The sequence below is a fragment of the Haliaeetus leucocephalus genome, unplaced genomic scaffold (genome assembly GCF_000737465.1).
Source record: "Haliaeetus leucocephalus isolate CR32 unplaced genomic scaffold, Haliaeetus_leucocephalus-4.0 Scaffold2, whole genome shotgun sequence".
In the NCBI taxonomy this organism is placed as follows: Eukaryota; Metazoa; Chordata; class Aves; order Accipitriformes; family Accipitridae; genus Haliaeetus; species Haliaeetus leucocephalus.
The window spans coordinates 6005102-6132084 of NW_010972438.1; the positions used below are offsets into that span (position 1 = coordinate 6005102).

General features: G+C 42.9%; 2 protein-coding genes across 9 annotated transcripts; one reads left to right on the plus strand and one right to left on the minus strand.

Moving 5' to 3' along the window:
• The first annotated feature begins 1856 nt into the window (after nucleotides 1-1856).
• LOC104835331 (pentafunctional AROM polypeptide-like) lies at nucleotides 1857-8609 on the plus strand. The gene is made up of 5 exons (XM_010573274.1): nucleotides 1857-2026; nucleotides 4318-4951; nucleotides 6633-6866; nucleotides 7557-7809; nucleotides 8509-8609. Exons 1-5 carry the CDS (start codon nucleotides 1857-1859, stop codon nucleotides 8607-8609), a joined length of 1392 nt encoding a protein of 463 aa, XP_010571576.1.
• Nucleotides 8610-16531: 7922 nt separating this feature from the next.
• Nucleotides 16532-115593, minus strand: MITF (microphthalmia-associated transcription factor). Of its 8 annotated transcripts, none has more exons than XM_010570636.1 (11): nucleotides 73341-73482; nucleotides 72972-73219; nucleotides 66137-66383; nucleotides 36643-36870; nucleotides 35428-35511; nucleotides 33960-34055; nucleotides 27975-28092; nucleotides 24688-24762; nucleotides 23579-23654; nucleotides 21835-21982; nucleotides 16532-19139 (listed from the first exon to the last, which is right to left on the minus strand). In XM_010570636.1, exons 2-11 carry the CDS (start codon nucleotides 73025-73027, stop codon nucleotides 18738-18740), a joined length of 1530 nt encoding a protein of 509 aa, XP_010568938.1. In that variant the 5' UTR covers nucleotides 73028-73219; nucleotides 73341-73482; the 3' UTR covers nucleotides 16532-18737. The 8 variants fall into 8 exon arrangements, with proteins under 8 accessions (XP_010568938.1, XP_010568954.1, XP_010568946.1 ...); XM_010570652.1 differs by having other exon boundaries at nucleotides 24688-24744; nucleotides 73341-73477; XM_010570644.1 differs by lacking the exons at nucleotides 72972-73219; nucleotides 73341-73482 and adding an exon at nucleotides 115345-115593.
• Between the last annotated feature and the right edge of the window lie 11390 nt (nucleotides 115594-126983).

A 126983-nucleotide genomic window follows, 5' to 3' on the forward strand; every position in this document is an offset into this window, starting at 1 on the left:
CTGACTTCGGGAAGCTGCTGGCTCTCAAGGAGATAATTGGCAGTTTCGTAACGTTCTGGTTACATAGCACAGACGTGTCCCAGCTAATCGGTCAGGTATGAAGCCAAAAAAGGCCCAGGACTTTGAACCCCAGATTATCTGCAAGTGGTCCATAGCTTCAAGGTCACCTCTGCCTCGCACAGCCGAACATGGGAGCGTCCCCTGCTCTGGGCTCCAGGTCTCTGCGTGGGCTGGCGAATGTTGTGTCACACAGGTACCCGTTGACCTGCACCCCCAGAAAGGGTCCCAGGAGCCTTCAGGAGGAACTATTGGGAACATCCAAGGTATTCAAAAGCCTAAGCTGGCCTGCAGCAGAGCTGGAGCAGAAAAGGCTGGTGAGGAATTAAAGCAAAGTAATCAAAGAGCATGTGATGGAGCTGAGGTCGGCCAGCCGTCTTCTCTTCACACAGATGAAACACAAACTGAAGCTAATGAGGAAACAAGGACTACCCCATAACCAGAACAGCATCTTTCACCTCTGTGATGTATCACCTAGGCTTGTTCAGTCAAGGACCAACCCAATGTACCTGGCAAAGCGTGCCGAGAGAGCCGGGGCTGGGCAGAGGAGGTGAAGAGGCTGTGGGGAGCCCGTCTCCGCCGCAAGGTTCTTGGCAGCCCCTCTGCAGGATGGATGGTACAAGGGCATGGCAGTCATTGGCTATGGCAAGCAGATGGACTTTGGAAAGTCAATTTGTCAACTTCTAAAATGAAACAGAAGACATTTCAATAGAATAGAATATTCCCCAGAATAGAACAGGGAAGTATAAATGGAAAATAAGTAAATGCACAGGACAAAAGAGTAAAAGAAAAGCAAATAAAATAAGTCTCAATGCTCAGTGCATTGCTATTAATCAAAACAAATAAACAAGATGAAGAGGAGAGACCTCCTCGAATACCTAAGATTATTCCATCTTATGATTTAGTAAACAACAAACTGCATTAGACCTGCAGTCCCTGTGGAAAGCAATCCAAATTGTGTTTGGATTGGGAGTTAAAATTTCAGACGAGTATTTAGTAAACAGGCTAAGAGCTTTAGTATGCCATCTAATTCACCCTCCGCTAGCTTTGGAGGTGACTTTCGGCAAGTTGCTTCTCTTCTAGTGACTCTGTTTTCCTCCTCTATAAAATGGGGATAACAGTCTGTCCCCTTTGCAAAGTGCTTTGCCACCTGGAGATGAAGCCAGCAGTGAGAACTAGATGTTAGGAGTTATTACCCTTCCTGGAGCAGGGCTACGTGGCTTTAGAGTTTATTCTTGTAGCTTTTTCCCCAAAACTAATTTTGAGATAAGTGTAGGTTCCTAAGTGAGTTTGGCTGCAATTAAGCCTTCAATGCAAAGAAGTGGTCTTGTCCGATGGGCTCTTGAAGAACCATTTTTTCAGCCTCTGCTTTTATGCCTGTTTTTGATCTACGTCTCACCCCATAAGAGCGAGTTAGAGCCGCAGCCAGATCAGAGGCCCCGCACAACAAAGGAGGTTCCTGAATGTCGTGGAAGATCACACAAATTGCCTTTCATAACTTTAAATTTGCCGTAGGGCATCATGTTGGAAGTTGATGTATGCACTCCTATTGTATGTATGTACTTCTTAAGAATTATAAAACTAGCCGATTACACAAGGTACTTGCACATGTCTTCAAATGCTCCTACCGCCCCTAGCGTGCATCCCAGATTAGGTAATCTTAGTTTTGTAATTGGTCTTCCCTGTGGAGCCAAGACCTGCCCTTCCAACGCCTGGTCACCTTGGAGCCTTTAAAAAGCACCTCAAAGGCACCCAGTTACGGGAGATCTCTGAACAGGGAGATTTTACCTTCTGGAAGCATGCCAGTGTCAGAAGAGACCTTTGCGCCAGCGGCCCCGGCCACCGTGCCCCAGGAGCCCCGGCAGACGGACTTCCAGCTGGTGCGGGTCAAGAGCACATGGTGCCGGATCAAGAAAGGAGAAGCCCTTTCTGACTGCGAGGACAAGATAACTCTCTCCGAAGCAAAAATGTAAGTATAGGAGCCCACGTTGCTCGTTGGCGACTGCGCTGGATGGCTCTGGCTAGCCAAACTGCGTGGTCTGCCTGGCGGGATGCATCTTAGTTGGAAAAACCATCTCGTGTGCCGTTGTGGCTTAAACCCACCATTACGTGTACAGCCCTGCGAAAGCGGGCTTCAAATGTGTGCAGGATGGCAGCACGGGTATTTGCTGTTCTCCTTGGCGTGATTTGGCTAAGTTACAGAGGGAATTTTATCAACAGCCTCAATTTTTGTAGATGGGAAGTTTCTTTAAACTTCTGAAAAGCTTACTCAGGGACTTCCAAATGCTGCACTTGGGCTTTTTTTCCCCCTGTACGTACATGAAATCTTTGTGTGCAAAAGCTCATGCACAGGCATGGGAGAAGGATGCATTTATAGAGGTGGTTGCAGATAAATGAAATGCCTAGATGGAAAAAATAAACACAGTAGGTCACTGACAGGAGCAAAACCCATAACACATCTCCCAAACTGTAGAAGCCACCTGATGCTGCTTCAGAGAGAGGAGGGAGATAAATTTCCCCCAGGGATACATACAGCTCTTTGCTGATATTACATCTCTCCAGTTAATTATCCTTTAATTACAGGATACTCCTTTTCATCTGCACATGGAGCCCCATTTGCGATGCAGGTCTTCCTTAACACGGCTACGTTTTGCATGTCAGAAGTTTCCTAGTATTTGTCGTACTCAGGTTTTAACACCACAAGTCTAACCCTTGTCTCAGTCAGGTCAGAGGGATCTTCACCAGCGCCGGCAGCGGCTGCACGCAACCATTGCTCAGGCAGAGCTGCAGCAGGTAGAACAGGACTTTAGCAGATCCAAAGGCAGTCTGGTGGACCTCAGTCAATAGCAGGATGAACCCAGGGCCCAGAGCAGACCCAGAAAAATCCCCAGCTGACATATGCTTTAACAAGGGTGTGTTCAGCCTCAAATTCACTACTGGTTTTGTACAGCAGAGGGGCTGCTGTGGGTGCTAGCGGTGCCATCCAGCACTCAAAAGCTGATTCCGCCAACTAACATTCAAAACCATCCCGTCTCTTAAAAGGGTCACATGCCAGAGGTGGATGCACAAGCACATAAAGTAGAGCTAAAAGGTGTATACTTGATGCATTAAAATGTACATGGTGACTTTTCTGTAATACTGCATTTTAAAAGCACAGAAGAAATTTTCTGGAAGATATAAATCCTCACTTAATACTTAAAAATGTTAGGGGCAGGTTTAGAGGTAATTTGGTAAAGAAAGCAGAGAAGCATCTATTTAGACCAAAAAGAGAAAGCTCAGGCATGTGGAAAGAAATTGGGCAGGTATGGACATCTGATTATCTGATGAACTATCTGCTCATTCACAAACAAAACACAGGTTCGTGGAAACCTTCAATTTTTACCCAACTGCAGCTCAAGAACACGTCTTATATAAAAAACATTTTTTCAGTTTTGTTCTGTCTTTAAAAAAAACCAAACCCTTTCCTGATTCCCAACAAACTAAAAAAGCCACTTGTTTTTCACCTGGCTCCCCCTTCCCAACAGGAGAAGTAATAACTGGATTGCAGGGCTGCGTTCTTCACTGTTTTATATAAATACTACGTGCCAGTTTTGTAGGCTTCTATTTGTCCTTTCAAACTCCACTATAGAAACCTTTGCCAACTCTCAAATAATTACTTTTTCATTTTAATTACCTGAGAGCACTTCCTATTTCTATCATACCTGTTTTGAGGTAAAGGGATCCACACTATGATGAGATCCACTGTTCAAATGGAGAACCGTAGAGCCATTATTTTCTATGGAGGGATGTGTGTATGTGTGTGGCTGTGTGCAGATAGACAGGAATAAATCCAATCATATCACCCAGATGTACTAGGCAGAGGATGTTTCCTTCATAAATACTTCGGAAAATTTTGGTAATCTCTTCCCCACTCCCTTTTGGGAAGCTGGGATGATTTCTCTGGGTTTCTCTGCTGTTTTATTGACAACTGAATGAATTAGAAGGAAAATTATTTGCTTCCCCAGCCCTTCTTGCTCTCTGTTTTATCATTACCATGTAGAAGTTCAGCCACTTGACTGTTCTCTAAGATGTGGGAGGGTTTCTCTGGTGCCAAAGCAATTGAGCCCTGACACCTGGGAGATGCAGCCCCACGCTTTTGCACTGCACGGGCAGGAGACATCACGTTCCTACCCCCAAGCTACATCCTTAAACTAGTTCAGACATGCAAAGTACAAAAGAGGAATAAAATAATTTCAAACTGTGTTTTCTGATCCTTGCCAGAGGTGAATGCGTCTCCGAAGGCGGGATTTCCTGGACAATCGAAGCTCCCATCTATTTTTGCTACAAAGTGGTAGAAACGTACAATATTCTGGATCCTTCTAACACTACTCTGCTCTGGGGTCACGTTACTGACCCCCAGCAACTAGAGCTAGCCACTAGTGGCAAAAGGAAGCTAAGGCGCTTTATCGTCATAGATGAAGTTGTTGATGAACTTTATGGCTCCAAAGTCAGAGAATACTTTGAAGAGAATAACGTTCAGCACAAAATCCTCGCCCTGCCTACCACTGAAGAAACGAAATCCATGGACCTGGTCTTGAACATCTTGCAAGAAGTCCAGAACTTCAGCATCGACAGGCGAACGGAGCCCATCATCGCCATCGGAGGAGGCGTCTGCCTGGACATCGTAGGACTAGCCGCGTCGCTCTATAGAAGACGTACCCCTTACGTTCGGGTCCCAACAACCCTCCTCTCTTACGTTGATGCCAGTGTGGGGGCGAAGAATGGGGTAAATTTCCTGCAGTGTAAGAACAAGCTCGGGGGTTACACCCCCCCGGTAGCTAGTTTCCTGGATAGATCCTTCATTCAGAGCATTCCTCGGCGACACATCTCCAACGGCCTTGGTGAAATTTTAAAGGTATGAACTTTTGCACCTGCTGTTTTCATCACTGAAATTGTAGAATCATAGAATAGTTTGGGTTGGAAAGGACATTTAAAGGTCATCTAGTCCAACCCCATGCAACGAGCAGGGACATCTTCAACTCGATCAGGTTGCTCAGAGCCCCGTCCAACCTGACCTTGAATGTTTCCAGGGATGGGGCATCTACCACCTCTCTGAGCAACCTGGGCCAGGGTTTCACCACCCTCATCATAAAAAATTTCTTCCTTATATCTAGTCTGAATCTACCCTCTTTTAAAAGTTTAAACCATTACCCCTTGTCCTATCGCAACAGACCTTACTAAAAAGTCTGTCTCCATCTTTCTTATAAGTTTCCTTTAAGTATTGAAAGGCTGCAATGCTGGTAAGCTGTCCATCAGCATCCATGGCATTGTACAAACCGCCCTATACAAACAAGGGTGGGCCATCAAGGTTGCACGGGGACTTTCAACTCTCATTGACCCTATATATACTTTTACAGCTGCTAAACTTGTTAGAACATATCCCTTCAACGCAGTGCCTGGTGCTAACGCTGCGGACTAAACTCCAAAACTGAAGGCCAGACATAGACACAGCGCAACCAGGGAAGAAAGCATCTTCCCGTTGAGGCTGATCCATAGCAGTCTAAAATGAACTGCTGGCAGAGAATTTGAGGTTCATTATACTGGGCATTAATAATCTGCAAGATCATTTGCACTGACCTCGCGGGGTATGTTGAGTGTGGTCAATTAATCTCCTGCGAGACAAATTCTACTTCTAAAATTACCTGGGAAGTGCACAGTAAATGGTTTTATGCCTGAAGAGCTTTGAAAACTTTTGATAAAGCAGAGTTCAAGCTGTTAAAGTGTATTAGAGATGAGTTCATCAGTAGCATTTTTCAGTGCTTGCATAGTGGGAAATCCCCAGGATATCTGGAGGTTTCTGGCAGGCACCGGGAAATCTGCAGGTCACCATTCCCCACTGCAGGAGGGGTTAATGCCCGAGTCAGAGGGTGAAAAATTACATACTTCTAACAATGAAACCACTTCTGAACCTTCATATTGCCCATATTGCAGTGCTTTCCCACCTTTCCTTGCCCAAGGATTAGATAAGAGTTATCCCGGGGGTGTCCACCATCCAGTCCCTGTCATGGGATGGCCACCACTCAGCTGAGAGTCTCGAGTTTCCTGCCAGGCACACAAATAGCCAAAGCTCATTCCAAACCATCTGCTGGGCTACTGGAGCATGTAGCAAGCTCACAGCATGGGCAGGGCTCTCCAGTAGCAAGGGAAGTTGCCCACCAGTGCTCCCATCATCTCTGCCATTTTACCAGAGCCCCACTGGGCATTTCCACACTGCCTTTTTCTACGTCTTCACTTACCATAGCTGACAACACATGTAATGCCACCAGGCCACATTTCCTAAAGCCCTGAATATCCACCAGACTGGTGTACCCTTCCTACTCCTACAGTCCCATATACACTCTAAGCAAGAACTGTGTCTACAGAAATACTTTTGTATGTTGCAGAGGTAGAACTTGCCCGCGTACCAAGTGTGTAGGTATTTCTTTGCTAGCGTATAACGTGATATTATAGTCTAGTCTATTGAAACACTCAAGTTTTCAACAGCCCCTACAAGAATCACATAATTATCTTTAATCACCTCTTCTGTTCTACCCTAGATGGCACTCATGAAACACAAAGGGCTGTTTGACCTGCTCAAGAGCCATGGGAAATACCTGCTGGACACCAAGTTCCAGTCCTACAGTGGTTCTGCCAGCCATGGGGATGCTGCACTGCAGACTACCAGGATTGCGATTGAAACCATGTTGGAAGAGCTGGCTCCCAACCTCTGGGAGGATGACCTGGACAGACTGGTTGACTTTGGTCACCTTATAAGCCCAGAGCTGGAAATGGTAAGTGACAGACTTTATATTTCAACATCTGTTTAAAAAAAAAAAAAAAGTTTTCCATCAGCAGCATGAAAACTTTATGCAGAAGGAGCTGAGCTAAATTCCAGGTTTGCACATTATCTCAGATCACCCAACACACCCAGCCTGGTCCTGTTGGATAAAGAGACCCCTTTCCCTGCCCCCTTTCCCCCACACCTCCACCCGTGTTTCCTATTCAGACCACAGACCAGTTATTGCTTCTTATCGGGCATTTACCAAAGTACAAAGATAACCAGATTTCAGCAAAACCATTAGAAATCACCAACATGAGCTACAACAGCGCAGAGGCACAGAGACCATAGTCTGTATTACTGAGGAGAAATTGCCACTGAGGAATCAGGGAGGGGGACTAGACCTTATGCAAAATTCAGAGTTCTTCTCTCCATCCCATGGTGCTCTTCATCAGTGATTTGAATGGGAGAAGAATTAGATCCTGGATCCCTATGGGAGATTTTACATGCAATTAATCACCCGTAAAAGAGATCATCCTCTGCAACCCATAAATCACAAGAAGCTAATATCCAGCAAATCTGTACTTCCACTGCTTTGAGTCGAATGACAATTTTCACGAGTACTTTTCGAAAAAGCTATTTCCAATTATTTATTGCTTGTCACCCCAAACCTTTTCCCCCACCCACCTTTGCTCCGTTTCAGAGGGTTTTGCCGTCGCTGATGCACGGCGAAGCCGTGAACATCGACATGGCGTTCATGACGTACGTCGCCCACGCGCGGGGACTCATCACCGCCGAGGAGAAGGAGCAGATCATCCAGTGCATGAGGGGCCTGGAGCTGCCGGTCTGGCACGGCGGCTGCAGCTGGCCCCTCATCAAGAGAGCGCTGATGGAGCGTCTGAAACACAGCGGGGGACAGCCGCGGATGCCTCTCCCCACCGGCCTCGGTGTAGCAGGTACGGGGGCGGGGGAGGGCAGCGAGCCCCCAGGAGCCGGCGCTTGGGGGGCAGCGGGCATCATGTCCACTGACACGCTGGGAAACGCGCTCTGTGGTTCGGCGGTTGTACGTTTCTGGTTTTGCTTGGGGTTTTCTTAACGTCTCAATAAGCCCAGTCGAGAGTCTGCTTCCTGCTCTTGTGTGTAAACACCAGAACTCGGTTAAGGACTGAGGGCTAATTGCATTATGATTGACCGATTCACTTTGCAAATTGTGTTTGCAAACCAACCGTCTAAATGCAGTGCTCTGGCAGACAAAACAGAAATGTCGTAAGGGAAAAACAATGCCTTTGTTATATATTGAAAATATTTGTTAAATAATCCTTGGCAAAAGGAATTTCATGTATTACTGTGCCTAGAACTAATACCTGAAAGCTAAGTAGTATCTGTTCAAAATCTGGGGTGAAACACTCTTACTTACAAGATTTTTTTTAAAAAGCCCAACCCCTACCATAGAAGCAATGCATGGGACCAGGTTGTGATCTCTTGCATCAGTATCCATCCAGACTATTTCCATGAAGCTCAGTCTCTACGCACTCGCAAGAAAACAGACTCTCATAAACTGTTTGGAGGAGCTACTCTCCCCGCTAGTGAGTTAGTGTATGCAAGCAGGAGAAGCTTCTCTGGATGTCCAATTAACTACAAATCTTATTTTACAGAGATATTCAATGACACTAGCGAAGAAACCTTGGAAAGAGCGTACAAGCTGTGGGTCAGGGACTGCAAGACGGTGCTGGAAGAAGAGCCCGCTGCCCTCTGAGAGCTGCGAGCCCGGGCTGACGGTCCTGCCCCACGCGTAGAGTTGTTCAACATCGTAAGTTAGTAGGCAGGACTGAATTTTAAACAAGATACATACAGCAGCACCTGTGAAACGCCATACATGCCAGAGGTGCATGGAACAAGAAGAATATTGGCATCTGACCTGATTTACCTCTTTCAATTGCTCTATTTGAAAGGGAATTGATTAGACCTGTGTAGCGCTCAAGAATTGATCACTCAGAAGCGAAACCACCGAGTGCCCATAGTGTAGTTCATAACAAGCTGTCTCCTTTGGGGGGAGCGAGTGGCATTTATTCATTCTTTTGGTTAATCCAACCTGGGGGCTGCCATGGCCTTGCACAGTGCTGTCCCACCATTGCTTGTTGCTGGACCCCTCAAGTCAGTAGGTGTATCTGGCTCTTAGAGCATGTAAAAGAAGTGGGGCATCTTGACGGCACCACACAAAATCTCCGTGCTATATAAAATCTTTGAAGTGGGGTATCTCCTTCACTGGTTTTGGCATTCTGAGATCTTCTGGTTTTCTCAGCTCATTCAAACTAGCAAAAAAAGAAACTTAGCTGCCAGCCTTTGCTCCCAGTGTAAGGGAATGACACGCTTTGATTACAGGCACTGGCACGTAGCCGCGGATCAGCAGACATCGCTGCTGTGAAGCACAACAGGACCTGTATCTTGATAGCATGGGAATCCTATGTCTTGGGACTCTTAGATACCGAGGACATGCTGGGAGGCTCACCTTGCTGCCAAAACGTATAGCGGTGGTTTCACTGTGTAACCCCGGCAAGCCACCGGTGTGACAAATAGGGTACGATTTCAGTAAGTGTTGCCTGTGAACAAAGTTGAGCTCCAAGCTCTACCCCAGAACCCCCCCGGCATCCTCATGGAGTGTCTGCCACGGGTCTCCTCGTACCTGGCTGGCTGGGGCTCCTTCCCCATCGCAGTGCTTTCCGGGTAGATAAGGTCAGCTGGGGGAAAAACAAGAGCAATCGGGGGACACCAAGAGAGCTTATCATTTTCAAGCAGCCTCAGTGTCATGTCTCAGGATCCTCGCAGACTCAGACCAGATTACAGATCAGATGCTGACTGTGAAAAACGTAAAGGCAATGTCACCCTTCTACCTGGAGGTTGAATCAAAGGAATCACAATCAACAAACAGCCTTTGAATTATTTACGGCATTTTTTTTTTCTTATGTCATACCAGTTTGTGCTGATGTGCTGTCTTCTGTTTGCTGAAGTAATAAAAGCTATTAAAACCAGAAAACTTTTAAAATAACAATTCCATTGCTGCATGCAGTGCGTGCATGTGTACATTTGCACGCGCTCCATAGACAGGACACTGGAGGAGTGAGGAATAGACCTGATGTAATAAATTCCCTTTTCCTCTTGAGCCCAGAGAAGATGTGCCTAAAATTACACAAAAGGACTTCCTCGACATTTCCCCAGAGCCATGCGTTTCTCTAGCTTCAGGCCGGTGTTTCTCACAGACGGTACCACCTTACCAAGCAGAACTCTCGCAGCAAACAGCGTAAAAGCACATCCTCAGAGCCACGGTTTCCCATAGAGATAATCCCCTAACGCCCTGAGTTAAATAAGCCTGTGGCTGAGGATATCAATGAAATTTTGTCCTTTGTCCTATGTCAAACATCAGGTCATTCAGCTGGTTCCCGACAGCGGCCACCGAGCGGGGAAAGCATCGCTCCCGCTCGCAGGGAAGCTATCTGCGCTGTCAGCCTTTCGCTAGAACAGAAAAGGACGGTGCAACACGAGGCTAGACGAGGACCCGAGGTTTTTAGGAGCGTGAGGGAGCCCCAGGGACAGCGGTGCTGAGGGACAACGTGCTGAGAGCCTCCGGGAGGGAAGCTGTGGGTTGTCTCTGCCCCAACTGGTGCTGGCTACCTCTCGGAGATGATCTGGGACTGGAGCCCTGGAGCTCTGGTGCTCCTCTCCCAGAATTGACAGGGATCACCCGGATCCGCTCGCGAGTGGTTTACCTCCTCCCCGGGAGCTGGATGGGTCGTTGTTCACGTCAGATGATCTAGAACTGAATGGAGCGCAGGGTTATCGGCTGCCCAACAGTGTCCTTCAGTGCAGCAGTGCTGCTCCCATCTACCTACGCGGAGGAGGTACAAGACAAATGTCAGCTGGAGCTGCTTAATTTTAAATGTCCAGGGAGAGACTCTCAGGAGCCCAAAGGCATTTCGCACTCCAGCCCCATGGAAAGGCAAGCAGTGGCTTAGCAGGGTCCAGCCAAACTGAACCCAGAAAAGTCACAAACCTACACGTACACGTTAAAAAGCCCAGCATCTAGGACTGACGTGCTATCGGTGACAGTGATGTGGCTGCGGGTCACCTGCCAGACGTTCCCACACGTTGGCTTTGCCTCCATCTTCAGGAGCCGGCATGTGTGTGTAACAACATATCAAAGGAGCTGGAGCACAATTAAGACTGAAAAGTGAACACATGATTATTATTTTTTACCCTCCCTTCTGCTGTGGGTGACAGAATACAATCAACCCCTGACATGCTTGGTTGCTTAGTAGCAGACAGCCACATTTTTAATTATATACTAAAATATGCTAAAGAACATAAAACGGCTGTGTGACTAATACGTGTATATCAAGAAAGGCATATGACAGCAGCTAAATTGCTTCAGTGTCTGATAAAGAGTGCCTCTGCCTGGCTTGTCATCGAAAGATCAAGGAAAGGAGGTGGAAAGTATTATTAATAAAACAGCGACTTTTTAAAATACGCCTCATTGTTTGCAGTGCATTTTTTTTAGTGTCTAGCATGAATTTAATTCTTTTCCATTTATTCAGCTTTGATTTAATTCCCGCTTTTTCAAATGGAACTGTTATCATTAGACCTAAAATCTCTGCTTATTTTCTTATTACCTTCAATGACGTATTACTCCAAAGAGAAAAGTGGAAAGCCATACGGGACCCAGCTGGATTCTCCGCAGCACAAGTTCTTCATGGATTTGTTTGAACAAAATTACTTTAGTGGTCAGAGAACAAGAAATTATTTTACTCTTTACACGTTCTGAATTTTTTTTAAAAAATGAATTTCTGCAAAAAAGCAATTTCTTTTGCAACAACCTGCTCTAGAAACTCTTTTCAGCAGGGGAAAAAAAAAAGAAAAAAAAAGAGAAAGATTATGAGCTCTGATGTTTTTTAATAAAGGAGTATCTAAGCAGTTATTAATCATGTCCACTCAATAGTAGCATTCAATGTAGCCAATGCAAAATGAGAATCGGGCCAGGGATCTCGAAGGCACTAAAAGATTTTGACTAAATGTATTTAAAGCAGCTAAACAAACAGCGCTGAACATCGCAGCAACTGCCCGATTCCTCGTACAACGCAACACGTGCTCAACCGTTCCGCGCTTGTCTGCCCAGAGCCGTTACCGCTGGTACAAATTACACGCTGCGTTCAGAGAAAATGACTTGCAAATGACAGTATTAAATCATAGCTCGCCCTCGTTACAGCTTTGAAGCCGGCCTGGAAAGGACGCAGCCCCGCAAGAGTGTGCTGTTCCCCGCTTTTTTAATTAACGTCTAACTCTCGCTGCTATCAAAGGTGGAAAGGAGGAAAGGCGGTGGGAGCGGGGAGCTCTGGAGAGGCACTGCTGAACGGCGAAAAAGCAGACAAAGCATTTGAGCAAGACCAGAGCCCCCAGGGTTGCGTGTCCCATCTGCCAAATCCCGCTCGGAATGCAGGGCACGTCCCGCACCCCTGCCAGCGGCTGGCCCAGCCCCGCTCCCGTGGGACGAGCGCCGCGCTCCGACTCCAGGTTTCCCGCTAGAGCCAGGCGCCTGCTCTCCCTCCCAAATAATTGCAGCTGCCCTACCTACCGATGGCCATGGCGAGGCAACCGCTGACTCCCAAAGCCTCTGCCGGTGTCCCACCGCCGCCCCAGACACCCCGTTCAGCTCCCCTGCCCGCAGCAGACGCATCGGGCATTCGGGATTTCTCCCATAGCTCCTTTGAGACGGGATCCACAATATGCAACCGTGTACATCGACCCCATGGTGATTTTCATAAATACGTTAAAAGAGCAATCGATATTTAGATGCTTTGCATGCCCTGGCTCGTCCTACTGACCGTAGCAGCCTTCTCGTTGCCTCGCGCAGCTCTCGGACAGCGTTAACGTAGAGGTCTGTCACAGGAACCGTCGTTGCGTTCTGCGATCACAGAGCACGACGGTGCCTCAGCCCCAGTGACCCCAGCCCTGGGAAGCACAGGGATGGGGTAGAAGAGCAGCAGCACGAAGGGCTGGGAGCTGCCTTCTCTCCAGGGAATCGCGAACGAGAGCGTCTGTCCACGTTCAGCACTGCCGGAGTTCCACAGGTGGCTTCTCGCTCTTTTGCAATCCAGGTGAGAAAGTCATCAAAAGGAAGAAATTGCAGCTTCAGGCTGCGGTGGAGACACGAGCCTCAACACATGCCCATTAAGAGAGTCGCTCTCAAAAACTTGGTTAAAAATGGAGCAGTTTGAAGTAAGGATGCACTTCAGATCACAGGCAAAGGCAACAGCGATGGTCGGTGCACATGCGTTTAACCTGTGAGCAAGCATCCTATTAAGTCTTACTGATTTTAATAAGTCAGGGACGCTTTTTCAAGCCATGTCCCTGCAGTTTTAAGCAAGCGAATCTCAAAGGAGCTGCAGAAACACAGTATGACCACCATCCAGTGCCGGGACTACCCCCAGATGCGAGAGCAAAAGGAGCAGCAGCTGCCGAACCTGCAGAAGCGACGCAATCACCGTCTCCTTCCCCGCATCGAGAGCGGCTGAGCTCCCAGGTTGCATCTCCTCGGAAGGAAAGCACGATGCGGTGACACGGGGGCAGGATCCTGCCGTGCCGCTGCACCACGCAGCCGAGCCCCACAGCGTCCCACAGCCCGGCCACGGGGCTTCCCAGCAAACCAGACCCCACCTGGTGTCGGCGGCCTTAACATTCGCTTTCTTACCCCGCACAGAATTTTTCAGGCTTGTCCAAAGGAACTAAAAGGCTTCTAACCACATCTGCTGCCAGCTCTTTGCTGACACACACCGAGCAACTACTTACAGCCGTTATCCCCGTGACGGGTTTTCTTCCCGCTCCTCCTGCGTTCTGCAACCCAGCCAAAACCCAGAGCTGCTCCCACCGACAAGAAAGTCACTCCCAAAACAGCGCTGGCACAACTGACCACCAAAAGGAAAGCCAAAATACATCTAAAATCTCAAACTTAAATCGGAAACTATATCCTAGGTTGCTCATAAAAACATTTCCAATCGCAGTACTACAATGCCACATTCTAACACCGTGCTGCATTTTTGAAGAAATAGCATTACAAAGCCTGCTGGAAACACAAGCTTTAACTCAAGTATCTTCTACGAAGAGGGAGCAGGGCTTTTCTACCGTAGTCCTAGCTTTGCCCAGCATTTTTTGTTTGGTTGGTTTTTAAACTGAGCGATGCAGGACAGCTAGTCACTTTTAATTGCAACTGAATTAAGTATTTTCTACTCCTAATAGGTTTCAGATTTTCAAGACAGGCCAAATTCAAGACTTCTGTTGGTTGTATTCTGGGCTTAAAACCCATGAGAGGATAGGCATTAGCCACCACTGCTGCTGCAGCAACGTCCACAGAGACGGCGAGGACTCCACGCTGTGAGCACAGTAAGCGACAGCCTGTCGAAGAACAAGACCAGAAGGGATGAAAGCAACAGAGAGACAGGGAGAAACGACGAAGATGGGAAGACAAAACAAGACCTAACCAGCACTGGTTGCAGCTCCCAGCATGGTCCAGGAGCAGATGTCTGCACATGAGGTGAGCGGGGGGTTCAGAGGAGCGACCCAGCGGGTGAGCAGAGAGAGGACGGGGATCTCTCCGTGCTCGGGTCAGCCGGAGAAGGTGGTGAGATGCTTCTGCGTAGATCTGCTGGGGGTAGGTGACCTTGCAGGAGGGACAGCGTGGTGAAGAGGTGTAGGTACCCCAAGGGCTCACCGAGGCCATGCCTGACACAGGGCATCTGGTGGGAGGCGAAGGGCAACGCAGTCAGGGGTGGTTTTGGGAGACAACCCCTTTGAGAAAGGAGGGAGGCGAAAGGCAAGAGCCCACGGGAGGGGAGAGAGGCAATGACATTTTTCCACATCCACCTTTTTGTTTTGTTCCTTACGCTGGACCGTAAGTTTGGGGTCTATCCGCTTCGGTGTGTATTTGCAAAGCCCAAGAGGGGCCTGATCCGTAGCTCCGTCTCCCCCCGTGCTACCGCAATACAAACACAACCAGACAGCTGCGGTACCACCGGGGCTGCTGACCGGCACCAGGTCAGGAACACGGACACATCCACCGCCAAGTCACAAACACAGGAGCACTGCTGGGACTTCAATGCATGGAAAAACAAGATTCACTTACATGGAAAACGAGTGGCTTACACAGACGTATGTGAAAAACCAAATGCTTTAATCCATCTATCAAGAACAACAGTTCAAATTATTTCATTGGATACATTAATATTGATCCATAATTTACAGTGCTATGGACCATACACAAATTATTGCTGCAGTCAACAGCAGATGAATATCAACATTACAGTACCAAGCATCATAGCAAGAGGCAGTAATTAATGTCACTTTTTCAAGAAATATAGGTATTTATACTATTATCAACATCAGCTTCCCCCCCAGTGCATTTTATGTCAAACAACATAAATGTAAGTGCATTATTTTGTGCTTTGTGCTTTCCTTATGTACCTTCTTTTTGCTTTTACAGGTTGAAGAGTTAAATATTGCTTTAGAGGCCAAAAGCAGTAAGGAAGAACTTCATGGTACTCTGCACGTTCCTGCTTGTTGCATGGCTTTGGCAAAGTGAGAACTGGTAGGTACCCCATCCACCCGCTCAGGAAAGCCACCGCCGGCCCAGTGTCACACAAAACACCATCATCAGACTGGGCAACAGCTTCTGTCCACCTCGCTCCACCTAGTTCATGCCAAACCCTGCCTGTAATTGCTCTCTCTGTCCTCTGCCATCGTTCCCCTGTAAAATGTCACGGCCACACGTTCACAATGCTCAAACAGGCAAAGACATCTCCAGTTAGCACCCGCCTGGAGCTCCATGTCTCCTAGAGATGTCCCCACCGCAGTGTCAACGTGCTTCCATTCAAAGGGTGGGCAAACTCAGAGGAGGGCTGTAGCCTAAGGGAACACGGGGTGAAGAGCGAGCAGGGCACAGCCGAGTCGTACGTTACCCCAGAGCAACACAACGTACGGGGAACACGCAACGCAGCTGCTGGGGCCGCAGCGACTTTTATCAAGAAATCCAGCTCTTGATGTAACGGTTTTCCTTGAATCCTATAACTCGTCTCCACGCAGCATGTAGCCAAAAATCAAGTCATGGCTGTCAGTGAGTACCAGTGGTTTCATCTAAGCTTGAAAAATATTTATATACCACAGTCTAGACTTCAATTTCTGAATGCCCAGCATGGGCATCAACCCAAACCCTTATTTAATATATTCAGTGGTTTTCAGTTACTACACTCAAGCGAGCACGCCCTGATTTTGCACAATGCTGCAGAGCTGTCCCATTTTAACGGGGAAGGGTAACGCAACCCTGTGTTACAGCTACAAGCATTTTACAGCCCTGATTTTCTTTACCTGTTACCATTACCAAATAGCAGCACCAGAAGCCTGTACCCGCATACCCGACTCGGAGCTAACTACGGCACAGCTGCCTTGCAGAGAATTTCCCTGCCCGAGGGCCGCGACGGCCGCAGCGCATCCTGCAGGCTCCCGGGTCCTGCCCTGGGCCAGAGCTTCACTACCCTAGGAAAGACACATTCCCAAAAGCTGTCCGGGGTGGGGGGGGGAGAGGCATCATTATAATCTAACTCCAGCTCCTCCTTCAAAAAATAATTAAAAAAAAAAAAAAAAAAAAAAAAAAAAAGCCACAACCCGGTGGTTGCATCAATGCTAACACACAGCTCGCTGCTCAAGCAGAAACAGAGACAGCCGGACGCAGCCAGCGACAGCCACGGAAAAGAGCGACACGAAGGCAGACCCCCGAGTACCGTAACAGCAAGTCGCGTCCCCGCCGAGCCCCGCGCCCCTCGCCATCAGCGCCGGGAGGAGCGGGGCCGGGCAGGGGACGCTTCAAGAACCCTTCCACGGGGAAACGTTTGGGTGAAAGCTCAGCGAGCCACGCCACGGGCTACGGGAACTCCTGACGTTGTCCCCAGCTGCCCCATCGCTACCCAATTCACATTTGATTTCTGAACACTAACTGCTGCGACCAAGGTTTCCTTATGAAGCCTGCCAAACTGGCACTCAAGTCACTAACCGTTTCACTTATCCTATGTAATTTCCAGTGTAGCACAAAGGAGAACGGGAAGCTCTTGTTTTCTATACGTAGGCACCATGCTACACTTCAGCATCCTATGAAACACCACCCTAAAGCTCTCTCCTATGCCACACTTCAGTCAGTGCTAGTCGAGGAAGACTACAACTAGAGTTTAAGGCACTTCATTCTGAACGAGATACGCTTGCCTGCCGCTTGCGAGTCAGCTGTAGGCTGCTATTGAGAAATCCATTCAATCCGTCTAGCTCGTAACACCACATGTCACCTCTGTAAAACACCTAGGCTTGATATAATACAAGTATAACTACCGTTATTGCATAGGACTACACTTGAGTAGATAATGCACCGAACTACTTTTACAACATTGTTGCATGTTAAAAAATAATAACATTGTTATCAAGTAACAGTTATTTGCAGATACAGTAATTTACTCTTTTTTTGTTTGTTTGTTTGTTTTTTTCTTATGTCAGCCCCAGTGCTGAAATAAAACACAAAATTACTATAACGGGTATATTAACTACATAGTTATGTTTCCAAGCATATTACTACTTTTTTCTGTATCACTAAAAATAAATATGTAAGTTCAGTTTCTCTACAGAGTTGTTTTATTACCTAATCTAAATTTGTACTCTACCTTAAATGTGTTTAAAAACATTTTCAAAGTGAGACTGTAATATACAAAATATTCTCAAAATCTCTCTTAAAACACAGAACCCTGCATAAAAGCTTCCTTTCAAGTGTGTACAAAGAACGCAGAAAACTTCCAATGAGTTTTAAAAATGTCAAAAAATTGTTGCAATATTAAGAGGCAAAAATCTTACAAATGAAATACAAATATATTTAAAACAAAAAGTTGAGGATAACTAAGGAATCCATGCAAATCAAAATAAACTGTACAAAGCAATTTAAAAAAAATAAAGCCAATTAGATATGTACAACATAATGTGCCCAGCTGATGTATCAATTTTTTTTTTGTCCAAAGAGCGTATACCAACTTACAGTGCTCCTGCTTGGTTTACTGTTGGTAAGCCATCAATGCGTGTTTCAAAACAAAATAAAAATCTAAGAGAAAAACTCGAACCATGATCAAAAGGAAAACCCAAATCAGCTCAGAGTAAAATTAAACAGCACTCTGAGAAAAAGAGACTTGCATCTCCCTGCAATTTTCAGCAACAGCATTTTATATCACAATCAACACAATCAGGATGTCTTAACACTTTTTTTTGTTTGTTTGTTTGTATTCTGAGTGGAGTAGGGTGGGTATTTTTCCCTAAACACTTGTCATGTAAAGACCAACGTTTGAGGGACACTGTATCTTTAAGGCAGCACTAGTCAATTAATACAATTACAAATTGGACTTTTTTTTTTTTTTGGTTTCTTTACATTCTTGAACTTTACATTTTGTTTCCAAGTAAATAGGTTGCATTTACAATTCTACGATTCCCCCCTCCCCCCCAGTAGAAACAGACTCTTCATTTGTAATTCTATTGCTTTGAGTAGATTTGACCAGTTCAAAGTTCTTGGTGAATCCAGTTCACAGATACTGTACATATGCTGTACAATATTTTGGAGGCATTGGTAGTTTTAAAATAGAATATACAAGTTTCTTCACAAAAATTCTAAAAAAAATCCTATATATATAATATATACACACACGCACACACACTGGGCTACTGATGAAGCACAAGGAAAAAAAATCAAAAAATTCTACAAAAGGTAAATTATTTAATCTACTGATCAAGAAACAAAGCAGTTTATGAAAGGTGTGCCAAGTATATGCTAACAAGCATGATCGGTGTCCTCCATGCTCACGCTGCTCCGCCTGCTACTTGTCTTCGATGCTCCAGGGGACACAGAGGAAAGTAGCGGGTCAGTTACTCCGACAGGGGAGAGGGTATCGTCCATCAAGATATCTTCCAGTTTGGATCCCATTTTTGCAGGAACGCTGTAAGTGCCAGTCGGTTCAGTCACATTTCCAAGGTTGTCACTGAAGGTGATGGTACCGTCAGTGAGATCGAGGGTGGTAGTGCAAGACAGGTCTGTGTGGTGCGGCATGATGTCTTGGTTGCAGTTGTCCAGCACAGGTTCTTGTTTGATGACCCTGTTGACCATATCAGGGGAGCAAAGGCCTGTAGATGGAACAAGGGACAGTCCGTGTGCCCGAGCTTGCATCTCAAGTTCCTGTGAAGGAGGATAAGGGACAAATTAAGAAAAAAATCTGAAAGCAAAATCTGTCATCTTACGCTCTTGTGTACCGCGACTTAGTTTCCTTCTGTTGTACACAAACCGTTCCCTCCCTTTCCAGTAGCAACAAGTGCTTGCACCTTGTACAGTCCTGCCCGCAGTTTTTCACCTGAACATCAGTCTCTTGTGGAGGTGGGTGAACACCACCCCACACAGGTCCTCCACACTTCTCAGGACCTACACCAGAGCCAAAACCCAGTGCCCTGTAGAACAGACACATTTCCCCTTGGGCCTCTTCCCAAACCAGTGCCACAGTAGGCAAGTTTGGCATCAGGTCAGGTGAGGAAAGCATTTAAAAGTTGGGGGGGAAAAAAAAGTGATATAGCAGAAGCGTAGGCTTAGTACTTTTTAAAAAGTCGTATGTGAAGGCATAGCATGTCTATATGATGCTTGTCATTTCCTGCCGAGACATTGCAAGGGACATTTCTCATTCTACAAGTCCAGTAGAGCTGGCAGTAAAGAGGTCAGCCGAACCTGAGCAACACTATTCCTGCACTGAAATATTATAGGCAAAGTCAGAGCCAGGATTCTTCGAATCTTCATGAAAAGTCTAAGTCCCACCTTCACATTTAATCATATAGATGCACTTGACTGAAAACAGATAATAGAAGAATTCACTTAAATGCCCTTTCTCAAATGCAGCAGTAAGAGAGATGTTTTGCTTCTACTTATGCATTATGTTAGGCAATCACAATCACTGTTGTGATTGTACTGTTTCTGGATATTCCTGTCACTGAGGTTGATTAACAGGCCTTTTTCCATTTTCAAGCTAAGACAACAAGCTTGTAATGGCACACTGCAAGATCAATGGAGAAGGTGGAACAAAGAAGCACTTATTCCATCAGCTAATGTGCCAAAATCAGGAGTTTCTTACTCTGTGCTTAATCAGAATCAACGCAAAAAGGGGAAAAAAAAGACTTTAGGTTATTTGCTGCCAGTTGTATTGCCCATTATTCAAGGGTCTGTTTTTTATGTTTTTTTTGATTGAAGAAGGAGCCAGAGCAGATGGATAATGCAAAGGAAGATGAAAGATGCTTAAAAAGTGATCTGACTTAACATCTGCTTGATGTTGCTCCGCAGAAGGGCTGCACATCTTTATCATCTCACTCGAGCAAACAGATTGCCCAACAAAGCACAAAAACTGCGCTGAAGCTCAACCCAGCCTGTTCTATTTTAAAGCTGTTTACTGCCACACTTGACTCTCAGGTATTTCTAGCTTCATTATCTACTTTGTGGATTAGCCGTGCTGTGGTTCAGGGGTCTCCTGACACAGCAGCAAGCCTGGCACACTGCAGCCTGCATGCAGAGTTCAGCTGTTCACACTGCAGGTGAGTAGCAACACGAGAGTATCTGGGACATCGCTGTCTCTGTGTTAGGTGTTCTTACACCCAATTCTAGATACACTTCTTTAATTACCCTTTTATGAAGGGGGGCGGATAGCCAGCTATCTTCGCCCACCTGGAGAACAGGGTTGACAACAAAAGGTGTATAGGGTGCAAGGCTAAGGTTTCCTATCCAGCTTGAGGTGAAAGCAAAGGAATTAATTAGAGAAACACAGTTCTCGCCCCAAATCTCTGTGTAATATAGGCTATTGGGAACCTGGGTGAATCTAACAAGGCAACAACCCACAGAGAAAGCATATTCATGCCACCTACTGCTTTTCAGTGTTGAACAGAACTGTTTTACAGCCCTACAGACTCCAAGGAACAAGGAAGACAACAAACCATAGCTCCTTGGACAAAAAAAAAGCAGCTCAACATCCCTAGCTCTTGGCTGTCTTGCTGCAAAAACTCTTGGAGCCCTCACGTTAGGTGTGCTTCTCTGCAACTGCTCTCAGACAAGCCAGGCAGCTTCAACATTAAATACAGCTGCCAGACCCCAAGATACCTATGGGGAACTCAAGATACAGTGCTGCAGCATCTGTCACCAATACTGCCCTCCGTGCCCATTTTGTCCTGCAAGCAGTATTTACCCTCCACCAGAAAGCAGATAACAAATTCCTGCAGAAGATCAGGGACAGGCTGATGAAGAGAAGAAATAAGAGATCAGATGTAAAAGACCGCAATCTGCAGAGCTTTTCTGACAGATAGGGCCTAGATTGGTCCCCAAATAGTTTAGAAAATCCACAAGCAAAACAAAAAGATGTCATTTATTGCCATTTGTCCGAAACAGCTTCAGAAGAAAAAAAGCACTAAAGCTATAGGTCAAAAAACCTCCACAAACAAGACAACTGAAGTGAACATACTCCCAAACAGCTGAACTGAATTTCATCACTATCAACAAATAGATGATAAATGAAGTCCCGATTTCTTAGGTCTGGCACCCAGAAAAAAATATTACCATACAAACCTTTTTTATAGGATGGTTTGCAACTTATGTTGGCCACGATAGACCAAAAATAGACCAGCCCTAATTGCTTTGCTAGAGTGTTGGGACTTTTACTTTTTTTTTTAAACTAGTGTATCTTGGGTTTTTTTCTGGAAACATCTCTGCAGACATCTCAGCGTTGGTCACCATTAATTAAAATGATGGTTCCTTCCAACTCATATTTCTACAAACCAGCTTCAGTTACCATTATTTGCAGCCACACACTGCAACAGCAAGGGCACTTGCAGCTTATTTATCAGCAAACCTGTATTCTGAGCAGCAGGTGCCTGTTGGCATGCTCCAACTTCTTCTGTCTGTTCTCAAGCTCCTTCGTGCGCTGCTGTTCTCTTTGCAGCTTACGGATGTAGTCCACCGAGGCTTTTAGAATCGTTCCCTTATTCCAGCGCATATCCCTTTGAAATCAATAAAAAAAGGAAGAGTTAAGGCTCTCAGGGAGGCTTTATTTTATAGTCATTACCTTCACATCAGTAGCTATGATTACACCTCACATATACATTAACACCTGGCTAATATTTATTCCAAGTTCATGCATACAGAAGGCATTCGAAATGCACTAGAGGGGGCCAGAGCACAGCTATTGCCAAGCAGGCTGCCCCAGCCCCGGCCCAGCCGAAGGCACAGAGCCCAGGCGCTGCCTTGCAGCCCCCCCAGGCTCCCCAAAGCCCCCCCGGGGCCAAGCCCCTGCCTTCTGCCCAGTTTGGGACCAGTTCTGCGCAAGAGCCACTGAAGACCTGGGGGCTCCTTTCGTTGCCTTATGGCAAGGCTGCAAGACAACGACAACGAAACCCCGCAAGACTCTTTCTCAAAACGTGGCATGGTTTGCTAGCTGGGTGATGCCCGATTTCGGCTGGGGAATTAAAAGGATCATATATGACCTGGTGCTTCTGTGGGAGAAAGACCTGAGGCTCTCTCTTTAGCTCCCAAGAAGCAGCAAGCAATAGCCCTCCTGGTGGCACTGTATGGCAGCTGTGTTACGGTAGGAAGAGAAGAGCCCAATACAGCAGCATATTCAAGTACTTTAAACCCTGGATAAAACACAAATGCCGCGTTGCAGCCTAGAGGTGACGGTTCTTCAGTCAGGCAGTTACATGGCTCCCATACTGCTTCTCCCACACTATTCCTCCCACACCCGCTTTAGAGAGAGAGGCTGCCTGCATCATCTTCTCCCCCACATCATCTTACTTTGTTTAAATTTTTTAAAAAAAGTTTACTGCAGACCATCAGACCAAAGTTCCACCTGTCCCGTAGGTTGATACTGCGCAATATTGTCTTGCTTGCCTTAGAGGAAGCTGAAGAGCCTCTCTGAAGAGTAGCTATAAGTTGCTCCATAAGCATCTGCCTTAAAATAATGGAAACTCTCCCCAACAGTGTCATGGGGCATTGATTCAGATTTAAGTGACGCTTTCAAGCTCCAGAGCAAGGGGGGGTCCTTGCTACTGAATCAGCATTAGGAAAGTGTTAAGACAAGTTAGTAGCAATAAAGTTACCTAAAAGAACTACTGGGAAATTACCAGAAACACTGGCGAATTATCAGTGAACAGTCACACAGCTATGTTCTTTATTTTGCTGCTTTTTTCTTGGTGGGAAGGGGAATATGATGGCTTCCCTGATGAACTGCCCTCCATTTTCACAGAAAGAGGGATTGGTTCTGTCTTGCCAGGCTATGACATCTAATAAATTAAAAGAATCATTTAGCAAGACAAGCAGCCAGGCAGCCAGCTAAGCAGCGAGACTAGACAAAGGTTTCACATCCTGACAACTCGACCTCTGGTAAGGCAGTCATTCCTAGCATCAACCCCAGCCCTGCCTGGTGCTGAGCTGCTGCACAATGGTACAGTAACTGTTTTGTGACAAAAATCAACAAATTAATGTAACTTCAGCAAGTTCCAAAAGGGAAAAAAATAACTCCCCTAAGCTTTTCTCCCCTAAGTTTTGTGGTTTTTTTTAAACACATCCCCCCCCAGTCTCCTTGGGCACATTATACTTACGGGTCATTTGACTTGGGTATCAAAGTGCCTAGTTCTTTTATACGGTCATTAATATTAAATCTTCTTCTTCGTTCAACTTCAGGAAAAACAACACAAATGTTACAAGTAATATTCACACTTAAATACAACATACAAAGTGTTTCACCAAAGATTTCTTTAAGCACCTTTAAAATGTTCATCTGAAGCTTAAAATCCAGTAACAGAGTAATTCATTTTGCTCTCCTACATATGGACACACTAAGACAGAAGTTCTGTCTATACTGTAAAAATGTGGCACTGTTGAAGTGGCAGAGTTAAACTGAGACACTAAAAACCAGGATGGCTGCATTAGCATAGGACTCAGCTGAGAAGCAAATGTTTTCCTAGGGAAAAGCATCACAGACAAATTCAGAGACAAAAACTTACATGCTCAAGGAAATCCCAAAGCAGGAAAAGGGACAAAATGTATAGGCTCTTTTTCAAAAATACTCTTCCAAATGCAACATTTTGAGGATGCAAAAGTTAAATACCAATTTTCCTGCATTAGCTTTTCATGCTATGAAAAAGGCTTCTGAATAGCTCAAGGCATGAAACAGTTCCTTTCTTCTAGTAATAAAAAGTATAGAAGGACAACTTAAGGATCCTTTAAGTCACAAGATGCTCATTATTTTAAAATGTTTTTTTCCCCCAACTTGGAAATAAGTGTTCCCTTCAAAACGAGGATTTTTAAAATTGCCACACTGAGCGGTGCACACTGATGTTTAAAGTCACAAATTGACCACATATCTAAGATTTTAGGTTAGGTTAACAAAGGGAAAAGAAAAAAAAAGGCAAAATTGTGCAAGGTGGATTTGTTAAAAGCAGCTGTATCAAATGTTGTTCCCAGTAATTCCACTGATAACAACCACCTGTTCACTTGGTTTATTAAAAAAAGCATTTAAAATTCAATAGTAGATTTAAGCATACATTTCACAAGAATTCAAGATATTTCATCTATGGGCATAACATAATGAACTGGTACTATATACTACATGCAGTGTCTTGTTCAGATTTAAAACAGCAGCATTCAAATGTTTAATGTGTAAAATCATTACTAGAATTGGTGCAAAATGCGAAGAACCAAAACTTACTCAAGTTGTGATTGTCTTTCTTTTGCCTCTCCTTAGCCAATGCTCTTGCTTCTGACTCTGTAGGAAAAATACATGCTGTGCATGTGAATGAAGTAATTAGAATTCAAGCAATTCAAACACAACATTTCAGTCTGTGAAACATTTGCGCAGGAAGTCTGATTGATATTTGTCAAAGCAATTATTACACTCCTTCCAAGGGGTGAGAAGGGCCTGTACAGTAAGCTGTGATTGCCAAAACACAACGCTGGTGTTGAACTTCACTCCTGCACCTGCAGAGCACTTCTACCCACACTTCCCATACTGACTTCCATGACGAGAACGTTTCCCACAGAGGCCCTGACTCAGCAAGGTATTTGAGGACAACAAACTGCTGAAATCCAACATACCTTCTCCTACGTTTACGTACAGCCGGCACGCTTACGTACCACACAGAAGCTGAACCAGAGGAGCAGCATGCTTATTGCATTGCTACCTGCACAGGATGTGAAGCAGCCAGGAGTCAGAGGCTCTGCTCACTGGAATTAAGGCTACATCCTTCTGTGGCACGTGCATGCACATCACCACAAGACACAAGACGTAACTTAAGCGACCTATTAAAAATACTGTATTTTCCAGTTACACTAACTGTTCTTATTCTATGAAAAAAAGATGAAAAATTCAACACCTTTATTAGCAATAATGTTAGAAAACAATGGTCCTTGCTTCAGGAAAAGCAAAAAGAAAAGTAATGATAACCATGCTGCACACTAATTGTCTCCCCAATTCAGAAGTGCTCTTAACCTTGCTCCACATGTTTATTATCAGACTTCAGCACACAATAGTACAGGCAAAAGCATAATTAAATTTGTTATTTTCAGTTCTCATTTGATCTTACATTTCTCAAGCAATTCTAAGTATTTTCATCTTTGCTCTATGTGTTTTAATTTTTTAAAAAGGTGAGGTCATTAATCCTTGCCCTGTTGCATTTAAATCTCAAAACCACCAAGCATTTAGTTTCACAGTTAAGTCAGTGAGGAGGAATGAGTGTATGATCTATTATCACACATTCCATTACAGAAACAAAACCCCTCACTGACTCCAACAAGTTTCTTTCCTGTATTATTTTATTGTTAAAGAACATGGATTATGTCCCACACAATTCAAAATAACAGCTGATAAGGGTTTCCCTTGGAGTACTGGAAGCTTACTGCTTCATTGCTTAGAATACAGAGCTATCCAAACATTATACGCAGTATAACAAGACATATCCTTTTCTGTGCTAGGCTCCCAAAGGATCCCCCCAAAAGTGCGAAAGATCGTTGCATGTCTTAATGAAATTTGGGCTTACTCTGACATTGCCTTATGAAGCAGATATGAGGTTTGAAAGGCCAAAACTGATAGAAACTGCACTCCTGGGTGAGCAGGATTCCCATTAAATGCTTCAGTAACTACAGCTGAGAACTCACAACCATCATCAAGATCAGACACTGGGGATAACAGATTTGATTGGGGGGGGCAGTGTTCTTCATCATTTTGATATTTATACAGCAAGATGAAGAAAAGTTTCTGACAGATGCTAGCTTTAAATATCGCAAGCTCTCTCCAGCCTAGCTCGAACAGCAAAATCAGGAAGTGGAGAACCAAAAGACTCCTACCTGCAATAACACGCCAATTTTAAAATCACTGGCTGTCGGAAAGCACCATCAATAGCGCTTTCTGCACAAAGGCTTGGCCAAATCAGTGTCTAAGTGACACTGTTAAATTTGAGTTTAATTTCTAAACATCTCCTAAATAAAATATAATCTGCTAGCATATATTTTGAACAGAAAAAGCACTCACCTGATTTTTTTTCTCTGTACAGGTGAATATAACATATAGACATTTAACTTAGTTCAGGTCTACTCTGATGTACTGAGGACTTCCATAAGACCACTTCACTCACTTATTTCCCCTGTCTTTCTGCCTTCTTTGCCTGAAGTCTTACACAACCATCTGCAGTGAATCCACCAGCCTGGGCATGGTCGGGCATCTGACAAGTTGGATGTTTAGTTTGCAGTCTACAGCCAGCTTTACCTATCTATAACTGGGGCACTGAAACTGTCTGTAACGCAGGACTTTGAGTAGTTCTCATCCCCTCCCACCCTCCTCTTAACATAGTTCCATCACTGTACAAGCTTTTCTTTTTCTAGCAGCCACAATTCATTGTGCAGTTTCTGTGTCTTCATTTGGTGCTGAACTCAAATTTTGTGCAGTCATCTAAATGCAAATATCCACCAGCTCAGAGATGTGGCATTTCCTCCTGAGAAGCTGACTCCTGGGCTATTAAAACTGCTCTACTTAAACTAATTCTTGCCCAGAACCTGCTTTGCAACTGAGTCAGCCTGGGAGTTTTCACAACATAAACCCAGAAAGACGACAGACAAGAAACTATGCCTCTACCATACTGCATACAGTATGACTCCCTGTTGGGCTTAAGAACAGCCATTTCTGGGTATTAAGATGATTTTGTCATCGGTTCTAGAATGGATCTCCATTTGTTCATCCTGCGGACAAGCTTGCCTTGTTTACCGTAACCTACCTGTGGTTATATCCTTTCAAGTGAAGCGAAACAGCAAAAATAAAACATGCTTGAGAATACAAAACTTACTTCTTCCTTGAAACTATTTAGCTTCTGTACACATGTGCTTGAGAAAAAGAGGCTTTTAATGTCCCCCTTCCCTCCCCCTGCCTCTGATGGCTTATTCAGAGCACTGCTGGAGGACCTGACAGGACAAGAAATATACAGGACGCTTCATTTTCATCTTAATTAAAGACATCCATATTCTCTGAGTGCCTAATTTTACATTTTATAGGATCTAGGTGTCCAGATTTCATATTACAACAGGCTATTTGTTCATTACTGCCCTCCCCTAGTAGAGTAAAGCCTCAACATGTAGCATTCCTCGACATGAATCCCACAGAGACTCCAGATCTGAAGTTTGGTATTGATAGAGCAAACAAGAAGCCCAAACTAGAAAACAGCTCTGCAAGAGACGCGTGGAAGTTTCCTGTGACACAATGCTTTCAATGTGCAGATTTGACTATAACAACTAGGGACTTTACCGTAACTTGTCACAGTGAACACACATACCCACACAACTGCATTACAGGCTAATACATCTGCTAAAAAATGGTCCGCAAAGCAAAAAGTAACTATTCATCCATACATTCTTTCTCGTAACAGAAATTATACCCGGTATCACCTATTCAGGTGAAACAAATTATAAAATTGTATTATTGCTCCAAGGTGGTATTTTAGACATATTTACCTGTGAGCTCCCTTTTTATATTAGGAAGATTAGCTGGACATGAGTTGCTGATGTTTAGTCCTGGAGGAGGCATGCTTTGGTTGCCATAAAGGTCAATCAAATTGCCAGACACAGGCAACTGGAAAAGATAAACAAGGAAAAGGATCATTTGGTTTGTCCTTATGAAAGGCTTTGTGCAGAAGAACAGAGTTAGGATCTGCTAAGAAATCTGTGCTCTTTTCCATGTGCAAACAGAGCATGCAAGAAGGTCAGCAAAAGTCACAGATATGCACAGGCCTGAGGAATAAAACACCTACATTGGGAAAATTCTGTTTTCTCTCCTCAAGAATACGCAGGCAGAGAATATGCAGAAGAGGTAACATGCTGACAATATTGCAGTATTGTTGCTCCTTGGTTTTCAGTGAAACTATTACATCTGTACCCCCATCGCTTCTCTTACTCAAAACATCTGAAAGAGCCTACTGAACTCTCATGGAGGAAGCCCCTCTTTTTTCAGGAATACGTGAGTGAAAGTACTTCGCAAGTTGTCACATGGCTGAGGAAGAACACTGTATTAATCAATTGCATTTTTCATGTGATTTGAAAGCTACCTACACAGAAAACATTTAAGTTTCCTTTAACTTGGTTTTCGCCTTATGTAACAAGAACACGCATCAGTAGGAGGAAGATTATTTTTACATTAAGTTTCCTCAATTACTTGTTCATTCTGCTATTCTTATTTAGGTATGTTTAAGAAAGGAGATCTATAGAGAAATAGGATAGTATTCCAACAAGACTTATCAAAGATACCCCTTTAAATTGAAACATATTTAAAGAAGTCTACATTTACCCCGAGTGGATTATTTTACCCATCTCTTTTTTGTTTTCAAACTAGGTTTTGAAAAAGACAGGTACAAACCACTTTGATATCTTATCTGACTGGCAATACTTCTTATCATTGCTGCAAAGAAAACCAATCCCCCCAAGACACTGATCCTGCAGTGATTAGAGTAAGTATTAACTTTACACCCATGTAATTAATGCTGCTGAAAACAATGGAGTGAGTCACAGCCTGGACTACTGAACTCCTACTGATGGTCCTTGCCGGACTGAGACCTAAGAAAATTTCTCCGTCTGGAGCTACCATAAGAAGCCAAGTTGATACGCATCCATTAAAGTACCACCAGCTAGAAGCCGTGCTGATACTTGTCTTGAACAGACAGTGGCCAACAACAAAAACAAAGTCGCCTGACTCAATCTTCAAGTGACAGAGGAAAAATATAACTGAATTCTCACCAAGATTCAGTCTTACAATTCCTCACCCTCCCCTTAGCTCCTGACTGCGATATAAAAATGAAAAAAAAAAGAAGAAAAAAAAAAAGGAACGTCTATAATAAAGCTAAGGTCACAGCTGTCCATCACAGACTATGGTCCCAGTTGTGACCTACCCGCATTAATGTCGGGGTGACCACTCGCTCTCACTGCTCTACAAGGCTGACCCTTGTATCTTTTGGCCCCTCAAATGTATCCATGACATAGGCACAGCAATAGCGTCATACGCCCTTCTGACTTGGATGTGCTTTTTCTATTCATGCTCCTATGCACAGGGAGAGCACAAAGACCTTGTTTGTAGCCCAGGGACTTGAAGTTCAAAACCAGACATGTGAAATCTAATTAGGAATTTTGGGGCAGGAGGAGGGAAATACATTTTTTTCAGAAATCTAGAAACTAGCATCTCAAAGCCTGCGTACAGCAGCTAGGTTATAATGAAACATGGGAGAACAGTTAAAGTCACCAAGCTGCTTGCCTTACTGCAAGATGGACCTGGCTTGTTCAATAAGTTTGTGATATTTTTTTTACCCCCCCCCCCCCCCAGGTGTAAAGACGTGTCAGATTTTCTGTGTAAATAAACAGGACCTGTGTAAGCAATCACCACAAAAGGGGACAGTAACACAGGCAGCGGCTGCTGAACATGCACACTGAAGTCCTGCAGAACTTGCAAGCACCAGAGGAACCCAACTAAGAGCTGTGCAACATCCAAAGCACAAGCACTGCTGATGCAGCATTAGCTAAACAAAGGAAGATGAAGGGAGAAATCTGCACAGCTGCTAAACTTTGCAGGTTTGCATGTGCACATGAATGCTTATCAAGGAAATTTGTATTAAAGGTCGATGCCAACAGCCTCAGTTTAAATCAGTGATCCATAAGCAAAGAGACTGATTGGCTTCTTTCTTTGACTACTTTTCCCAGCAAGCTGAACTCCACAGGTCAAACCTTCAGTTTTAACTTTTTACTATGAGTGTGACTACATGTATGGTCCACACTCACACTCAGTATGAGCCTCTGAGAAGCCTCTTCTCCAGAATGGCTGCAAGTCACATCTTTGGGACTAACTTTATACGATTCACTTCAAATGAAAAATATGAAGTGCATACAACACTTCAGCTCATCTCACATGGCTAAAATACCTGCAGTTAAAGATAAGTTAAAATTGAGGCACATCCTCTGTTCACAATTATATTCCAGGTCCCAGAGGGATAAAATAGTTGACTTGTAAGGTAAGACCAATAATCATTAGTGCAGAGTTTAGGGAACTGCAAAGGGGAGGAGACCCCTATATGCTGAGGGCATTGGTTTGAGATGGACAAGTCAGCAGTGCTGTGAGCACACAAAAGCAGCCACTAGGCTGAAAAGGGTCAAAAAAACCCCAAACCAAAACCAGAAGGGGCTTATGATGGACACAATGCAGCAACACCTAGGCATCTAATTCAAATGCTTCCTGTTGGAAGAAACTAGGAAGAATTAAACATCGTTTGCAAACATTTCAGCTCTAATCTACTAAGATAGTCAAGCCTTTCATGCCTTTCCCCAAGTACAAAGAGATGGGAAAACGTTCAAAACTCCCACAGCCATTTCATTGGGAAGATGGAGTCTCAAAACTTTGAGAAAGACATGGAATTTTCTGGCGCTGAGGCTCCTTCCCTGTCTTCTTCAAAGTCTAGCATGTTTCCAGCCTAAACATGTTTTCCTTAAGGCTTTCTTAGCTACTTCTGGCTAAGAAGAAATTTAAACACAGCGTCAGTCAGATCATCCACCTTTACTCTCCTAAAAAGTAAATGCAGGAAGAGTGGCTTATGGCAGGCTTAGCTTGTTATCTCGATTGAAATAGCATGGTCTAAAATGCCTTCATTTGTAAGATTTCATATTTCTAGGCCTTGGCTTCACAAGGTGCACAAATTTCAGCCTTCCTATCACTTTGCATCCACTTTTTTTTTCCTTTTTTTTTTTTTAAATAACTGCTTTTATAGAACAGAAATATCAAATATGGTTATTATTTCTGCAGATTCATCATAGTGTACATTCAGGGGAGTCTGAAGCTTTCCTTTCTCCTCCACTACTCCAACAAAACAAGCACCCACATTCAGGTCATTGAGGCTCTGTATAAAATCACTGAGACATCAGCTGGGTGATCAACAATGCTGCTTCTAAGGTATCAGTACGCACTGGAATGGATTCTGCTCCCCAGCTCATGCAGCCTGCAATGTATTATTGTGTTGTTCCCTCACCTACAAGCACACACTCAGCAACAGTCCCTGAAATAAGACTCCTCTCTACTTCTGGAGTTTAACTTCCACAGGAAAGTCACATTTAGAAGTGGAGCTGCACGTACTCACATGGCTTTCCATGTCAGCCTCTTGCTAGAATTGATTACTTGGATGAATTAGCTGACATCTCAACTTAGCATACAAGAGTCTTTACACAGTACCTAGCAATTCAATTACTAGGTCATATCTATGGAGAAAACCCTCTTGGCAAACTAGTGACCATTTTGTGATACTTTTCACCACAGAAGCAAAGCCAGTTAACTTGTGACCCAATACCAAAGTTTACAAACACTTCCAGGAGCAGTTGATTGCAATGAGCCCTTTTCAATTAAGAGGTACTTGGAAACTTCCCTTAGCTCCCTCTACACAGAAATCTCTGCTTTTGCTTATCAATTAAGTACTGTTACCAAATGTAACAAACTGGTCCTTTTGTTCTTTGTTGGTTATGGAACAATAGCAGCCTTTGTCATAGTCTCAGCACAGCTATTTATAGGTTGCGTCTCTTTAGAGACCATTTCCTCTCTTGATTTCTTCCACCCCTACTTAGCTCAGTCTACAGACATTAATTCCTTATTAGTAAAATGTTGTGTGTTTTAAGAGCTAAATTGTGTTCCAAAAGAAACCTGTTTGTTACACCAAGTTAATGTTTTCCCCTAAACCAACTGTTGGGAAACATGGTTCAATTTCCATCTCTTCAGGACTGGTACGAGGTTAATTCAGAGACTGAAACATGCTTTTTGTCTCCAGCAATTTAAATGTATTAGTAACGAAGTCTTTATTTCTTTATGTTACAGACTTCATCACATACAGTGGGCAATTTTTGAAATTTCATGGCAAATGTGGATCAGGCAGTCTTTACAAGGCTTAGTGTCACGCAGAAAGCAGGAGGGATACAGACTACCCTAAATATTGACCATATGGACTCCTTGCACCAGAAGAGTGCAGAGTACCATTATGTCCTTGCCTGGAAACAAAGAGCCACTGCTGGGGTACCTGTGAAATAAGAGAGGAAGAAAAGTACAAAGAAATCCAAGTCCTCTCTAATTTAATGGGTCCCAATCCAATGGAACTTCAGAGAAAGGACTCCAGAAGAACCAGATGCCTCAACTGAAGGGAAAAAAAAAAAAAAAAAGAGAGAGTAACTATCTTGAAAACTATCTTTTTCACAGGTTTTTAAGTTCTCCTCTCTAATCTCTCCAATTCCAGGGCAGATGCACTTTTGAAGTCATCTTACATTAAAGGAAAATTTATTTTTTCTGGTAGGACTCTGCAGTTATTTCTCAGTCTACTCAAAGGGCACTATTTAGCAAGGGATGCTGGTGGGCCGTTTCCTGCGGCATGCACCACGTCTCCAAGAGGGCTGTGGGAATCTGTGGGAGCGTCGGACTAGGTTAACACGACATCAGACGAGTACTGTCAGCAAATGTAAACCTATGCTACAAAATTGATGCTATGTGGTAAGCTGTAAATTTTGGCACTAGATAAAAAAAGAAACAGACGCCAGCCCTGGCAGACATCTACTCAGCCAGATCTAACAGCACTTAAGCCTAAGGCAAAAAATTCACTGGAGCTACCCTCCACAAAAGATCAAAATAAGATTATGCCAGAAGTACGATTATATTAATGCTCGCAGCAATGCGAACCAGCAACCAGAAACAGCAACTCGGAGGTAACCTGCTCCTTCCCTCACTCACTGACTTTCGCACCTCTGTGTTTTTGTCTTTTGTCACAGGCTTCCTATGTCCCCTTCTCCCGTTCAGTTTTTAAGCTTCTTTATTCCTTCCCCTTTTGTTTGTTTTGAAGGTTGTTTTTTTAATTATTTTTTTTCTCCCCCTAAATTTTGTAACATCTTTGCTGTCATCTAGCCAGGGCCTTCTCTCCATTTGAAATCAGGTTAAGCTAAAGCTATGATGTTAGAGCTAACAGATAAACTAGAGTGTCTCTGGATAGGGATGCTAACATGTGCTTAAGCATGGCGTACAATTTCTTACTTGAACGTGGTAAGATACAGGAACCTGGGGTGCCGAGGTTTCTTCTAGGCTTTCCACAGCCAAGTATAATGACAATGGCGATTTTAAATATGAAGGGGTATGAGCTCACTCTGGTTAGCCTAGTTCACTCCTCTGTTACAATCCTCTCACAGACTAACCTGACTTTGAAATAAGAAAAGCAAAATTGTCCCTTGTACTGCCTCGACCTGATTCCAGCTTGTGTTTTTAAACTCACATTTTTCATTGCAACTGTCTACCTTCAGCTCTTCAAAGAAAAACTAATTACACTTTATGGGACAATACAGTAACTACTGAATTGTTTGGAAAAAAACGCATGCTACAGTTTTGCATTCTCTCAAGGAAAGAGAATTAGACTTAACAGGGAAACCAGAAGGAAAGGACCATTGTACCGTATTTGCCATTTGCAGGGCTGGGTCCATCAAGCCAAGGATTTCTTCATTGTAACTTGACTCCAGACTAATTATGTCATCGATCACATCATCCATCTGCAGCAGAAAAGGTAGACAAAGAAAAACGAAGCAGTTACCAAAACCACTAGGATACAGAGGCCTGGCAAAGCACTCCAGCCACACGCTGGCTCTCTGCAGCGTGGGCCCAAGCAGAGGTGCCTTTGAGTTTTGCCACGCACCAAATCCAATCCCTCAGCCGTGACTCCCGCTATTCAGCCAGGACATTCAGGCCATGAGAAAGATGAGGCTTTGTGGTCTAACCCACTCCTCCCACCAGCAGTTACCCTGCCCATGGACACACTGTTCCTCCCAGGTACGGTGCAGGAGATAGCTCCCCATAAAATAAGCCACACTAACGATGTGAAACCCTCTCCCCCGTGCAGCACTGCCTGCCTACCCTCCACCTCCTTCCTCTAGTTGTGGGGTCAAAACCTGCGTACAGACAGTAATGCCCAAGCCCCTGTCACCCGCAGGGGAAGGAGAGGGAACAAAGGCTTGCTGCTGGGTGACAGGCTGCCCACCACGGACAACAAAATCTGTTGGATTCATGTCCCTCATACCCAAGGAAGCACCACCCAAGAGCAGCTGGGAGATGATTTTAGTCAGATGCAAGCAATCTTCTTTCTGGGGCTGGGCTGGAAAGTGCCTTTGTAAGCTCCTGCACAGGCAGGAGAAACCCGTGCAGGTGCTCCAAACTGCCCTGCAGGATTGACTGTTTCCTTTTTGCTCACTATAAAAAAGGAGCTTAAATGACAGTCATCTACAGAATCAATGCATAACGCTGATGGTAGAAATAGTACTATATGGGATTTTTATATCAGCTCCAGAAAGTGTGATCAGAACCAATTACACTGACTGCAAGTGAGGGCAAGAAAGGAACTAAGAGTTACAGCCCATATCCAAAGTCTCGTTACTAGAAGTAAAAAACCCTTAGCTGAAAAAACAAAACAAAACAAAACAAAACCCAAACCAAATCAAAATAAAATAAAATAAAATAGGATGACTACTGAGGACAAATTACCATGGATGGATTAAAACCTTCTCTCATTTTTTTAAACACAACTGTGATCTGCATAGAAATGTGGTCTTAGAATCTATCAGGACAAGAACACATACATGCAGTCTTGAGAAGACTGCATTAGAAAAGATTTCCTGAAGTGAGACTTTAAAGCATGGTTGATACGTTCTTCTGCTATAGCATTACAGTGCTAGAAAAGCACTAGCCTTCTTCAGGTGTCTTAATGCACTTTTGACATCAATGCTACTGAACATTGTTTTGTTCCTTAAATACATCTTATATTCAGCTTCTTAAAGACACTATGGGGCAAGTTTATTCTTCAACATAACTTCAAAGAAACATGCTCATTTGAAAGGGGACCTGTGCTCCAACTCCTGTGTCATCCAGTACCTGCATGCATGATGCTCGTGAGTGTGTATTCAGAGCCGGGCACTCACTCTCAACCCTGCTTTGCTCTTCAAATTTATAAAATCCCTGCAGAAATAAAAAGGAAAAAAAGAAGGGGGGGAAAAAAAAAAAAAGAAAAAGCAAAGCATGGATCTGAGTTCATGGCACAGTCTCCGTCCCCAAAAGAGCACGATTGAAACAGTGTCATGCACACATGTGCCTGATGACACAGCAAAGTGAAGCTATAAATATCTTGAGGAAAAAAAAGATTTGGGTACAACTGGGATGATAGGGTGGAACTATTTGACTTTCTTTTCTTTTGAAGCTATGGAGCACAAGTAATTTCTCTTGCATCTGCAAAACATGTTCTGTAATAACTGTTTCTCAAAGTTGCATAACGTTTTCCTCACAGAGTGCATCTGTATTAAAAATCTGGCACAAAGGCTTGAAGGGGGAGGATGAGAGGACACGAGGAGCTCTACAATTGTCTTCTATTTGTCAAGTTACAAAATTATTGACGTGATTCTTACACTTGTTAATAACTTTCAATCGTCTTCCTTCAGCACGTGAGCACACGTGTCACATCCAACTAAGTTTTTGCCAGCAAAGATTAAGACAAGGTTGCAAAGGACTTCTAGGCATAGGCTAGTGAAGTCTTTTATTTGCAGCACTGAGCTCATCATGAAACAGCAAACAGTAACATTTTAGGGTATATTAGCTGGGATAATCTGGCCTTCCAGCTAACCAAGAGACTTGCTCAAATTTTACTGTAAAAATATCTAAAATAGCTCAAAAAGCTTTGTGTTTTTCAGTTATTTTTGCTATGCTCTTGGCTCTTTCTACACTGAATGAGCCATAAATAACATTATTGCAGAAAGCTACAGCTTACAAAACTGCTTTGTATTCTCCAAAGGTCAATTATTCACTGTGTGCATCAAGCAAGGGGGAGGGAAAAAAAAAAGTAAGTAGTTTTAATAACTAGCTAAAATAGTTCAAAAAAGAGGAAGTTAGACGGACACAGGTTTTTTTGCCAAAATGTTCTATGCAAATACATATTCATCAGGCAGACACAGAGACAGTGGTCGCATTTTCAAAGTGAACAGTTCAGAAAAGAAGATAAACATAACATCTTAACATGATCAAATACAGTTTAAAACAGAAAGCAAGCAGACTGCAATTCCATTTTACTGAAAAATATGCAGGGTGAGAGTGTATTACCTCTTTTTCACAGTTGGAGTTAAGGGTAAGCATAGCCATTGGACTGTTGGGCGCGCTGCTTCCAGTTCCAGGCGGCATGACATGATCACCGGGCTGGTTTGGACATGGCAAGCTCAGGGCTTGGTTGGCATGTTTATTTGCTAGAGTGGTAGAGAGGTACTGCTTTACCTGCTGCCGCTGGGCTTGCTGAATATGGTACTTGGTTGGATTCTCAAGGTGAGTCTGCACCTGTATGACACAATTTTAAAAGTACTTTATTGTTTTACAACATCATTATACGTGCTATTGATTTGAGCTATACATTTGTGACATATATACCAGCTAAGCATTTCACTTAAAAGTACAAACCTGTACGTCCCCAAGGAAGTCAGCAGCGCTTCACTAATTCACATTTGGTGGCAATATATCAGTTTATGAGCTAGCGTTTCAATAACTGACTTATAAATGGTAAACCAAGAAGTTCCACTTATTTTTCTACGATGTGAGATTTTCCCTTAAAGCCAACACTCAGGTTTTCCAGTTTATACAGATACTCCAGAACAGACGGTTCTCCGTTCAGACCTTCAGCTACGCAACATTTAGTTTTCACTAAAATATGGAGAAACAAGTTGCACTGCAGGACTCATTTTACTTGTTTGTAGCTACCAATTAAAACCAAATAGTATGGATTGCTATCCTTTATCAGATGTCAAGTAACAGAGAGATCAAAAGGTTTGTTGGTTTTTGTTTTGTTTTTTTTTGAAAGTAACACACTGGTTAAAAAAAGGGAATACACCATTTTTTTTTCCTACAAATTATTTATCTCTCAGATACATGGCCTAAATCATATACAAATAAGACAGCCTGTTTATAAACACATTATGCAAATAAGATGCAAGAAAAGAAGTGTTTCAGTTCAGATCAATCACTGTCCTCAGCAACAGCTATTTTTGTATTTAAGATAAGCTTTTCAGTACTTACAATTTTTTTTAATATAAAATACGAAAAACCTCATACTGAACTATTCTCGCACACCCTAAATAAGCAAGAGAAGAAAGGCAATTTTTTTCCATGCAAAATTTTCACCATATCCTGGAAACTATTTGTCACCTTTCTTTGACCATTAATGTTTTTATCAGAAGGTAGAAAACAAGCAAAAATATAGTAAAACTCTGAGAAGTTTTTTTGGTTTAGAACAGTTCCATTAAAGTGACTTTTGCTGTTACAAGTGACCACGTATGTTCCCCACTTATCTTTGTGGAAGAAATTTAAAAAAGCATACTAGATACCAGAGGAAAAGGATGGCCTGTATACTGTAAGCCTTCTTAGCAACAGGTTTTAAAGTAAGTCTGCAATAACAACTCACCTGATAATGATTATACTCAAGCATTTCCAGCATACTACTTAGAGGTTGCGAGAGAAGCGACTGCAATATCCTTTGCTCTACGCTGCTCCAGTTTGAGGGATTCACATATGGAAGCACCATAAACAAGCTACCCCAAAACAGCAGAAGAAACCTGAATGCCACTGCCCAGACTTATAGTATCCTACGCTAATTAGCCATGCATGTAGAGAAACAAACAGTTCACACAGGGGCTTTTCTTGGAAACTATGCAAGTTTAGCCCTAAGTATTGGTATTTTTTTTTCCCTGGCTTTGACATCATGCTTTTTCATAAACATAAAAGGACCTTTTAAGTGATGGGCTATCAAAGTCAGATTGACAGTTCGCTCAAGGCTAATTCACTATTCATCTTTCATTCCAGTCGTACTAATAGACAATGGTATTTTTCTTTAGCAGTAAGGTTAAAAGTTTTTAAGCACGAAGTAAGAAATAACTGAACAAATGTCCTGCAAGCCTAATGCATATCCCCTGGCAGTGGGGCGTGCTGGATAAACCCATGGGGCTACGCAGTCCCATCTTCAGCTTCTAGGTGCAGCAGTCCATCGCCCTGCCCCGCACGGCCACCGGTCCACCCAGGACCTGCCGCTGAACGCAAAGGATTTGAAAAAGCTCTACCACATCCTCAGCCTCCCTGGTGCTTGAGAGCCCATTAATTCTGTCTCAGTCTACAGCTGGAAAAAGTTTTCCACTTCAGCAATGGTTGACAATGGGCTAAAACATGTCCCAGATGCACTTACCTGCACTGGTACAAGAGTCACAGTACTGTGCACAGTCCCTACACCTTCCAGAACTTACTTTTTCTTTCTGTCCAACCCCTTGACCAAAGCTTGTACTCAAGCACGGGCATCAAAAGCTGCTCAACTTGCATTATTTTCCAAAGTCTCTGCTGCGCAGGGAAGCACACTTAAGATAGCATTTCTAGAGAGTTTAATCTGATTTGTTGCACTAAATTGCAAGACAACACAATACAGAAGTCTGCTGTGATAAGCACAACACTTGCTTTGTCAGTCCCAAACTGTGTTATCAATTTTCCTGTCACCAGTGGTAAGAGTTACGCTACCCAGATAAGTCTATTTTTCACTTAAATTTTCATCTTGTGAGTAAAGTTATCAGTAAATGAGTTATTTTCATAACACTTATCTTTGAATCTGTTATTTTAAAAACAAGCCCTACTTGTCTGACACAATTTGCACATTCCTTTTCCTGTGGCAAAGGGATGAAGCAAAGCCTCTCCTCTCCGCACCCATCTCCTACCCACTCCCCACGCTCCCAGGAGAGAGACCTGCAAAATTCCAAGGTCCATATCTCAACTGTGCATCATCAAATATTATATTATTTATAATATATACTAATAGACTGAACTGACTCCACTACAAGTCAAGTTTTGAAACACACAATGACATAGGATTTTTGTTGGCAAAACACATACTTATTCCACAAGAACATACTTTCCCCAAGACTTTGTTGTATTATACTACATCAGAATAGTTAGCATTATTCTGCTACTCCCTTTTTTTTTTTTTTTTTTTTTTTTAATGGGCTGTGCTGCCTTCAGTATGCCAGGGGAGGCAAGAGAAAAAAAGTTGTGAACCTTAAACAAAGGAGCTGGGTTCTTTTTCAAACTTTTAAGTTGCAGATTTCTACTTAATACAGAAGTGTAACTGTTCTCTGAGAATTTTAATCTTTCTGAGAAGTGCATCCTCTCTGGTACAGGGCAACAGGTTTCAGCTGCAGTTCAGAAGCTACTGTCTGTGTTTTTCTTTTTTTCCTTTTTTTTGGGGGGGGGGGGGGAAGGGGGGACAGGGAATCTTTCTTGCTCTGCCCACCCTTACAGTAAATTTAACAGCTAGATAAACACTACTGCATATTTGTGTGCAGCATAACTGCAAAGGCAAATTATAATCTAGCCAATTTAATTCCTGACACACCACACAGTCACTTCGGCTCACAGAAAAAGGTATATCCTTCTGGAAGTATTCTGAATAGTTATCCAGTGGACCACGTTTTCATGTAGAGTCAACGCTTGCTACACATGGGCAACAAGTGACTCTGAGGAAATTCATTTACTGTCAGGTGTCTGGGCTTCAAATCAGCGGCAGCAGACAAGATGCTCTATTGCCTTTACAGACAAAACCTACCAGAAGAACCGTAGTCATTATACACTAGATAGGCACAGTTCTCCAATGACACATCACCTTCACACACAAGTCCCGTAGTGAACCAAAGAACACAGAGAATTGCCTTTTCTGGCACTAAATTGCACCAAAATGATGCAAAGGAGAGATTCAGGGACTGAACATTTCCTTTTAATCAATCCACAGCTGGTCAAACCCACTTTCACATTTGAATACAAGAACGTACAATTATTCTCTGAATGGAGAAGAATGCGACATGACTATTCCCACCCTGCACGTCAGCGCAACAAGGACAGGAGCTCCCACAAGATGGAAACAGCTTCACGCACGTTCCTTCTTGGACAGTTTCAGCTACCCTTGCTCTTGCCAAATGTGAGGCTCAACAGGCTACACGTAAGACATCTGAGAAAATTCAGTTTGATCCTTCGTTGTGTCACTTACTGCCCTCTCAAGCTGCCTTAAGAGCTCCATCATTGAAATCTGGTGGGGACTATCTTTATGAACTCAGTGCTTTTTATTGAGACTATCTCTGTCTTTAGCCTAGAGCATCCTTTTCTGCAGTCTATACATCAAAGAGAGCCCAAATGTGCCTACTTGGGCAAATGTCCCAAGATGTACCAGTCATGGTCAGCCTGCAGAGAAGCCATAAAGCAGTCTCACTTTTTGACAAACTATCTCACAAGCAAAGAGCTGCAAAACAAACCCGAAACCAAAATTCCACTACCCAAATTTTGAAACCATGAATAAAAGCTTTAACTTAATTAAGATCTAATTCTGGTCCTCAGCCCCTTCTTGCCTTTGGGGTTCTTGTTGTTCTCCCAAATTCATGAGATACAAAGTGTAAGAGGACAACCATTTATTGGTTTGGATACACTCCCAAAGAAATGCATCTGAATGGGGACAAGCAATAAAAATGGAACAACTTGAAACTGAATCGTCTGGATCTCCAACCATCTCCAGGAATCTCAACCCAAGCTTTGCTTAACATTACTAAACTGAGTAGAACACTGGTTTTTGGACATTTTGGTATTGGCAAGCAAGAAGTAATGGAAAGAAGTAAAGGAAGTATCACCTGCAGAACTCTGGAAATTATTTAAGACAAGGTGACAAACCCAGTTAAGTTTATCACACCATAGTAACAGAAGAATTCGGCTACGAGGAACTACAGATCCGAGGATGACCAAGAGGCAGCCTACAGCCTGGATTCAGCCCAGAAACACCTGGAAGAAGGCTGTACTGTCAATTTGTATTCAGGTGCATTTTCAATTCGCATGGCTATCAAGGTACTGCTGACATGGGTAGCAGAATAACCCTGCCTTAGAAATAGAGGCCCAGAAATGGTTTCATGCCAGAGCAGCCTCCAATGCCAGCTCAGGAGCATCTCCACTAATCTCCATGGGCTGGCTCCATGCACTACCATTGCACCAGGTACTCCTGCACTACGAGTCTCACAGGTCAGCGATTCAAGCTCCATCCATTCTTGCCATGCTGACAGTGAGCTAGTATGTTTGTTCTTGAGCTGAAACACTGAGAAAAGCAGTATAAAGAAATCAGCTTGACTACACCCAGACGTAACCCAGCTTAGGCCCTACAAGGCTGAGCTGAGCTGGAAAAGTTCTGGATGGAGCCACGCTGATTACTTAGCACTTGTCCCTCGCTCTTTGGAGTGTCCTGGAGAACAATGTTATCTCAAGGAGGGGAAAGGCTTTCTCATACCTTCACTGATCTCAACATGCTTGTTAATTCCAGCACATAGATCCAGTTCAAGTATCTGAGTAGGGGAAAACCAGCTCCTGAGAAGCTGCCTATTTTCTTCCATATCACAGAAACAATGGTAATAACCCATATACATAGAGCAGGTGTTTCCCAGTCTTTGGGTCTAGTGTCAATTAAGCAAATATTTAATCAATGGCTTTCACTAGCTTTAAGCGTACACACCGTATCAGTGGGAATTTTAGGTGTACTTCAGGCTACGTTCTTCAAAATCCTTGTATTACATTATACATCAGTGACAGGACTCCTGAGCAGACCCACATGCTCCCTTCAATTTGAAAAACTACGAATGTTTCCCGTTAAGGTGATCGGGGGCTCAGGAATTTAAACACGAAGCATAGCTGCGTGCTTAAGCACAAAGCATACGGCTCACATAGTTCCTCTGTATGAAGCCACACAAGCAACTGAAACAATACTTCTGCTATTTGCTCCTCCTGTCAAGTCTTGCTGCGAAATCACTCAGACTTAATTTACTAATAACTTGCTAATGATGGCAAGAACTTGAAAGTGCTACATGGCAACAGAGCAGCGCATCCCCACTCACAGTGGGTATGCATGGACCAAATGCCTTTTGTAGAGGCATGCAGCAGAGTTCCCTCCTGGGCAGGCGCAAGGGCAGGGAAGCCTATTGGCGTTTTACACAGTGTAATCCAGATTAGTTGCTGCAGGATCAAGCTTTGACCCAACAGTACTTCTCAATGAAGGTAACTAGGCTAAGTTAGTTGGCCTGTGTTATTTACTTATGAATTTGTCCATGCACAGGTTTGATTTGTTTGAAACGGGTAACTGCAGGAAGCAAGCACAAACACAGCATATCTTGTGTTAGGAGTATTTCTTCAAGGTGGAACACTGCTTACTGGTTTTGCCATCTCCAAGTACCACTACTTTCAAACTTCTCTCACCATCAAGGGAGAAATATGAAAAAAAAATATCTATTTCAGCATGATCACAGAGCAGTTTTGTATGTACAGCCAAACCCAAAAAACAACCAAAAAAACCCCCAACAACAACCCCCCCCCCCAAATACCAAAGTTCTAAAACTCTGAAGTACTTCATAGCTGTTTTACTCACTTGTGGTCTTTCCTGTAACTACTGAATAATTTAACATGCGATTTCATCACCAAAACTTTTGCAGATACCCAGACTACTACTGGCTTACTCATGTTCCCACTGCGTTCTCATGAAGTGAAGAGAAGGCAACCAGGCCAAGCAGAAAAACCGTCAGGAAGAAAACACTTAACGAATGTGAGGAGAACAAAGCCTGTTCTGAACTAGCCACACTCGAAACCCCGATGCCAGGGCAGGACCCGTCCGCCCTGCGGACAGCCGCCCTGTCCCGCCTCAGGGAGCCCGGCCTGCCCAGGTCCCCGGGTCCCAGGGCTTCCTTCCCCACTCTTCATCTCCCCCTTTTTTTCATGGCAGATATCACAGCCCCATCTCTCACCACACTCTGGGAAAGGCCACCACCACTCCAGAGACCCCGGCCATCCCCTCGCCATGGATCCTGCGCCCAGAGGCAGCACCGTGGTCAGCCTCTGCCACCCTCAGACCCAGCTTGGTCTGCTCGGACGGGAGCCATTTGTGCAGCCAAAACAGCTTCCCCTGCTCTCCTCCTCCCAGCTGAGCTTACAGGGCACCACTGTTTCCTAGAGAAAAGCAAGTTGCGTAGAACCGGGACATGGAGTTAAGCAGCGGAGACCTCACGCCTGCGCACGCAAAGCTGAAGGTGCCCGAAATCCTCCGTTGGTGCAACGCAAGTGACGGAAGGCCATCGTGATGCCAGCAGCTCTTGGGCTGCCCCGCTCCTCTGGGCCCCACGAACTAGGAAGGGGTGTATTCCTACTCCTCAAACCACACAGAAGGAGATTCTTCTCACCAAAAACATCACAGAACCTTCCTGTGAAAATAAAGCCAAACCACTTAATGCTTCATTTAAGCAGAGATAGGCTTGGGCACAGGGACATAACAGAGATTTACAGAGGACAGCTAACCAAGGGGGAAGAGACATTTTCCCCCCAACCCCGTTTTTATTTTTTTATTTTTTTAAATTAAAAAGACCATTTGTTTCAAGTAAACTGCCTTAGGACTTACAGTTTATAATTAAAAATAAAATACTTTTTGGTCAGTTTTCTCAGTTCAATAGAACTTGTTGTTGCTTAGACAGCTAAATGTCATGGGATTTTTAAGAAAGGTTAAAATTCTGTGTCATTTAACAATTAATGGTACCCAAAGAAAAACGATACAAAACCACATCCACTGAAGTGTTTTCCAAGGGCTACAGGCTTCAGCTGGGTCTACTGCAGCAGAAAGCCTGTTCAACACGCTAGTCCAGGGCTTCAAAGTTGCTTTTTAAAGCTGCTTCGACACATTACTTTCAAAGACAAAAAACCAATAGTAGCAGCAACAAATTGTTTTCTAGGACTCTGAATAAAAACAGAAAGCTGGATAAATAGGTGTCTGTCGTTTCAGGCTAAGAGGAAAAAAGAAAAAAAAATACATATGAGAAAGATAACCAATTAGTGCCTCTTGCATGGAGTGATTTATTCTCCTAAAGTTTTCTAATCCAGGTTCAAGATTCTGCAAGTCACATTCACCACAGCTTGATCCACTAAGTCTGAAAATCCTAAAGACCATAAAAAAACTTCCATTATTTCATTAAAATATTGATCATGGGTTTCACTGCAATGCCACGAAGAACGCTTCTACCACCCAACTAGGAGCAATCCAAACAACCAGCCAGACAATGGTTTAACTCATTCTCAAAGACATTTTCCCACATGCTGTATTCAAACATTAAGCAACAGCATCACATTTTTCCCCCTAAGGACGTCAGTTGCCTGAAGTAGCTTCGCATGAGAAGTTCAGTCCTCTTGTTTTCTGAAACCTCTCCAGTCCTCCAAGATGGAGCAGCTACCTCATTATTTGAAACGTAATCAAAATTAAGTTGATGTGGTTGTAATGTATCATTCCCCATAGGGTCACTGTGAATAAATCTATTCAGTAACTTCTCCAACTGCTGTTCTCCCCTTCCCTCCATCTTTTCTAGAGCATATTTGCTCCCCTTTTAGTCTATAACCCAGGAATAGTGGCCAGAACACTGACCAGAAAGCCCAAGAGCAAGAAAAAGGTGAAGAGTTACTTATATTGACTGGGGAATGACAGGCAGGATGAGCCGATTCCAGCGTTTTACCTTAGGACATCAGCACAATAAAACTCCCTCGTTACTTAATTCATCGAAAAAACCTTCTGAACTTGAAAACCAAGGCAGGTACAAGAAAGTTATTTAAGATCTTGCATCGTGATTGCAGTCTAAGTGGATGTCCTGGTTTTGGCTGGTAAAAGAGTTAATTTTCTTCCTAGTAGCTGGTACAGTGCTGTATTTTGGATTTAGTATAGAGTAACATTGATAACACACTGATGTTTTAGTTGTTTCCAAGTAGTGCTTATCCTAGGTCAAGGATTTTTCAGTTTCCCATGCTCTGCCAGCGTGGAGGTGTACAAGAAGCTGGGAGGGAGCATGGCCAGGACAGCTGACCCGAACTAGCCAAAGGGATATTCCATACCACAGAACATCATGCTCGGTATATAAACTGGGGGAGTTGTCCGGGAGGTGCCGATCGCTGCTCGGGGACTGGATGGGCATCGGTCAGCGAGTGGTGAGCAACTGCATTGTGCATCACTTGTTTTTCTTGGGTTTTATTGCTCTCCCCTTTTGTTACCTTCTTTTCCATTACTATTATTATTATAATAATATTTTATTTCAATTATTAAACTGTTCTTATCTCAACCCACGAATTTTACTTTTTTTTCCTGATTCTCCTCCCCATCCCACCGGGGAGGTGGGGGGAAGGAATGAGCGAGCGGCTGCGTGGTACTTAGTTGCCAGCTGGGGTTAAACCATGACAGCGGATCCAATAGTCATCTTCAGGCACAAATAACTATGAAAAAGAAAAGGCACATTGTACAGAAGGAACATCATTTATACAACTAGGGGTTGTTTTGCCCATCACCAAAAATTCCTCTGCGTAACATGACTTTTTATCCAAGGGAAAGACATGAAGCAGACAAAAAGAACAAAGTTTTTGTGGATTAGTATTTAAAATCTGTGCTTTAGCTATAGAAGCACATGACAACAGTATCTAAGGAAATTAAAGAGAGGTTAGCCAAATTTGCTTAAGGCAACAGGAATTGATGTAATTTACAGGTTAGGGGCATGCTAGCTGCCATTCCATAAGTGTGGCTTTCAGACAGGATTCAGTCCTTCAAAGTCCTGCATTTTTTTGTTAGGAAACCAGTATTTCGGCTGTTTACTTCCCAACACACAAGCCATAAATTTTTATTTTATACAGTTACTGAGAGGATACCAAAAAGCATTGCAACCTTTTAGGACAGACAAGTAATTGACTCCATAAAATGTCAGACACAAATCTTGTGCTCTGATTTCACCTACCCCAGGTGCTTCAGAGTGTAAATATTTTATGACTAACAGGCAACAATATCAGCCACACAACTGCATCTGACAGTCAAGTCTGAATTATGGCACTGCCACAGTAAAAAGCTTAATTCAAGCACCTCATATTTACATCCACTTCTGCCATCCTCCTCTCTCATAAGGAAGCTGGGCAGCACTTTCATCAGCACTAGAGGGTTTAAGATTGCTCACAGCAGGACATGAATGACTCCTCCTTACAGGAACTGTCAAAGGTAGACATAAAGTTGCTTCTAAAAAGCTCTCTTGCAAGACCTGACGTAGAGATGTGAACTCAAGAGCGAGCAGAATCATAGGACTACAGATATTTCAGCTGCCCAAGAGCCCAAAGCTGGTACAGACGGTCTGAAGCCATCTCTGCTCTCAGCTTTCCCTTGCAAAGCCCTTCACAGCCCAGGCACAATCATCTGCCCTTCCTACAGCCCAAACAACACCAACACAAGATTTACCAGACCACTCTAGCACAGCTCACTATCGACTTGAAAGAGTCACATTAGAGAGGTAAAAGTATTTGTCCAACCTTATCTTTCTCCTAAGGTTGCCAAGCACGGTGTTAGCAAGTGCCAGCTTCAACTTGCAGTCACATATTTAGAGCCTGAGCAAGACTATCAGTTACATTTCACAGGCGTTACTAATCCAGCCACCGTTCCAGCCCTCAGTAACCCCTGCTAGACCTGCACAACAGAGTATTTCACTTCCAGGTCTCTGGTTCACTACAAGCCTTCTGGAAAGACTGGTGTCTTCAATTATTTCACTCTACTGCATTTCCCATGGCAGGGAAGAGGTGCAGAATACAGATCCCTCTCCTCAGCAGGGCCTTGACAGGTCATACCACTACTGAAATCACATCAACCTTCACATGTGCAAAGGATTTTGAGATTCTGGGTATACTTCTAGAGCCGACACCCGAGACAGCATGCACTTTGCTATACAAAAGGATGAACATGAGTTTTTCCTCAAGTCCTGCAATGCCCTAAGGAGGCTTCCCCAGGTGAGAAGAGGCATCCTTCTCCACGCCTCGTTTTGCTCAGGTTGCTCATTTGTCAAACGCGCAGAACACAAGCGGGACTGGGTAAAAAATAATGTCATCCTTGTAGAAAATGAACACAGAAGAAAACAGAAAACGGTTTTATACAAGGTATTGAGTAAAAAGTAAGCAGAACTAAGCTTAAAACAGAAGGAGAGGCAGCACATGCTGACTTTAAAATAAAAGTCCTTATTACCACCTTCCTAGAGACATGGAGTTACGCACACACAGTATGGGGCAGGTTGTTTGCTTGTCCAGACTTTAATAAATAAAATACAAGAAGCTTCAAGTCTCCAGGCCAAAAGTAGATTTTAATGCAGTACATCCTACTTTCCCCCTTCATAGACTTGTCTTCATGTATGTCATGCAACACTGACTTTTCACAGGTGAAATTTAAGCAAAAATAGGCTATTTTGCCCAACCTGTAAATAAACAGTATAAGAGAGGGGAAATAACCCAATCTGTTACTTTCATAAATTTTAAAAACCCATACCCTCAACACTGGTCTCATTTGTCACTATGGTTTGTGAAAGGTTGCTCAATTTTATAGCATATGAGACACAGTTTTGAGCCAAGATAATTTCAAACATTAAGGAGGGTAATCTTTGGCAGTTTGGAGCTAAGCAAGAAGTGAGTTTGATTTAAAAGTCTTTCAAACTCACAATGCTAGCTTGTGAGAAAGAACTGGTGTTCGGAATATTGCCTGTAGGCTACTGAAGTATTTATTTACAAAATTTCAACATTCAGCACTGAAACACAAGATAGGGAGAGACGTAAAGACAGCACTAGATCAAAATATATCAAAGACCCAAAAGCCACAAACAGAAAACAGTTGCATCCTTCTCTTTTTCAAATAAAAGCGATTTGTAAACTCAAATGCAACTCCTGGATTATTATATTCAATGGAAAAAACCTCCCCACTTTAGAGGCACACTGCACATCAGAAGGACATCATAGAATCATAGAATAGTTTGGGTTGGAAGGGGCCTTTAAAGGTCATCCCGTCCAACCTCTACATCTTGTTGCATACAAGAAATATACACTTGCTGCATACTTGTCTAAAAATGATCTAGGTGAAAGACTGCTACACTCACTGTTCACATAATTACATGGGGACTGTGAGACTGGCAGCATGCTCTCAAGGTCACTTACAAAGTACATATCAAGAACGTGCCACTAATCACGACCCAAAGATGAAAACATAAAACAAATACACCAAACCCAACCAGTGCCACGCAGCGCGTGCTGGAACAGCTTGGCCTGGGCATCTATTGAAAAGCCTTCCTACCAAAACTTTTAAAGAAGCGTCCAAAAACAGGAGTGAAAATAATTTCAAAAAGACCATTTATTTTAACAAACCACTTGGCAACACACCAGCTACAGCACAAAGGACACTTGTTCTGGAACACACCTGTTTTGAGGCTATCCGCTTTACAACAAATACACAGTGCCACAAAAAGAAGTTAGCAAAAGAATGAAGATTTTGTTAATTCAAAACAGTTTTACGCTGTTAACATGCCCTGGGCTTCTACATGTCACAGTTAATAATTAGAAAGACTTAGCTGGGCTCCGTACCACTTTGCCCACAGCCAATGTGGCATGATGTCTCATGTCAGCCCCAATATGGAAGGCTTGAATAAGCAGAAGAATAAAGCAGTCCAGATACATCCATTTTATTCACACTACTAATATGATCATTAGACACAGCCTAAAATAATAATAAATTGCTGACTTCATTTAAGTGAAGGAAATGCAAGCTGGCTTACCACCGAACTCCTTGATTTTTATCCTGCTGCTCAACGAGCTGTGATGTTATTTATGACTGTATTAAAACCTACTGAGTTATAATAAAACAGTTTCAGTACCTCAGAGTGCTTGATCATCATGTTCGCTAATGTAAGATAATCCAAGTCACCTTCATGCAAACTCAACGGGTTATGATCTGAAGCATTCTGCCAAATACCAGAATTGGGATTTTGGGGGGAACTTTGGCAAGACACAAAAGGTGGGTACACTCCTTGTACAGGGTGGCAAGCCAAGGGAATTAACCCAGGGGGACAAATTGATGCCATAGAGCATCAAAACTGGAAGCCAATGCTGTCAGGGTTACTTTTGAATAGTGGTGGCTCTTCCTAGGGAGTAGAGTGCTAATGTCCGACACTTCCATTAAGCAACATTACATCTTTTATTTCCTGACATCTCATTCACCAAGTAGGTGCTACAGCAGACATCACAGTAGCCACAAGAGACTAAAGGTAACAACAGTAAGAAATTAAGTATGTTTATTCCACTCTAATTTTAAACCCAGAAACCACAATGAAACTTAGTGTTTTAGTTATTTCTTAGCTAAAGGAATGTTGCCATAATGCTTCTGTAACACAAAGACATATTTAAGGCAAATAGCCATTATGTTGCATGACCTCACCTCTACACTCCATGATCTTATTCCCACAACAGTCAGACAGTAGCTATCGTCTGGCTCCCAGAAAAAACAAGACTAGCATCGGCTCATTTATTAAACAAGGATGCCAACATTTCAACCCTTTTAAGATCTCGGGTCTTACATACATGGAGACGTAGCATCATGATCTATTTTATACTTACAAAAACAACATCCAGCCACTCAGCCATTTTTGTAACCTTCCTCACACCTGCCCCTCCATGTCTTCCAGAGACGAGCTGTTGAAAACCCTTCTCCTCATGTTATTTCACATATGGTAGGCAAATAATTAGTTACATTGTGAAATAAGAAGCTCCTGTCCATACAAGTGACCCTTCATCAGGCCAGAGGATGGGGCGCTTGCAGGACCATCACCTGAACCAGTGAAATCTTTCGACAAAAATATGAGTTAGCTGTCAGTAGCCCTGTTTTTATCGCAGTTGTAACAAAAAACTGCAGTCAGGATCATTACCTCAACAGATATTACACAAGCATGTTCTTTATCATGGAAACGTAAAGACTCTGAAAAATAGGTTATATAAAAAGATAGTCTGAACTTTGGCTGCGATGCTCTTCTAGCACACACACACCCTGGCACAGCAGCATTTTCAGCATGTGAGCACATATAAGACCTCCAGCCTGCAAGGACTACAAGCTCTTTATTCTCTACTGCGTGGAATCCTACCAAGGTTGGGGTTAGGGCTCTTTCTGCAGGACTGGAATCACTTTTTATTACATGACACCAAATTCCACCTTCCCAAACAGCTTACAGAAAACTCTTTTCAATGGTTCCATCTGAACTTCAAAAAAGCACAAGCCAACAACTCACCAGGAGAGGCACACTCACAAAACACAAAGAGTGTGTGTTATCATTCCAGTTCTCCAAAAGTTAGTTGCAAATAAGAATCGCCAAGAAATTCAGAAGTAATCATTTTGTCAGAAGATCAAAACATCTTTTGAGAAAGAAATTCAGGGCCTCCAGGCTTGGTCTCAGAAGAATCCTATTTTAAACCGCGCTTGACCCACACTAATGTAACCCTTCAAATGCTATTACAAGAGCAGAACTACGTTCACAAGGGGAAACAGGCATAGTATCTTCCACTCCACTGAAGCCATATTTATGTAAAAAAATCGTGCATTTCCTTTTAACACTGAAAAAATACAAACAACATGACATGCATTTTAGAACATACCTCTCATCACTGATTGATAACATACACAAAGTTTTAGCTACCCAAGAAATACTATGGGAACATAACCCAATTCAAGGCAACCAGGTACTAGAGTTAGATAGATGCAATTAGAGATTGGATATGAATTAACTAGATCCTAACTCAATCTTCCCCATCTTCCTTACCCTTTTTAAACCTCAAGCATAAACCCATTTTAGCATATCACTACTTCACATGATGGAATAAATATTTTTAGAGATCTTAATGCTTCAGAAATGCAAATAAGCTCACACTGAATGTAGTTTATTTTAAATTAAATAAAGTTTAAACAGAGAAAAGTAAAAGTTCAGGGTTTTTTTAACATCTGCTACAAGCCAGAGGAGATGCCAGTACATCCATGATAGCAAACAGTTGGGTTTTGACAATGGGAGATAGAGCTGCAGCCAGTCCCGAGGACACCACAGGTAGCTGTGCACCCTCAAGCAGCACAGCGCAAGACGTGGGACCCCATAGGGGAACGGTTCAGAACACTGTATGCATTTCAAGCTGTTGATGTCAGACCAGCTCTAGTCTGCTCTCACAGACTGAACTCCCAGTAGTGGCTGCAGAACATGAGGTCTGCTCGTTTAATTTCCTCTGACAAGAATTTAATTAGTACTCATCAACAGCACTAGGCAAAAATAAGCTAACATGTAATAAGTGGGGACAACTGGGAATTCACTTCAAAAGCGCATTGCTGCTCTACACTAATGGCAGAGCTGGCCTGAGAGGTGTTGGTGCTGATGTCCGGCTGCTTGTTCTTGCCCTACCACATCAGCTCACTGCTCTCTCCAAAACCAGGCCTTTTTTAAAATCTCAAACTGCCTCAGCAGTCCCACATAATTTTTAGTGCGGCCCCACAAATGCATGTATTAGCGTAACCACGGGGGCAGCAACTACCAGGGCCGCGAGGGACATCATCAGCCACCTTTGCTGCCACAGTCAATGCATCATGGAAACGTAGCCAAAAAATAAAAATGGGCACAAATAAGGAATTGATTGAGTGACAGCCAAAGCTGCTTCTGCCTTACCCCATCTGGTGGCCTATTGCTTATATACAGCTGGTACTAATAGCTATTTAGGCATGTTATTTGGAATTGCAGCTACTAGAGAAGAAAATGCACAGCTGTATTAACTGTGTTCCTCTAATAGTTATCTGTCATTACTCCCTGGGTCCGGTAGCAGTCAGCACATTCCTCACTCCAGCATCTAGACACTGTGTGCTCAGATCATGCAGAGCCATCAAGAACTCAGTCCTCGCAGCCTACCGCCTTTAACCAAAGCAGATAAATGGAATTAAGAAATTTTCTTGGGGAAGGTGCAAGTTCAGAGAGAGAGGCTTCCTAAGGATAAGCCATGCAAACAGGCAGAAGCCCTGGCTGGAAGCTTTTTCCTCATTACTTACATTAACCACCGCAGGGAAAGGCAGAAGGCAATTCTGAACAGTGACCCACGGAGGAAGTGGCACTTCGCATAGAGCAGCCACTTATTGAATAAGCAGCACTCTAGAGCAGAAGGCACCACTTTTCTTCCCTCAAAAAAGCCAATGTACATTAGAAAAAGATAAACTCTTTTGAAAAGCCACAGTAGCATGATTAAATACTATTTTTCCTTTTACACATCAAACCATACAGGGCTGAACCCTTAAGGACTATATGAACTTTCATGTGAATGGAGCCCATTAACTGTCTCGCAATGAATGGTGCTTGTGGTCCAGAATTCATTTCCTTTTAGAAAGCAAAGAGGATAGAAAACTTACGATTGCTACACACAAGTGCTGACTCATTCAAGGTCATTCTACTCCTTCCCTGAACAAATTGCTTCTTTGAGACCCAGGCTAGCATGGTATTTCAGAAGAGTATAGTTTTGGTGGGAGTCAGGAAGCAGCATTGTAAAATAGTCAATTTAATACTGTAGTAAAATAGTATTAGACTGCTCAAAGGACAACTTCTCAATTAGTAAGTTATGGTAATATAGATGATTGCTGTATTTTTTTTAATCAGAAGTCTCACTTCTCAGAATTTTCTGTTTAACAAGGCAGGAATTAACTTTAAAGCAGTTCCTGAAATGCTAACATTGCTTCAACAGAACAGCCCTACTTCGCATGAGGCTGTAGCAGAACTAAAAGCAGCTCTGCCCCTCAGGAAAAACAAGCTGCTTTGCCAAAAGCAGGCTTATTGCTACAGCCGCTATGAGGACAGTGATGCTGGTTAAGGGCAGCAGCTCTCTGGATCACCGATATGGCTTAAAGCAGAGTCTTTCCTGAGAATATCACACCCTCTAGACAGGACTCCCAAAACCCAGAAGAAACGAAAACCCCACACACCTACAGAAAAAACACAAGCAGAGAGAAGTCACAGCCTTACGCAGCTAGTAGAAGTCTTCTTAAAGACAAGGTTTAGTGTGCTGCCTATAGGTCCTTCACAGGACCTTTATAAAGACCTGGGATAGGCAGACAGGCTGTTTTCTACACCTCAGTCTTGAAATGGGCTCCTTCCAGGGAAGGGAGTATTTTTTAAAACAGAGAATTTCCATTACTTGACTGTTTATATTTTCCTCTGAAAAGAACAGAAAGTTTTAATTCATAGCCAGCCACTGAGTCCATAAACTGGATTGTGATGGTTTCAACCAGGAATTTCCTGACTTTTAGGAAGCAAGCCTGAAATACAAGCTTTGATTCACCTCCCTTGACATACAAACTTCCTCTCAAATTCAGAAATTATTTTTTGATTCCAGGTCAAATACTGCCATGAGTGGTTCAATACCCTTACCAGCATATTTTAATATAACAGTTTACTGGCAAGGCCTTTCATTCTGAGTAGGAAAGAAAAAGAAATGTCAGTGTTAGATAGGGAAGGAAAAATACTCTGAAACTCACTCTTGGGATTTTCTGGAGCTTGCAGCGATGAACCCTTAGACCTTTTAAAGATGTGTATGTGCCCGACTACTGCTGAGACTCCAAGCTCATCTCTAGTAACGGCACCCAACACCACTGTGCATTCAGCATCTGTAGCACTCATGGCCTGTGATGCTTTCTGGCAAGCGGATCTGCCATTCTCCGTGTTCAAAAGGAGAGGATGGATGGATGGATACATAGACAGACAGATACAAGGAGTATCTTGCCCCAAGACAGAAAAACAGCTTGTTGTATCATTGGTTTCTTTGAACACACAAGACACGTTCCTGCTGATGTCAATGTGTTCACTTGGGGATAAGACGCAGATTCCAGCCAAGTCGGTAACAAAAATGTTGTTGTCAGAAGCCAAGGCTTCGAGTAGGTGGGTTGCCTGAAAACAGCTAATGGCTTCTGGGTTCCGTAAGCCACGTTAATTTAGAAATACAGTAATATTTACTACTTTTTTCCAAAAAGCCATCACATACTTCTTCAAAGTATTTTTTCTTTCACTAGCTCACATTGTCTACAAAAATCAGGATATGTAGCACAAAGCAGGAAGGGGGGTATATAATTTAGCACAATACAGTTGTGTCTTACATCGCTTTGAGGATTGGGAATGTTCAATGGAAAAAACACTCCAGTTTTATCGCCTAAGTTTTTTTTTTAGCGCTCTAGTCCTACCTGCTGAACAAGTTTATTACTTCTACTGGACGCCAGTAGCAGGTTTATTTAGAAGAGGCAGCCTGCCTTTCACAGAGTTTCTAGCAGCAACTGGGTTTTGCATGCAATAACTTACATACGGCATTTACTGGTTAATGGCTTAAAGGTACCTCGGGGACATTAGGTGGTGAAAATAAAATACAATAACACAAGCAAACAACACGATTAGAATAACTGTCAAAACAGTTTTTAACACCTGAGTATTAGCCTTCATCAGTGAAAGGAATAGTCTAGAAAGACGACTTCCCCAGCAGCTGAGAGCTTTCCCAAGAAATATACACACTCTTGGAAACCGTAATGCCATCTGCTGAGAGACTGTAAAAGTGCAACACAAGGAATGACATACCTGAGTATGTTCTCAGTGCTTCCAAGCATTTCGTGTACTAGTTTAATTACTGTGATATTGATGTTGAAATGCATGCTGCTCTTGACCAAGTTCAAAAGGAAAAAAAAATAATTCTACTTGAATTGCGTAAGTTACCCAAGAGTTTTCAAAGATCTATCTGGAACTTCAACTACTGATATTCAAAAAGCCGAAAACACTAAGTCAGAGGTCTGTAACAAAGTATTGTCCCAGTATGTTAAAAATATAAGACTATGATGTGGGAAACTCAAACTATTAATTTGGCATGGACATTCTAACTTTGCAAAAACACTGGTATTAAATAGAGTTGTGTTTGTTGTTGGGTGTTCTTTTCTTTTTTTTTTTTAAGATACTTGATTTTCTGCTCCACATTGTTACAAGCTGGAAAAAATATCTAGTCCTAAGTCAATTTAAACTATAGAAGTTTATTAAGAAATCTCAAAATGATAAACAAGTGGGTAACTGGCATCCAGTGGTGATGCTTCTAGTGACAACCTGCAGGGTTGAGCTGTTACCCCAATACCCCAGCACTCTCTCTGCAACTGTTTGGAGGCAGCAGGGTATTCTTGTAGTTCATAACAAAAGAATTGCTGAGAACCAAAGATTGGAAGAGTAATATTTCCACAGAGGCCATCACTTTTTTTTTTTTCCATTTACCAATCTGCCAAGCATAGAAAAGCAGACACGCAGTTTTGCTGGGTCACAGCGGCAAATGACAAACACAAGCTCCCCCAGAATAAGCACTATCCCAGGGGATGCATGGAAGACAAGCGAGGAGGATGGTTTTTTTTATTTGCGCTGAAACACTATATCCAGTTCTGCCCCCAATGATACTGATGAGTTAGAAGAGGTTCAGAAAAAGTCTTCTAAAGCATTCAAATCTGGCAAGCCTACCACAAGCAGAAGGCTAGCAGCACAGCCTGCTTTTCCTCTAGCCCACAACAGTTTGAGAAGTGTTGCAATCCATGTCTGACATTAATTATTAAAGGAAGATTTACAGTAATAGTAACTTAATTATTTAAGTCAGACAGACCGACCTAACCTGATCCGCTGGCCAACAACTGTTGATGTAACAAATTCAAACTGGATGCTGCCATACAGAGATACTCTCCCAGAAAAGTGCAAAAGGCAGCAGTGTACTGATCCAGTTCTAGCCTGATCCTCTCATTTAATTTCTGACTAACGCAATTCCTATCTATAAAGAAAAAGAAAGAATGCTGCATGAATATTTTCCTAAGCAAATACAAACCAGATGAGTTCTGTCGTCAATTCAGGGACAATTTCCACTACAAGCACTGAAGGGACACGTTACTAAAATGGATCATTTTGCTCAAAGAACAAGACATGAAGCTGGCACTTACTTCCCAGAGGTAAAGGGTTAAAGCAGTTACCCATTTCCTCAACTGGACGACTACTACTATTATAAAGTCTGTATTCAGCTGAATTCCATCAGGCCATGCTTTCTTAACACAATCTGACATGTACCTCTTCAAGATCTTGGATTTTTTTTCCTCCTCTCTGCCTCTCAGTAGTAGACACTAGAAATAAATACACCCAAAAAGCCAAATGGTAATCCAAACACAAAGTAATACTTAATTATCAAGTTGGGGAGACTGATGACAGGACTGAATCATTTCTTTTTTTAAGAAACAAAATAAAACACACTTGCCAGGTCCTTTACAGACAACACAATACTGGTTTTTGTTTCAAGTTCATAACTTGGCTCTTAAAGTAGTTGATAATGAACCAGCGGGCATTATTTTAAATCAACCAGTTTTATTAAATGAGACAGAAAGGAAAGAGGCAGGGCTAATTACCAACATTCCTTGATGAATTACCTAGCGGTGTGTGGTAAATCTTCGGGCGTCTTTGTCTTTATCCCCAAATTTATCCCTTACTTATTTCTCAAGAGGTTAAAGGACATGGGGCTAATTAAGGAACCAATCTAATGACAGACAGAATCATTCAAGGTAAGGCTGGTTTTTACTCTTTCAAGCTTTTGCATCTCTGCCTGGTACTTCATAATCTAATTTTAAAAAAAAAAAAAAATACTGCTGGGGAGGGGGAGGAAAAGTGCTAATCTTGTCACGGTCAGGCAGGTTGAAATTGCCATGCAGTGCTGGGCAAAATGCTACATATTTGTAATTTAGCCAATAAGAAATTCCTTAAGCCTCTCTTGAATGGCAGGAATGTCTCCAGCTTGTCACTTTGAATTCATTCACTACACAGGTTCAGTGTCTCGGAGAATAATGCTGCCAAACTAGCTGAAGAACTGAAATATTTGCGAGTATACATAATACCAAAAGATTACCTTAAGCAGATCTAAATTTTCACATTTAAAATTTAATGTCTATCAAAGGTGTCAGCAGAGGCCTCCCCAGACCTCCACCCAACATCCCCCGCTCTCCAGCGCCGCGTGTGGCTCTGGGCTCTATTTTCTGCCGAATTAAGCTGTGGAAGCAACAAGCACAACTGCAGTAATCAACACTGACTCTCTTCATATGTCCTTGGCTTAACCAGGAAAGTGTAATAAGTTGTTTTTCTAAAATTAACATTGACTGAAAGAGGACTTAATACAAGCTGTTAAAATTTGCTAGCTGGCGGGCTGCAGAGCCTTGCCAATGCTTTTAATACCCACAACTACGAGCACCTACAAATCTTTGGGAAGATTAACTCATCTTCTGCAGCTCTAAAACAGCCACTGAGACGTGGTGAACCACCATTTTCCCAAGGTCTGGTAGCTCAGCCATCAGATAGTATGGGTAGACCAAAAAAAAAAAAAAAAAAAAAAAAAAAGTGCTTTGAAGCTGTAACAGAACAAACTTAGCAAGCTCTCCTTAACTTTGTGGATGTTGTCATGCCAGCAGGAAGACAACAAAACCTGAAGACCACCAACTAGGGTATATACCACCAAGAACCTTCTAAAATGTGATCAGAGCTCAGACCTCCAGATTCCTGTATCATTTTGTGCAAATATATCCCTATTTGCTCCGTGTCAAAAATGTTACTTCAAACTACCAGGTAACTACTGTGAACTTGCAGGGCGACAGCCCTATGATAAGGAGCAGTTTCTCAGCTACCTTCCCGCTCTGCTCAGTTACCTGTGCACGCTACTCACAGTATCATTTGCCCAGGGAATACCCTGGCCCCCTCCAGCAGCATAATTCTGTAGCAGCACACTCTGTCCCTCCACTTTGGGAGCTGTATCTTACTTCACAGTGACCACAGCTGAAGAGACAAGATGCAAACATCAGACACCTTCATCATCAGCAGCATTTCTCTCAAGAGCTAGGCAACGCACATATTTGCATCCATAGGAAAAGGACGTTTGGGACGAAGGGTGAAAGCAGTGTTTTGCACTAGCAGTCAAGCAGTCAGACATTGGTACACCAAAGCATGCTGCCCCCTTGAATTCCATGCATTTTTAATGTCTAATAACCTAGGTGTTAAGCAAGAGTTTACATTTTACCTCTATTACTAACCACAGACATCTAGCACCAGTGCTTGTTTTGGAACAGCTTTCAACCCGCTAAGCAAGCAAAAGATTTAAGGCCTGAGAGATACTTTTACTTACGTGAAGCCTTAGGAGACAAGGCAGGGTTTAGCGGTTCTGTAGTTAAACGCAAGTTTTTCTTTATGAAGAATTTGCTGTAGGCTTAAGTTATGTATACCAGAGTCACTGCGCGCAAGTAACCTTAGTTTAAATGTTCTATCTGCAGTTCACCAAGACTCGGTCTGGCAAATCACTCATCTAGGTTCTCAATTGCAAATACACGCCATGCTTACATAACATACCAGCACACACTACTATCTACCATTGTCAGGTTAGATGATTAAATTAACTTTTAATCAGATAAGTGCGTCCACAAACACACATTTGCTGTAGCAGATGCTACCACACATTTATCTTGACATCCCATTGTTCCTGTTCTTTAGAACCCTGAGATAAGTCCCCTATACAATGAAGTTTTACGGTAATTGTTACACCAAAAACGCTACTGCTAACTGCCCAGCCTCCCCTGCCAGGCAGGACTGCATTACCACCACAGGTCACTCTCAGTAATAAGCACACTGGAAAAGGACTAGGAGGAGGTATTTTTCTGATATATGTCCATAGTCATTAACATCACTCAGAAGGCATGCTTGGCATTTCAAAAATGAAGAAATACAGGGTATCTGATGCAAAGAGCTTATCGTGGTGGCGCATTTAAAATCTGAATGAACAATGACACGAGGGTGAAGGCAAGAGGCCAGCCTGGTCGCCTGCACCCTTCCAAGCAGCGCGACTGCAGCCCTGCACTCCTGTCGACTTGGAAAAAGTTGCTGTAAAGGGAAAGATGAGCACAAACTACAGCAACAGGACAGCATTAAGAGACAAACGGACCTGCTCTGGTATCAGTAGTGATCAGCCCAAAATACTGCCATAAGATGGGCAAAAGCTCTTGGAATAATAAAGCAAGAGTGGAAATCCAGTGAACAGTATCTGGTTCTAGGCTTTGAAACAAAGAGGTTTCAGCTTGTTTAGGACCCCAGATGGAAGAAGAAAGGCCACAATGAGAAGACATAGCAGTAAGGAGCTGTATTTCTAGCACCAGAAGAGCAGTTAACATCTACCATGAAGATGCCAACCTAGGCAGTGCGGCAGGGGAAATCCTACGTGGGGTCCCTAGTGGCAGAGAAATTTTTAAATGTCCAGCATATTATAAACATTATTGTATGCAAATACACTATTAACAATCTGTTAATAACAAATATTAAAAATGTTTTTGTAGCCTATATTTCCATACATATGTTTTTATATACATGTCACATTTGGGGGTGAACTGCCCCGTTAGCAAGAGCGGGCGCTATGCGGGAGCACAGAGAGGAGAGATCTCAAGCTGCAGATGAACCAAGCAGGACCCACCTTGTCCGGATCCCCTGGAGCAAGGGAACTGCTTGCTCACTCTCCAGAAACAAGGATAAAAGGGACTTTAGCATCCTAAAAGGGACCTGCTATATCATCCGCTGGTCAGGAGACCTCTTTATATCTTGTTACTCACAAAGTGTTTGTGCAGTGTCCAAATGACATCTGCACCGCTGCAGGAACACGCCGGTCCGTGCAGCAGACACCCGCTGCGACTGCCACCCCAGCCCTTGAGGCTGTACTTCGCAGCGGCATCCGACGTGGCTCTCCCATCTCAGCTCCTGTGCCAAGCTACATTCTTAAATCCCCAATGGCAGGCAAAGAGGGAGGAAGAAAGACGTCAGAAGCCCAGCAGATTTCTTATTATGCTATTCATTTGGTGAGACAACACTCAGGAGGAAGGGGAGGTAAACCAACCGCATCCTTGGGAGCGTTAGCATGCAGCAGCCGGGACAGACTGGGACAGGGACCACGCCATTTCACAACAAATCCAGTTTAGGCTTCCATCATCAACCCTTGTGCCGTGGCCTGGTGCATCACATTAAAAACACGACAGCACAAGCGTCACATCCACGTGCCAACTGAGGATCGCAAACAAATAACATGGAGGGGCAGAGGGAAGAAGTGTTCACCCTCAGTTTTCCACCTTCTCTCTGCTTAGTGAGACATGCAAAGTGCTGGACGTCAGCTGCCCACCAGTAATGTTTTCAGTTCTGCAAGAAGTGGTAGTGTTTTCAAAGGAACTGATTTGCATTCTGTGGGCCGATGCTGGCCCTGAGCCTCCTGCCCTGGCTCCTGACAATGCTCCAGTGCATCTCCTCCCATGGAGGACATAAGCCTGCTCATGCCAGTTGCAGCTTCTGCAATGCCACATTGGCGTTTAGGGCAGGCAGGTCCAAAGTACTTAAGGGATTGTGTTATGCTTGTTCTGAACAGTAAACTTTATCCAGAAATCAGGCAGAACAATACAAACTGCACAGCATAGCTACAATTCAATTTTTGTAATGTCTCTCAGTGAGCAGACAGGCGAGACCCACTCCTCTGAATTTCTGCAATAAGTTTACTTTTGGACCAGTGCAAATTCTGTAACTAAAACTACTTTGAGACAAGTGCACTTAAAGAAAAAGAAAAAGGAAAAAAAGAAAAAGGAAAAAAAGAAAAAGGAAAAAAAGAAAAAGGAAAAAAAGAAAGAGGAAAAAAAGAAAGAGGAAAAAAAGAAAAAGGAAAAAAAGAAAAAGGAAAAAAAGAAAAAGAAAAAAAGAAAAAGAAAAAAAAGAAAAAGAAAAGAGCCATCTTCAAAGGCAAGCCTTAATCAAAATCTCAGGTCTGACTACTTCTATCAGCAGAACTTCTCAAAGACTAACCCAAAAAACAAGTAGAGGATCTTGCATGTCTTGCTTGGGAGAATAAGGCATGATGGCTGGTACTTTCAGCCTTTAGAATGATTCCTTGGTTTCTTCCTCTGGATCTTTTAGATGTTTTAGATGAAGGAAAATCCTTTTCCTTCTGTGTTTCTTAAAAGCTTGTAAAGGGTAGTAAACCTCAAACCCACACTGCTACAGTGCAGCTTTAGTGAAGATGCCAGAGGGACATTACGTAAAACTCTGGTCATGCAAGTCAGTGCTTCTGCCTGCTGAAAAAAAAAAAAAAAAAAAAAGCAAAATTAGCTGCCTGGACTGATGTAGAAGACAACTACCCTATGGATGAGGCTAGGGTATCACTGCCCGTCAGAAAGGCAGGCAGTTGCCCTGCTGCTGCCAGTAACTCAGGAGGCAGGAGATCACTCACTGATCACAAGAATCCTGCAAGTTGCTTGGTAGGAAAGAAGGCTGGGAGCGGGCGAGGGGGGCACAGAAGACACAAAAAGCAGAACCCAGCAACTCGATCACATCAACAGGAGATGTTCCCTGAATAACTGTCAACAGACAGCTGCTAAGACTACAGGACAAAAGCTAATTCCGCGATAGCAAGCAGGAAGATGGTAAAGATGAAGTCCAAGACAGCTATGGGGAAGCTGATTAACAGACCAGCTTCACCACAAACCAAGAGCCTATTCTCTCGATTAATAATAGTCAAGGATTTCACCACCTTTACCAAATTTAACTCCACAAGGTATGGGATTAATAGCAGTAATATTTTCCAAATGGATGGCTGAGGAGCAAAAGGACTAACCTATCATCAGGTCTCAGGGACCACAGGCAGGGACCTGATGCACGACCTCCTCAAGTCCTAGCTAACCCTTCTTACAGAAATGCAGCGACCAGTTCCCAGCGATCAGCTCTGGAATACTGAAGTTGAGATCTGCAGCGGTGCTTCTGCTCCAACAGATAAGGACTCTTACCAGATGAGAGAATAACTGCAATCGACGACAACAAAAAGAACAGCTTCTTAATACCAATTAAGTACCCAAAACTAAAATAGACCCATATGGAAGAAGCTACTCCATGAAACAACCCACCGAAGACATCTCGAGACAAACTCTTTGCGAAGTAGTGAGCTCTTTTAAATAAAAATATAAACTTACTTTGTATCTCAGGAACAGATCCTGATCCAACATTGATAGGGCTTCGAACTACCCCAACGATCAACATCTTAGGCTATATGCTCCTATTTCCAAAGCAGAGCAAGAAGCTGAATTGCAGCAGAAGCAGAGAAACTCTTGTGACATCTCTGTAGGTGATCGATGTTGATCATCGACTACCAACAGGAGATGGATGAAAAGGTGCTTAAAGATAAACCAGCCTGTACGTCTCTGAAGCTAACATCGGCTTTGCAGAGGATAACTGAAAGCTGCAACAAATCTTCCTTTTGCTATTAGATTCAAAGAGATACTGTTTCAAATGCGTTAGACCTGCTCCTAGTCCATCTCTTAATTAGGCTGCACAAAGCAACTCAGGTCATTTCCTACCTTGCCAAGCTACATTACTTGGCAGAGAAGTGATGCAATAAGAAGTCATTACTCAAGAAAATGAAATCCTATTTATTCATATGGCCTTGAGCATACCACATTATGTAATTTGGAGATTCCTATGCAGTGTGACATAGATTCGTATGTATTTCTCTTTCTTTCTGTATTGTTTCTAAATGAACATCTCAAAAACAAATATAAAATCAAGCTCATTAACCCCTTTGGCTCCTTTTAAAACTAGTCATTCCAAACTACCATCCTCAGACACAGAAATATTATCTTCCCTCTCATGCTGGGAGATATGGGAGAAAGGGCAACTCACACAATGTAATTAAAAACACAAAATGTTGACAAATGCAACAGGTTTGGAGTGGTGTTTTTTGATGCTGAGTTCCAAAACAAACAAACAAAACCAACAACAAAAACAACTACTACATCTGGTTTTATTTGTTTATGAAGTAATATTCAAAAAGATCTCTTTTAAAGAAAGTTGCCTTGCAGATTAACATTTCTGAAAACATAAAAATCCCCTTTTTGTCTACCTCATTCTTTAAGGTCACTAAATCCAGACCATCTGGATAATAAAGTTACCAACTTAGTTCCCTATTTATCTAATTAACACTTCTGTACAGCTCATATGGAAAATTTGTCTACAGCTAAAAAACAACTGAAGTGTAAAAAGCAGCTGCAGGGAAATGATGTCACCCGTACACTGTTACTTCAGGCAGAGCTGGCTGTCAGCAGATCGGCACCAGGAAGATCCTGATTTATTGTTAATCTCATCTTTTGAGCCAAATAACCTATTTAACAAGAAAAGAAAAACAACAACAACAACAACAAGAAAAAACCCCCAAAACCCCCCAAAAACCCCAACAACCACCAAAACAAAATTATATGGACCTTTCAGCCAAATCCTACTCTTCCTGAAGGATCAGTGGTAAATTTTCAGCAAGATCATGACTTCAAGTCTGGTATTTTATACTATTTTTTTTGTTACAGAACTGGCCCACTTTTATCAGTAAGGATAAAAGGATGAATCTTTAGCTGCTTTCGCCTACCAAAAACACAAGCAACAAAACGATGTAAAACAGTCACTCTTCTCTCATGGGCAGAGACCAAAAGGACTTGTTTTTTCTAATTTTGACTGTTACTTATGTAAATGCAGGTGATGAGAAGACAGGCATCATTTTGTTCCAGCAGGCAGCTCACATTTCCACAATCATCACCTTCAACGTGCAATTCTCTGTCACCAAAAAGGCAGTTCTTGCCAGTTACTACTTTTAATTTACAAGCCAGTTAAGGATATATTCTCTTAATTTTTTGCTCTACAGGGTCATGCTCACTGCCACTTGGGCCAAAGACGAGTGCAGGGGAGGTGTCCTCCTCCTTTCCAGGAGACTCTCCTCTATCAGGACAAAACAGGGGACAGGTATTTCTTTTGCAATCGTGAAGGATGAGGATTCAGGTTCAAGTCCTTCGCGTGAAGTTCCCTAGGAATGCTCTAACTCATTACAGATTTGCATACAAATCCTCTGACAAGCCAGTTCATAGTAACCCCATTGGTAATAACCAAGCATCACCTTTCGGCTGCAGCATCTTCTGTAGTTTGTCTCTCAGAAATAAAGGGCTGCCTCCTCTCCTCTCTCATAAAAAGAGGCAATTGTAAAACGAACAATATAGACAACTGCTAGTGCTTCTTCAAGACATGACACTTGTTCCTTAACACTAAAATATCATCAGAAAATAAACACTTCCCTACAAGATTTCAGAGAGGTTTAAAAAAACCCTAAAATTCACATGATAACATATTAGGTTGATAGGGTGAAAGGGTATAAAAATGTATATGCTTATTTAACTAAGTGCATTACAAACAAAAAACTATTTCATAGCACCTACACATCTGCTAGATCTGAATTATAACTACAGTGTCATAACCTGGAAACAAGTTTAACAAATTGTTATACACAAACATTGTGTGTAATGCAAAAATGTTAGACAAAATAGCTCTTCCCAGTCAATTTCGGACTCCTTACTATATGCACATGCACACACACTCAAAGTATATCATATTTATTTTTTGATGGAAGTGTGTGTGTGTGTATATAATTCAAAATTCAGCTGTCGCCTTTTTGCTCCTAGATCATAGACCATACTTAAGTAAGACTCTAGTGTCCCAATTAAATATTGGTTTTGGCACAGTCAACACACTACCGTAATGCAGATTCAATAAATAAAAGCACTCTACATTTTCTCCATAAACCCGTCACACAGACTGCCTCAAAGTCCTGAGCCTGCAAGTCTATTTTAAAACTAAATCTTTGAATACGTATTATTGATATATAACAGCGATGAGCAAACTACAAGCGGATTGTAACCAAGCTCAGTTAACTTATCTGGTAAGAGTATGCTTACCGACTGAAAGCGGTTACTAAACATCAGACTGTAATAAAAAGATTTAGCAATAATGCAGAGCAAATAGATAACTCTTCAGAACTAATGACAATTTTATTTTCATGAAATATGTCAGCAAATTTCTCCAAAGCATTTTACATTCTTTTACTCACACATTTCACATTGCTTTACTCTACTTGGACTTAACCAGTGCATGAAATTATCTCTTTTCTTATAACTGTTCACGTTTTTCTCCGAGTAATTAGCAAGCTACATCCCCTTTGACAGAGGGATACTAACAAGCTCCTACAGTTTCCAGTAGGACAAGGAATCCAAAGCTACTAATAGCAAACAAGTCATTTAAGCAAAAAAGGATTACAAAGGCTCATTGCAAGAGGCTGGAAACTCACCCTTATTTCAGATTAAGGCTTTCTGAGGAGCTCTTTTGTAATGAGTTTTGACTCCATTTTACAAAAATATTTCATGGTTTTCTTTTAAAAACCAAAATACTGATTTGAATATCTATTAATAATTTCTTCTTTTTGAAAATAATTAAGTACTAGAAAGATGGAGAAGTATTTTCCAAAGGGAAAATGATGGAAACATTATTTTGTAACATAACCTACCTCCCGAGATCTCAAAGTTTAACGAAAACAAAAGTCACACAAAATTTTCAAAAAAGTTTTTCCGTTTTTCATTACCAGGACGCCAAAACAAGCTGCAAATCAAGCCAGAGCGCAGCTCGTTTGCAAAATTTCATTGCCGAAAATCCCTATAGCCACATCCCTATTAAATACAGTACGCTTAGATGAGCAAGAGCTCCTAGACGGAAAGGCAGAGAGACCGGCGTACCTTGAGGACCTCCATGGGTACCTGGGTGGCGGGGGGCAGGCTGGTGGGGACGCTGACGTTGATGGCAGGTGTCTGGCTGACGGGTACGCGCTGCTGCATGAACTGGGCTGCTTGCTGCTTCTGCTGCTGCTCCCGACGCTCCTGCTCCTGCATCTGCTCACGCATGAGCTGCTGGCGTAGCAGGATTCGTGAGGTCATGCTGGAGGAGCTTAAGGGAGGCTTGGAAGCGCCAGGATGCTCGGAATTGCTGTGGGAAGACCAGAGAGAGACAGCTCAGCTTCCACAAGCGGGATCGCGGCTCCAGCAGCCGGAGCTTGCAGAATCACACCAGAACGTGGGGCGGGATGGGTGAGGATACGCTGCACCATGCGAGGGGGAATTCGGAGCCGACCTACTTCAGGTACTTAGTAGCCACATTAGGCTGCCTTAACTTGGCTGCAGCTAACCACTTCCAAGCGCCAATATCCAGCTGTAAAGTGCTATTTGCTGTTTCAATTTTTACAGCAACCATCCACGAGAAGAATAAATGCTTTAACGGATAGCAGCAGGCACTCATATGCCTTTCTTAAAAAGTAATAAAGGACTGTATCAAGTCCAATGATAGGTATAAGATAATGCTCCAGGTCTAACGATCTAGCTCAAAAATAAATAGATGAAATAAATCTACCTCTCCCAGGAAAGCAAAACGTAAAGTTCAGTTATTTTCTGCAAAATACTACCTCGGGGTTGGATTCGCTGGTGGCGACACTCTTCATAGCTAGAAACCAGACCCAAAAAAACCCAACCCAACTCCCACTTGAGGCCTACCAGGATCTTCCAAGCACAGTGACATACAAGAACAGGCAGAAAAAACAACAATAACGGCTTGTTTCAGTCACACTTTATAAAGCATATCACGCTGGCCCAAGCTAGCTCACTGCTTCACCACGTAAGAGCTATCTCCAAGCCACTGGCCAGCAGGGCTTCCTACCAGACAGCATGGGACAAACCATGGGACTTTGCCATGGCCTGCAGGGAAACCTTCTGAAGCAACCCATCATTTTATTAGCCCTCAGAACTAAAACCCGTTCATAAGATATTTCTGTAACATAAGGCGGAACAACGAGGGTATGTAAATACCAAGCTGCGCATCCTTTGAGGGAAGGATGTTGGAAGCGGGTAAGAATACATGACTCCATATAAGAAAGAGCTACGGTGCCTATAATTCAGGATATTTGGTTTCTGATTCTGACCTGATTGCTGTCAGCCCATGGAAGGAAAGGGCTCATTAGGCAAAAAGGATGCAGGGCCGTGCCTGGGGAAGCCAGCAGTAACCCTCCCGCTCTAGGAGGAGATTGCTCTTGAAAATCCCACCTCTGGCTCCGGTGTTTCGGTGCTACCTGTGGGATGCTGACCGGACAGCTTGCAAAGGAGTGCATAAGCAAGCATCCCTTCCAGGTCTCGCCTGGAGGCTGAGGCACCAAGAGCTACTTGCGCTTGGACAACCGGAGCCAGCAATGCTGGAAGTTTTCCAGCTTTGTTTAGGACTGATGTTGAAAACAGTTCAGAGTAGAAACGAAAAAGGAGAACCCACACTTAGTCCCCCAAGAGATCAAACTCCGCTTTTCCAGAGCACGCATTTTGGGGGCAGGGAGGCAGGGGACCATCTTGCTATTTAAGACCTGTCAGGTTGAAACATTCACAGAGACACTGATCCTTTTGATAAAACAAGAGAAAACCTTTGTGGTGAAACTAATGCAGCTGTGGAATAATCGTACTAATTAGCTGCTCAAGACAAGTCATTGACTGTGATACTTGTAAAAAACACCACCCTTTCAATTAAGGGTGAAGCATTCTCACATCTAAACCCAGCAGCATGTTTCCTGGCTGCACATCTGAACCACTTGCACATTTCTAAACTGAGGAGATGCTTTATTTCCATGACTAGGACAGTTGTAGGTCAGTGGTCTCCCATTTTTTTTGATCACGCGCTGCTACAAGGAAAAAATATTTGAGCATGCACCCCCAATATATGTATATTTATTTATTTATGAATTACAAACATGTATTACTGAAGTGCTAATATTTTCTTCCTGCCCACCAATAATATTACACACCCCACTTTGCAGACCACTGTAATTGATGAGCAAAAAAAGGCACTCAAATGCTGCTTTTAAGAGAGGATTCATTCTCCTCATGTTGAGGAAAAGCTTATTTTGTATCACACTAAGCAGGATTCTCATTTGTGTGTTACCAGCATTTTTTACAGATACCTAATTCTGCAAAATTCATAACCCAGCAGTTCCTCCCACCTTCTTTCATTTTGAACTGTTTCTCTGCCTACCAAAGCCAAGTGTGCTAAAAAACATCTCAGAAGAACCTTCCCATATACTAAAATTTTGGGGAATGCGAGAGAGAAGGAAGGGAGAAATTATTTCCATGGCATTTCAAACAGCCCCTGCTAGAAACCTCATATTGCTCACACGATTACTGTACCTGCTCACACCAACAACTCTCCTTACAGCTTCCTGCAGATGAGTCAGGGGTCTACTGTTGATTGAAAATTGTCAACAAAAGCTGCAAGTATTGCGTCTTTAAAAGAAACAATAGTCCCAGAAAATGCTGTTCTGCCAAATTCTTCCCCAAAGAGCAGAGACTCTTCCAAGTTTTATTTCTTTTGCAATTCTGCTCAGTATTTTAATTATTCACTGGGAAAAAAATGGCTTAGATGTAATTAGGTAGGTAGTGCAAGGTCGGGCAATGTACTTTTTAAACAAGTATCAAAAGAAGACACCAGCAAGGGGAAGAAGAGTCTGATCATATTCACATCCAGAACACCAGATTTTGGTGGCCAGATGAGAGGGAAGGAAAACCTTGAGAGGAGATTACTGAATGTCTTGCTCATCCTTATTTCAAAGAAGACAGAAACCAGCGTAGCTACAACAGAGCCACGAGCTCAGCGGACACATCGTTCTCATATTTATGCACGTTACAATTATAGGCGGAATAGAGGCGCACAAGCCCTTGAACGCAGGCAGCTCTGGCAGCAACTTACTGCCAGACCGCAGCTACTGCCATCAACATATTTGAGTTGAAATAATGCTTTTATCTGGCATAAAAGCTGCTGCGCAACACCTGCCTGCCTGACCAGATACTCCTGTCACAAGCACTGCAAAGGAGACTGGACAAACACAAGACAGCTCCTGCCACGCAGATTTCCCGTTATTCGTCCCCCGGGGGCTGTAAAGCTCCTCCCGCGGGCAGGGTGGTCTCACCGCACCAGCACTCCTTCCACTGATCAAACGTGGAAAACTGTTTGAAACTTCGGTATCTCCTCCTCTAAGCCTGTCCCATGCACAACACGGACCGTCCTCCTGCCCAGCTTCCCTTCCCCACCGCGTCTGCTCCTCTTCTCAACTGCAGGACGCTCCGCGCAAAGCTCTGAGGTGGAATGGAAGATGGTTTGGGTGTCATCACTGTGTACCCTCCGGAGAGCAAACAGGAGAAGGTTTGTCAGAAACTCAGTTTTCCAATCAAAAAAGCAATTAGAAACTTGTTATGTCAAAGGCTTCATCAAGAGAATTTTGAAAATTCATATTTTTAAAGCTTCTTGACCTTTATGTGCTGCTGCACAGGCAGATCTTCTCCTGTGATCAAGCATGGTGCCACGTACCACAGTACGGCCCAGAACCTCGACACGTGGATGCAAAACTCTCATACGTGAGCTGATTCACCCCCAGATTATGTAGAGTCGGTAACAGAGCCCACACACACAACTGATACACGATGTGATTTAGATACTTCCTGCAAACATGGTTTATAGATATCATTTAATTGCAATAAATGAAACCAACTCATCCCTTTAATTGACATATGATTAAACCAGTTATCCATTAGCAGTCTAATAAGCATAGTGTAATACAGACTGAGAGTTATTAGTTATGAGTGTCTTGTGCCAATCCAATTAATCATGAAGCGATAACGTTTTATTAAATAAGTTTAAATTACATATCCTTTGCTCAGATGCCTGGGAAATGTTAGTTACTGCATACATAAGTTATAATGCAGATGGCCATTGCATAACAAAAGGCAACTGATCAGACTACATTCAAGTTTGATTTTGTTGCCGTCAACTCAAGAGATTACAGAGACCATACCTTTTAAAGCCTTATCCACCTTCCCAGATGGGTACTGATTATTTTACCTCTGTCTCCTTGGGCAAAAAGACAAACTAGTCTTTTGTTGGTCAGTTTTGTTTTAAGATTCTTATAAATTGATCAAACAAGTTATCTAGTTCACATGCATTATTTACACGAGTTGTCGGGTTTACAAACATTATTTTGCATTAGCTATGTATTTGTTAAGAAACCTCCCTGGAGATTTTGAACTGGAAAAAAATATTTAACTCAGCTTTGCTTTTTAATTACTGTTTTAGAATTTTGTTGCTTTTTTTAAAGAAAAAAAGAAAAACCTCCAGTGTAAGGTTTCTTAGACAAATTACAATAATTAAAAACACAGACCAACTCCTCAGACCCAAAGCTTCCTCAAACACAGATGAACAAGAATCAAATAAAATGCATTAAAAAGAGCTTTCAAAACCACTTGCTCTGGCAGGATTGACTGCCCTGCTCTAAGCAGAGAAATGGCACACAAGAGGGAGGCTGTTGCTCTCCTCTCTTTGTGCCAACTGTTTGTTAATGGGTTAGTCCACAAAGAAAATCAGCCAAGAAAAGCAGATTTAGCACCACAAGAAATCCACTGAGCTGCACCAGATCTCGGAGGTCAGAGGTAAGAAACAACACGGGATTTAAATGCTTGTGTTTCATGTCTTACCCTTATCCCATTCATAATTATTTACAGAGAAAAGAAAGGCATCCGCATTTATGGATCTAACATTAGCATAAAACTATCGTGATCTCTAAAGCAAGCAGATGAGAGGTTGCCAACGTTACAACTCAAATATTTGGCTTGACCTCCAGAAGGTATTATCAGAAGAGACCACTGCACAGCTCCCCTTCCAACACCCCTCCTGTTCAATGACCACTAGAGTTTCCTCAAAACTAAAGTCTGTTTGTCCAGATTTTGTTTTCAGTCTCTCTACCAAGCAGTAAAGCCTCAAGAAACTTTTTGTTGCCAGTACTAAATATGTGGCTGAAGCAACAACACTTGTAGCAGCATTTAACCCGCCAGCCACCATTGCTGTTTGCCACAGAGGGGGGAGACGGAAAAATGGAAGGATACCAAAAGAAAAAAAATAAAAGCAAGAGGGAGCCAGATTGCCGTCCAAAAAACCCAACCCCCAAAACCAAAAACCCCACAAACAACAAAAATGACCCCTACTTAATCTCTTCTCCCCTATCTTCAGCTAAAGCAAGGGATTCTAAGTACAAGAAAACTACGAGGGCATTTTCCCTGGAGCACTTTGTACTTCATTCCTAAAATTTAATAACTGATTGTGGGTTACAGCGATGCTCTACTCACCACGCCAACTGGCTAGTGCTGCTTAAAGTATCAATGTTGAAAAAAAAAACCAACAAACCAACAGTTGGCACCCTGGTATGTCCTTTCTTGCCAAGGACACAGCAATAACATAAACGGTGTGGAGACCTTTATCAGCCTTTATAATAAAGCAAGGACTATGTTTCAGGCCTATATATGAAAGACGATTTCCATGTTTGAAGGTTACATGTTCGAAGAGACATGCTGCCTGGTGTTACATCTGCTCCATCATCAAGGTAAACGTTTTTCTGTCCCTCCAGTGTTTTTTTTTTATCCTGACCCACACCAGCTCACAGCTGCTCTCCTGCAGCAGCACTGCTTACCCTACACCACAGGCTGCACCCGTACAACAGCCCTCGACCCAACAGGCATCCATCCATCTTCCCGAATGCACTGCACGCACCTGGTCAGCAGGGGGAAGGAAGAAAAAACCCTCAACCATCCACCATGCAGAATTACTATCCAGGAGCTAAGGGTTGAATTACAAATCAAATTAATTCAGTGGATACACTTGCCTTTAAAAAAAAAAAAAAACAAAAAAAAAACCCCAAAAAACAAAACCAAACCCCCCAAAAAACAACTTCATTTAATCCTCAGCTAAGAATTTTTTTAAGTAGCTGTACACCATTTAGTAGTTTTCCATTTTTCTTCCTGTCTTTAAAACACACCTTCACAAGCTGCTGAACATAATGCTTTCTGAACTTAATGAAAACCTCTCTCATGACCCAGGAGCACTCAGTAAATAATTATTAAGCTCTGGAGGTGGCTTTTGCATGAGCATTGACTTAATAAAATTCCGTAAGTTGATCTGCTTGAATGCCCATTTACTTGGGGACACAGCTTGCAGCATAGCTTGGAAAGCTTGATCACCACCAGATTAAGGAACAAGGTAAAACTAGAGGTTCAACCTAGAAGCCGCAAAGGTCACATTTTAAAATCCTTTACTACTGTTCCTGTTAAAAGGGAGATGAATAATTGCAAACCGAGAGTACCCTCAAAGACTTCTATATAATAATCACTATAACGCACCAAGTCTTTTTATGCCTAAACCGAACCTCCATTAGCCCAAATGTGCATTTGACATGAAGTTTCAGAAGGGGGGGGGGGGGGGGGGGGGGGGGAGAGAGAGCGATGTATATATGTTAGTAATTTCTTTTTAAACGTGGAGTATTTTATAAGTCTTCCCCTTCTGAAAGTCATGATCTCCGCTGGTCAGCCACAGCTCCTGTGGCTCTGCAGAAGACAGTGGCCAGCTCCCAAGCACGGTACTTTTAACTCCCAGAACACAACCTCCATCACAACAAATCAATCACACAATCTGCTCACGGTGCCGTCGCTCCGGCAAAGCGCCACTTACAGACAAGAGCTGTCAAAGGAGCAGGGCATGAACATCTGAACTCTAACAGCTTCCATCTTTTCCCCCACCCCTCGTGTCCGAGGGCTTTCGCTGAGCACCCCGGGGTGAAAGTCAAGCGGCGTCCCGGCCAGCCGTGTCTCTAGGGGTGGCTCCAGATAAGGACCTGGCAACTCCAATCCCCACAGAGCAGCAACACGGGCAGCGATGCCCGGCGCCCGCCGGCACTGCAGACCTGTGCAATCCAGCACCTACCGAGGAGAAAAGAAGCTGGGGGTTGAGGCAGCCACGCACAAGGTCTTCAGGTATCACGAAAGGACTCCAGAGCAGCCCCGAAGTTCGGAGTCAGCATCTCGCTACGTCTTGCCTCACCTGCGAGAGAGTATTGCACAAACTCCCGACGGAGACGGCCCGGAGCAAGGCGCGTGTCTGCAGCAAGCACAGATAAATGCCAGGCACTACCAGGGAGCTGAGCGTGATCCTCAGACCCGTGCCCAGGCGGCTGTACCACCCTCGCTGTCCCGCGGACCGACAACCCGCTGCGGGCCTGGGAGAAACAGAAGACGCGGGTTGGCGTTGAAAGCACTTCTCCCCTTCGTTAATTAAAAGGGGTGTGATCGGGTCATTAGTGCCATCGGAGAAGTGGATAAGGGCTGTCCGTAATGGCACAGTTTTCTCACGATCTTTATCGCCAAAAAGAAGAAGGAAAAGCGTGAATGCAAGACAAATTTGTTTTCTGGGACATAACTCCTTCACGTTCAAGGTTCACCAGGTGGAACCTCCAGCCAGGAACCACTGGAGGTGCACCTCACAAGAGCTAGACGTGCATCTGTACCAGTACAGAGACTCAATGGGACTGTGTACACACCGTTTCCCTACTTTCACCTCTGCCCAAACAGGCTGAATCCCTCAGGCAGAAAAGGAGCAGGCAGGTGAACAACACCGACACACACAAATACCTCAAGCTCCCCAAAACGTTCCATGAGGGGTTAAAGGAATTTAAAACGTAGCTGACTGCATTACCCAATATTGGTTTGGTGCTCTTCCTCAAACTTTCAAAGCCATCACAAACTTAGAGAAGATATTACAAAAAAAAAAAAAAAATGGCATGAGGCAGGTTTGTCTTTCACTTGAAAGCCTGACCTTGTCAAAAGCTTTTTGAACCATTTTTCAGACATCGCATCTATGGGTACTACCCTCTCTAAAGAGCTCTACACACATTTGCAAATCAAAAAGCCAGATAGCTAAAACAACCAAGAGGTGATAAAAGAAAAAGCAAAGAGATAACGCTCCACTAACAACCTCTGTAGTTCTTGATTTTGTAATATTGAATTTACCTTCTTTTATCTGGGTAAATAGAGAAGATAACACCGTCGCCAAGAGGGAAGATGACATATAATCACTGCGCTTTTTGATACTTTGCAACTACATAGTGCCCAGTTCTCACTCCACATCACCTTTCTGTCATCGGATAGCAAGTTTATTCACAGAGGCAGCCCTGCAGAAACCAAGACTTGACCGTGTTGCGTTCACAGCTTGTACTCATCATCCGCATGCTCAGATTCCCTCCTAGCCAAAAAGCCACCACGCTCCTCGAGGCTTACGGTGACCCAGCAACTCCCAGCCTAAACCCTTCCACTCATCCGAGGTTTTCTGCTTACTGACTCCACTGTTACAGTGCTATTCAATGCTTTCCAAAGACGACGAGGCAGCTCGAAGCCTCATCTCGCACAGATGACATCCTCGCTCTGGTATGCTGAGCAAACAGGATCTTAAGAAACAAAAGGGAAAGCGTTTATGGAAGATTTGCTTTAAATGATTACGAATGCCAAACAGTCACAATGAAAACCACCAAGTGAATTCGGTGCTCGATACGTGATGGGTCTGTGTTATCAGCATGTAGGACTTGCTTGTTACAGTCAATACCATGTGCAAGGGGAAAAAACAACCCCTAACACATTACTGCAACAAGTCTAACATTAAAATAATCTTGGACAGATATTATGCAAACTCTGACTTCAATCTCTAGCCACAACACTAACTGTTCATTACAGGACCTGATCCGATCAGGGAGTGTCTTTAGCAACTTTTCTTTCTAACAAAGCAACCCTCCAGACTGCAGAAACCAATTCCTCAGCATCCACACATTTTAAACAAACTTCAGTTTGAGAGTCCTTAAGCATTGCTTATAGTCCTTCTACATTTTTGGCTATTTGTGGAGGAGTTACTGGGGCAAAGAGGGTTGTTTTACTGTGCAGGCTGAATGACTGGGGGAGGAAATAAGCCTTAAATAAGCAACAAGTTACTTTACCAGCCATGTGGATATTTACACTGCAATTGCGGGACAGATGTATCAGTCTTACTGTCTTGGGAACCCACAGCACAGACAGGAAGGTGGGATAAGCTCCAGCTGTCCATGTAAGAAAGCATTAATGATGTTTACAAACTTGCTAATTGAGGCTGAAAGTCAGTTGTTCACTGGAGGAATCACTCAACTACAAACAACTAGAGAAAAGATAGCCTTCAGATCCGTTACTTAGGCCATTTAATGCGACCTACAACATCCCTGACATGGGGTAATCCCAAACCAAGACTCCTGGAGAAAGCAAGCCCCAGCAGTCCATCAGGCAGCACTGCTATGCTACCACGGGATCCAGCAGCATCCTCAATTCAGCCACATCCAGCAATAAGGTCTCTCTCTCCCCAGGTACCTATCCCAAATCCCGACCACTCCCAGGGATTTCCCAAGACGGGTACGGTTTCTGTGTGCTTACAACCTCCGGGTTTATGCTGTGGGTCATGTCAGAACACCTCGGCATCTGCTCTGCAGCTGCACAGGATGGCTGGGGTAGGTCAGTGCAAGTGTTGATTAGAGGACCTCTTCGCCCACCATCCAACAGCTGTAAAATCTATTTTAAGTTCATGACATCTACATGAACTGCAGTCTTTCACAGAAATATTTAGTGTCGGTTTAACTGCTGGAGTACTGGGGAATTGGCATCTCCAGGGACTGTTCTGGCAATTCCCCCCTCGGCCCCCATAAAAAAATTCTGCACCTTGTTTCTAGCCAGAAACTGTTCATAAACACCAGAGAGAGGGAACGAGGAAAGTAATTACTTAAACTTGGGGTGGCATGTAAATAAAATATCAAACCAAAAACATAATACAGAATGAAGTCTCAATCAAAATAAAAACACACAAGCAACATTTATACTTTCTGATTTCACAAAGCATCAAAACATATACAAGAAGATCCTCCTTAATCTATCATAAGTCTTTTCTTAACACCTGAAATACAGCCCTGCTAATACACAGCCTTAATTTCATTTTGCAATCATCCTTTTGTTCTGCATCTTTCTTATGTTGCATCTAAAAAGCATGAGCTCTTCTGAAAGAGGAGACCTCAGGAAAAATCCTCAGAAACAACTTTATGCAACCAAATAAAATCGCAAAAATTAATACAGCTGCTGCAGTTCTAGAAAAAGGCTATTTTAAAGTAAAACTGTTCAGCATGGTCCATGTTTTTGCACAGTTTAATGACAACTAAGTGAGACATGCTGTCCATGTAACTTGCTGCAGGAATACCAGTCCTTAACTTTTCAAAATACATTACAGCTATTGGTTTATTTTTTTAAAAAAGCAGCCAACTCAAAACTATTTACAAGCCTTTTTGTTAGACCCTCTTAATCTCTTCTGCACTGCCAGAAGCATAGCACTTGAATGGCTATTTCTGTTCAAAGCTATATTTGTTGTGGAACTACTGCAAACTCCTGTATCATGTAAACAGTGGCAAGAGCCAAAAAATGTTTCACTGGACTTCAACTTCACATCTGCCTTAGTTACTAGGACAAAAAATAAAGGCAGGCGCTTAGTTTATAACCAATAAATCCTGCAAAGACTACAGTTAATCACGAATTCTTGCAACAGGGTTTTGTTTAATCTGGTTTATTTAGCATTTGTGACCTTGGCAAAGTACCTGCGGGAGCACCCACCATTACTGTGGAGCAGCAATTCACACCTTCTGTTATTTTAGGCTACAGCAGTCGACTATACAGCGCTACATTAGTCAACCAGGTTTATAAACTTGCAGCAAAGTCACCTGGAAATGATGTATAGTTCCAGACTTGCTGGAGCCCAGCAGCCAGCAGTATTGCTGCCCCTAAAAAGCCATATTATACCAGCTCTCAGTCTGGACTTGGTAGCAGCTGCATGTTTCTGCAAAACACATGTTTGGCAAACATGCTGCTGGGAGCAAAATGACTTTCCTATTTCTTTAGCTTCTTGGTTCAGAAAGGTTAGCACTACAAACCATCCCCTCACCTCAACCTACCACTTTGGATGCAAACTTCACCTTCCCTTCACTTACCTTCTTCTATTCCTCCTGGTCCTCCTCTAACAGGAAGAATCCCCAATATTCCCAACACGCTGGAAACTATAAAAAGCCTTAGAACAACAACAAAAACCCACGCAGGTGCTCGATCTCAACTTCCCACAGATTTCAAAGAGCTACTACTGCAGGCAGCGACAAATTCTGCCAAGTGGTCTTTGGCACTGAACCACAGGTATGAGGTGCTACAGGTACGAGGACAAGCAGCATATTTTTGGATAAGAATGGGACATCATTGGTGGATTAAGGAAAACCAAAAAATGTTTCCTTCATTATCCACAGAAAAAGTCTGGATTAAATCGTAGTAGCCTGTTTTTGCCATACAACCATTTGCTGAATTCAGAAATTTAGCAGCTGCCTGATACTGAGTTGCCAATATGTGCCTAATACAGTGAAAATATTTTTCCCACCCTCTTAGAAAGGCTGCTGCAAAGCCACATTCAGGAACTGCAATTGGTTTTCCAAGTACTCAGGGGAAAAAGAAAAGAATACAAAAAAATAAAACCTATTTTTAGCAACCTCCAGAACAAACAAGATGATTTGTTATTCTTCTTTTGTTTTTAAAAGCAGATAATAAAATGTCTTGTCCATTTATAACTGCATTAGCTAACACTTACTGTAGTTTAAGATTGTACAAATCCATCAGGAAAAGTCAAAAGATATTCTACTTTAAAAGTGTTAACCTTATACGTCGTTATACTTCTGTGTCTCTTCTCTTCACAGACCTATAACCTGGCTATAGAAATCCTAACCTTAATAGAAGGACATATATTTAATTCTGCCTAGAATTGACATTGTAGGCTACTTAAAACTGTATTAAAGCCAGTATTAACCTGTACACACTCCAGGGTACAGAAAATGAGCATCAACTGTCAGGATGCTGAAGCTATTCAATTAACACTTGCACAGTCAAAGTGTTTGCAATCCTATTCACAAGTTATCAAAAAAAAAACCAAACAAAAAAAACCAACAAAAAACACCCCCCACAAACCAAAAAAAAACCAAAACAAAACCAACATGCCTGGGCTAGGAAAAGCCATCTTCTGCAGAATTTCTTCTTGTTTCGCTAGCTCCCAGACATCTCCCTTTATACACTAGATGGAGCTTTGTCCCCTGCTTCCCCAGCCTGCTGGCCGGCACTGCACTGAGGTATGGATGAAAAGGGTAAAGAGGCAAAGGGTGAAACGCCAACCTCACCCCGAATAAACAGAGTGCACGCAACGGCTTCAGGAACGTTGTGATACCAAGCGAGTATCTGGGCTCTCACCGTGCCCTCCCTGGCCCTGGTCCTCTCCCACTCCCATTAATCTCTCGTTTGAGAACTATTTTGTCATTTTCAAAGAATCAAAGATTTCAACAACTCCAAATCCCAAACCACGCTGCAACTTCTACCAGCCTTTACTACGGTCATGAGGCACTGCACTGAGTTCACACCACATGAAAGTTACATCGCTTTTTCTCCCCTTCTAAAGGGACAGCATTTAGGCTTGTTACCAGATCACACTCCTGAACTGCTCACTGCCTTTCCTGGATCCCTCTTCATACTCCCACTTAGTTTCTTTCAAAGTAAGCTCTTCAGCCTCCTCTCTAGTAACCTGAAACATCAGTACCTCACGCCTCTGCTAAGGCTCCAGACTTGGAACCATTGACACTTTTGGGAAACAGCTCATTGATTCGAGTAAAATTCCCCTTGACTTGTATCTGCTGGATTTGGTCTGTATTGTTTCAGAACACAGTTCAGGAGAAACAGCTCATCCCTTCTGGTGAGCTGCCACAACTCCATTAGGATCTTTCAAAGCACAACAGGATATGGTCCATCATCAGTATTTCTATGATGAATTTAAACTCAATGGGACAGAGAAGAGCCCAGGGGAATGAGTCACTCCTAATGGCACAAGTGGCCAGCACTGCAACACAAGCGTAAAAATCAGTGGCCTCAGGCTGTATTTGACAAGGTAATACCAGAGAGGATGGAGAAGCACTAGTGTCCGTAGTACAAGATGTCTTGTGGGCAAGGGCTCCTGCGTGGGCACCTCTGCTCAGGAACAAGGAGCTGAAATTGAGGTGACGACAGAAACAAGAGCCCACTTTACAGTGGGAAGCTAAAGAAAAGTTTGGCATTTTAATCTCACAAAATGGAGGTTGATGGGGATGAGTGTTGCTGTCTATAAATACAGCAGAGAAACAAACACCCAGGAGAGAACAACCCTGGCATTTCACCAAGCGATATAAACCAGCTATGAACAAGATTAAATTGGTACCAACAGTCTCATTCTGAGAAGTCCAGTCCCAAAACCATTTCCAACTGGAGGACTGGCAAAGGAACAACTCGCTTCTTTCCAGATAAAGACTCATTGCCTAATCAAAGTAGGGCACTGTGGAACGAAGCAGCCAGTAACGAATTACAGGCCACAGAAGATGTCCTCTAGCCAAAGGCTCAAACAGGACAGATGCAGGACAACGCAAACTCTTTGGCAGAGCATACGGACCTGAAGTAGCACTGGAATATAGTATTGCACATAACAGGAGCTGTTGCCTTCACATGTATCAGCATGGCCAAACTCAATCCCTCTGGAAGGTGAGCACGCTAGCTTGAACGGGCCTTGCAGTGGGTCCCACCAAAACAAAGATGCTCTTCTAGAGCTACCAGCCCATTTGGACCCTAATGAAACACTCCTCGTATCATCTGGTGCACTGGGTCAGCTGGGAAGCAAGTGTCAGCAGTCATCATGCTGCAATTTCTTGGAAGTTCTCTCCTCCCCCTCGCCCCCACCTTCGGGGACACTGTTGCCCATATCCTCTCCCACATTAGCCCAGCTGAGTGAGCCAGAGTTCAGAAGTGTTGAACTGAAGCAGTAAATAATACCTCAAAAATGCAACCCCTCCTTTCTAACTAATTCAGAAATAACTTGAGTGCCTATGTCACCACTTCGCAAGTAGGGGGCTACAGTTTAGCTGACTCCACCTTTCGTGTCTGGCTGCTACACTATTCCCCAGATTTCTGCGCTGAACCATGCAGAAACCAGAGGGGTCCAGTGCTTCCTTAATGTGGGGCAGCCACAGGTTCAAATGGAGTAAATCAATGGATAAGACTAACTTCAAGTACTAAAATTAGGAAAAGGTCTGAAAATAGGCTCTGAATAAAGGTCATTTTTGTCATGCAAAAGTTCCTCCAAGTCAGTATTTTTTAAATAGGCAAAAACTCGCGTCAAGCTGTACAAATAACTGACATAATAGCACAGAAAGAAAGCTAGAGTTAGAAAACTGTGGGAGCAGGTGATGAAAAGGAAAAGCTGTTATTTGTTCACATCAGAACGATCAGCCTCGGTCCCTATTTTCCTTCTGTTGACCACACCACGTTATCCAGTTTAACTGGCCCGCACAGTCAGCGTCAAGACATTTTGCCTAAATCAAATGTTCAAGTAGGTCACCAGCTTTGAGCAAAAATATTTGCTTCTTTATTCAGTCGAGGAACAAAATAAAAATAGGAAAAGAAATAAAAGGCACACCTACTCATACTTTCTAGGCAATGGCTCCCTGACCAGCCCAGGGGTACCTCTAGCAGTCCAGACTGGACAGCCAAAACTGGCCGGTCAATTTAAGTATTTTTTCAGGTCAAGATGTTTATAACATGAGTATAACTTACAGCAGACTTTGACAGAGGAAGAAAACTCACATTCCCTTCCAGGAAGTTTGCTTTGCAAGGAGAACTAAGCCAATTTACCTTCCAGAGTCTTAACAGCACACCTTCATTTGCCCACCACTTTCTGCCATCCTGGAAAGCTGGAGTTCTCATGCTTTAAACTACCAGGCCATATGGGCTAATCTATAGAAGCCCACCTGCCCTTTCTCTCCCAATCCAAAACCATTAACCCAAAGAGTATGGGTCCTCCCCAACACAAACAAGGAATACCTGCTACAGAGACAACTTAAAGTAGACAGAAGGCATGCAGAGAAAGAGATTTAATCCAGAGCAGATGTAAGAGGGACACCTTTCAAAGACAAGAACAGCAGCTGAAGGGTTCAACAGCCATACGTCATCTGACAAAGATGCCATCACCCGTAATGATTTTCAACATAAGGATTTTGAGTGGAACCCCTTAGGGGACTTCCCTGGGGACACACAGCCGGAGCAGTAAAGACAGGATTTGAAACCACATCTCTAAATCCCAGTAACATCCACCCTCTGCAGCCAACAGTCATGCATCTTTCATTATCCTACCTGGCACCAACAAGCAACACAAGACGTAACTGAAGGTGAACCTGCCAGGCTCTTGCAACACCTACTCGCAAGTTTAGCAGAGAAGAACCCTTTCAGTCCGTTACATCAGCATAAAAACCCAAACCCTCAGCATCCCGCTGCTGTTCAACGTCCTGGACTTGCCATCCAAAATTTCCACTGAAGTTCAAAAGTGGAGCAAGATGAAAACACCTTCACTGGCCATGTTCTTTCCAGCCTGGGAACAAAGAACTTCAGCCTCCGGTGCTCTTTCAATACAGCCTAATTTATTCTGAAAAAAGTAATAATTAAGAAGTACACAAAACCAAAGCATGCAACGTGAAAAACACCCTCCTGTCTGGCAGAGCAAGTGCTTTCTAAAGATGCTTACATTAGCTCATGCTGCTAGAATTGTTTTTTTAAAAATAATTGGGGGAAAGCAGAGACGATCTACAAAATACTCAACAATGTTAAGCTGAAAATGTTACGCTGAAAAAAAATAAAGCAGGTCAAATGCATGAGGTAATATGTTCTAATGATTAAGTCCATATATAAAGTTGTTTGAAACTGAATTCTTTAGTATTTGAACACTTATGTGTGAGTTTTTAAAAATCAAACACGTGTTTAGTACTACTAAAAAGCTAGCACATTAAATCTTTCCAGACTGGTATTCAAAAATTCCCTGAAACAAGAGCAAAAAAGCCCTAGGGTGGGGAAAAAAAAAAAAAAAAAAAAAAAAAAAATCAAATTTCACTACCCATGCCACCACACGCCTCTGCAGAACCAGCACTAGGTAAATTGGGCATTGCAAAGTCAGCCTGAATAATGCCGTTCCCAGGCGAAAGGCTTTTGGTTTTCAAACAGGTCCAAGACCTTGGTACTGTAGTGGCCCTGAACAGCATTGCAGATGAAGCATTAGCAAGTGCCAGCAAGGGAGGCACTCAGGACTGTGATACCAGCAGTCTTACAAGCAATAAAACAACTTTACGGTTACGATTTCAGGTAAGTTGTATCCTCCCTTATTTAAGGAAAACCTCAATATACTACCATAAAAAAAGGCAATAAAAGGCTACTGCAATTCCATTGAATGCAGAAGATCATAGTTTGAGAGGGTGAAAAGCCTTCTTCATGCCCACATGCAAATAACAGACTGAAGTTGGTAGGAATCGTCTGATTCACCTCTAGGAGAAGACCATGGCACTTTCAACACAGCTTAAGGAAAATAAACTGAGAGTAGTGTCCTCAAAATGAAACCACGCCACAAAAATCCCCAAACCACTCACTGAACCGTGGCAACTCCCAATGTATTACTGTAAGGACATATTACTACCGGGATAACTCATGGATAAGACCCATGTTCCAACATCTTTCTCCTGTGCTGATACTCTCCCACCCTGAACAAAAAGGTGCACCCCCCCAATCTTGCTTCCTGGGGTAATAGGTATGCAGAGACCATGCTCCAGAAAACCTGAAGAAGTCAGTTTTGTTAGAAATTGGCCAGCATGTTCTAGATTTAGCTGCAGCAGCTTAAAAACCCAGTTTCTAACTGATGTATCGTTTTCTCACTGCATTATTCAACAGCGGCATCGTTTTATCAACTGCCCAAGTACTACCCTCCAAGAAGCAATATACAAGAGCTTTTCTGTAATAAAGTTTTCCATCATAACTAGACCAGCAAACCAAAAACTGATATTGGCAGAAAATTGCCAAGTTTTCTATAGCAAAGTCTATCTTTATAATTTTTAATTTGAGATTAAACGCAATAAAACTCTGTGGAACTAACAAACCAAATATACAAATACAAGGTGGGACCCACCCTGCATGCATTTTTGTGTTGGTTAACATGCATAAAAACTTAAATAGTGAACTTCAAGCCAGAATGGCCAAATCATATATTTTCCTGATTTCAATTAAAAACATGAATATAACTATTTCCAGTAGGGTTGGGAACCTATAGATGCATGGGAAGAAGACAAGGAAATGGAAAAAAAAAAACCCAAAGTACCTACAGAAAACAGATTTAAAACTGCATTTCTGCATAGCAATAAAACAACACACTGCTTGGAAACATCCTTCCATTCCTATTTAACATAATGGTGGTATGAATTACTGCCAAAGTAAACTTCAAAAATTTGTTTGCCATGGAGGAAAACCAAGCAAACTGAAGTTCTATGTGCAGAATCTCGTTTCAAGAGTGTGAAGGTTTCTTTGTTCCCTTTAGTGCCAGGTCATTTCAAACTTTTATGTCTACATATTTTATTGCGCTTGCAAAACCTGTATTAAAAAAAAAAAGAAAGAAAGAAAGAAAGAAAACTGGAAGATTCAAAATTTTAAAAAACCACTCCTAAAAATATCAAAAAAGCTCTGCTAGATGTCCCGTGTAAAAATAACATGAAGTGCAACATTTTTCCTATTCTATCAGTCTACTCCCAAGAGTTTGGCATCTGAAAGCAAAATATTCTTTCATGTAGCAAAAAGAGAAGGCCTGTTTTTTGAAAAAAATGTTTGCATAAAATCTAGGAAAAAAGATATATTTACAATTTTAATACAAATTACTCAATCTATCCTCTTAAATGACAGTTTCTGACCACTAACAACCATAAATACAGATAAGACCTTTTATTCAACTATCATGCTAAACTTCAAGTTTCTGTAAGCAGCCCGATAAAGCAGCTCAATTATTCCTCCCTTGCTTATCCGTTATCTAAAACCCACAGCCAATATCATTTCAGACACCAGAAAAATACTTGGAACTTTCTTTCTATGCTGTGGCTCAGCCGCCCCAACAGATCTCTACACACAAACAAGAGTTTTCCTTCTCCATCTCTGCTTTCTATTTAGGTCTTCCTCATTTCCATGGTTTTAAGTCCATATCTTCAGCACACAAACATCTAGGCAAACAGCAATTTCAGAAAGTTTGTGTTACCTATTCAAGGTATTTCTCGTGGTATTCGCCCTAGTAACCTTAGAATTTAAACTCAAATTGCGAGGTCAGACTCTTAACTGCTGCAGAATTGGGCAGAAAAAGAGGCAGATTTTGATGAGGTTATTAGACAGCAACTTTCACTGAGCGTTTAATTACAACCTCAAATTCAAGCATACATTCAGTGCATCATAACCAAATTTAGCTGGGACATGGTCCCAAACCCAAGGGAATCAATAGGAGTATTTCATTCTTACTTCCCATGGACTGATGCTCCTCTGGCAGACTATATTTGACTACAGCATTTTCAGCTGAAAACTCGCCTGCCCATACTGCATCTGAGGAAACCGCACCGAAAGGACAATCACAAGGCAGCGTCGACCCCACCACGTACAGCATCAGTTCTGCAGTCCACAGCATTTGCAACAGAGCAAACCGTGAACCAGCTGGCTGAACATTAAAGCACACACAAAGGTCTTGTGCATGCTTGTTAGGCTGTTTTGTAGAAGAAAAAGAAAGAAGCAGGGAAATACTACCCTGTGTGAGTTTGGTTTTTTTGTTGTTGTAAGTCAGATAATTTCTCAATTTTATTCCTACCTGGCCTAGGAGGGGAGGGGGAAAAATGAAACAAAATGGTCACACAACACTGCTTGTTCTCCCAACTTCTGCAAGCCAGCTGCAGGATTTGACGTGCAGACACAACCTCATGCTGGCACCAGAAGTGACAATTGCTCTGTACAGCTCTGCTGCAGCTTAGAGAAGAAAAAGGACCGAGAACTTACCCAGGGAATTCATTCTTTCACGTTTCGATCCAGCAAGGCAAGAGCTCACTGGGAACGGTGCTCCTGATGGCCACAAAACCAAGACTAGACAGAAAGGTCTTAGTAAGCATTGGCTTCCAGAAACTGCACTTCCACTCCTACCATCCACCTCCTAACCCCGCCGCTGCATTTGTGGCTGCCTTTGTTAGAATACTTCTGCAAATGAAAACAGATGAGTAACTATTGCTGCTTTAGCAAACTCCCAAGCCCATGGTCACTAATAATAGCTTTGTTCCTTTTATTACTAAACAAAACCAAAAAAAAAGTTTAAATGCTTGTATAAAATGCACATTGCTGAATGTTTTCTTTCATTGAGCCAGTGCTGTTTCCCATACGAGCTTAGGCCCAGGTCTCTCGAACAATTTATGTGGATCAACATGATGAGGAGCAATCTCAGGCTTTTTGAAGGGGCGTCCCTCACAAAAAAAAAACCAAAACAAAACAAAACAAAAAAACCCTGTAAGACCAGGTTTTGTGCTCCTTCACTTTAGACATTAAGAGTTCAATTTTAAAAACAAACAAAAAAAAAAAATCTGAACAGAGACATTCCCACTTTTTGCACAAACTTAAACCCAAATGCAGATCTGAGCTCTCTGGTATGTGACATCCCAGAGCTTATGAATTCCGAAAGGCAAAAGTGCTTTGGCAGGCTGAGCTCCCAGCTCCCCGCTGGCACACCGGCACGTTGCCGCCAGCTCCGACTCCGCTCCAGGGACAAACAGGTGGGACGGGAGGGAAAGGGCAGTGTGGAAGGAAGAGAATGTGGAGAAGGGCAACACGCGAGGAAGAAAATAGAGAGGGTATGAAGCCACTGCTGTGAAATGATGGTGGGAGAATGATGACAAGAAAGCCATCCCTTGCAGAAACCCTGACCTGGTTCGCCACTGGTAAGGAAAAGAAAAAAAAAAAAAGGAAAAAAAAATAAAAAGAGAAACTGCTACAAAAAAGTACTTTTGCTAAAAAATTCTGATTTTTCTACCCAGAATAAAATCAGTTACAGGAACTCCTAAAAGCAATAAAAGTAACTAGCTTGCAAATTGCCCCTTTTTCTCAGAAAGTCTGCCTGCCATGCTTCTACCTGAAGGACCCTCACACTACACACCTCCTTCGGCCCAGGATCTGCTACAGCCTCCTACTCCTCCCACCGCCCATGCTCCTGCCTCTGGCGGAGCAGAGGCTGTGCTCTCAGCTTCCCTGGCTGGGTGTGCAGGTTTTCACGCTGATCTTGGATAGAACCATAGCACCACCGAGCCCAGGGCTTCTGTTAGCCCACACGATGTTCCTGGCAAATGACTCCGAGCCACAGGGCTTTGGCCACCCATGCTGGAAGGCGAGTAGGTATCAAGAAAAAAAAAACCAAGACATTGAATGTTTAAGTCAGGCCACAATGTTTTCTTATTAACATCCTGAAGCTTCCAGAGGTTTTTAACTTATTAATTTCTATTATTGGATTGACTGTTCCTGTATAATCCCGAGCAACGCATTGCAAGTGGTTTTTTTTTTTTTTTTTACAGGAAGTAACCAAGCCAAAAGCAGCAAGAGCATCCTCTTGTTCTTGTGTGAGCCCCTTATTTCATTTTTTTTTTTTTCAGTTTATTTGAACAATGGCACCATGAAACAGCTTACAATAATGACTGTTACAAAATAGGAAGCTGAATTATTAGGCAAGCTTTGTCTGCGTAACTCAATCAGCCTAGGGAGGATATGACAGCCACGACTGAGACAAAGGACTGACTCGGTGACCCCAGGCATCTCTTTTAGGACTCGGTTTCTGCAACTGAGTTACTTAAGAGTTGAAGTTTCCTTTCGCTCCTTCATTAGATGCGCCATTCCCGTAACTGCAGCAGCAAAGCATGCACGCTTCCCAAGAAAGCCACCACCAAGTGTGCACGCAGAAAGTAAACACTTTGGGGAGGCTGTGATGAGAACTTTACCTGAAAATAAGTTTCAAAATGGAAAAGCAAAGTTTAGTATTTAATCTTTTTAGCGTACAAGAGGTACACAGAGCAGGACAGGTAAACTGTGAGTTAGTCTTTAAGCAAATAGCCAAGCATAAGTTTAGCACACCAATAAAAAAAAAAAAAAAAACTGTTAAAAGCAGTCTTCAAGTAGTTGCAAGGTTCAAAAGGCACAGAATTTCTACAAGCCTGCTGAGAGCATCACTGGGACCAGCTCTGGAGTGACATACTTTGAAGCAGATTATCAGTAACCAAAGGCAGACACCCACCATCCTGTCATTACAATAACCTTACTGAAACTACGAAAATCGGGTCTAAGTGCTCGTCTGAGCAATGCTTCTGCAGACAACAGCAACACAAGTGACTGAGCAACAGCAATCCAGGAACCTGTAAGTGAATCATTAACGAGCAATGATTTCTCCATTACTCACTGTGGATATAGAGTTACTGCGGGTAAGATTTGTTTCTATAAAAAGGGAACAGCCAACAACATGAGTACTAACACATTCATCAAAGCTGAACACAACGTCGAAAGGAAAGAGGAAGACACAGCTATCAGGCAGTCTTTGTCCAAAAGAGCGGTTCACCAAGGAAGACTCCATGGAGCAGAGCAGCAGCGCTGGGAACAGCATCGCACATCGTCTCCTTCCATGGGGATCGTGTTCAGGGGCTCAGGTCAACTGGCTGTTGATTTTGCATTACACCAAGAAATTATTAACTCATTCTACAAAAGCTATACATCTGTCAGACTAGAGATACATATCAATAGCCAACAACCTAAACGTCAACAGTTTGACCTCTAGGCAAGGGTTTCCATACCCCTTTATCCACATTCTACAGTAAATACTCCTAGTACATTTTCTCCAAGCATTTGCCGTCTATGCTACCGCAAATAAGCATCAGGAGAACCAAGCTGACATTCTCAGCCAATCTTTAGGCAAGATTAGCAAGCAATTAAAGCTGTTGTATGAGGAATTTTAAGTGCTCTGCAACTTCGTGCCAAACAAGAGCTAGGCAAGCACTGGAATTTTATTTTTTACAATTCTGTTCTATACAGAAACAGAAGACAAATTCAAAGAAAATATTTTTGAAGCACGGATTCAACCAATTACCAAAACATCTATTATAGTTTAAATACTAATATATGGTAAAATAAAGTCTGCATCAAAAAAGGACATGAAAAGCATTCTGATTGCTTCCTACCAAAAATGTCAGAGGTAAGGTACTCCAACAAAACACTTCAATTTCAACCAAACTGGGGGGGTTTAATCATTTTTTTATTGTTGTGTTGGCAAAACCTAATCAACAGTTATTTTAACTGCACCCGAGCCAGTCCAGGTGCAGCACAACCTGGGAACACTTTTAAAGCCCAGAACCAAATCTCACTCCCAAAAGCAAATGAGTGCCTTGCCACCCATTGCCTACAACCAGATCTACCAGGGCAGTAGCAGAGAATACGGCTTTTGTCCCAAGAATTGCTCATTTAGTCCGAGCTATACCTCTTCATTCAGTTGCCAGGATAACTAGACAGAATAACAGAGAAAGCTATGCATTTCATGAGGGTAAGAGTTGCAAGATGTTCAAGAGGAAAAGCCTGTTTTTAAGTATAACAGAAAATAAAGCAGATTTTGTGAACTGTCACCCAGAGCAACAATTGCACAGCTTGCATGGGTTTGATAATATGGGTTGAAAATAATTATTTTCATAAACACACCAACTGGAGCAGAAAAAAAACGTTACAATGAACAAAACAAGTAAACGAAATTAAATAAGGCAAATGAAGCCTGAGCTACGGTTTCAGACTGATCTGCTGTTCGTATAAAGAACGCTCTAGTTGGAGATTAGGGGTGAGAAATAAGACTCATTAGCTCTTCTTCAGGGTTCATGATTCAAATCTGACAAAACACACACTTCAGTGTTTCCAAGCTTAAAGAAAATTCCAGCAGGGTCACGGAAGATGCTATTTATAGCTGGCTTAATCTCTGTGCACTCAAACACAGCTTTTGTACATAGACATATTTTGTTAGCACTTCAAGAAAAAAAAAATCTGTCACTGAAAACTTAATCATCCACAAGTTCTGAAAACGCATATGAGTTTTTCCTCTTAATGTTATCTGCTCCTGACCGAACCGCACTGAAAACTGGCCTATAGTTTTTCCAGTCAAAACTGTTACCGGAAAAAAGCAGGTCCTGGAAAATATTCAGTGACAAAACTGAGGAAGAAGAATGTGGAAAGTTACCAGCAATTAATTTCTTCAATAGGAAACAAACTCTTCCCACCCTGAATGTACACATCAGTATAGCTGAGACTGTTCTGAAACCTGGAACACCCAAGCAGTGAAACACATTGGGAAGTGCCGGGCACTGGCAGCTGGAAGGAAAGCCAGCAGCCCTGGTCTTTAAGGTCATTCTGCAAACATAAGCATTGCTAAGCCCTCTGACAAAAAGAAAATACATTAGAGAACAATGGTCCTCCGCTCTGCCCTGGTTCCTGACTGGCTGCTCACTGCAAAGATTGTTTAGGTCTGGGGCTATTAGTAAGAGGGCAAGGCAAATGGGTCAGACACCTGTGTAATCTACACCAGGATCAGGGAAAGGCCACGGGATGGCTCCCATGCTGGGCAAACGGTACCTCACCAAGCTGACTGCCTTCTACGGCGAGATGGCTGGCTCAGCGGACAAAACCAGAAAACAGCGATCGCTGTTTACATGACTACAAGACACGAGGAAATCTGGACAGACTGCCCAGCTCTACATGCAGTGGTCAGGCAGGTCAGCCCACACTGGATGGGCTGGTTAATAGTAGCTGTCCTTGCCGGGGGTCACCACTGCAATCAACACTGTTTGACATTTTCATTAGTGATCCTCAGGAGATAAGCAAAGCTGGACTAGACATGGCTGCTCAGAGCCTTGCCCAACTTCGAACTTGGACATTGAGCCAAGGGGCTGGACCAAATGACCTTCAGGGGTCCCCTCCAACCCAAATTATTTTTGGTCCAGAAACACTGAAGTTTAGTCTTTGTCTCTTAAGTTACTTATCATATACTTAAAAATATTTTATTCATCCAAGTTGGAAAGGTTTCAGCCACCGCAGATGGGATCAAGAATGATGTGGCCCAGGCTCCACACCACCCCTTGGAAAGATACAGAAGAACATTTATAGTTGCAACAAGACTCTTGCCACTCTCCAACAACTGCTCCGTGCACGTACTGCTACACAGTCTCTACATTAGTCACTTACACACAGGGCCCTTGCTGTTATATTCTTTATTAATCCTTATAAGTTTGTCTGTTGACCTACTGTACTTTTAAGAGATTCAGAGGTTGAATGTTCCTACCAGCCAAACTCTTTTAATAGAATTAAATAGAGATATCATGTAAGCTTTTAATAATGTTGACAACTACTAAAATTCAGTTAGCTGAGCCAACAAGAAACCACTGAACCCTTACATACATTCTCTTCTCCCCACCGAGCGTGCCCAGCACAGAATGCCATGCAGAGATGGCAAATTTCCCTAGCTGCCTTCTTAAAATACTAACGGATCAAATCTGACTGTAAGGGAATGGTGAGCAGCTGAACCCCTCTCCTTCTCCCCGAAACAACATTCTAGTGAGTCAGCCCTCAGCATTTTTCCTGCTCAAATCCAACACATGCACACACACACAGGTTTTTTAGCGTACTGCTATTCTGCAACAGTACCAGCGCCCAAGATCACTTTTTATTACCCTTAAGCAAGTTTAGGAAAAGATTATAGCTTAGAGGAGCACGGCAGAGCATCTTCTTTACCAAACACTACTGTCAGTGACAACTCCACATAACTGACACGCTGCATTTAAGGCTTTGAATTAATAGCTACTCAGCACTGAAAAACTGAAGTACTTTACCAATGTACACGCATTGGAAAAAATTAAGCAGAATCAGTCAGAATCTCTCCTCCTCAGTTTTCTGTGAGTGATAGAAATCTTCTAGCAGTCATAATTCATAACCAGCCGTCATTTCTCTTAAGGTACGCCTCAAGGAAACTTGATGTACATCCAAACTTCTGCAAGCTCGCTGCTTTCTGTTGGATGCATATTTCATTTTCCCTAAGAGTGCAAATCATGTTCTGGAAAGGCGACAGCATGCCAGGGATTCTTAAAATAGAAAGGCCTGTCGCTGGTGATACTGCAAATATAAATACAGCTATTGGTATAGTGGTGGGAGTAATAGCAGTGACATGGACCCAGAGCAGCCCAGTGGTCAAGTTCTGCTGGCAAGCTGCTGACGGCTCCCTAAAACACAAGCAGAAGAAAGGGAACTGCCGTTTAACAGTTTGAACGGACATAATGCAAACGAGATGAGTTATGGCAAATTCACAGCACAATTCTAACCCTCAGGCTTCAGTGTTACTAAATTTAGGAGTTTCAGTGCAGGAAGGGAGGTAAGAGAGCTACAGAAGTGCTTTAGTAAGGTAACGGTTAGACAGCGAACTGATTGCAAATCTGTGTAATTTTGACCTTGCTGTACACAAAAAAAAAAAAGCATTTACAATTGGCAGCTGGGGCATCGTGTCTAACTGCCACTTTTGTATGACCAGGGAAAAGCACAACCATGGCTTTCCGTAACAGCAGACTTTAGAGAAGGATACAAACACCAAACCAGGAACCTCAGAGAAAAAAGCTGCACTGGGAAAGGCTTAGCCACCAGACTAGCAAACCCTACGAACCTTAAAGTCTGCTTAAAAATATTAGATGTCAAAGTTATCAAAGCACACCACCACTTAGAACTGCGTCCAAGTCTAATATAATAATGTCATGTTTATTTTTGTCCTTGAGTCCAGACTAGATGCTCCAGCTATATCTGTGCTTCTTGTAGCATTTTACAGGAAACACACACGCACTGACTGAGTAGAGTAGAGGGCATATTAGATTATCTATGTCAGACAGCAGCCTTAGTGCATCATCAAGTTAATAAGCAATTTCAGGTCAACAGAAAGACCAAAGCATATATTGAGAAATACTTTCCCAAACATTTTTAAATAACTGTTTCTATTGGACTAAGAACAAACAATATTCCATAGATTTTAGAATACTTCAGTGAGCCTGGTTTGGTAAACTAAAAGAAAAAGTTATTTAAAAAACTTAAGTCTAAAAGGTGACTAAGCATTTAGACATGCGATGACCCAGGCAGCGGTCAGAGCCACTTGAGCGTACAGTCCATCTGGCAGTGTCATTCAAGCTACCGGGTGCTGCAGCACACACATCTTGACAGCAAGTCTTCCCAAAACTTCTGAAGAAAACATTCATGATCTCTCTGGTTATTGCTGAGCACACTGCACAGAGCACCAGGGGGGAGAGGGGAAACAGCGCTGTCCCAGCACTTGCTTCTGGTTTCAGTTGCATTGCTGTTGACTAGAATGCAAGTATTAATCACTATATAAAAAACAGAGACAAGACAGAAAGGCTTAGGACAGAGATAATAAATAGTGCCTAAATGTTGGAAAATAACATTTTCCAACATTCATTCCAAAACAACATTCATGACTTCAGTTTAGCTGCTTGATCTCTACTTAAGAGTGCACTGTCACACAAAATACTTAACTTTCAGCATCCTTCTTGCAACTAACACACGCTTGAAAACAAAAGGACATTCACCATATTATCATCAAGGGTTCAAATTTCAGGTAGAAACAAAAGTTGAACTTCTTGCTGAAGACTGCTCCCAAAGGATGGCTATTCCCATGACAAATAACACCTTCCAGTAGCAGCAGTCTAGCCTTAGGGACAATTAAAGTGTGGTTCTTGCACTCAGAGAGGGGCTCATCCATTTTAGGGTAACGCCACCTCAGGCAGGCAAAGTCAGACCTGGAGCAAATCTGGTCATTATTTTATAACAAATAAAAGCACTGTGTTACTGAAGCTCATTTAAAGTAATTTCAAATACACCAAAACCTGGTAAAGAAATAAAACCTGCATAAATAATTTGTTTTATTTTTAAGTCTTACCAGGAAAAAATAAGCCCATCACAAGGCCACAAGGCCAAAATTACCAAATTCAAAGTATTCTGAAAAGAGGCCTACCTAACAGTTTGGGACATTTCACACGCACAAAAAAAACCCCAACCCAAACCAAACCAAACACAAAACCCCAAACACAAAAAAAACAGCTTCACGTTTGGTGAAATAACAGATATCAGTCTGGGAGATCAGAGAGAAGAGGTCTGTCCCTGGCAGGAGCCACCAGAAATTGCTGCAGGAGAGGTCCTACGGCACTTGTTTTCAAAGATGCCAGAGATGCAGAAACCATCCCTTTCTAGTTTCTGTGTCCACCCTGTCCTCAAACGTGAGGCTGAGCATTTGGTCTGTAGGAGAACGTTTCTTTCAGCCTCCCGTGAGATAGCACATGCAGGAGGTGAAGCCACAATTCAGCCCTTCCAGGTCCAGTACTCCCTCCAGTGCTCAACCCAAATGCCCCAAACACTTGGTGCTTCTAGAGGCCTTCAGGAAAAGCCACCACCAACATACAAAGACATCAGGCTGGCTACATCTACAGGTTTAGCAAATAGAGATCTTAATCACCCTCTTCCTCCCTTTCAGAAAGGTCAGCGTGACTGGTGTCCAAAAATCAGACAGAAGCCCCCACTTCTCTCACCACATCCCGAAGTCAGGCTACAAGTTTCAAGACAGAAAGTTGCATGCCTTTCTCTCTACTTCCCTTTTCTTCTTCCAGCTTAGTCTTTCTTACCCCTCACCCCAGGCTTAGGATGACAGGCTGCAGATAACATGAGCTGGACTCAGGCGTTCACATAGAAAAGCCATTGTTTAAAGGCCTTGGGCCAGGACTCAGAGACTCAAAGTAGATGGCCCAGACCACCCTTGGTCAATCTTCACAGTATTCAGCACAGCTCCTTTGCCTTCCCTAAATATAAAAGAAACCAGGACAGACGACTGCGGGGTGCTTCCACAAAGTGCTTGCAATGAGCAGCTGATGAACAAATCCATTTGCCTGAAACATCAAAAGTTATGTTCTTGTAATAACGAAAAGTGATGTTCTTGCAGCCACAGTGATCACACAATATAAGCAATTCAGGAGTTTGTAAGGAGACTACTTCATTAGATGAACAGAAACACTTGGGGGGGGGGAACTGTAAGCTCTTAGTAGAAAAATTCATCATTAGGCTTCCAGGTGTTCACACCTAGCACTGCTCAGACCACCACCAAGCTCTGAAATACACCTTTTTTGTTTTGGCATTTCTCACACAAGACAGAAGCAGGGCAAGAAGAAAGACAGGACACTGGACAAAGCCATTTCTCTCCTGTGAGGTCAACACAGTTATACTGCAGGTCTACCAGTTCCAGCATCTACTTTCTCATATGATTAAAGAAAACTACCAAACTATAAGAAAATGCTTGCTTAATGCTTGACCAAATCTAAAATACCATTAAGTGCATTGCTGTTCCAGTAGAATGTCAACAGATGGATCAGAATTAGCAACACAGAGATTATTCACATGTCACTGGTTGCATAAACCAAGAAAAACGCTGCTATTGTAGAACAACTGAGATTTCTTTGAACTAATAATTTAACTATAAAAACATTAATTGATTCCTTTTCAGTACATTTTGTGGAAGCCCAGTTCTTAGATGTAAAGCCAACTCTGCTTAAATTTTATTAGTTTTGGGGAGGAGGGGGGTGGAGGAAACAGGAAATAATTGACCATTTATGAACAGAAAAGAAAAATCCTAATGCAACCAATCCATCACTTCCAATTCAGTTGGCAAGTTTTCCTTTATTGTATGATGGGAACATGCTTAAATCAAGTCACCACATTTGAATTCCTCCCCTTCCATGACAGGGGCATAGCAAGGCTTTAACATCACCAACACCATGCAGTACAGCCTTCACGCTAAATTCTAGTTATCCCACTACTAGCCACAGAAGCAAAAAATTCTGAGTAAAGAGGCAAAAATAAATCACAGTGAGATGTAAGCTACAAAGCACACATTATGGCTAGTTTGGATTGTGGACATAAGGATTAATGGATAGTCAAACAGAGGATAAAAGGAAAAAGTGGCAGAGAGGTCAGAACCCCCTCCTGAATGCAAAGCAAACCCATGTCCTGCCACAAGTGCGTGCTCTCCCATCCTAGACTGGTCTCAGAAACGGTTAGTTAGCAAAATCCTTACAGTTTCTACTTGTGATGTTAACAAAAAGTCCTCAATACGGAAAGTAGCCTCTCCTTGTCCTGCAATCTGAATTTGTAACTACTACTACCATTCTTCGTATCCGTATTACTTACCTCCCTATCCTTTGCCCTCCAAATTAAGTGAGTTCACAAAACAAGAGTTCCGGGGATCATCCTTGGGTTTGTGCTGTACAAAACACTATGAAGTAGAGAGGTATAGATGGGATTCTATACCATGAAAATACAAAGAATCAAGACCTGGCTATTGGACATGAAGCTACAGATATTTCATTTAGTCTTCACTAGTACAGGGAGAGGACAGAGGAGAGAATAAAGTGGAAGACTTCACATCAAAAGAAAGGATGTAGTACAAGAGGCCTTCCCCTCCAGGAGAAAGGAGCACAGGAAAATGCAAGAAAAAAAAACACCCAGACCTGCAGAATAGAAGCTGCCAGGACACCAGTCGGCGTGCAAGGAACAGCCCTGAGGGATGCAGCACAGGTGGAGACCGCAGTGTGAGAAAGGTAGGAGCCAGATATCAGGGCAGGTGAGGTAAGTGACAAGGAAAGACAGAGCCAGAAAACAGTGTGGAGAATGTGACTGAGTATTATCATAGTAAGGATGGAGGAATACTTGTCTGGATGTATGTGGAGAAAGACAGATGGAACAAGAGATGCATACTTATGGGTCCAGGAAGAACAGCATCAGTTCTTAAACAAGAGAAGTAAAAAGAGAAAAAAAAAAAGGCTATTGAAAAATTGAGAAAATAAGAATAAGAAACCCCAAAGACTCTTAGTTTTGTTCTGTTTAAGGGAGGGTCAAAGCTACAAGTATTGTGTAACAAAAACGAAATGACAGCTTCAAGAAGTGAGCTGGTCAGAGTTCATTCTCAGTGCATGGGACCATGCAGGAAAGCACTTCCCGGCCCCAGCCAAGAGCAGACAGGGCAGGAACTTCCTTTTCCAGTAACCTGATGGATGAGAAGCAGCCTGTTCTATGTCTTATTATTGTCTGCCATGTCTCTCCAACCCTATAGGTCAGCACTGACTATTGAGCTATCCCTACCTGACAAAGAATATTATTGCCAGTAGCTTAAGGCCATGATTATCAGTAATGGCAACTAAGCTAGCTCTGTCTACAGAGGGAAGGGTTGTTTATGTTCTGAAATATTTTGTAATAAACTTATTTTCAGAAGCTCACAGGACAGTTTCGCTTGGTGACACTAACTTCACATGAAATAACTATAGGACTTGGCAAAGACAAGGGCTCTGTTCCTGACTGTTGGTCATCTACACCACCTGAGGGTAAGCTGCTCCCTTTTCTGTTTCTATTTTCCCACCCGCAAAGCAGGAATGATGATAAAGGCCTCTTCTATAAGACATTTTTTGAATTAGAAAACACAGCCACTGTTGTCCAGGCACAAACAATGGTCCCTATTCCAGAGAAAATGGAGAGAGGCCAAATACTTGGATGTATAACCCAAGCAGAGCCGCACAGAGGGTATGCGGTCTGGTAGAAGGTACATGGCAGGCTTAGAGAGCTTCAGCAGCACTGGCTTTAAGGTGGTGGGGGGAAACACTCCCCCCGACTTCTCTCTCCCTCCCAGTACCACCCAGAACAACAATCCACACACGTAACATTTCACTGCGCAAGCAGATAAGCATTAGCTGTGCTTAAGTTCCAGACAACAAGGAAAAATAATTATGAAAAGTATCTGGGATGCTGGAAGATTTGCTTTCTTATTCACAGCATGTTGTATGTGCCTCTGCAGTTTTTCCTTACGTCTCTGCCCAGATGTGAACCGAAACTAGTTAAGTAACAGTACAGTTCGCCCTTGATGATGCAGAGTTTCTAATGAGGGACTTCCCAAGAAAATAATACTCAGACTTTGAGTAATAATTATTCATACATGTTATAAATAAACACAGCTCCTAATACTTTTAATTAGACAGTATCCACCAAGAAGTTATGCTCCCTTAAATATTTACATTGTAAAAAGAAACCATACAACATTTCTCCCAGTGATGGAGGAGTTGAAGAGTGGCCTAAGTCAAAATGGACTTACTGGAGACCTCTCTTACTACAGCTTTCTTCTTTCAGACTAGGTAAAAAAATGATGAAGATCAAAAGCATTCATTTACTCTACCATACACATTTGAACGAAATTGTTTAAGTGGGTAAAGGTTTTGCCCATCTCCATTAAAAGTTACAATCGATTTGAAAGTATTAAACAAACCAGCTGTTGAATGACTTACTTCGCAATTCCAACAGACAGTAACCCATACCCAAAGGCTTCTATTTCGCTACATTCCCTTGAGCATATTGGTTATTTTACCCACTGTGGGTGGGATTGCTCTGTCTCCCTACCTGAAAACAGCTTATTTACCAAAGTCACAAAACTTAAGCTTTTTATACATCTCTCCCCTGGTATATTAGCATATCACAGGTTTTGTGCACATTCACTCATATATGTACCAAGTCTCTACCTGCCACATATAAGCTACTTAATTATTTGTTTACACTGCCACAGTGCACAGGAGCAGTCAACATCAATCGGCATCTTGTACAAACAGCATTATACAAATAGCAAACATGACCGCTCATGTGCCAAAGAACTTATTAAAGAAGACAGACAACCTAAGTAACATGGGGGGAGACAAAAATTGTGCCAGGGAACAGCAGCAGTCCTTACAGTAGATGCTAGCCAAAAGGGGGTTGCCTTTTTTTTAATAATAATAAAAAAACATCAAATTCCTACCATGGATCTCTTCTTTCCTTTGAAGGAAGGACAAATACTTTTTCCATACTAAAGTTAACAGTCAACTCATTTTGATGTGACAAGGTCAACAGACAGAAGCTTTTATTTGAAATAGTGTTGTAGCTGGTAGTCTTCCCTCTCCTTCCTCCCCCGGCGCGGCTCTGCTCAACCTTCCCCTTCATTTTCTACAGGCGAAGTCATTATGTAATGCTGCCATAGGAAGTGCTGCAGCAGAAGGCATCTCAAGATCACCTTTACCTGCCAACTTACCCCCCGTGCTGGCAAGGTAAAGATCTTGAGGGAAAGAATGGAAGACCAAGACAGATGGAAAAAACAAGCTAACAAGACTGTTGCTATTAAGAGCATCTTGTCAAAGAACAACCCAAAGAAACTGAAGACATGGGGCAGAAAAAGACCACAAGAGAAAAGCAAGCAAGGTAAGCAGATTCAGCGAGACACCTGCTGTAAAAGCTTTGTGAGATGACTCACCCAGTTCTCCGTTCCTCTCTCCAACTTAGCTCAACGCTGGAGCAGAGGGAAGTGCTACACATCAGGAAAAAAGGGTGGAGCTGACGGAACATTTCCTGGGCAATCACAGGAGCAATAAGCAGCCTGTTTGTCCAGCCAGTGCAAATTACAGGAACATCAACACCGCTCAAACACACACACACAGCATGCAAGAGTGCCCTGAAAGCTGCTCCATCGGCCTTACGCTGCCAGGGTGCAAGAGGCTGGTTATAATCTGTCCCTGTGACAGCAAGCTCCAGAGTAGGCGGCATCCATTGGAAATACTGCTGTGTGCCACTGAGACAGCCCTAAAAACATGACACCAACTCCCTGCCAGTCCCCCAACTTACAGCATAGTTCATTAACAAGACCATTTTAAAAGGCTCACGAGGACAACCATCATGAAACAGTGCTCTGTTGGACAAGGTGGATGAGCACACAGCAAAAGCTTCAGGAAGGCGAAGCAGATGTGCTGTAACATGAGACACATCTGGAGCAGTGACTTCCAAGGTGGAAAGGGGAGAAGGTGAAGGACATGTATGAGATTATGGCAGCCAGTTCACTTTACTAACAGACAAAAGCCCTCCAAGATGAAAGAGCCAGTACGGGAAGCAAGTGATGGGGAGCCTCGTGGCACTGCTGGGTTGTGGGGGACAGAAGATGGATGTGAGAGGATAAGGAAAGTGCTCACAGCTAAGGATATATCTGACATACTTAATTTCAAGCCAGACAGAACAGGCAAGAGACAGAGCCTGAAGGCTCCAAGATCCTCTTTGTGGTGCATAAAAGACCGAAGGATCTTCTAGAGATGTAGTCCCACTTATGCCATAAGAAGGGCTAAAGGCACACGTACAACAAAGAGAGGGACTGAAGCCAGGCCACGGAGATGAAGCGAAAACTCACCTTGATATCAGCTCCCAGCCAGTCGCTGACACCTGCCCTAGAAACCCTCTGGACAAAGCTCCCACCAGGCCAGACTGTCTTACTCTTCCCTGCCGCCTCATTCCCTTTGGAATAAGACTCCCAATACCCCATTGCCTTCTCTCACATATCCAGCCAATACCTTCATATCCTGTGCTATTCATCTTTCTCATCTTCTTTTCATCCTCATAGCAAAGCTATTACCTACAACACTCCTAATCACAGTTAATTGATGTATATGGAAGAGATCCATAATCTTCAAAGCATCTTCCAAACAAACTACAGCAGAAGAGATTTCCCCCTCTGCTCAAGGCATTTGGCAAGAGCACAGCAGCAGACATTACACCAAGTGGCCTTTTTATTTCCACTCCCTGAGTCACAACCCTATGCATCAAAAGATTGATTTCACGCCTATCTAGGATGAATGAGCTTCCCTAAACATTTATGACATGCTAAAGAAAAAAAAGCAGCCAGGGGAAGGTATGACTCACCAAGTATTTCCTAATCTATAGCTGATCTTCAGAAGTTATTTCACTTGTATCGCGTCTCAGAAATAAACATGCAGATTTCCAACACTTAATCTCAGACCTACAACACACATCACTATCATTACGGGCTACCGCAGCTACTGGAAGAACAAAACCACGCACAGTAGCTTTCTCCAGGAGACAGAAAATACCAAGTTACCCAAACCAGTCAGAAATAAAAGAAAAGCCATCCTTAAACAATAGCATACTCATTGATTAAAGGCCTTTTTTTCCTAATTATAATCCTTAATTTCTACTAGGTGTAAATGGCAGCACAGGCTCAGCAGACTCAGAATCAAGATGATGTTTATTTTTTCTTTTTAACCACCTAAATTCTTCTCAGGTTTCAAGAAGGACCATGTTGTCTCTTCCCATCCTCAAAGGTATTTGGCACAGGAAGAGGCAACGCCTATACCATAGCTGAACAGATAAACCGTCTCCCTTGGCTGTCTGAATCACTGTTTTAAATTAAGCAGAAGAACATGGAAAATCCCAAGCTTTCCTTTGCCTCCCCATATTCCTACTCCCTGTTTCAAAGGGGAAGTCCTACAGAACTTCAGAGATTGGTTTTGCTCCCAGGCATGGACAAGCAAAGTACACAACAGTGGGCTCCAGGCTCCTGTCCTGGCTACGTTTTCTTCTCCCAGCACCAGTCTGTAAAATGACTTTAGGAGACGAAGCTGGGCTAGAGATGCGGATTTGCACGTTTGCAGTCGTTAGGTGACGAAGAGGGCTATAATGCTTAGAGCCAGACTTGGAGTTTAGGGAATCTTGTAAATACTCCAGCACAGATTTCCCGCCCCCCCCCTCCTCTTTTTTAAGAAATGCTGTTAGCACCACAAATGTTTTTGCAGGCTGTAACAGCTGAGTAAGAGAAATCCCACCTTTGGAAAAAGTTTTAAACTACTGAAAAATCCAGATCTCAGTGAAACCACTGGGGTAGGGAGGGGGTGACACCCAGGGAGGTTGGACCTACCACAGCTGGTGATGCCAACAACCTGAACCCCAGACGAGGGAGATGAGAACCACAAATACAGACCACACCATCAATACCACTATCCTTTACAACAGCTATCATCAAGTACCTTAAAAGAAATTACAAAACCCAGTTAGTAGGGAAGATTATTCCCTGCTGTTCCCAAAGCACGGAGAGTTGCATTCGTTCTAGCAGATGCTCTCTTGTCCCAGAGTTACTCAAGAGCATCCAACACTGCCAACCCCATAGTATTAATGCAACAGCAGTGGTGTTTACAGAATTACGCCACATGCAAAGGGTTCTTTCTCCTGAGCAAAGCAATGCACATTAGTTCACATACTTTTACAGAAACGCTAACTTTTTTTTTAATCATCCAAACATTTAGGACCGTGTTGTCCCATGCACAAGAAACAACACAATCTAACAACGTAACCTAAAACATGCACAAAAATACAAAGACACAAAACCACAACACCAACATTTATTTAAAATTATATCTATTGATAAGTTACTGGACATCAAAGCAGACAGAAGACAAGTAATTCTGCAGCGTTCACACCTGACACAGAACCTCCATGTTCCATAGCCACCTGCCAGATGTGATGGGACCCAGAAAGCACATCAGGGCAAATCAAGTTAGCTCCCCTAACCTCCACCAAAGTAAGTTTTTTGGTTTCTTTTTTTGGTTTTGTTTGTTTGTTTTTGCTTTTGGTTTGTTGTTTTTTTTTTCCCCCCCCTCTTTCTGGCTCTACTTTAGCAGACCCAAAGTCTTTTTGCTAATTTTCACTCTCTTTTCTCCAGGCCGTATTTTTATTTTATGCGGGCACTTAACTTCTGTTTGATAACAAAAGGGAATTAAGCACTCAATTACCTTATAAACTGTGTTTCTTTTCAGTATGTTCCTATCGCATTTCTTTTATGTTCACCTTCAATGACTACTAATATGCCAAGCCCAGGTCTTTGGTTGTTTTTTTTTAAATGAAGCAAATCTCCTGACAACACTGGCAACAGAAGCACTGCTTGAACAGAGAGTAACCAACAGTTATTCTTTACAGTGTATGGTAATGAATGAGACAATCCCCATTAACTATGGTTAATAACTACAGTTTCACACAGTATAGAAGTTCTGCTGCTTAGCAAATCAGAAACAGGCAACCCTCAATTAACTCTTTCTTTCTTGTGCAAATACAATTTCGTGTGCTAACTGGGGATCAAATTCTGTTTGCCTAACTCATGAGTACTTTGTTTCTTTTAGAGGGAAAACTGGTAATTCAGCTTTCATCCAAACTCTTGATTTGACTTCACGTGCTCTTACGGCCTTACTGTCATTAGGAAGGAGCCTGCATCTTCTGCCAAGACATTATATCTTCCCCCCGACCCCCCCAGCTGGTAAATTCTGCACTGAGTTACAGCTGGAAAAGAGCTGGATAACTAACAAACATAAATCCAACAATTGAAAATAAGCGGATTGATCTGTTATTCCCATTCTTGCCAGCAAGTGTTGCTGTTTACCAAGGGAAAGCAAGAATGAAAAAGAATAAAAAAAGATATCACTAATTTTCCCTATTCTGCTTGTATCCAAATCCTTCCATGCAGCATTCTGATTCATCAGTTGAAACTCAGTGTGGCTTCACAAGAGCATGCTTTTGATAGCTTCTGAAAGCAGAAAGCTTGCAAACTATTTTCTGAAAAAACTGAACATGCATATGATCTTCTGCAGTGTTGATAAGCACATTGCAAATGCCCAAGGAGAAAATTTGTGTAGGGAGATAACTGCAGAAACTATTCTTAGTAACAGAGTTCTGCATCTGTTAAACTAACTCTGCTGGCGCTGCGCTGAAAATTTATATTCACGAACACGTGCTCCAAATGTTGTGAAAAAGATACTATTTTAAATTCTGTTTTACGTAACCTGAAACATCTCGGAGAGCTCGTGGAGGTATTTTCATTGTGTACCGAGAAGGAGCAGAGCTCCTGGAGCAGCGGTCCCCAGCGCAGGGCTCATAAACAATAGCCAGTGGTGTGTGGACATCAGAAGCCTGCAAGTTAAAAGCACAGCAAAAGGCAGAGCAAAGCCCGATCTCCAGCAGAAACAGGTTACACAGAGTCACAGGGCTAAACGTGCTGAAAACCACGGCTTTAAAACTGGGGTTTTGCTGGCTAAACCACTGTCACTCAGCATGGGGAACTGATCTTTAGTGAAACATTTAAGCAAATCCTTAATGTTCAGTGTACCATGGAGTTCCATTTTCTGATCCCCTCATGCAGGCAATGCAAGATTCACAGACAAGCAGTAAAAGCCTTAAGAGACTTGCAGATGAAAATAATATGGTGCAAGCCTCATGTGTGTAGCAGTGAATGAGAGGGGAAACTTGGTCTGAAGATAAAATGAAGGACCAGAGCCCCAGTTTCCCATTTTAATAGACAATTTTACTGATTAAACTTCAATACTACTTTTAACTGTCTTATTTCAATCTGAAAACTAACTTTTGGTAGGGGAAAAGTTCATTACAGACATTTTATTTTCCCTTTCTAGCATCAGCCATTTTTAAGTTCTCCCATAGCATTTTATTTTTGGACACTACAAGAAGCTGGGCATCTCCGTGCTATATCTCCTCGACACATCTTCAGTGCCTCTTAATTTAGACCAAGCAGAAATCATGGCAAAGTACACTCTTTCTAATGTAGCTTCTTTATGATTATGCCTCTATGTACCAAACAGAACTGGACCCCTGGATGCACCTATAAATAACTGCTACAAATAAAGTGCTGTCAAATGGAATAAGACCATTCACCTCTAAATCTGTGGCTGAAATCTCATCAAATGGCTGAGAGCAGTCTCTGAGTTTGACATCACCTGAAGACCACTACTATGCCTTCCTGCAACACTTACTTTGGGACCACATGAAAAAGTCATTATCTCACCTGGCAATAACTGGGACCTTTACCTGTAGATCAGCTGTACAGAGTTCGAGAGGTCAAAGCCTGAAAGGATTTGGAGAAAGAAAGAAGAAAAAAAAGCCTACAAGTTGCAGGGACTCCAGCAAAACAGTTTTCTAGTTCGTTAAACAGCCAAAAGCAGTATTACCCTGTACCCCTCAGGCCAGACTTACTCGTAACCCCTTCCTCCTGGCTCTCAGGGGCCATATTCTGGTACCCATTTTGAAAGACAGCCTCCCCTCTTTAATCACCTTTTATTAAACACTCTTTTAAAAAAAGCTGATGGTACGGATAGGGCCCTACAGTAGTTGCAAAGAACGTTATCTTTTTCTGCTAACCCATCCTCATGGCAACAGCCAGAAATACCCTTCAGTAACCCGTACGTGTCAACAAGCTCCGTTACAGCCCAGGATGTTTGGTATAGCAGTTATTTCACAAGCCTCTGGTGGGACTGTAAATTCTGGCAGTGTAAAATACATTTCCTTTTATTACAAAACCCATTTTGAAACCATCAGAAAGATTTCTCATTTGTAAACTAGCACTTCTATATTTAGAATATTACTTGGATCACAGATTTATTTTTTCTTCCTGACACTGCAGAAATGGAGAAAAAGAAAAGGCAGGAGTGCTAGCACAGGCGAGCAGGCAACTTTTCAAATACTGGAGAAGGTTTTAAGTTCTTGGAGAAGGGGACTGTTTGTCTGGATTTGAAGGAAAGGCCTGATTCACGACTTCTAGCTAAAACACTGTCCCTGACTTCATCCCTCTGTAAAATGGAAACTCTTCCTCTGGCCAGGCTCACCTGCAATATGACTTGTGGTCTGCTTCAGAAAGCAAAGGGTGAAGGTGTTGCAGGGATGTGGGGTAAAAAACCCCAAAGATCCATCAAGTACCTGGTCAGGAGAGGACTGCTCGCTTTCATAACTCTCCGCTTCTTCTCTGCTGAAAGTACAAATGCTACCTACTGACCCCTCAGCCAAACTGAGGGGAGCAGACCACCCTCACAAGGCCTCTGCTCCCCCAAAGACAGGCAGCCTTTCAGACGTATTGGACTAAGTTGTTTTAACATGTACACCAAAGTACGTCACGACATGGACTTTGTGAGTCAAATAAAACATGACGAATAGTTGATGGAAGTACAGATTTCAGTTAATCTAACAACTGAACTCATACATTAGGAGAATAAACAAGTCCATACATGCAAAGATGAACACAGCTTGGCAGGAGAGACCTCTAAATAAACACCAAATCAAACTAACAAACATGACTGACAGGATAATAACTAATAGCCCATTTAAAACAAAGCACCGTATAGCTCGCTCTTATGTACTCAAGAGATTTTTTATGTCTTTCACTGAGTTCTCCCAACTCAAATAAGCTTTTTTCATCAATTCTGGATTAACTGGCTCAGTTATCTGCTCAGAGTAAGTGATATCCACACTTCTGATTTTTTTGACTAAAACCTGCTCTGCAGCTAGAATTAATATCAAGGCCTACCCAAACAGCTTGGTACAAATAAACTGGGGGAGGGTTGCATACATTAGTTCCCAGATCTTTGGATATACTTCTTTTGGGGGGGGAGGGCACTGTTCCAATAGTTTCTTAAAATTATGGCAGCAGAACAGAATGTGAAGCTGGGTGGCATGTAGCTGCCAACACATCCAGCATTTGCAATGATTCATTAACCCAGACTTTGACAAGTTGTTCCTGGGTTTGAAATAACTAAAGAAAGAAGGAACTAGACATCCATCCTGCCAGAGCTCAGCTGATTGGTACCTAAATTCCAGGTGCTGGGGAAATGCGTAGAATAAGCAGACTCATGGTCCATGTAGCTCAGCACCCTATCTCCAATGGGAAAGCACACAAGCCCAGCTACTATCTATGCTCTGCTCCCCCTGTAACCCTCCAGCATCCACAATCATTAACTAAGGGATAGAGCAACCCCAGTCCAGTTCTCTTTAGTGTCTGTTTTGTCCATGAAACCCCCTAATCTTTTTGAACCTACTAGTACCATCTACCTCCACAGCCTCCTGCAGCAACCAAATCCATAAGTTAACTACCTGCTTAAACTTATTTCTTTCCCTACAAATCTGTATTACTGCATTTCATGTATTTACTTTTATTTTAACACAGGTAGGTATCTTGACAAATGATGGAAAAGTGGCCTGCATCTTGAAGTCATATACATTAATCGGTAGAAGAGAGAATAAACCAAGAGAACTGCCATTGGCTAGGTACCACTTTGATGATTCGACATTTCTATTCAACCACCATCTAACTTATTTGTGTATCTTTTTTGAAGGAAAAAATTACCATAATTTCCTATTTATTGAACCGTAATCTCTTTGTTTTTCCTATTAAACCTTCTTCCAGGCTTCCATCCTCCCTTTCCCCAGAGAAAGGATCTTTGAAAAGTTTTTATCAAATACAATGTATAATTTAGCCTGCTTTAGCTATTTCCAGATGGCCTCCAACACGATGAATTTATTCACTTGCCACGAATTTTCCAATAGGGAAGAAATAAATGGAAGCGAGACAGGATTTCTAAAGCAAGAACCTTCCTAGTACCTCAGGAATTATGCTACTTCATTTCTTCTAATAAAATCACACAGAATTGCATCCAATTCACAGAGATACCAAAGACTCCCAATGACTTCACCCTTGTCTCTAACCCAAACAGCTTTTTCATGGAAAGAGAGCCACAGCACAAGCAGGTATTCAGACTGTTGGCACACCTTACTGGAATCTCTTGCCTGAAAATCCAGCCATTAACATATGGAGGAATTGGAGCAAGTGCTTCTATTTTTATTATACACCATCTTTTCTGAGTTATCATTTTCCCTGCATTACAAGGTATTTGGCAAAACAGACAGAAAATCGTGAATTAGGATCAAGAATTACAGAACAGATCTTAGCCTTCCCATCAGTGTGACGGTACTTTTTTCTCTACAGAATCCTCATTCAAGTTGTTTGTTGCAAAGTCCAAATAATTCATGCGACTACATTTAAGCCTTTTCTCTCCCTTGGAAAAAGGAGCTCCTGTATAGTACTATCAGGCAGCTCTTATATGAGGACAGCCTGGAAAGTCAGGAGACAGATCTCCAGGTCTTCTGTCTAAGACCAGAAGCATCAGTAAAGCCAGTATTTTTCTGTTTTTGTTACAACACGTTTTGTCACTTCTCCACAGACACTGCTTCCTTGGCATGTCACATCTTAACTGAGACCCCTACACCTGTTTGAGGCTCTGCTGCCATGAATCCCAGGGCCATAGTGAACCACCACTGACGACCCAAGGAGACAGGGCTGGCATCCAGAACCACGGGTTGCTGATGCTCGAGAAGGAAAGCTGTGAGCTGGTCACCAACAATGCCACGTTTCTCCAACCACGTCTGCTCAGCGCTTTCTCCCATTTACAAAGAAAGGTCCTCAAAGGTACCTCCAAGTGCACCTGCCCTGCCAACCTCCATCAAGTCTGTCTCAAAAGCTCTTTCCCGGGCAGTACGCCGACCAGGGTTTTGACAACAGCGAGGCAGTGGGTGCACTAGGACTCCTTCCCATCACACTGACAGCTCTGCCTCATTGTTTCCCCCTGTAGCCATCTGCTTCTCGTGTCTTATTCTCAGATTGCAGATCTGCTGCAAAGCAGCCCACCGCCTTCCTTCATAGCACCTACCAGCAGCACGGGATGCTGGGTCCCAAGCAGGGATCCTAAGTGTTATAGTAGCAGAACAAAAGCTGTTCACAGAGGACTTCACTGTTGGAGCTCCACACTGATGGGAAAATAACATCACATTTCATAATAATTTCCCTGACGTGTGCCAACTACAGAGAAGCCCTCTTCAACCAGTATGGCTCCGAAGTACCCTGTATCAAAGTCCTAGGTCTATATACAAAGCTGCTGAGGAGAAACAAGGTTTATATTCTGATCAATTGTTCAGGATGAAAATACGGGCTCTGACATAATGTAATAGCTATTTTGGCACAACTTTTGAGGAGCATGAGTAAGCAGCCTCTCCTAATTGATGTGCAGATCCTGGAGTGGGTAGTAACTGCATAATAGCTTCATGTTGTCTTCTGAAAGTTAACACAGATGTGAATCCCGTCAAACTAGTCCACAGTTACCAGCAGTGGCTACACACTGGAAGAATTTAATCCTGTTACATCCATTATTTACATTTTCTGTCTCCCATGGAGAATGGATTAACACAGGACAACTTGGACATTACAGCTGCAGTCAACGCAAGTGATTCCAGGTCTCAGTGGTGGCAGGAGGACTCAAGCACCCAATCAAAATACCTTGGCTTAACAAGTTACCATTCAGCAGCTGAGCAGCGAGAGCAGCCACATGTGTTGTTAGACCACAGCCAATGTGTACTAAGACAGCTTAGCTTAGTCTTTGGTCAGAGGTTAGCATTAGCCTGCATTACGTCATATTTGCTATGAACCAGGACTTTGCACACAGATAACTACTGCAGTATAGCTGACATCAGTAAATTATTACACAGAATTAACTAAGCTATGCTTGAGCCAACATATTAGCTCAGTGAGCCAGTATATTTGGGACATGGTGCCTATGGAGTAAGCGTGAAGCTCAAGAAAAGAGTTCTGGCAGGTTACCAGACCACTGGCATTACTGCTCATTCATTTAAGAGATTGTATGACTGATTCTTGACATACTAAAAGTCATCAAACTGGACTCATTGGTAAAGATGTCACTGACTGCAAGCATGGTACTTCTCACACTTTCTACTGGAACGCTTTTAAGACAGCAAAATTCAGCTGCATACAGAAAACCAACCACAGGCCAGCAACCATATAACTCATACATCACCTTTACCATGTTTTTATAAGGTCAGCAGTATGATTTTATGTTTCATCTAACCCAACAACCCAATATAAGTGCAAGCTGCTACAGGAGGAGCCCTGCCTCCCCACAGTCTGGTTCTCAACCCTCCCCAGGCTGGGTCTCCTAATCGTGTGGCTGTAGCAAAAGTCAGTTCTGTAAGCAGATGGAAAACTTTTTTTTTTTTTTTAGCATGTGTGGTCCTTTCCCATTGAATCAGTGAGATAAACCAACTCCCCCTGCAGCCACCCAGCAGCCAGCTCCTTCCCGGGGTGCAGGACTGCACCTCAAGGCACAGACGGGCACGGCCGTACCTTCCAGCAGCAGCCTGCAGCCGGAGGAGATCAGGTGTAGCACAAAACCACACCCCGCGTAGTGCACAGTCCTTCTGCCGGCATTCGTAAGGTGAACTTTTACCCCACGTTACTGCCTTAGAAATAAAGTAGTTAAGTAAGTGATAAGAGGCTATTTTTTCCCTTTAAATCACTCAAATGATAGAAAAGACAAAGTCTCCGATTCTACATATCTAAGCTCTAGAGGAGATGGCTGGGCAAACATCAAGCCTCCTGCATCTTCACCTCTGAAGTTTACTGGAGCAGACAACACCAAAGAATTGGCAGAAGTGCACTTTGACATGAGAACGCACGTCACAGTGCAAAAGCACGATAGACAGTACTGCTCTACAAATAACCTCTGCGTTCATGTTCTGAGTTGGCATTCTTACACAGTCCCCGATACCCAGACCAAAAAAAGATGCATAAACAACATTCTGTGCAGGCGATGTTCAGCAGAAAAGGGGAAAGCTGCCCCTTACCCCTACAGTCACCCAAAACCTCTGGGCAGCAGAAACTGGCAGTTTTCCAGGCTGTTTAAAGACCTGTATCCAAAGGTAAATCAGAGCATATGAATTGATGTGACTCTAGCAGCCCAGTCCTGAAAAGCATGGGACTTATCAGCAGGCACACACTCCACGCATACATGCAATAAGCCTGGAAATTTCTGGGGAAAATTAAACCTGTTTCCCCTTGCGTAACAGCTTTGCTCTCGCGAAGGGGTGCAGCAGTATGCACCTAACCTCCAAAGCTGGGAGTAGTTAAACAGTCCTCTTACCAGGAAAGATGTGGATGACTTTTCTTTGTAACAGTAAGTTGGATGCGGTAGGATGTAAAATATGGACACAGCAGTATGAAGAATGCTACCAGATAAGTCACAAAGACCAGGCCAATTTTTGTGAAGCGACTCTGCTGCCTGCAGGTATAATTCTCCTTCCACATACCACCCTTCTGTGCCTCTCTCCAACAATAAACTCAGTAGAATATGCTGGAGTTCGGCTTCAGTCTTCAGTTACAACAGAGAAGGGGATCTCAACTATGAGCCTGTATCACCCAGTTGAACAGGGGTCCCTCCATCTTTATACGCTTTCCTCTCAGCCTCTCTGAATGCCTCACACCTTCTGGCAGTTGTACTGTCACAGCCATCCAATGTCCAGATTTCAGAAAAAGCTGTACAGAAAACCTAAGTGCAATAACAAGTTAGTGTGCCACAACAGAAATCCCAACTCCATTACTAATTCCCAGTTTAATTCAGAACTTAACTTAACCATCCAAATGCAGAGGTAAAGCAGTGCCTTCAAATGCTTTTCATTAAGAACTCAGCATCTAGCACAGCTCCCTGTAAACTGCATATAATCTAATTTCTGCACTACCCTGTTTCAGTTTCTCATTACTGAATATCTTTCATGTTTTAATTCACATGACGTTAGATTCGCTGCACGAAACGAGCACCTTCTGAACTCCAGAATAAAATGGAGTTTAATTACTAAACCAGATTTTTAAGTGAGAGTAAAACTCTATTAATGCCTAAAGCAATGGTAAACTTGACAGCTTAATTGAAGTTAAGCATTGCAGAGTTAAACTGCCCCAACAGCTTTATTCAAGCAGCAGCTCACACAGTGAGACCTCCCAAGATCCCACATTTTACCCAGATGACAGAAGACAGGACTCGTCCTGCTCCCGAATCTTGCCTTTGCTGTGAGATACTGAAGTGGCATTTCGAGGTGGCCTTGTAAGCCAACATCCAGATCTCTCTCCCCACCTGCTTCTCCTCATCTGCCTTGTACACACCACTGAGCCTTAGAATATATGAGGGGAGACAAACAAAAGCGATGGGGTAGAGAGCTCTCACTGCAGGTAGTACAAGTAGAGGCAAAAAACTACTGTCAAGATCTGCCTGTGTCCAGCATTCACATGGTATTAATTTTGTCACCAAGGCACCTAATGGCTAACTAAGCCTTTACCATCCAAAATCACTCTCATTTACATGAGAAAAGCCCAAAAGGACTGCATAAACGCAGACATCATCCTCATCTATAAACTTAAAGTACGAAGGACCATTGAGTCTACTGAGTCTCAGGTTTGTTGGGAGCTTCTAAATAGTGGTAAGTAACCAAGTCTCTTCCCCAAAAAGCATTACGCTGCGAAAGCACCCTTAACTTTCTGCTTATTTCTCAATAGTTATTGGAAATGCAAAAGGAACAGAGTCTGGAGCAGTAAACATGGATTATTTTCTATACTTGATGTTTTGCTATTGACAGTCAACTCCCGTTACCCAAGCATGTCAGAGCTTGACAATACAGAGAAATGAATGCAGCCTCAGAAAACACAGACTGAAGACTGTACAGTCAGCACATGTTCATTTCTATGTCTGATGTCAAGGGAATCAAGTAAGGCTGCTATGGCACTGCATAGCACTGGACTCTTACTGGCTACTGACAGCGTCATTAGATTTGTATTTAATTGCTACACTTTATTTTACCCTGGAAGGCACCTCTGAAGTAAACATTTCCAGTAATTCCAGTAAACTTTTTTTATGCTAAAGAACCCATTCTGCACGATCTCCAGTTTGTTGGCACTTGAAGCTGCCAAAAGCAATCTCCAGAAAACTGAAGTGTAGTCCTAGATAACTGCATGATGCAGGACAGCCAAGGCAAGACCAGTCCCAACTGAAGCTTAGATACTCAATTCCGTGTGATATTTATTTAATATAGTTTGGCAGAAGTGTATTGTACACTGTCCTGATGAACAGAGACACAGTTGCAGGTTACAAAAAGGCACTTTGTGCACAGCACACTGAGGAACCGATTCTAGAACTATCCCAGAGCATGAAATGGCCAAAGGTCATGTTTGCTATTTTAAAAGTAATTTTGACTTTAGTGTATGAATTCATAGCAGACAAGTTAGTGCTGGTGCATCAAAGACCTGGAATATTTTAGTCAACAGCCTTGTGGAATTATTATACATGTTAAACAGTCCAGATAACATCACAAGCAATGAGCATCCGTCAAATGTTTTGCACAACCACCACCAAGGTACAGTTTTGCAGCACTGGATGCAACCTTTGCACTGAAGCTGAAGTGGCTATTAAATGTAACATTACATTGCAGGGTGCTTTGCATCCATCCGCAAGGGGGAATGACAGAGCAAAAAAACTAGTTTGTGTCAAACAACATTGAATGAAGATGAGGAAGAAAACCTGGCGGCCTTTGAGCCAAGACTGGAAAGGACACAGAAGTTTTGCCCACCAGGTCTTCAACTATGCCTGTACAACCATTTTTAGGACAAATTGCAACAATTTAGATAAGAAATACATCCCCTTGCCTTACTTGGAAAAGAAAAGCTGAAGGAGTGCAACTTGGGGAGGAGGTGTGCAGCCTCCTGCATACTTCATCTTATGCACACTGTGATACTTAAGTCAAAAACAGTTTATGCATGAGTTACGTATAAAAAAAAAAAAAAGAAAGAAAACCAACAAACAAAACCCCACACTTTTTACTGTGAGGGTCATCAATACCCTAACAGGTCACCCAGAGAAGTTGTGGAATCTCTGTCTTTAGAGATACTCAAAACCCAACGAGACATGGCTCTGAGCAACCTACTCGACATGACAAGCAATGGAGCTGGATGAGATGATCTCCAGAGGCGTCACCTCAATGACCTTGTGATTCTACACAGCCACTGGGAAAACCTTAAAGACTGTTGAAAATAATCATATTCCAAATTTTCAGAACCTGTCCACGTGACACCTGATATTAGACTAATAACACTGTGGTTGGCTTTGAGACCAATCTAATTTGGATTCAGAAAGCTGCAGTCATCTACAGCTCCTTTTTCAGAGGAGCCACACAAGCACTCGCTATCACAGTAGGCACACAGACACACGCAAGTGCTCAAGGAACTGTTCTTTGTGATTTAAGCCCGTGCAAATCTAAGTACTCATCTCCCAAATGCCTAAAACTTTCCAATGCCAAGAACTTGAACACTTTCCTTCACCTCGCTTAAAAAAAAACAAAACCACCACCCAAAAAAAACAAACCCATAAGCCAACACTGTCATCAGGGTATCAGAAACTAAGTGGGCAGTTAAGTCTTTGGCGGGGAGGGGGGGAACCTGACTGATAGTGCTCCTCCTCTGTTAAACAGACTATAGTGAAATTCAGTTAATTCTGCATCACATGTTGAAAAGATTATACATTTATCTTTTTCTAGTGGGATTTTTTTACTTTTCTAAGTAGTATTTCAATGAAAGTGGAATATATTAAAATCACAGTGTCAGGCTCAAAAGTACATCAGATTTAACAGCCTGCCATATGCCGAACACTCTTCTCCCAATCCAACAACATATTCAAATCATGTGCTGAAACTTAAGCATGAAAAGTCTGAAGCAGCACAGTTCACGTGCTTAAAGTTTGCTGGATTGGGGTAGAGCACTCCCGTGTTTGTTACAGCCCTAGGGCTGCAACAAGTTTAAACCTATGAGTACAAAACCAATTAAATTATTTAGGATTCTGAAATAAAAAAAATACATGGAAGTTTGATCAAGGGAGGTCTTTAAACATACACTTAACTTCAGCTGGCGTTTAAGTCTGATCTCTTTCAAAGAAGCCTCAGCATGAACGCTGGATGCTTTCTTTAGCTTGCAGCTCTCGCTATGCCAAGGATTCAAACTACATGGCAGGGTAGGGGAGAAGCCTATAGCCTATGGCAGGCATTTGCTCAGGGAGAATGCTTTTGGGAAAGACTATATATCATTTTAATATTTCAATTACTTTTACAACTTCAAACAAGCCCAACTTGTTTCTAAAATTTCACGTCATAAACCAGCACATAGGTACCTCCCTGAATTTTAATTCAAATTCTCATCTTCATCTAACAAGATGCCAGGAAACAGAGAAGAGTCTGTTACCAAAAACTTAGATAAAATTCAGTTAAATTATCCAGATGGTTTTCATTCCACAGAAAATACTAAACCAGCAGTTTGCAGAGCATAGCATTTTCTAAATACACAAAATAAAGAGAAAACAATACACAAGTGGAAAGTGCAAATGCTGAGCCCGTTATATTTTTGTTCCAGCAGAAATGCAACACAATCAATACAATCTTGCAGTTCTAGAGCACCCATCTTTCTGCTGCCAGGGGTGCTCTGCAACTCTAAGTGCCACCAAATAGAGCGCACACAGTTCCTACTTTGACGACTTATTTTTTCCTACACTACATGCAGTAAGGAGGAACTGCATTTCCATCACATAGCCCCAAAGCCAGGCATTCCCTATAGCACTACAAGCAGCCAAACAGCACCTACTGAACAACCTATGTACTTTGGATGACACTGCAAGCAGCCAAATTTAGCACTTTCTCCAAAGTATAGCCTGATTCTGTAGCTCTTAAATACAGGGAACACAGTCTTAGATTAAATAGTGATTACAGAATTGGAATTTCAAGAGCTGTGAAAGTCCTTGCTACAAAAAATAAACCCACTGAAAAGAGACAACAAGGACATATACTACAATTTTCTGCACTGTATTTAATAAACCTCAATGCAGAGGTATTAAATTACATATGGCAAACATGCATCAGATATTTGTATGACAACACCAGAAACCATTCAAATCCACCACCAGCAGAATTAGAAAACTGATCAGAAAGATCAGCAAGAGATAAGCTATGGAAAAATATCTCTGCAGTTACAGATGGATATTCATCCCTTTTACACGGCATCTCACTAAAACGTTTCATAGCAACGGGGCAGGAGTTATCAGATAGCAGGGGATGAGACTGGTAACCATACAAACCAGTACCATCCTCCAGCTCACAGCACATCTCAAAAATGGTATGAGAAAACAGGCAACTGAGCAAAGCCGATACTTAAAACAAGGAGGAGCTGTAAGAAATCATTAATGATTTCTTCTTTAGATCATTAATATGTTTTTTCCTGCAGTACTGCTGGTCTTCCACATTAGCCAGCCAGCACGGCACAGACAAGAGCATCACCACGATCTGCTGAACATTGCACCATAATGATAGCGCATTGATTCTCTCACAATCCTTTGGGAGAGCGGGACCTGTCACCTTCCGTGTGCCTCTGTCTCTGTGCCTACCTGGAAGAGCTGCGCTGCCCAGGCTGCGCAGGAGAAGCTCTGGGCATGAAAATGGTGGGATTACCAGCTGAGATGCACCCACCACCAGAGGTGCTCCAGGTTGCAGCTCAATGCAAGAGCCACCTTTTCTCACGAGCCTCCTTTCACTGAGCTGGTATGCAGCGCGACACTCCGCACAGCAGAACGGCATTTAGGAACATGAGATCATTGGACCTGTTCCTCTGCAGGTCTATTTATAGTCTCAAGTGGTGCTGCAAGGCAAAAGGCCAAATGGTCAACAGTTTCAAAGAGCAGGTCCCTGAAGATCCCACCTGAGACCCAAGAACACACACACACACCCCCCGGATCAGTGTGAGAGATCACTGCAGACCCAGAGGAGGGAAATTTTGTGCTATGGAGATCATGGCACCCCAGCACAACTCTTACAAAGCACCTTCATTAGAAAGGCTCAGTGAGGGATAATTAACAGTCTCATCCACAAATGAGGACTCCTTTGGAAAGAGTAATTACTGCCTACTCAGAGGGACCCCTCCCAGAAAGCAGGAGGCTGCTGTAAAAAGCAGGGTGGCCAATTCCTTTGGGAAATACCAAAAAGGATGAAGAAAGACCCTTCCCAGCTCTGCAAACATGCAGCAGCAGCAGCAGCACCACCAGACCCCTTCCAGACAGCCCTGTCTTCTTTGCAGGGGCAGCTCCAGCACCTTCGAGATCCTTATAACAGGCAGATCCGTCTGATGCTTTTCTACATTACTTGACACACTTGAAAAAACAGAAAGTCCTTGCTGGCCCACAGTATCTTCAGGGCTAACAGCTCCTACAGCACAGCTTTGTACAGTAAATACCAAAAGCTGTATTATCTGGGAACCAAATTGTCACTTGCAGAATAGTTTTGCAATTAGATTGAAACTGTAAATTGTGCAACAAGCTAAATAAAAAACAAGTTTGTGATAGAGACATAATTGTATTTCATCTCCTGCCTTACTCACTTTACTCCTTTGTAACTCACTTCTACACAGATTCAATCTTCTCTTGCTGTACCACAAATGATTTCACATTCCTAAAAAAGTAAGCACTCTTAAGAAATAACGTATACTTGTCTTCACTCTTAATATCCACCTTTGCCTGACAGCTTCCTCACCAACATATACCACTCAGAGGGCCCTTCGGCCACCAGCACCATCAGAGAGTCCACAACACCCTTCGACTTCTTTGACCTTCCTTCAACAGTTCAGGAGTCTCTGGTTCCCATAACCCTAAAGACATTTTCCCTTAATCCAACTATCTGTGCCCCAAATAACACTCGTATTTCAAGCAGGTCCCCATGTTTCATGCTGTGACCTCCACTACAGAGATTTGGACAACCATTTTCTAGTAACAGATGGACCTGAAAACGATCTAATTCCTGAGCACATCTTCCTTGCCTCGTGGTAGAGCTGTTCCACTTTGTACAAATAACTATTTTCTGGAGCAGGGTGAGAAGGCAAATGCTCGCTCCCTTGTGTTACACCAAGCCACTCCTGTCTCAACTAGTTCAATGAATACTATACAAGGCAAAACGGACTAGCTTCTGCAGAAGTGACACCTGAAAAAGCCCATGGTTTATTGGTTTGGGCACTCCAAAGGGTGGTGGACATGTTCAATCCCATGTTTTGAGTCACAGACAGGACCGGAACTCAAAACTTCTGTGTCTCAAGTGGATACGGCTGGGATAAGGGGATGTCGCACTACCTGCTCTTCCTCATCTCCGTAAAAGCAGACCTGTCTTTGGCACGTCACTCCGAGAAAGGTTTAGCAACAGCTCACCTAGACCAGACAACCAAATCTTCAAGAGACAGCATTCAACGCCGACACCAGCCTCTTACATCCTTCGCTGGCTGACTCAGGCAATCCCCCACTCCACATGCTGGCTTTCACAAGCCTTCTTCGAAGCCACCTTTCCCCCATGCGTTCTGTAAGGAACCTAGACACCTACCTCACGGGTTTTTTTTAATTCCACTAGGCAGCAGAACACATAAAAATGAGATGATGCAACACCAAGCCGAAGTTCCCCTTATGAATATAGCCCTAGGTGCCCAACAGGATGTGACAGGTGGACGGACAGGCGAGCCGAGCAGGAGGATGAGGTCACGAAATGAGCAGTTGCACAGCATACTACTAATCTTAAATTCCAAACTCGTTATGCACAAGCCCAACAAACAAAGGAGCAGCTTAACAGATTTACAATGTGCCTTCTCCAAGGGTGGAATAATTATTTATCAGATAGCAACCTTCGTGTTACAACAGCAATAAATAAATAAATGATCCCAGCAACTCTTCTGAACCATGCCTATGTCTTCACTAGGCAGACTGACATCTGGGATGTGCCTTTAGCTTGGCTGAGCTTGGGCAGAATTGTAAATATGTCATACAAATAAAGTAAAGCTTGCTAGACTGAGCAGAAACCCACACGCAGTAGTTAATGGCATCCCAGAGGACCCACCGCAAGAGCCCCACACCCCCCTTAACTCCTTCCAGCTTCCAATGAACAGCCCCTAAGAGTTTTTTCCCTTTCTTTTTCTGTAAGATCATTCCCTCCTGCATGTGTACACGTCTCAGTATCATTCTGATTTCATTCTCTCAGGTTGCAACTGTTATTTATTCGGGCTGAAGTCCACAAACATTATAAAAAGGGTTTGTACCTCCCTATTCCTAGTTTGGCTTTACAGCTGTGTATTACCATGCAAGGACACATCCAGAAAAAGCTTCTCCAAAGCAAGTCATGTTTTACACTAACTCTCTCCTTTATTTAGATAAAACCCAAATAATCCTGAAAGGAAGTAGTAAATGTGCACAAAACATGCTCAGCCAGGCTCTCCCACTCAGATATCTCAATGATCCTTTTCCATCTCTACAGTACTCTTCCAGCTTCCCAATCTGAAGCTCCAGGACCACAAACCCCTCCCCCCCTTGCCCATATTCCCCAACTCTTGCCATCTGACAGCTTTCAAAGTCTGCTCCCATCTTCTCACCCTGAAACAGTTTCCAGCTGATTTAGCTCCATCCGAAGTTTTCTAGCCAGCTGCTTCTCCTCCAGAAATGATCACAGTAATTCCTATTTTCTATATGCGTTTACATGTTACAACAGGATGGCTGGCAGTAAGATTAGTAACGATCATTCATCGTTCCCGTCTCCATTCTCTGAAGCATCCTTCATTTGGGACATTCCAGTTGTTCCCACTTCTTGTTACTTTTCTCCAGTCTCCAGATCCCAAGGCCCCTGCCCTACTAGGTTTCTACCATTCATATAGCAGTTCGTGTTGTCACACACTGGAAAGACAAGAAACGATGCCTCAGCATCCTAGGGTTACAGGCAAGCTTTGACAATACAGTATCTGTTACTGGCATGACGCTTTAAATCCATTAAACTTGGCAAGCTTCCAGCACCTAAATATCTCCGAGATGATCAACATCTTTCCAGGTACTCAAAACACTAATTTTCATCATGTAAAGTCCCCTTCTCTCAGAATTCATCACAAAAATTCTTTAATGTAACAGTAGGACAAACCAGGCACATAATACTTGCACACAAACAAAGCTTGCCCTTGTAGGTCTGAACAGATACCTTCCTACTCCCTGCAACTTCAGTGGTCTCTTCACAAGCAGTCTCACGAGGTGGTGTGAGAAGACCAGACCCCCCCAGCACGCTCCACCCAACCACACCAGCCTGAGCAGCAGGTTCAGGTGGGTTCATGCCCATTTTGTGTCAAAAGAGCAGCACAAACAGAGGTGAAACGTACCTGTGAAACTAGATCACCATTTTGGGGGGAGCATGTAAGAAGGATGAATCCAGTTCTTCCAAGAGACAGCAACTGCCGCATCATCTCAAATGCGACTGTTTCCCTTAGCCAAAAAGTCCCTATGTAATACCAACTGCAGGATTGATCTCCAGCCGCCTGACACCGTACCTGTGGTGTTCTAGAGTAAGCCTGTGGTATTCTAGAGCAAGAGAAAAGCGGTCTGGAAAAAAGGTATTTGCTTGTTCTTGATGCTCATTTCTCCAAGTAATACAGAATTCATAAACTCCACATCTGCAAATGTATGTCTGCCTACACTGTAAAGGAATAATCTTCATGGGAACCGATTTAAAAAAAAAAAACAACAAACTTGTTTACTGTTAGAGGCTGTTAATTACAACATTAAAATACTAGCCTGAACCCCACATTAAACTTGCATTCTGTTTTACATAGCAGTATACGTAACAATCATCACAGCAAGCAGCTCTGTTGGCTCATGCTGGAAGAAGTAATTATATATCACAGCAACACGTTTTTGCCCTTCAACCTGCCAGTCCAGTCCATGCAGCAGCTGTGAGCAGCAGGTCAGGGTGGAGGGGACCCTACAGAGGGTTTCTACATAATCACTTACCACCGAAGAAAAAAAAAAAAAAAAAGGCTATAAACCACCAGACCCTGGCTTGCATGCTTGGCAGAAAGCTGCTAACACAAACATTACAGCAGCCCTTGCAGCAGAGATGTTACCAGAAAAAATGAGCTCGATCCAAAGGCACTACTAGTGGTTAAAGTATTAGCTAGCAGTTACATTGCAAGCCTTCCTTACTAATTTTCACAATCTTTGTACTTGTACCAGCGATACCCACACCATTGTCTTTCACTTGGACATTCCTATGTCCTCTTTGAAACACTTTTTCTCAGGTGAAGCCCAAGGACATCAATGACTAGGGCCTATGCAAGTCACAAGCTGAAATTCTGGCCAAAGATACTGGGACAGAGCCCTTCCAAAAGGCACCCCAAAATTGCTAGTGCCCATCCGCAGCAAGCAGACCCTTGGCGTACCTAACACTGAAAACTGCATGTAACTTCTATCTTGGAGATGGGCTGGAGGACAGGCTGATCTGCTTCAGACTGTATTACAGTCTTTGGTTCCAGTGAACCTAAATATTTCAATCTTGATATGCAAAAGCAGCATCAGGTTTTCTACAGCTGTTGCAGATAAAGCCGTAGCATTGTTATATTATGAATATGCAACAATATTCCTTTTCCTGTGCTGTTTTTCCCCAGCATGAAATGCAGCATAGAACTACATGCAAGCCAACAGTTGTCCTGTTACTGTTTAGCTGCTGGGATTATTAAAAAATAAATAAATAAAATAATCACAGTTCTAGTACAGTGATGCAATAGTTAACTGCCCAGCAAAATCTGCCATGCCATGCTGCTTAATCATGTTGTCTTTGTTCCAGCAAAAAAAGATATTAAAAGACAGTGAATTTTACCAAACAAAAACGTTACAACCAATGCATTTCAAAAACTTTTTGAATCAAAAATAGAACAAGACAGACAATAATGGCCAAGAGCCTGACCAGCTTAATGGAAGTTGGACTCTCATTTTGTTCCCAACACTGAAACAGCAGATCATTCTCGGAAGACAGTTAACAGCCAACACACAACTTGAATTTTTAGCAGAAAAGTAAACAGAAAATTACTCCTTCCATCTCATTTTCAAAGTCTTAAAGTGTGTTGCTTTAGAAAGCAAACCTAGAAATAGGAGGACAGCATAGTAAGTGTCAGAACAGGTTTCTCCTGTACCCTTGTTTCTAAGCAGCTGTACAGATTTCTTCCCATTGAACTTTCAACCATAGAACACAGTGAGAGGCTGAATTTGTTTATAAAATAACACATCTGCAAGTCTCTTCTGCTCTCATTCCCCAGTTTTCTTCTAGATCCTGACCAAACCGTACAGCAGGAATTAGTCACGCTGCCTACCACCGTGCTGGAAAGGACCTCTGATACATCACCGTAAGTGCCAAATAAAAACATACACAGTACAGAATAAGCTCCACAGTGACTTGTTAATGACAACTGGTAGGTTCACAGCAGCCCCAAAAATTTTGGTCCAGAGGCCTGTGAAATTACCTCCACTACACGCAGGGACATGAGTAGTACCAGGGCACCCCAGCTGTCCATCAGCAGGGCTGCATCAGTTTATTTTCAGCCATTCAAAAGACAGAAGAATATATTGATTCAAATTATCACCTGGATTCTGTAAATCAATAGTAGCCAGCTAGGGAAGCCTCCTCCTCGCCAGAAAGGCATGGATGTATTTCATGCAGAGTGCATATGTACTTACACAACTAATACAGCCAGCCGTCCGATAAATAAAAAGAAAATACATGTGTATACTAAAAGGTGCACAGTCAGTGCAGTCAGCTCAGCCTCTGTGCACTCTCTGATCAGTTTGGCAGCTAAACAAAATCCTCCCGAGGAAAGCAGCCCAGGGAAGCAAAAAGGTGTCGTTCAATAGTTCCTATCAAAGCAAATGCTGAACTGAATTTCATGGGCTATTTCTGTTTCCTTGCTAAATAGCAAAGGCCTACTGCAAATAACAGAGCAAGAGTTTCGCCGAAGAGAAAAGGTCAGCAAGGATCTCTCGCCACTGAAAATGCTCTGCTACAGACAGGGAGCAGCACCGGCTCCCAGTATAAAGAAATATAAAGAAATACTGCTTATGGTCTCCACATGTTTATACAACAGACACTGCAATTGCAGCCGTTCCTTTTAAGACTGTTTTCAAAAATAAGAAAGCACAAAAAGTTGTGGCAAGGGTTTCCTTCCCAGTGAAGCAAATTTGAGGTGCAGAATAAACATGGGATTATTGACTCACTCACAAAAATGTTACCGGAGATATTTCAAAGAGACGTACTTTTGGCTTAGCTCTACTCCCACTGACGTTGGTTAAGACTTCTACCATTGGCTTCAGTCAGTGCTAGCCTACGTATCACTTTAAAGTCAGCTATTATTACCTTTTAGTTTAAAATATGTAATGTTCCTCTGTAACAGACGGAAAAATATTTCAGGAACTTTTTAAATCTGTTCCTCCAAGATACTTTTTTTTTTTTTTTTTTTTTTTAAACACACTGAGACGCGGTTCCTGGATGCAAGCACATGTGACCTGTTCTAAATAAAGGATATTTTCCACTTCTTGCACAACTGGAACAGATATAAGCAGTAGCTTGAACAAACTGCATTGCAGAACCCAACCAGAATACAAAACACTCGAATAAGATCCATAAATAGCAGTAATATGAAAAGACTACCTCCAATAAGGCACAAACTCAATGTTGAGAAGCCTAATGTAATCAAGTTCAAATTTAATCACGCTGCAAAGTTCATTTACAAAATTAAATTTGATCATCTGCAGACTAAGGCACTTTAGAAAAGTCCTCTTTGGCTCCAGAGTAAGTACACATTTCAAAAATGTGTGCCTCTGGTGTAATTAATACTTCCTCAACAAACACTGTCTATTAAAAGGGAAGTTTTAACTAAATCAAGACCTCAATGTTTAGCACAGCACCAGAAGAGGGGGGAAAAAAAGCCAAAACCAAAACAACAACAAAACAAAAAAACCAGGAGTGCTTTACAGAAGATCCTGACTGGGTAGAAATGAGGTACTAGCTGATATAAGTAAAGTATTGAAGGTTTACATTTTAAAAAAAAAAAAAAAAAAAAAAAAAAGAGGCATTTGGACACCAGGAATTATAAGAATTTTATAAAAACATCACTGCTTTAATAAGGACAAACTCTACATGTCAATGCTATTGCTCATAAAGCAAGAATAAGCTTCCTAAAAACCAATCATGCAACTTAAAAGCATTTCCTAATAATGTTTTCCACTAAAAATACTTCAGTAACTACATCATTCTGGTGCTTTTTAACCAGTCTGAAACTAAATAAGCTGGGAAAGGGCAATAGAAAATAGCACAAATAGCAGCAATTTACCTGCAGGTACATGGTTTTATTAAGAGCAAGGCAGTAAGTTACAATAACTGACAATAATTTGCTGGCATTTGCTAGGTCGCGTGTACCATCCAAATGGACACACATTACAGAGAACCAAAAAACAGAGAAAAGCAACTGGATGTAGGTTTTGGGGTTTTTTTTTGCTGCATTTGGCACATCTGGGTTGGTTCAGACCACCCTGTGCAAAGGCAGACTGTAAAGTCTTTACTTCCAGATTCTACTTTGATATCCAAAACATTGCTTTAGTAAGTCAAATGATCTAAAGAATCTACATTAGCAGTATGATAGATGTAACTTAAGCCTACAGTGCCCTGATGACTGCATGTGGATACATCAGAAGCTGTGTTTGCTTTTGGTAATAACCGATTATTTTCTTCAACTGATCACCTGAAAATAAAACTCCATCGATTTCGTTGTGCACTGCTTGTACTGGAAAAGAAATCTTATTTACTTGTTCATTACACAAACACATACATATTTAAGTGTATGTACTTATAAATTGTTATCCTTTGGGAATATGGCAGGAGAGGAAGAAAGTATGAATGTGAGGAAAAAAATAAATCTCATTGTCTTAGTGGCTAGTCATACAATCCAGTTTCCTCCCACAGTGAAAAGTGACTGGAGAAACCAAAGCGACTGAAACATCTTCTCAGTTTTCAAAGACATTCAACCACAGTAAATTCCAGAGAACCCTTAAATGTAGCTAGCACTTAGCACGAGAAGCTAACTTCTCATGAGTCCAAGGGGTTTAGGAAATATGGTTGGAACTGATGCATTTCAGCCCCATGTATTCTCTCCATCCCTTGTGATTAAAACTTTTTGCCGGGCTTACATTTTTCCTTGGCCTCTAGCATTCAATTGTGGCTTGGCCTAAGTTAGTACAGTATTTACTGCAAAAAGCTTTTATTATCGGACCCCTTGCGGCTCTGGATTGCAGACTTGAATTATGAAATACGGATGGAGTAACTGCAAGGGTACACTGAAGAGGAGAAATCTTTAACTGGATGTCATGTATTGGAAAACAAGCAATCTGAGAAGCGAATAGGAGAGTGAAGGACAGCAATATCGGCAGGGCTGAGTTAAACTGGGCAACAAAAAAAGTTTCTTCTTGGTTCAGAGCACTGGCATTCCTACATATTTCTAAGCTGGATGGCTTTTTCTATGTACTCACAGTTTCGGCTGCTATGAGCAAGCCAAGGATCCGTCTCACCTCTTAATGGTTAAAAAAGATCAGGGAAAGCCCTGAATGTTGCTAGGAAGTCAGCAGTTCTCACCAGGGAAGAGTAGATTGCTACTTAGACTCATCTCCTAACATCAGCTATTGCCTCTGGTTTGCCTGCTCCCCAGGCACCCTTCCAGAGCAAGGCTGCAGAGAAGACAGTAAGAAAGCAATTCCCATGGCCGCAGTCCCATTGCTACACCACGCTGACCTGGTGCTCTTCCACTGGCTGCTGTGCAATTACTCCTGATTTACATCCACAAGAGAAAGCAGCGGGGTGATGTTGGATACCCTTGATAATCATCAGTCAGACTGGTTTCAGGCCTGAGCAAAGCTGAAGGACCACAGAAGTCCTCTTAGATTACGATCTGCACATCATGAAGCAAACAGGTTTGTGAGCCACTTCTGCCTCCTGTTATCATCAAGTTTTATCAGTCTGGCTCCAGGGACAGGTTTATATGGACCTGGCAGGGGCCCCCAGCTCCTTTGCTTCTTCATCTCCCACAAGACCAGGAAGACAACTGAGACTCTACCTGGAGGTAAGAGCTGTATGTGAGCTGGGCAGGCTCCACACCAAGGTTAAACATGTCAGTTTGCTACCTGCCAGAAAAAACAGGGGTTGTTATTCCACCCTCAGGGCTCCCTCTTCTTGTACGCATGGGTACGTGTGGAGGGACACGAGGCAGACTAGGGCAAGTTGGTCACTTTTCCTACCCAACAAGCCCTCCTGGAAACATCGGAACAGCTGTTGGCCTGAGGCACCACCAGGATGTCAGGATGACTGACACAGGGCCCCACTTTTAAACCCAAAGGGTGGGCAGTGCTGGCTCTGCAGGAGCATCGGGTAAGAATGTACTGGGGCAATTCAGTCTAGGGAAGTCTGAAGTGACAACATTTAAAAGATGGCCAAATACTCCAGTGCTTCATTACAGAGCATCTTTATTCACTTTCCCCTGAGAGAAGTGAACAACGCAGGGATGCATTCGGGTCCCAAAGCATCAAGTCACAGGAATGAAAAGCAGTTGGAACATCTGTGCAAGGTCAAACGCAGACCTGCTATCTAAGCTCCAGTGCAGACCTACTATCTATACTCTATGCCCACACCCTCTGAAGGCACAGACAAACTGCTGACTACAAAGTGGACGACTCCTGCACACCAGTTAGAACCCGCGGCTGGTGCAAACGGGGCTATTTGACAACGGTGCAGTTGTCACGATCTACCCCACGGCTGCTGCACTCCCCTGCTGATGCAGGCACTGAACCCGAAGCCCTGTGGGTCTCCCAGCTGCCTCCATCACAGCTGGAACCCACCATGACCGGTGAACCCATCTTCTCTGGGCTGTCCTCTCTCCGCCCATTAGCACTGGCTCCCAGCTAATTACCTGATTAACGGCAACTTCCCTGCACAACCTTGGAGGGCAGAGGAGTTCTGGCAGCTTTGGTTAGGTTGGCTGGCCTGTCAGGCTGTGAACGGCTGCACATCACCACCACTACACACACCACTTCTTGGCAATCCCAACGGTTCAATGCAAGATAGGGCTGCCCTGAAGACAGGCTGCAGGAGGTGGCCCCCGATTTGCCAGTCCTCGCAACAGTGACAAAATTTTTGAACACCTTTTGCTACAAGATCTTCAATGTTTCTTAAACATTCAGAGCATGATCAAAAATTCATTTGTTTACTTTGAAGTCTGCCTGACAGGCAGTACAAGCTAAGCTCATTCTAGCACAGTTTTTTAAAAAAATATTTACCTTCTCACTGATTTTTCAAATGCATGCACAGATGTATGAAGAGCATTGTTCAAAACTAAAACCCATGACTATAAAGACAGGCTAACAACAGAATTGATTACAAACAAGATACATTTGCGGCAACGACCTTATATTCAACCGAGCACTGCTAAGGAGAGTGTTGTGACGAAATGGAGGGCTTGTTACCGCCAGAGTACTTTGAATGAAAAAGCAGAGGAGGGAGAAACATGCCGTTGCTGACAAGGTAGATGCTCAAGGCGCGGGAGAGCGTTTGCTTTCTTTTTTCCAGCCGCAGGACGGAAAGCGCGTACCTAACACCCCGCGAGCGAGAGAAACACGCACCGCCCGATTTCCCTTCGAGGGCCATATCTATGCAACACAGCCACTCCAGATAAGAATAAAGCATCTATTTCGGGGGTGGGGGGGAATACTTTAGGAAGAAAGTGACATGCCTACGCAAAAGTTTCCAGTCCCCAAGCAACTGCAAGTAACAAACCGGCTCCCAAAGTCGGAAAAAAACCAAAAAAACCAAACCTCGAAACAACCTTGCAACAACTCTGCAGCTTGGCGCTGACCCCACCCGGCCGCACCTGCCCGGCAGAGGGGGGGGGAACGGGACGGGTGTGAGCAGCGGCGGAGCTCACCGGGGGCGGGGGGAGAGGTGCCCCCGATGCCTTATACACAGACACACAGAAAGCGAGAGGAGCCCACGGGCGGCGGGGGCTCCCCCGGCGTGACAGCGAGGCCCCGCACGGCCAACAATGCCCTTTACATAACGCCGGCCCGGCCCGCCCTCCCGCCCAACAACGCCGCTATTATGGCAGGAAGCGCTAAATGGCCGCCCCGTTGCGCAGGATGCCTCCCCTCAGCGCGGGGGG

Bases quoted from the DNA above. Each gene is read 5' to 3' on its own strand.
- LOC104835331 (XM_010573274.1), top strand. From the start codon at position 1,857: ATGCCAGTGTCAGAAGAGACCTTTGCGCCAGCGGCCCCGGCCACCGTG. The intron at 6,867-7,556 runs GTAAGTGACAGA...GCTCCGTTTCAG, and splicing joins TAAGCCCAGAGCTGGAAATG to AGGGTTTTGCCGTCGCTGAT. The intron at 7,810-8,508 runs GTACGGGGGCGG...CTTATTTTACAG, and splicing joins CACCGGCCTCGGTGTAGCAG to AGATATTCAATGACACTAGC.
- MITF (XM_010570636.1), bottom strand. From the start codon at position 73,027: ATGGAAGCTGTTAGAGTTCAGATGTTCATGCCCTGCTCCTTTGACAGC. The intron at 28,093-33,959 runs GTACAATGGTCC...TATCTTTTCCAG, and splicing joins CCCTGCAAATGGCAAATACG to TTGCCTGTGTCTGGCAATTT. The intron at 24,763-27,974 runs GTAAATATGTCT...TCACATGCACAG, and splicing joins TATAAAAAGGGAGCTCACAG to CATGTATTTTTCCTACAGAG.